This window comes from Syzygium oleosum, unplaced genomic scaffold (assembly GCF_021117445.2).
Source record: "Syzygium oleosum isolate NSW1041296 unplaced genomic scaffold, Sole_v2.1 Sole_v2.23, whole genome shotgun sequence".
NCBI lineage: Eukaryota > Viridiplantae > Streptophyta > Magnoliopsida > Myrtales > Myrtaceae > Syzygium > Syzygium oleosum.
The window spans coordinates 6,320,181-6,437,618 of NW_026607507.1; the positions used below are offsets into that span (position 1 = coordinate 6,320,181).

Consider the following 117,438-nt stretch of genomic DNA (forward strand, 5'->3'; position numbering starts at 1 on the left):
AGGCTATGTATTGAAAAAGTGCATTCATATTTAATCATTGGAGAAATCTTCCACGACAATGAATATGGTACATTGCTTTGTACATACGCATTAAGCCCTATCAAAAGGATGTAGGGTGCAACATATTAGCATACTGCAAAAAAAAATAAAAAGTGAGGAGGGTTTAGAGAGTTTGAATAATCATAAAGTGAGGGCATAAATTTCCTTTATGAGAATATGACATTGTATTCCCTATATATTAATTTATGAAACTGGTTAGAGCATTGCATGGGAGTTTCAAAAGATTTTGCATTGTGAAATCTTAGGAGATAGTTATGATATATGTACATAGAGCTTTTGTGACACGTGTAGAGTATTCTTGGAACAGTTGATTTGATCTATATATTCTTTCAAAAAGAAAATCCGTATAAGATGACATTTGATATTCCACAAAAAAGGACAAGGGGGAGGCTATAGAGATGCATAAGTCAGCATTTCATGATTGACGACACTCCAAAAAAGCAAGTATTTTACAAACTTAATCATGGAAGGATATGAGAACAAATCAACCAAATAATTTGGAGAATCACTCCATATACTCATACTATTTGAGCTAATACGAGCTAGCATCAGCTCTATTCAGCGTATTACATTAATTCAGACAGAATGAAGCATATGGTTCATCATAGTTGCATGTAGGGCTGCCAAGTGGACTATTACTTGGCGTCCATTTTTGCCATTAATAACGTAAATGCTTAGGTACTAATAATAATAACTCATTTACTTACAGATTCCAAGATATCAAACGGGAAAGGTGGTGGAAAGTTTAACGATTAAAACTGATTTCTTTTTGTTAGTCATACTGAAGTCTTTATCTTCTACATTTTACTAGTTAATCCCATCTTATGCATATGCTGTGGAAGGAGTACATGCACCACTAATGAAAGACGATATAAGGTAAACAATTTGTGCATTTGAATCACCTTCACCAACTTTGACTGCCAAAAGAGTTGCATTTTCACTGACTCTCCATATTACAAAAAATTGCGTAGATTAAGCATGAAGAATAAAGCATAAGAGCATATTACCTTTGGGTTCCATATTTCATAATTTTTCCTTGGTATAACGAGAAAAAGTACATTCATAATCGTATATCTAACATGCATAGTTCTTACGGACATGGATGTATGCATGCAGAAAATTGCAGTATAATGAATTCGAAAGAAGGATTACCACCACCAAGCTCACATTCGCACAAACCTGTTGTTCCATCATCAACATCAACAAATGTGTAGCATCTTAACTAACTTCGCAGGAATAGAAAAGGAAACTACTACTTACTTAAGTACTTCTCCCCCATCATCACAAATCGCACACATCGTATCAAAAATTTCTTCCTCATTTTCCTCTTGAGAATCCCTGGTACCACCATTCTCATTATCCGCTACTATGAAGTTGGATTTTCTTTTGGCTGGAACGTCCTGTTAAATAAAATGATGATAAGATTGCAGAACAGCATAGAAGTAAGAGAGAGAGACAGAGAGACAGAGAGAGACAGAGACAGGTACTATTTCGCCCTCTTCGTCAGAAGATTCCATTTGTTGATTTGATTCTTAGCCTGTCTCAAGAATGAGAAGGGGCATTTTTCATGAGAAATACAATGGCGAGTAGAGTAGCAAAACTCAAAATGATTCAACACCCTTAACAGCATGGATTAAAATAAGCCCAGTAAATGTTTCGCATTGAGGTGAAAAGAAACTAAAATGTCACACATCATACAGACACATCGGAGGATTCACAACTAACATAATTTTCATAAGCACACACAGATACATATGTACATAGACTTCTCTTTACTTCTTTTATGTTTGTCACTTTCTAGTATGTTAAGTGGACTCCCGAAGCATAGACCATTACTTGGGATGCCATTCATGCAGCAAATGGAAGTACGAACATGACAATACTTCAGACTACGTCACACCAGCCCATCTCCAGGCATCACTAGAAGTTACTACTGATGGTCCTCGTGTGCGTACAGTTGTTTTTTCAGTTGACAATATCAAAAGAAACATAAGTTCACCCGGTTCTCGAAATTTGACAAACTAAAGAACCGATACCAATACGGTAATCAGTCGGACTAAATCGAACTAATAAAGTTTTTAATAAAGTGACAACTCCATGAGTGTGAAAGACATCGATAGAATCCCAACAGACGACACGAACATTCTCTCCATAAAGAATTAGCACGTAGTTATAGGCGAAGACATAGACACAGTGAATATATGGCAACAATACGTAATCACCCAGACATTTCCCGCCCGCTTTAGAAACGAAACCCCTGGCTCACGGACTAAAAATGCAGACCGAGCCGTAGGTCTAATCGCGCGCGCGCACACACGATCCACGTCAAACCACCTCTTCCTACGACATTCACCAACTCCGTAACGCTATCCCGCAAGAAAGTCGAGATCTTATCACATGCAAGTACACGACCGAGCACCGCAATGCACTCTTACGGCCAGTCCATCCGTGCTCCTTCATGGCCAAGGCACGCACCGCCAGCTAAAAGATGACAGGCAAACCCCCCCGCGTTCCGCCATCATGCGGAGAAACCAAAAAAGAAAAATAGAGACGAACAGCGCGCAGGATCACAGTTCGGAACGCGCCTAGCGACCTCAGCCAGCCCTCATCTTCCTTCGCGGAAACGGAGACGGCATCGCCGACGACGACGGGAGGCGAAAAAATAAGGCCCGGGGGGCGTACCTTGGCCGGCAAGACACCGCGGCGGCAGCGGGCTATTTCGCGCCGGACGCCTTCACCCGGGGGCCGCGAGAGCCGGAACCCTAGCGAGCGTCCGGCGGAGGAGACGGTGGTTTTCTAGAGAGAGAGAGAAGGGACGAAGAAGATCGAGAAAAGATTTGCAGAGAGAGAGAGAGAGAGAGAGAGAGGGGGGAGGCTGCGATTGAGGGAATGGAACTCTGCGAAAGGACCGAGCATGCTTTTTTGCTACAAACGGTTTTGGTTTTTGTCCTTTCCCCTTCGCTCCCCAACTGCCCCGTCGGAAGTTACCGAAATGTCCCTGCCCGAGGCTGTTGGCCAGCGCTTCCCGCGACGTTTGGTTTTTCGGTCTCAGCTCGGAGGAGCCCGTGGTAATTTCTGCCTCTATATTCGCTCTTTTTTTAGGATCTAATTTTCCTAAACATCTCAAACTTTAAGATTTTGTTTTGTTCCGTAAAAAATGGATGAATTTATAAAAATATTTTCTTAAAAATAATTCGTTTGTATCGCTATCTTCAAATATTTTCATTTTATTTTCTTAAACGATGTTTTTAGAAAAATATTACCGCGAAACAAATGAAGCTTTAATCTAACATCAATTCTGTCACGAATTTTCTTTTATTCAAGGAAAAATCACTAGCTTTCTGTCTAATCTTGAATCTGCTCTCGTTAAACCTCTGTCCAAAAATCGACACCGACTTCTCCAAAATTATCAATGGGGTCACTTAGAGGTTCGTCATTAGAATTTGCGTCTTCATCAACACTCTTACGGAACAACAGTAGAACTAATAATTTTGAAGAAACAAGAGGTGATTTTTGGACGAATAGTTAACGAGGGCAAAATTAAAATTAAAGTGAAAGTTTGTGATTTTTTTTAAATAAAAAAAGTTCAAGGCAGATACAAAATTGAACTCGAAGTTAGGTCTTGTTTTAAGCGAATTAACCCTAGTTATTATTTTTTGGGGGTCTGTTAACCCTCCTTATTTGCTTCTTCCTTTTTTTGGTAGTTTTTGCATGAGCCATTATCTTGTTTCATTCAATTGGTCATTCTTGAGAAAGCTTTTTGTTAATTAAAGATGAAGGCTTTTTGTTAATTAAAGATTAGATTAAGGTCGATGAAGTTGCCCTAAATCCCTAAGAGAAAAAGGACAAAAATAGGAAAGAAGATGGCCCATGCAGGTCTTGGACAAAAATAGAAAAGAAGTTTTTGCATGAGCCATTATCTTGTTTCATTCAATTGGTCATTCTTGGGAAAGCTTTTTGTTAATCAAAGATTAGATTAAGATCAATGAAGTTGCCCTAAATCCCTAAGAGAAAAAGGACAAAAATAGGAAAGAAGATGGCCCATGCAGGTTCGAAAAGGGACAAAAATAGAAAAAAAAAAGTTGGCCCATGCAGGTCTCGAACCTGCGACCTTCGCGTTATTAGCACGACGCTCTAACCAACTGAGCTAATAGGCCATTTCGTTGAGAGTTTCAAGTTTTAAAAGAACATATATTAATAGAGGGATGAAGATATCCACTCCCGAATTGGAAAAAGAACTTCCGAGTGCTTCAATCCAATGCAATTAGCTGCAAAACACATGTGGAATGCTTTTGATGTGTGGAAAGTTTGAAGGAAACTAAGTACTGGTCGAGTCTTCATGATCAAGGTCGCTTAATCGGCAGAATCATTTGACATGCCTCCTATCGTAATTGGGAAAATTACCAAAAAAGTTTTAAATCTAATTGTATTTTTGCCAATTCAATCCTAAATTTTTTATTTATGCCAATTAAATCCTAAACCTTTTCACGTTTTGCCAATTAAGTTTATCCGGTCAATTTTGGCTGGAAATTACTGATATGGATGCCGATCGTACTACGCGGCATGCTGGCAACTAGCGCTGACGTGGATATTTTTATAATTTTTTGAAATACATATATTTTTTGGTTTTTTTTTCTTTTTTGGGTTTTGGAGTGAGGGCCAGCGACCCTTGCTGGCTCGGGGCGAGGGCAGCGACGCCCTCACCTGACCTCACCAATGAAAGCGAGGGCCGCCAATCCCTCTCCTGGCCCAGATTTGGCATGCCTTGCTGGCGACCCTTGTTGGCTCTAGGCAAGGGTCGCGACCCTCACTTGACCTCACCGGCAAAAGCAAGGGCTGCCAAGCCCTTGCCTGGCCAGATCTGGCAAGGGCATTGAGCGAGTATTGCCGGCCCTTACTCCAAAACCAAGAAAAAACAGTAAAGAAAAGGAAAAAAATAAAGATTTCTAAAAATCATTAAAATATTACTAAAACTTGTCTATTTCAGTGTCGGCCGTCCTACGTGGCACGATCGGTGTCCACGTTAGTAATTTCCGATCAAAATTGGTCGGATGGAGCATAATTAAAAAGTTTAGGATTGAATTGGTAAAAATGTAGAAGGTTCAAGACTTTTGGGTAAATTTTCCATTGCCATTGATAGAGAAGAAAGATCAACACATATTTTGTGAGAAATCCGTCCTGGCCTCACAGTTGTAATTTAGAATCATTGCGCGCTATATCACACTCTCAGCATGATCCGCCTTGATGTTGTTGGTGACAGATTGCAGAGTCGTTTTGATTGTATCCGTTGTGTGATAATGAGTATGTGTGGTCCATCCCTAGCCAGCATGCAATTGACGATGCAATTTCCCCTTTGCTTTCTCTTCTCTGTTTGTCCTGCCAAAACAATCCTTGTGTACCTCGCAGGTTCGGAAAACGATCTCGACCCGTTTTTATTCTGTGACCCTTTTCATCGGTCGTGCAAGGAATAGGTCTACACGGTGAAGAGGAATTTGTCTGGTCGGGATGGATCCAATCCCAATCCAAATAGAATACGTCAGCCAAATCGTTCCCCGTAGCCGGCTTTTAAGTCTCGACTTCTGTAGAGCATCTAACCTCGATCCGACCAGCTACCGGGCACGATGCTCGTCCCCGGTGTGTCTGTTAATAATGCCCACATCAAACTTTATGTGGGCACAAAACAATGGTAGAGTACCTTCTAAGTTAGACCTGCACTTTTCTCGCCGTGAAATGCATTTAATACTAAGCAAATGCAAAGGCATTTGATAGTGGCATTGCGTTCCACTTTCCAGTTGGCAACAATTATTGTGATCATTGCTTCAACACAAGCATGCCGCTATCAGCATTATTCAAGTTAAACCAAAAGCTGGAAGTCATGTTGATTCAAAGCTCTCTGATTGTGGTGGTTCTTCTGTCAAGATCAGTGTAATCAGTGATCATTAAGTACCATTAACCTCGGGGAGGTCTAAAGGGAAAAACTTTCCTTGTATAGAACATTCAGGTAAAATATCACTTTTACAGGTAAATTATTCCCTGGATTTGGTGAAGTAAACACTTCATTGACCGACAAATCGCGATTTCCTTGACGCAGGTGAAAATGGGCAAGAAGCAGCTTAAGTCACCGACCCCTGATCTTCTTTGATTCTTATTTAGTTTTGTGTTATCACTTCTGCACTTCCATAGAGTTTAGGTGACAATTTTTTCGTTGAAAATGTTCGAGGCCTGAAAGTGAAACTCAACCTTGTTGATATAGGCGGCGGCCTCGTCGTCAATTATTCCATGGTGAAAGAAGAATTTGCTTAAAATGATGGTAAATTCCTACCTTATGACTAAGGAACTACGATTATGATTTCCAAAATATATACTATTTCCTCTTGAACAATCTTAAAGATTGAATGTATAACCAGATACTTGAAAGATGCCCGTGTATGGCACTGGATTATGTACCTGTGATGCAATTTCTTTTTCAGCAAATGAAATAACAGGCCAATTAACTTTGAATGAGCATATTCATCTTCAACAGTATGAAATGTATATCTTGTTTTTTAGTATTACAACACTGGAACAAATCACATAATGTCAACAACATGTGTCGAAAAAATGGTATTTCAAATGAAAATAAATTAAACAATCCACAAACCCTTTGGACACAAATTGATTTAGTCGTCCCAACATGAATCGTCTCTCACAGTAGCACCACCAGCAGACCACTTGAAGCAGCCAAGACCAAATGACTCCAAGTGCTGCTCAATTTAGGAGAAGAACTCGGCTTCGAAGCTGTTGCTGAAGATCCAGTTTCCGATGCTCCTGTCGGAGAGTCTGCAGCTGGGCTAATATCCGGAGCCGGTGCAGGCGCCGGAGTAGGAGGAATATCAGTTCCGAATATTGCTTCGGGAAGGAGAATCTTATCAATTTGGTAAACTGCAACAGGGTCGGTAGAATGCACACTGCTGCTAACTTTTGTATCAGTCCAACCTGAACTTAGATGCACCGTTCCAGTGATATCCGTAAAGTTGATACTGTATTCTCCACCTGCGAATGTGCTAACCGGGCTTATATTGCTGAGGTTCTTGAAATCGGCCAGAGTGTAATAATGAGGCAGGGCATGGAAGAGGCAGAGTGACTTGAGCTGGTCGTCAGTGAGGTTGGACAAGGACGGCTTCTTTTGAGATGCGAAGGCGCCGTCCTTAGGAACGAATAATGTAATGCCTTCCTCAGTATTGTTGGCTTGATTCTGGAAGGTGTCGATGACTTTGGTGGATTCAAGGTAGCTGAGGAAGGTGTGGAAGGGACCGGCCACGGAGAGCAAGTCCGTGAGGTTGACAAAATCTGGGGCCGGTGCCGGTGCAGGTGTTGGGCTGAGGGCAGGAGCCTTGGCGATCTGAGCATGTGATGATGGAGAAATCGACAGCAGGAGAGTCAAGCTGATGATGCACGTAAAGGGTAATTCCATTATGTTCTTGTAATTTGGGATGCTTCCTCCAATGCCAAGACTCAAAAGTTCCTGCAACAATGAACATGGAGGAATGTTACAAAGAGAGGACTGATCTTTCAGACTCTAGTCCAGAGTAAAACTCCACCTCCACCAACCTATAAGAAATATTACAAAAATCTTAAGCTTGAAGCAGAAAATGCAGTAAGAGAAGTTCTTATTGGCACAGATGCAGATCTGCTTTAAGCTAATTGATCGGAACTGAAGAAGACATCAGGCCATGTTTGGTCCAGCAACCAATTCCAAATGGATCTTAGGAGCTAGTTTCTGCAATTCTGTAGTCGTTGCTGGATAGAAAGATCCCGGGAAGCGAGAGAACAGTGGGAAAACTCGGATCAATCACCCTTTCAACTTTACAAAGATCTTTTTTTCTTTTTATTTATGAATATTCTAAGTGCTTTCTTTCTTTTTTCCAATTGGCAGCACCCTGCAGAAGGCTTTGCAGTAGAGCCTAGTCAACACTACCAGCAAAATCTTTAGACAAAAGAAGTTCGCAACCCAGATCTAGTGTCAATGTCAGCTCAAAGAAACGACTTGAACATAAAAAAAGAAAAAAAGATGCATGATAAAACAAGAATACACAGAAAGACAACCACAAACTATGACCAAAATGCCTGTAGCCATAGAACAAAAACACCAAACAAGTGCAATGCAGGAGGAGAGACGATGATGCTAACCTGACAAGGAGGAGTTCAGAGAGGCAATGAAGAAAGGAATGAATTATGGATTAGCACTGGACAATATATATATAGAGAGAGGGAGAGAGGCAACTAAAGGAGTTTTTAAAGTGGCAAGAAAAGAAAAAACTATTGGGATGGGGTCAAGTGTTTCTGGCCAGTGATGAGGTAAAGATAAGGACCTTTCATTGGCCAATGGGTTGGTACATACAACCCATGTGTTACATATTACATTGGGATATTCCAAAATATTGAGGATGTTCTTCCTTGGGGTTTAACATAACTCTTTTTGGCATTACTTTGTCATCAAGGACTTTGCAGGGGAAGGAAGATAAGCAAAGGGAAAAAAAGTCCACGGGTAGGGTGGGCTTTCTAAATCACTCTTCTTTCTTTTTTGTGCTTCTGTTTCAGACACCAGCCTTGCACTCTACCCCACGATTAAAGAAAACCATTCTCATTTCACAGCTTCTAGAGCTCACCATCTCATTGGAAATTCCGCGCATTCTTTCGGGTCGGACGTCGTACTAATGTCGGATCGTGTACAAAGTGCATCTGGCTCTGCATTTTCTCTTTCCCTTGTTTAGCAATTGGTAGGAGTTTACTACATACATATAGCTCTGTATTGGAGCTGATGGAGGGGGTGACATTTCAAATGCAAAGCTAGAAAGAACCCACGTGGCGTACACATGAGCACGACAGGTGAAGCGACCAACTTTTCTTACCGAAAAAGGGGAAAAAAAAATTCAAGGTTTGCAGTTCATGTCCCAGCTAAACCTTTCCTCATTACGCAAAAAACAGTCGGTCTGGTCAGACTTCAGAACAACATTTAACGGCAAGACAATAGGACAAAAGAAGAAGAAAAATCGACCCTTAATTAACAGCTTCGTCGTTTCCTTTAAATTTGGGTTAATATTCCGAAAATGGTTAATACCACGAAAAATCCTAAACTGGTACACTTGTGACACATTTACCCCAAACTATTTTTTTGACCATACAAAACCCCAAACTGGTACACCTGTGACAATTTTACCCTGAACATACCACAAAAAACCCCAAACTGGTACACATGTGACAATTTTACCCCGAACTAACTTTTAATATTATTATTTTTTATTTTTTTGAATTTTTTTGAATTTTTTCTTTTCTTTTCTTTTCTTTTTTTTCCTTCACCTTCAACCTCTGGCCGGTCGCCGGTCCGGCGACCGACCAGAGACGAAAGCCGGCGGGGGCCGCCCTCGCCCGATACCGGCGAGGGTCGCCCCTCGCCTGCGTCGGGCGAGGGCTGCCCTCGCCTAAGTCGGGCGAGGGTCGCCCTTGCCCTGGGCGAGCGAGGACAGCCCTCGCCCGACGCCGGCGAGGGCTACGGCGACCGGCCAGAGGTTGAAGATGAAAAAATAAAAGAAAAGAATAAAAAATCGAAAAAAATAATATTAAAATTTTAATTCAGGGTAAAATTGTCACATATGTACCAGTTTAGGATTTTTTGTGGTAAGTTTAGAGTAAAATTGTCACAGGTGTACCAGTTTGGGGTTTTTGGTAATCAAAAAAATAGTTCATGGTAAAATTGTCACAGATGTACCAGTTTGGGATTTTTTATGGTCAAAAAAATAGTTTGGGGTAAATATATTACAAGTGTACCAGTTTAGGGTTTTTCGTGGTATTAACCCTTCCGAAAAACCCAAAACTGATACACCCGTGACCTATTTTCTCCAAGGGTATCAATGGTTGGGTCTCCATCCAAATATCTTTGAACTAATTTTTTACCACGAAAAACCCCAAACTGGTATACATATGATAAATTTATCCTAAACTAATTTTTTGACCACCAAAAATCCCAAACTGATATATTTGTGACAAATTAAAAAACCCCAAACTGATATATTTGTGACAAATTTACTCTCCGTTAAATTAAATTAATACCACAAAAAATCACAAATTAGTAAAAATGTGACAAATGGAGAGGTAAAACCCCAAACTGGTAAACCCGTCAACTGCCACGTGTCATCCAACTCAGCAATTTGACAGTAAAATTTAACGAAAACTAACAAAGGGTAAATTTGTCACAGGTATACCAGTTTTGGGTTCTTTGTGGTCAAAAAATTAGTTTTGGGTAAATTTGTCATAAGCATACTAATTTGGGGTTTTTCGTAGTATTAATCCTTTCAATTTTTAGGACTGCCGACAATATTTTTTTTACGAATTTTCATAAACTACTTCGAGGCATCCTCTTTGCGATTTATGAACAGTTGAAACTCAAACTTACAATAGAACATACCACGATTTAAGAACATTATCAATATATCTAAATCGGTCTTTCTTTCTTGAATGTAAAATAAAATCGGTTCTTCTTTGTAACTAAGTTTTATAATATACTTTTGACCATATAATATCGTAATATCGTAAATTCATTCATTTTATGGTCCACGATGATATATAAACATGGCAAGTTCCATTTGAGATAAGTGACATCATACCTAATCAATCGTTAAACTTATATAGAAAGCTGAATTTTTTTTTCTTTTGATTGGATATAGAAAGCCGAATTTGTGGTGTAAAATCTAAGGGTTAACACCCCGGAAAAAAACCCTAAATTGGTACACTTGTGATAAATTTACCCCAAACTAATTTTTTGACCATCAAAAACACCAAACTAGTACACCTGTTACAGATTTACTCTAAACTAAGTTTTTGACCACCAAAAATCATAAACTGATATACTTGTGACAAATTTACCTTCCGTTAAATTGGATTAATATCACGAAAAATTACAAAATGATACACATGTGATAGACGGAGAGTAAAATCCCAAATTGGTACACTCATCAACTGTCACGTGTTATCCAACTCAGAAATTTGACGTTAAAATTTAATGAAAACTAGCAGAGGTTAAAATTATCACGGGTTCGTGGTCAAAAAATTAATTTTAGATAAATTTATTACAAGTGCATCAATTTAAGATTTTTCGTGATATTAACCCAAAATTTAATGCAGGCACACCGGATAAGCATTTTTGCTGGAAAACCAAATAAAAAAAGGAAATTCTAAAAATGCAGATCCGCATCTCCTTTTATGAAATCGACAGCCCCGCAGACATGCGAGAGGTATGGTTGGGCGCCGACACCATTCGAACTAAAAATATTATTATTTAAAAAAAAACAGTTTTTTTCCCTCTCTTTTTCCTTTCCCTTTTATCTATCTTTATCTATAAAATAAGAGAAAAAGGAGTACCTTACGTTCCACAAAATTAGATGAAAGTAGGTCTAAGAGTTTACCTCTTAATTCTTGACCGGGGGCTCTCCTTGGATCCTAATTGTTTCGATTAAGAGTTTACCGATAGCCATGGATGACCAAATATGGAGAAGCGGCAGCGTCACCGGGACGAGCGATGCCAACAGCAATGGACGGCCGGTAGCGTCACCGGCCACCGTGGCTCGTCCGAGGTCAAGGGGCTGGCCATGGATGAACGAGGAAGACAGAAGCTAGACAAAGAAAGTCCACATAATAATTTAATTAAATTCAAAACACATGTCAATTTTTAAATGGACGTGAAGCAAAAATACACACCACGTCAACTTTTGACATGGCACTCATAAATCACGACAAAATATGAATCCACATCGTAAAATACTAATGAAACAATAGTGGTGAAATACTTTTTGAATTCGATAATGATGATCGGTGGAGTAACCTTTGGTCATAATTTCAGGTATGAGTACTGCGTTCAACATGAAACTTGTGATTGGCTACGAAACAATCACGAGCTAATTGGATTCGTAGGAACATAAATGGTCCACCTCCTTCTAGAAATCACATCACTCTGTCCCGCGGTTTGCCAGTTGCTTTCGAGCGGTATTCTCCGATTCTTCCTTCTCCTTCGTTCATCTATTTTTATTTGATTTTTTAGTTACGCATCATGTCCGGGGCAAAAGGGCTGCTAGTCCAAACATTACGGCAAAGGCTTTGATTATGCAAACCTCATTGATTAGCCATGGGAAAACATGATGCTGAATGAACCTCGTGCTTGATTTAATCGATATAAGACCGAGCAGCTGTCGGTGCGCCGAAACTTGATTTGGTTGTTGGAGATTTGAGTCATGTTACTCAAAGAGAGGATGATCCGATGGGAAGAGCTGAGGAATCGCTTTCTCTTTCTTGCAAGCAATCGGACGTTAGTGTTAGAAAGAATGCATAGATTTCGACCACGGATCTGCGAAGGGCGTCGGACTTTGGACATAAGCGCAAACGGCGTCAACCCGACTTATCTTTGAGGTTGTTGTTTAGCGAGATTAATTACGTACATGCATAGGAATGTAGAATCGAATCGGTGCTATGATGAACATCGTATGAAGAGTTGGTCGTTCGGTTTGCATTGGTACCAAGAGCCATAATGGTTGGGAACTATGACATGATGGAGTCAAGGCAGATTTTGGGAGACTGTCGATCTAAGTAAGCCATGTATGAGAGTATAGTATGGGCTCGGGCTTCGCCATGGCCCATCGGCCCTACACCGTTTGAGATCGAAAGCCGCACCGACGTGCGTAGTTAGCCACGCAATGCTATCGACGCTAACAAGTCACGTCGTGTCATCTTACATTTTCATAGAAAATAAGGAAAATGTGGAGCTTCTTTATTGATTTCCTCGGAGTTTTGAGTTGCTTGTAATAATCACAAGCAAGTTCCTATTAATCGGTAGTAGTAATTTCTCCTCACAACAAAGTTACGACTTTTTTATATATTAAGGGTGATCGGTTCTCGGATGGTCTAGTATCTGAGTGAGAATCGGTGGCTCCCCCCATCGTCGCCATCAACGGAGCACCTCTTATGCTTCCAAGCTGAGCCACTCTTTCCGATGTCACTCGTGGTCGTTCTACTCATTGCACGTCCAGATCTGGGAGACTGTCGATCTAAGTAAGCCATGTATGAGAGTATAGTATGGGCTCGGGCTTCGCCATGGCCCATCGGCCCTACACCGTTTGAGATCGAAAGCCGCACCGACGTGCGTAGTTAGCCACGCAATGCTATCGCGCTAACAAGTCACGTCGTGTCATCTTACATTTTCATAGAAAATAAGGAAAATGTGGAGCTTCTTTATTGATTTCCTGGAGTTTTGAGTTGCTTGTAATAATCACAAGCAAGTTCCTATTAATCGGTAGTAGTAATTTCTCCTCACAACAAAGTTACGACTTTTTATATATTAAGGGTGATCGGTTCTGGATGGTCTAGTATCCGAGTGAGAATCGGTGGCTCCCCATCGTCGCCATCAACGAGCACCTCTTATGCTTCCAAGCGAGCCACTCTTTCCGATGTCACTCGTGGTCGTTCTACTCATTGCACGTCCGATCTGGCCTCGTCCGTGGCTCGCGAGGCGGCCATGGTGTGGCAAGCCTAAATGATGGATGAGTGGCTTAGCTTGGACGAGTCATTGGTCTAGCCTTGGAGTTGTGCCTCCGATTTGGCTTGTGAACTTCTAGATGGCGGGTCGTCCATGACCGCGAGTGACGACGGAGAGGGCTCAACTTGGAAGTGTGAGCCTGAAAGACTGCGCCGGCGACTTCGCTGGTCCAAATGTGAAGTCTACGAACTTCCATTTCTAGAGCTAGCGATGATGGCTCCTCCATGGCCGCAAGCGATGACGGAGAGGATGGAAGGGGTGGCTTGGCTTGGACGAGCGACACCGGCGATGACCATAGATGAACAGATTTCTTTGGACAACGAAGCGAAGAAGCTAACTCTCGGGGTAAGGAGCCATAGTGGGAGTTGCAAGTAGGGTTTTTTCAGATTTTTAAGAAATAATTTTTTTTAAAAATAATACCGGACTGAAATTCTCCGGTTTCAAATTTATGAACTAGTGACCTTGGAAACTGTCCAGAATCAGCCAGTTCAATCTAATTCGGATAATTTCTGGTCCGGGCGATTCCTAATCCGAATGATTCTTTTTGTTCAACCCCACTGTGTGTCAAGTAAAATCTACCTACCTTGATTGTTGACTTTTTACGTGCCGTGAAATCTTTTGTTCTACTTTTACTCCACGACTATGTTAAAACACCCATGCATCACTCATGCATCACACATGACGCGGCAAATCTATCAATCAAAACGTTTAAAGGAAAGTTGTGAATGTGCTGCCATGGCTTAGAAAGTAAAATTCCGATTGTCCAAGAAAAGTCCGACGCTTGCCAGAGATAAAAAATTGATTAAAAGGCTCGGTATATTTCGCAAAAAATAATTAATTCGAATTTTTTTTAAAAAAAAGATTATTCGTATCACTTTTAAAAATGAATAAACGAAAGATAATTCCATCGCTCATAAAAATGTTTAAACATAAGTCGCTGTCGATAACGAAAATATTTTTCATTGGTTAATCATTTTAGGCGATACGAATGATCATTTTCAGGAAAATATTTTTTTCGAATCATTCATTTACCGCAAAATGAACGGACCTTAATTTTTTGTTTCTTTTTTCAACTCCCATTTGTAGTTAGCACATTTTGATAGAAAACAAAGAAAATGGAGGAAATTTTGTATTGTATTGATCTGAAAAGAATACATGTACATTGGTCTATTTATAATGCTAGAAAGAAGAAAAAACAGGAAATAATATACAAGATTACAATTTCCCATTTTACTAAACTAATCACGGATTGACTAAATCAATCGAGTCCTCAATTAGGATCATCCAAATCTTCAATAGTATCAAATCGCATCTCCAACACTCCCCCTCAAGCTGGTGGCTTGTATATATCAAGGACGCCTAGCTTGCTCAATAGGTATGTGTGTTGTCTTTGACACAATGGTTTGGTGAAGATGTATGCAAGTTGTTTTACAGTTCCAATTCCTCTTGTTAGAATAATCCCTTCTCGAATCTTATCTCGAGTGAAATGACAATCCACTTCTATATGTTTCGTTCTCTCATGAAAGACCGGATTTGCCGCTAATTTGAGAGCGGCATCATTATCACAAAATAGTTCGCTTGGCCCATCAATTTGTACCCCAAGATCCGAGAGTAGACCTCGTATCCAAATTATTTCACAGACTGTCTTTGCCATAGCTCGATACTCAAATTCAGCTGATGACAGTGAAACGGTTGACTGTTTCTTTGTCTTCCATGAAATCAGTGATTTTCCAAGCTTGATGCAAAATCCAGTAATGGATCTTCTGGTCATTGGGCAAGTAGCATAGTATGTGTCGCAGTAGGCTGTCATCTTCATGTTGCAATCACGAGACAAGAATATACCAAGTCCTGGGCATCCTTTTAAATACTTCACAACCTTCAGTGCTGCATTCATGTGAGACTCCTTTGGACTGTGCATGAATTGGCTGAGTATCTGCACTGAATAGCATATATCGGGTCTTGTCATGGTGAGATATATTAATTTCCCAACGAGCCGCTAATATGCCGATGGATCCTTAAGCAATGGATCTTCGATGGATGAAGATGATCCCACATCATAGTCATGTGTGGTCAATTTTGTATTCTGCTCAATTGGTATAACAACTGGTTTACACCCTGACATTCCTGCTTCTGAAACAATTTCCAAGATGAATTTCCGCTGACTAAGGCTGATTCCTTTATCGGATCGAGCAATTTCAATGCCAAGAAAATATTTGGGAGGTCCCAAATCTTTAATGTGGAAAGTGGAGTGCAGATATTCTTTGAACTTCTTAATATGGGAGCCATTATTACCCATAATAAGTATGTCGTCAACATATATCAACAAATAAATTGATGAAGTGCCTCCAGTCCATGTGAATAGGGCGTAATCATGTTTGGAATGCTGAAAACCTGCATTTGTTAGTGCAGCAGTGAATTTGGCATACCATTGCCTGGAGGCTTGTTTAAGCCCATACAGGGATTTACGGAGGCGACATACACGAGACTCCCCCTGGCTCCGTAAACCCTGTGGAAGTTCCATATAAATTTCTTCTTCCATATCGCCGTGAAGAAAAGCGTTGTGGACATCCATTTGATGTAGTTGCCAATTACGAATAGCAGCAATTGATAGAAAGGTACGGACAGTTACCTCTTTGGCGACTGGAGAGAAGGTTTCATGATAATCAAAACCTTCTCGTTGCATGAATCCTTTAGCAACTAAACGAGCTTTGTATCGTTCGACGGAGCCATCTGCCTTGAATTTGATCTTGTATACCCATTTACATCCAATGAGTTTCCGATTAGGTGGTAATGAGACAATATCCCAAGTGTGATTCTCTGTGAGGGCAGTAAGTTCTGCCTCCGTCGCTTTTTGCCATCGAGGATCACTTGCTGCTTCATTGTATGAAGATGGTTCTTGTTCCTCTGAAATACAACTAATACAACACATATGTTCTGTTGATAGTCGACTAAATGAGACATATTAGGAAATAGGATATTGTGTACCTGGGGAACTCAAGGTAGAACATATGTAGTCCTTTGTCCAAGTCGGAGGACGAACATGCCGTTGAGAACGTCGAGGTTGCTCAGTTAATTTTTGTTCAAGAACTGGTGAAGATTGCACTTGAGTAAATTTTGATGGAGATTCCACTGATGAATCAACCAAATGAACGTCTTCAGATGATAACACGGGTGAATCAGCCACGTGATTCAAGGTATCCCTTATAACTGGTACAGAAGGGTTCGATGCTATGAGAATATGTTGGGAAGCCATAGATAAATCTTCGTCGAATAAGAAACGACGGTTGTCCGAGGATGAGAGAGATGATGAAGACGTCATCTCTTCAAAAGGGAAACTATCCTCGTGGAATATAACATCTCTGCTTATAAAGAACTTCCCTGTAGAAATCTCCATAACTCGGTACCCTTTTTTGAAGAGGGGGATATCCCGTGAAAATACATTGTGTGGCACGGGGATCCATTTTATCCCGATGGCCCACAGTTGTTGCATAACATAAATAGCCAAATATTCTAAGGTGATCAATTCCCGGCTCTTTTCCATAAAGCATTTCAAAAGGAGTCCGTCCATCAAGAATTCGAGTAGGCATGCGGTTAATTAAATAGGCTGCAGTGACCACACAATCTCCCCAATAATTTTCGGGAATTGAAGCTTGGTATTTGAGTGCTCGAGCTACCTCCAAAAGATGTCTATGTTTGCGTTCAACAATTCCATTTTGTTGGGGAGTGTAAGTGCAAGAACTTTCATGCAGTATCCCATGAGAGGATAGAAAAGATATGCAATCAGTAGTAAAGAATTCCTGCCCATTATCTGTACGAATTCGCCGTACAGATTTGTCAAATTGATTTTTAACTAGAGAAATGAATTTCGACAGATTGGAAAAGGTTTGATTCTTGGATTGCATAAGGAAAACCCAAGTGGCACGAGTATAATCATCAACGATTGTGAGGAAAAAATGAGATCCATCACGATGTGGGGTATGATAGGGACCCCAGATATCCATATGGAGTAAAGAAAATGCACTTTTAGCTCGTGACGTACTGATTGGGAAAGATGCTCGAGATTGTTTGACCAAAGGACATATTGGACACTTTGGATGAGGAAAACGCGCACTATGGCCCAAACGTTTATGAAGAAGGAGATTTTTATTACCAGTGGCTGCAATACAAGAAATGCTTTTGTTCAATAAATCTAAACCTCCTGAGCTATCAATCCAGAAATATAATCCTTGTGCAACATTACCCAAGCCCATCAGTTTGCCAGTCCAATGGTCCTGAAAGAAGCAATTTTCGGAACTGAATATGGCACGACAAGAATTATCTTCGCAGGCCTTTGAAAACAGATAGGAGGTTGAATTCAAAATCAGGAATATATAGGACATTTTTAAGGACAAAATTTGGTGATAAGAACCGTGCCAATTTTGGTAACATAGGTGATGTTCCCAATTGGAAGACGTGCTGATACGGAAGATTCTGGTCCTTTGTGAACATGGGAAAATAATTGCTCATTGCAAATTATGTGGTCACTAACACCCGAATCAATTATCCACGCATCAATAGAATTCGTCTCGCAAATAAGAGTACCTGAGAAATTCGCATCCTTGTCGTTGGCCTTCAACTGACTGAGAGCTCTCATAATATTTTGGTACCGGTCCTGATTAATTGTCTGATGCGCCCCATCGATATTTTGTGCTGAAACCTGGTAAGCGGAAAATTCTTTTTCCTTTTTGTCTCTATCATTCGGTTTTCCATGTAATTTCCAGCATGTATCAATAGTATGACGTGGGCGTTTACAATATTCACAATATTTACCTTTTGATTTGAAATTTTGCCCACTAACCTTTGATGATGTGGCATTTCGTGGACCGCTGGTTGTCTTATAAGCAGGCATCAACGTGGCCTGATGAAAACCGTTGGATTCGGTTGAGCTGATGGGAAAAAAATGGCCGTCTGATCTTGTCCGCGAATCCCAGCCGTCCGATTTCATTCGCTAATCCCAGCCGTCCATCCCAATGTTTTTAGGGTTTTCATCATTTTCCTTAGCTACAGAGGACTTTCGTTGAAGTCCAAAAGACCAGAGACTTCCACGGCTTTCATCTGCTTGTTGAGACCCAGAAAAGCCGAGACCTCCACGGCTTCTATTCATTGGTTCCGTCGGAGCAGCGCCAGATGGGAAAGCAGCAAGGGCGACGCCTTCACCTACCGTGCATGTTCGGCCGCGGCCAACCGTTGGCTTTCCTCTTGGACAGCCAATTGGAAGATCCGGCCAAGCGACGCATCGGGGTCCATGGCGAGGATTTGCGAGCGGAAAGGTGAGTAACTTTCGTTGAGGCAAAATGAGTCCTTTATATGTCGGAGCGTTTCTTTGGTCCTTCGCTCTTCGGCCGCCTCGAGCTCATTCCATAGCGAGAGTCGAAATCGGCGCGGCGGCCGACCGTGGTTCAAGGGACGCCGGTTCGGTTCCAATTTTCGGTGGGTATCGTCCGGTTCCGGTTCGTGTCGAACCGCCCACCCGCCCACCCGGACCGGTAATATAATAATAATATATTTATTTTTTAAAATTTTAATTAAAAAATTTGACCAAAAAAAAAAACTAGACACTCATAACTCTCTGCTCTCTTATCTCTGGACACTCATTTGATGGGTCCACTTGATTTATGGATGATGTGGTTAATAGAACCGATCTATATAGGAATTGTATGGAAAGTTATGTTCTTTTTTTTTCTTTTTGTTCCATTGATCCGATGTTGGTCCACATATTTTTTTTATTTGTCAAGGAAAACTTGGTGGGACCGGTTCCATGGACCCGCCGGAACCGGACGGACCGGCGGTCCGGTTCCGGGCGGGTCCATGGAACCGACGGCGTCTCTCGGTCCCAAAATTGAGGACCAACACGTGCGGGTTGGTCCTAGGGTTGGGGGTGGACCGGCCACCCGGACCATGCTCACCCTAATTGAAGCAAGCGATAACCGACAAGTTCCCTTGCTTCAATTCCGACAGAGCTGTATGAGTGAGAGAAAATCTTGGCTCGGTCAAGTTTTCCATACATTTCTCGGATATTATCCCAAATCGTCTTCGAGTCTTCAGTCGGTGGTAGTCCGGCTGCAACGTCGGGGGTCAAACAATTTCCGATCCATGTGCGGACGAGCTGGTTGCATTTGCGCCAGTGACGTTGTAATCGATCGTCGGATGGGAAGGGTACGGTTCCGTCAAGGAACCTATCTTTATCCTTCGTGACCAAGGCTCGCCGGAAATCTCGAGCCCAGGAGCTATAATTTTCTGGTCCGGTGAGTTGCATATTGATGAGTTGCAATTCGGGTCTGTCGGCCGGCGATGTATAGAGCGGGTCGCCCGGCTCCGAGCGGCCGCCGGGCTCCGGGCGGCCGCCGCTAGTCGGAACAACATAGGGCATGAAACCGGGTCCCAATACCGGGTAGGGATTTCCCCCTGGACCTGGACCCGAACCCGGCGTCGGCCCACTTTCATTGGGCTAAGCTCCGGGATTTGGAGCTCCCGTGACGTGTATTGGGCCTATAATTGATTAGGCCCGATGGCCCATGGACCTTGCACCGGAAACCATTGGACCGGTGGCCATTGGACGGGGCCGGGAATCTGAGCAGCAGAAGTGATAGCAGGATCCGAGTCAGCAGCTGTAGCAGAAGTAGGAACGGCAGAAGATCGTTCCTCTTCAGTTAAATCAATTTGATCCGAGGCTTGATTTTGAGGTGAGTTCGAACTGTCTTCCATCGAAGGGTTCTTGGGCATGGTATTGTTGATGAATTCCTTTCCGGTTGCTGATCTGTTTTGCAGGACTAAACTTGCAACAGCAAATCAGAAAAAAAAAAAACACGGAGGCAATTTGAAGGACTTTTCTGCGAAAGCTAGGTCAAGAAAGACCGCTCTGATACCACGACAGAAAACAAAGAAAATGGAGGAAATTTTGTATTGTATTGATCTGAAAAGAATACATGTACATTGGTCTATTTATAATGCTAGAAAGAAGAAAAAACAGGAAATAATATACAAGATTACAATTTCCCATTTTACTAACTAATCATGGATTGACTAAATCAATCGAGTCCTCAATTAGGATCATCCAAATCTTCAATAGTATCAAATCGTATCTCCAACACATTTTCATGATTTTATGTCGATTCACTCTATCAAATTTTCTCGTTCAAGATTGATGCAAACAACGATCATGAATCCATTGAACGTGAGCAAAGATGAGACGAAAGATCGATTTGATTTGATTTGATTTGATTTGAGGCGAAACCATTTGATCATGTCTTCTTCTCAAAGAGAGAGAGAGAGAGCCCCTCATTTCACTTCATCCCGCGTGTCAAAGGGGCCCAATTTGTCTCCACCCGTCGTCTCCATCTCCATCTCCATCGTCTCCTCCCGGGCCCAAACATGACGTGGATCCAGATCGGACAGATGCCTTTTCCAACGCGGTCGGCGCCGCGCTTGCCACGTGGCGTCCTCCCATTCGCCTGGAGCCCTGCGGTGGGGGCCCACATGGGGGCCCAGCTGGTGGTGGGCCCGCCTCCACCACCCAAAGCCCGATCAAGGTCATCCCCCCCGGCCCGCCGCTCCGCCACTCTGCCTTCGCAGAGCAAAGAAATTGTTCGCCCCAAAACGAGAAGTGAATTAATTATTCTCCTTTTTATCTTGCAATCGTCGGATGATATTTTGCCAAATTATAGCGTAAAATCATGGTTTCGGTACAATTCAAGCTTTCGAAGTGGCTTCTAGCGGTTTCGGGAATTTTCCGAAAATCAAGAAGCTCATCTGATTAATTTTTTCTGAATGTTTAGAGTGGTTCACCAGCATGTTCCATTGTGATCGTGATCATATCAAATTTCACATCAAACAAATGAGTCGGGCCATCTAGCACACGGAGAATACGCAAGACATTAACCAATCAAACGACTTTTTTTTTTTTTTTGTGGATCCAATCAAAGGCAAAAACTCTTAACTCCTTCCACGAGCACATTGGAAAACCCTTTGATGGTTTGCACGATGATGAATTCTCTTTCACTTGCTGAGTCTAAGTCTAAGCAAGATTGCCTCCCACTTACCTATTTGATTTTTTTCTCTATTCCCACCTTTTCTTTCATCTTTTGTTTCTCAATTTTGGGCACTTTTTTTCTTATCACGTCCTTTCTGACATGTATCAGAGGCACATGGTTGTGTCAATGTCAATGGCTAATAAAACTTCTGCAATTGGAATCTGTAAAATCTTTCGTTAGATTCATCTCATTTGCTTTTCACCGGTAGCGTTAGGGAAGTCAAGATTACTGCAAGAGAAAAAGAAGTCAATAATCTGGAGGAAGAGCTGGTCAGGGGTCTGGCAACATATTGCACCCGCATTTCGAGAAAAACGATGAAAACGCCAAAATCCCAAGAGCCATATTCTCCAAGTGAGCCGCCCACTCATCTAATCAGCTAGTATCCCTCGACATCTCCTATATAAACCTCTCTCCATTCATGTCATCACCAGCTCATTCGTTCTCCATAATTTACTTTCCTATTCTTTCCCACTTGTCACTGCCAAATTTCGTTTGCCTTCATTTCTTTGGAGTGAAACAAATCAGTTTCTCTGAAGTTCCTATGGCATCTGTTGAGGTAACTTTCCCCGTTCAGTGCATTCCCATCCTGTTCATGAGTTCTTGTTTTTCTTGTCAGTTTATGATTTGAACCCATTTGCCTCCATCGAGGTTGAGTGGAGTTTGAGCAACAAAAATCAGCAAAATCGGTTTTCTGCAAAGATACTAAAGTGCTGGACCCAATAAAACTTTATAGTCTTCGGCTCGAGCAACCTGCATATGTAATGTCCTAGACACACAGATGATCTCAAGTTGCAAACCTCAACTTTCACAGTCGACAGATGAGTAATGCTTGAGAATTAAGATAGTAGATGGTCTACAGAAACTTGTTTTAAAAGTGATGTGGCAGATGGTGAATAAGTATTTACACTAGTGGGTCATATTCAGCATTAAAATAGATTCTGTGGCTCAAACAAATTTGGTGAACAAGCCTTTATATGCATAGCAGTTGTTCATCACAGAAAATGACTCATTGCAACAAACACCATGTCACGCAGGTTGAGTCAGTGAGCACAGCACTTCCAGTGGAGAAAACTGAAGAACCAATCAAGCCTCAAGAGGAGGTGGTCGAGCCGCCCACACAAGAGGCGCTTCCTGAAGAGCCAAAGGAGGAGGAGGAAATTACTGTAGCAGTAGCCGAGGAAATAGTGACCACCGAGGCCAAAACACCGTCTGAAGAAGCTGAAACTAGAGAGCTCACAGGACAGGCCGAAGTTGTCACACAAGAGTTGAATGTAGTGGAGAGTGAAGAGGAAACACCAAAGGAAGTCACGGTTGCAGAGGAGGCTGCAAAAGTAGCACCTGAGACCGAGCCAGCATTGGTTGTGGAGGAGACTGCGGAGGTAGTGCTGGAGTCCACAGTTGAGGAGACTCCAAAGGAGGCTGCCGAGCTGGTGGTGGAGGAGAAGAAAGAAGAAGTATCAGCAGAAGCTGTTGATGTTTCGGTTCCAGAAGCTGAACCAGAAAAACCAAGAGAGGAGGTTAAGGAAGAAGAGAAACGGGCGGTTATCGAAGAGAAAGATGGCGGAGAAGTTGCAGCTGAGAAAACCGAGTAGCGATCAAGTGACGAGAGGAGAGCAATCTGATTGACAGATGGAGGTTTGCGTGAGGATTGAAACCGTAGCTAATGCTTTGGTCTGTATGTTGCTGTACTTTTTAAATTTGGTTGTGTGATGATAAGAGTCGCTGCGTCATGGATTGTATTCACTCTTGGAGAAGAGACTTTGCTTCATATTATGTGCATGCCTTGCAGATAGAACAGGCAACTGGTGCATCTGTGGTACGAGACGAGAGATGTTTTGTAAATAATGGGATTTTGGAGTTTCTCCTAACTTACCCTTTCTTTAGTAGTCTTCTGTTTCACATGAGATGGACAATTAACACTTCCATTTAGCTGCAAGGATCGATATTGCAGCACAGAACATTGAAAAAGTAAGTCTACAGTTGATCCGATCAAGGTTACCGACATTAAAGACTGATGTGAGGTCAATGTACCGTGAAGCGCAAGATATGTAAGTTATCTCCCTCCGGGTTGTAGCAAGATCAAAGCTTTGTTCAAGCACCCAAAGATCTCCATTACACATTGGATATATTCCACCCTGTCGTGATCCGAGATCAACCTCGAGGGATTTAATTGATTGCAAGGCAAGCACGAGTTACTGTCTTTCGAAATAGCGTCTACGCTTTGCATGTATTCTCTCAAATTCTACTGATTGCAACTTAATTTCTTACTGATTACAAACAAAGTGAGACTATAGTGGTCATTAACTTATTTTAGGCTGGTTAGAAGCCGAGTAGAGACCACCTTATACAAACTAGAAATTTAGGATAAATAATTGAAATCGCCTAAACTCCTCGCATATCCTTTAAAGCAGAGGTAAGAACGAATGCAAACACAAATAATCATGACTAAAGGCCTGAAGAATGCTGACAAAATGAAAAGTTGCCATTGATCTATCAGGGATGACTCGGATCAATTTGAACTCGATCAATTCGAGTTGTGAGTCGAACCGCGGGCTGATTCTCCACATCTTTTATTCATTGTAAGCTAAAATTGCATGAAAACATGCCTCACATGACAAAACACGCATTACTCAACCGTAAAACGGCTGAAGTTGCTAAGGGTATAGTCGAGGATCGGCTCAGAGTGGCCAAGCGGACCGAGAACGACGGTCCATTGTCCAAACTGAAGATCAGTATGAACAATACGTATTCAGCCTGAATTCTGGGCTCGAAGCACCTCCGGAATGAGCCTTAATGACCTTTGGATGACCCTATGATGTATCCGAATCAAACCGGACCGCCTTTTAGAATATTTAATATTTACAGTTATATCAATGACTTCGTCATTTAAGTATGAGTTTTTCCACCCATTGTGGTGATATCTTTTCAACTATGTGAATTCCCATACTTTCCTATGCGTGCTGCATAAACCTGTCAAAATTGGTCATAGATCCATTTCTTAACCTATATTTAATGGGCTAAGTTGTTAAATGAGTTAGTTATATTTAATAAATAAGTTTAGACAAAACTTATAGGTCATAAATGGGTTTTATATATGTATCAAATGGGTTCACAATTTATTTAGAACTAATCGACCTTTATAACTCTCTCTTCACTCTCACTCTCTCTCTCTCTCTCTCTCTCTCACTTGATCTCGGACTCGCTTACTCGGTACCTTCACCTTAGCTTGGGTGTGAGTTTTCCTAAATTTGTTTAAATATAAAAATATTTTAGTAATATCAGTCGGGTTGGGTATGAGTAACTAGATTTGTATTGTACGAAAATGGGTCAAAACGGGTTAACTGGGTCAATTTAGGTCGGACTATTTTTAACCCGATCCACCCATTTGACAGGTCAGTGCCGCGTAAGCATAATGAATTGAAATAATCCCTCCTAATCATGTAATCGTTACTGTAAGTCCAGATTAGCCTAATTAGTCAACATATAATTCATATAAAGATGTGCCATTTGGAAGAGAGTCATTACATGTAGCTGAGATAGACCTCTTTACATGTCCACTAATAAATAGTCGGGATAAATCCATTGTAAATCTTACAATTTGTCATAAAAGGGCAATTTAGTCCTAAAACTTTCAAAAAGTGCAATTGAATCCTAAAACAAATTATGAAAGTGTAATTAAATTCTAAAAACTTTCAAAAAATGCAATCAAATCCTAAAACTTGTTACGAAAATGCTTAAATCTAGGTGTTTGCTCCTAAAAGTGGAGCACTCCGCAAGTCTCCAAAACTCCTCTCCTGAGCGTATTTGAAAGTGATATTTTGATTTACTGGTATCTGTTTTGTAGCTTTTTTTCTTCCGATTTAGAGTTAGATTTAAATTGGGTGCTCTTCTATCCCGATTTAGATATAAATATGGGATTTACATATTGGTGATCTTTTAACATATTGGTGTTGTTATTGTCTCTAAACGATGATAGTGTTGGGGATGCCGAACCGAAGTGCGCACCACCTTGTGGCAAAGCCGCAGATACTAAAGAGGGAAATGTCGGCATGTACTCATCATTGATGAGGATGCGAGTTTTGATGATTAGCCGTTAGTTGTGCTATGATGCTATGACAACTCCGTTCTTGTGAAATGAGTGAGTCTCTGCAGGGGTACCAAGTTGATTCATTTTTCAGATTTGCACTGGACCGTAACTCTTTGGTTTTGTCTTGAAGTTATGTATATCTCCTTCATGTGAAATGAAAATTTTCCTTCCGACTAAAAAAATTAAACTTTGGTAGTTAACAATTAATTCAAAAGTTCAAATTTGAAGTCGTCTTATTTTAAGTCGAATTCAGTGAAAGCAACTTTATTATTTTGAAAAAATCACAGGAACAAACACTCAACCGCTAAATCTTAATCCCCACAAATCCCTCTCTTTTTTTGTCACAAAATTATCCATTCACGTTCAATAACCAACACTGTTAGAACATAATTGTGGGCTTCAGAACATTAGATATCCCATAGGGGCTGGGGAGGTTTACACAGCTAATTAAAAGGGAGGGCCTTTTCATGATGGGCTATATTGATCTAGTTCACAAGTTGATTGTCCTCACGGGGACAATGGGCTATTCAAAAATCATAAATAGATGTAGGCAAATTGAGTTGATAAATTTAAAAGACTTATAAAAAAAAGTCAAATAAAAGTTAATAAGTAATTCAAAAAAGAGTTAATAATCCGAAACTAGTAGGTAATTTAAGCGGAAAAAAGTTGGTAAGTTATTGTTTACACAAAAAATAATCAAGTTGTTGACATAGGCAAGCACGTGTTTAGTACATGAACTTGGATAATCATGATACCATCATACACGTGACTTATTGTTGACAACCTTATTGATATTAGCAACCAACGTTCGCACATATTGATGACACATGTTGATGGATAATACCAATCAGTTATCGATACATGGTGACGAATGACTAGAGACCATCAACAAGTGTGCCGATGAGTAGAAGACTGTGTACAATTCGTTAAATAGATAAGGAGCGTTGAGATACAATTCAAGGTTCGGGGTTGCTATAGGACAAAGTGATTAGAACGATGAGGCAACTAGCAAGCATTGGCACGAGGAGTAAAATGAGTATGAATGTGAGCTCAAGATCACCGTACTGGACAGTTGAGATTGTGGAGCAACTGACGTGAACATTTTGAGAGAACAACCATTTGAGAACCAAATTTCGAGATTGTGAGAATGCAGGCACAAGATTTTCTGAATGAAAGAACAAAGGAACAACCACTTGGAGGCACAATCATGGGGCAGTTTACACCCATAACCGTTCAAAAACAAGGTCAGGAGATCACGAAGGCATAGACGCGAGACTTTCACGAATAAAGGAGCATAGAGGCAGTCGATGGAAACCGCTTGAGAGGAATGCAACCGCTGGATACTGCTAGGGAGTATGTACTTACACAAACATTATAAATACCACTTGTCATCCACTAAGAAGCCCCCGGCACAAATCAAGCAAAATTTACTATCCTGCACTATACTTCTATTTTTCAAAATCGTGCCGTCGATTAAATTTCAGCATGTTTTTTAGCTATAATTTTCAAATTCCCATCATTGATTAAAATCTGATGTGTATGTTTACCTTGCGTACTCAGGCTTTGTCATCGATTAAATTCCGACATGATTTGCATTTGTATATTTTGGTTTAAAGTAAAGTTGTTGGTTTCTTCATTTGGTTGGATATCTTCTGTCCGGAGTTAATGCAGAACTCATTTCCCCTAATAAAAATCGAAAAATCAACTTTTGGTGAAAGGTATTTCGTCGCGGTAGAAATTCTGGCAAAACAGTTACCCAAATAAAGATTTGTAAATTCATATATAGTTTTTTTTTTTTTAAATTTATGACATTGCTAAGAAAGACAAATAACAATCGGCACTAAATTACAAAACGTTGTTAATATGCAAATAGAGAAAAAAAGAGTAGGTAATTTCGTTAAAGTACATGTAAGTAACTAACAAATTATCGATAAATCAAGTGACAGGTAATTTTGTTTACCAACAATTTTTGACGATTACAAAGTCCTTTAAAAATCTACCAACACGGAAAAGAAAATTTGTTTTTTTAGAACAAAATAGTAGAATCGTCAGTGGAAAAAAGAAAAAGAAAAGAGAAATCCGCCATTTAACACATCTGGGTAGGACTAATCTTGTCTAGGTGCGTTCTTTGTTACTTTCAAATTTGACAAGGCATGGGTCCAATTTTCATTTATGGGACGGTGACCTTATAAAGTAGTTTCGTCCCTTCCGTACCTTTCTTTTCAAAGCATAAAGGCAATAATCATAAGACTCCCCTCCTGTCTTTCGAGATAATTTCCTCGCAATTAAAGGAGATGCGATTCATTTATTTTTCAATTAAGCTAGTATATTTGATGGCTTCTAAACTTCTCCCAATCGAGCCAAGAAAATCTAGAATAAAATCAAATCTCATGGTGAATCTCCTTGGTTAAGCAGTTAGCAAATGTTATAAATGGAATCTCATTGTGAATCTCCAAGCAAAATGTGTTTCCTTGTGTGTCTGGACAACGAAATAATGGCAACTATTCATCGGGGACGAGCATTATGCCACCAAGTGCAGGAAACTTTTTGATCCCTCGATTTTTTTGTGGCTTTTCGAGCACTCAATTAAATTTCACAAAGTATAATCATGTTCATCATATTATTACCAATCGTATCCCACAAATTTGTGCAGCAAAGGGAGATAAAATGAACCGAGGTACCGACGAGAAAGACGAACTTGCTTATCGGATGACTATATTCGTGGAGGTTCCGTACAAGACCTGCTTAACGCGTCTCATCCAATACAAAAACATGAACCACATCCATTGTAGAGGCACTGAACAACAATGGTGGACCTGCACATCCCTCCCGCGTATCTCCCAATTAAGATATACACCACATTTGTTAATTCACACATCCCATTAGTCTCTGACTTTCTCTTTAATCAACTTTTAGGTTTGACTTCCAAACTTGGTTCAGATCAATAATGGTGACTGTTGTAAAGATGCATCACCCGAAATATGATATAAGCAAAACGATTATGTGGCTTAGAACTGTAATCATGTGCCCTTTGTGGTGCACTATCGATTATGGTGCATTCTTTTTTAGTACTTAATCTACTGGAAATGGGAAGATAATGTAGACAAATGAATCATTTCTTATTGATGCAGTGGACCCCCCAAAAAAGGGAAATAATCCAAGCTCATTCGAATATGGAATTCAAAGGGATCAAATTGTGATTTAAGTTATGCAGTTAGGTGAAGTTTCTTGGGGTGGGTAACGACGAGGTCAAAAGAAAGTCCATGTTCTGCTAATGACTCCATCACTATCTCTTTTTTATACTCTGTAAAAAAGCAAGAAAGCTTTTGGAGTGCCGGCCAAAAGAATTGTGTAGGCGTATCAGTAGTTCAAAACCCTAAAACATTATCACCAAGTTAACAAGGGGGTAAACCCTAAATGACTTGTAGCTTCAACAACGAGGATGAGGATGCTCGTGTGACTAATCAACGAATAATGACTGATAATTCAGATTATAACGTTGGAAACATCCTTCCGCTTGAACCCATCTTGATCGATATGTTCTTGCTGGGGGTACGTGCATTAAAATAATTAGCACATAATTTACAATAAGTTCTCTGAACTCTTTTCATTGAATGATCAGATGTATCTCAAAGAACTAATGTTGAACAATTGTCATGCGTGTATTTTTCACTTCATATATGTAGTGATGAACTTAGGGCAAAAGTTTAATACCCCACAATGTTTCTTTTGTTTTGGTGACTCACAACATGCATGTAGCTACCAGAAGGCTCTATGCATAATTAGGCAGCTTTGTCGGCATGTTAGCTTGATACGCCCCCACCAAAATAATTAGCATATTGAAAGACCCCAGCTAAAAAAAAAAGTTGGAAAAAGCACGAATGATGAATGCCCTTAAAAAGCACCCATAACCTTAGCTTTCTGATAAGCACAAGCACTATCAAGAACCACCATCAAACATCACAACCCAACACACTCTCAATCACATACCAAAAACCCACAATACACTCTACTTCTTCCATAATCATTTCAGTCCGACATATTCAAAACAACCAAAATCAAGCTCTCTTAATTCCTCGAGAGATGTGGCACATGTTATCAGTCATAAGGAGGAACCTCCAGAACATGAGGAAGAGCTCTAGGGTTGCCGATGAAGGCATGTCCGGAGGTGGCCGGAACGGAGCTATCTTTGTGCAAGAACTGGACAGGCGGGCGCCGGAGCGTGGATGGAGCGGCCTGTCGATCATATACAGTGTTGTGCAGGCCCCGTTAGCGATACTCTCTTGCCTGTCTCATCCTCATGTGAATGGTGCTGATGGGGTGTGGGCTTCTGGGCATGAGTTCGTGCAGATATCGGAGATGAATCACCTCATGGTCAATGACAGCATGCGGTATGCAATCTTGATGTAGATCTCATCGGCTGGAGAGAGAGAGAGAGAGAGAGAGAGTTTTGGCTTTTGATTCCATTTTTCTTTCTTGTGCATGCATGGAATGTAAAATAATTAGACATAGAGAGTGTGCATGGATTTGGCAGACTCATAGATGTAATGGGGCATGTTAGTTTCAGATATGAGCCATGTTCAAATTCTTTTCTCCTTTTATTTCGCTGTTTCTTGGTGGGAAAACACACTTGTACTGATCATGTTAGTGTGTTTTCCGGGTTTCGAATAGCCGCACAAAAAATGCGCATATTCTTTTTCCAGAATCTTTTTTTCGTTGATTTAAGATAGCATGTCTTTACTTTAATTGATAAGATGTTAGGCATCTGTTGTCTGTTCTGTTTGGTTTTGGTTGGTCTACGATCCAGAATCAAGACCACAGATGAAAAAAAGGTTTTTGTGTCAGTGGTTTCGCTATGCCCCAGTTTCTTCCTTTTTCGCTATTCCACTGTCTCTTATCAAAAAGATTATTTTTAAGAAGAAACTACGGTATAACCAAAGAAGAAGAAACTGCGGGCACTCCTTTATTTCATTCTGGTTCTTGTCAAAAGGTAATAACTTCACTTGACTTTGGGCAAGTGACTCTAATGTAAAAAGAAGTGCAAAACATGTGTAACACGGTCGCTATACCTTTTGACACGAGCCATAATGTTGGCTGTCGAGTTTTCCAATAACAGTGAAATTAATTTCTTTGCGCTCTCTCTCTCTCTCGACCAAATATTGCATAAATTAAGTTTTTCCCTCTCTTAATTAAGTTATTTATGAAAATTAATTTTTTTTGGTTAATCAAGGGTATAAAAAAAAAAACTGAAATTTCTAAGAAAACTTTGCCTTTGTCCTTTTTGGTTTTTAGGAGGGGATGTTGAAATAATTTTTGTTGCCATTATTAGTAGTGGAACTGGTGGGGACAAGGGCAGGTGAAGGAGCATAACGTTTTAAAGCTGAAGGAGCTCCTCTGTCTTCCTTTCTTTTTTCTCTTTCTCCTTTGTTTTTCTTGGCTACTGGTTGAAGTTCAGTGTCCAAGTACTTTCGAGATTGAATGAAGAACAATATTTAGTATTATTCATCTTGTCCGTACATGTTGAACTTACCTTTGTCTTTCAACCGTAGAGTTATCCAACGGATGAGTCCATGTTAGTTCTCGATGAACTACGGATTGACTATGGTGAAATTCTTATAATTTGATAGGGCTAAGCAATCGGACTAGATTGCCTTGAAAACTGGTCCGATTTTCGGTTCAAAGTGAAGGATCACTCGAGAACCTATCGAATTTGGAATCGGTTTTACAAAACCTAAAAACCCTAGTTTTCTATTGATATCTTTTTCTCTCTCTCTTTTTGTTCTCTCCAACCTCATTTAGACACTTCATAACTCTCTCTCTCTCTCTCTCTCTCTCTCTCTCTCTCTCTCTCTCGTGACTCGCCATCCTCCTCGCTCTCTTGTGGCTCACCCTCGCTCGTTCGAGCCTCACAACCCTAGCTCGTTCTTGACTCGCCTTCGCTTGCTTGCCCTCGTTCAACTTTTACTTTGAATCATATTATTGCTCATATTATTTTGCTATAAAAAATGAAATAAAAGAAAGGAACAAAAGAAAAATAAGTTCTTGGGTAGACCTTAGAACTAAACCAGAAAAATAAGGTCGATTCCAAGGCCAACATGATAGATTCCAAATTTCAAAAACTGAGATATGGTTCTAACAAGTTAGGTTCCAGGTTCCAGATTTGGAACCTACTCATCCAAACCCCTAGTATTCGACGATGCATGCACTATTGAAGCGTACCATAATAGCGACAATTCCACGTCCTTTTGGCTAATACATAATTTGAAAGCCATTGCCCCTCCATTCGTAAGAAAAGCTACGTGTGTGTCTATATATATGTCGGAACTATTATTTAGACAATAGTAGATGGATCGAAATGACAAAATGTTTTGACAAAAAAAAAAAAAGAGAATTGACAAAATACATTGGATAGCACACCTTACAAAGCAAGAAGTCTCGAATTCGGTTCTTGCCAATCACGACTTCTTATGAAGATGTCATAAAAAAAACATTATCCTCCGAAACTGCCAATCAGGATGCGCTTATAAGAGATATGAATGGAAAGCCTAGGGGCAATCATTACGAGGAGGCTAGTGGAATTTGGCGAGGTGTTCGGATGAATCGAAAACCAAGGGGAAAAAAGGAGAGGAAATGGTGTGTGGTGAGGAACAAGTCAACTGCTCGAGATTTTCGGATTGGTTTGTCGTAGTGGGAATTTCATCATGAGAAGTAGTGGGAGCGGCCGCCGCAACTATAATAAACACTATACTAATACTCGTCGAGACGCTTGGCACGTTTGGTGCGAGCTTTACCTCGTACTTCACTTTTTAAGGTCACTTTAACAAATATTTTATCCTAACAAATCTCAATTCTTATGCATTATATATATGTATATATACACGTATCTTATTCTAAAATACTCATAGGCAGAAATTATTTAAGTAAACGGAACAAATTTCCATATCTAAGTTATACAAAAATCAAATTGACACTTGCTTGCTAATTCTTTGTTTTACGTGAAGAGTAAAGGTTATTTTGATATTTATGCAAAATTACAACTTTTTTGACCTTTTGGTGATTGGTGTTCTTGAAAACACGTCTTAAATTCTTTAATTTCTAGAGTTTAGTCTTTTCCTATCATTTTTCAACACTAGAATTGTCGAGATTCACAAAATTTTACAATATTACAACTAAACCTTTGAGCTTAGCCTTCAATTCTTTGACTAACTATAATTCTTTTGGTTTGATCACAAGTGAACAAAGGAAGAACCATGTAATAAACTTTACTTGCAATTTACTTATGACATCAGCTGGACTTAATTTGCAACAAGGAAAGTTCAGCAAGTAAGAATTCACTTCTTTTAATGTTATCATCAAAACTTTTCTTGCATACGACATTTCATACTGATCAATATTTCATGATTAATCAATGCCTCTCCAAACAAGAAGAATAATTCAAGAAGTATTATATGAACATATTATAATTATTTGTCACAGCCGAATGCAGTTTATTGTAATCAATTCCATGTTCTGTTAAATATGAAATTCATTTTCAAATTTAGAGTTTAAATAAAAAAAACCCGTGCAACGCACGGACAAACAAACTGGTATATATAAATTAGAAAAGGTTTTGAAATCAACCACTTAAATAAAAGCACGTCTTTAACCAAGTGATGATGACCATGAACTTGGTACTTGATTGTACTCTAAATTGTAATTAATACACTTCTCAATGACAAGATGCAACTTTTTTTTTTTGGATTCGTGATAATAACTACAAGAAAGACTCCTGCGATTTGATTGACAAATGAGCAAAATTTTAGATGGGCTCCTATTATTACACGTGGATGGCCTTTGTTAATTGGAGGATGACCTTATAGTCACTAATAAGTTATCTGCGGGCCATGGCTTTACACTAAAAAATTATTTTGGTTTGCAAAAGGCATACTTATCTCATATTGATTTTTTTTAATTACACACAATCTTGCATGTTGCTCCAAAAAAAGTATTCAAATGTGGAATTTTAGGGTCACTTTACTTTTCCGGACTTTTATTTCTGAAAAAAGATAAATAGGTTCAAAATAATGACACCGAGTATAATTGAGTGTTCCTAGCTCTTTGAGCATAAAACTAACTTAAATTATTCGTTTCACCAGTCTCAACGTTGATTTTGTCCTCCACCAATAATCGTCATCCAATTATAGTACAAATCATTCCTTTTATCAAACAATGGTTTGGAAAAGGGTAAAAGTATTAACAAAGTCTTAAACCAATTGCAATTGAGCCAATTCAAAAGGTTTCAATTGTGCTAAATTAGTCCTAAACATTTTCACAGTTTGCCAATTGAGTGTATTCAGCCAATTTTGGCCTGAAATCGTTGAGTAAACGTCGGCCATCCTACATGACATGGTTGGCGCTGATGTGAACATTTTTTAATAATATTTTTTGAATTTTTTGTTCTTTTCTTTTCTTTTCTTTTTGTTTTTTTCTTCTTCTTTTTTTCATTTCATTTTGGCCAGCGAGGTTGAGGACCAACAAGCCCTCATGAGCCATTGGCAAGGGTCGCAGCCCTCACTCAGAGGTGGCAGGGCATGAAGGCCCTGGGTAAGAGCCTTTGCACCCTTGCTTGCAGCCGGCGAGGCGATCCTCGTCCAGATCTGGTGACGGCCTTCACACCCTCGCCCGAGGCTGGCGAGGTGGCCCTCGTCCAAGGCCTTTGCAGTTCTGTCGGCCCCGAGCGAGGGCACAAAGGCCCTTGCCTAGGCCCTGTGCGACCTCATCGATTGTGACAAGACACCCCTCGCCTAGATCTAGTGAAGGCCTGGGCAAGGGCTGCGACCCTTGCCAACGGCCAACGAGGGCTTGTTGGCCCTCACCTAGTGGTAGGCGACCCTTGCCGGCCAAAATAAAAGAAAAAAAAAACGAAGAAAAGAAGAAAAAATTAATTTTTTTAAAATTGTAAAATATATTCAAATTAGTGCTGGTTGTGCCATGTAAAACGGCCGACATCTAAGTTATCGGCTAAAATTGGCTGGAATGACTCAATTGGCAAGTTGTAAAAATGTTCAGGACTAAATTGGCACAATTAAAAGTTTTAGGATTGAATTAGTACAAATAAAATAAGTTTAGGTCTTTTTTTATGTTTTCGCTTTGAAAAATTCACCACACGTCATAAAATGCCAAAAGAAAAAATGTTCATTTTTCATTTTTAAGCTATAATTAGCCAGAAGAAATCGACTACTCTTGCTATTTCCAATTCCTAGTGCAAACCCAAGAGAGATGATTCGTAGCTAAGAAGGAAAAGAAGAATACTTATCTTTTGCGTAAAGATATGGAAAGTGCTTTGCAATTTTTTTTTTTCACTCCTCTTTATGTTTTCCACTAATTGAAAATGACATGAGGACTGAAGTGCGTTTATCAAGGAAGTGATATGATTGAGCCAAGTTGAGTCTTGATGGGGACAAGCACGCACTTAGCTTGAAGTCCTTTCCACGGTTCATTTTCCTGCTATATTCTCCCTTTTAACATTGGCTATGCTTTAAATCATGTACTTGCTCAAAGTTCTTTCGCTCCTTCACTCTTTTGTTTAAGTACATGTCTTTAGAAGCATATCCTAATAAAATTCCTTGTGATGGTCACTGTAGTCTTTTTGCTTATGTCAGCAGGTTCCATGAATTTTCCTAGTTATGTTGTTAGTTTCACTAAGGCTGATTACCAAAGGGCTAGAGATTATTATCCCTTTATGGTTTTATTTGGGAAAAAGATGCTAGAAGTGCAGTAATTTTTATATAACGCTCACTTTGGTATCAAAATTTCGAGCTATCACTTGAGTATCAATTAATCGATTAAGTGCTTATTTCGATGATTCGTGCCACGTAGCTTCTTTAAAAAAATTTGGACGCCGAAATGGTTTTTTTTTAACCAACATGGATAATCTTCAACTGGCTTGGCAAAAAAGGGGCCACAACCACGTCGTTTAGCCCTTTAGTGCCCCCAAATTGACTTGAAAATGAACCCTAATCCTTGAGTTTGTCTTGGAAGTTTGATAGGAGAAGAAGAAGATTGAGGAACCAGAGCTCAACAATTGGAGAAGAAGAGAGAGAAACGGAGAATTCGATGAGCATCATCTGTGGAAGATTGGACTCCCATTCTTTTCGATTTGTAAATTATTCAGATCTTTCCTCATTTTTTTTCAATTTTTGGTTCTTCTTTCTCAGCTTTACTCACTAAGGAAAAGGGAAAAAAAGGAAAGAAAAGAGGGCTTTTAGAAAATCAAGGGAAAAAGTACCCAAAATGTCCTAAACTTATTCCATTGATACCAATTCAGTCCTAAACCTTTCGGTTTAACTAATTTAATCCTAAACATTTTCATATTTGTGCTAATTCAATCCATCCGATCCGATCAATTTAGGTTGGAAATCGCTGATGTGAACGCCGACCATGAACGTGGCAGGTTGCACCGTGGTCCATCCAATCCACCTAGTCGTACACGGCGAGTTGCACCATGGTCTGACGTGGGACAGGATAAAACTTTTCAGGGCTCTTTTGGGATTTCAAAAAATGAAAGCAATATCAAGACTTGGGAAGTCTTTTTGAAGAGTTTCGTAGGGTCGAAACACCAATTGAAGTTAAGACGAGTTATTGCACCGTGGTGGAATCCTGCATTGGTATAGTGTTCCCGGCTGAACCCAGTTTCCATCCATTGTACACCCTCTTGAATGCATTCTAATGGAACCCCGCCACTCGGGAGTTCCTCACTCTCCCAAGATATTATATCAGAAGGTTCACTGGTCGTATCACTTTGGCCGCCTTTGGATTGGCATTTCAACCCGCCACGAACGACTACAAGGGGGTAAGGATCGTCTACCATTATCATCTCAAAGCTTATGAAGTCGAGGCATGCTAGTTGAGCACGACCTCATGAAAGAAGGTTGATGCGAACTTCATGTGCTCCTACTTCATGGAAAGTCTATCCCAGCTTTTATGAATGGAGCATTGCACCGGTTAGTGTTGGATGTTTGTTTATAAAACAAACAAAATAATCTTCTTTCCTTTATCCCACGTAGGAAAGTTTTGAGAAAGTGAGCCACTTTATAAGCGTGAATATCTTGCTTGCTCTTAGAGTAAAGAAGACAATGGGGTGTGTGTTAGTCCACACAATACCCGCGTGCGGGTGCGCGATTATTAGGCGCACTTAGCACTAATCCCTTTACTTTTATTTTATTTCGTAAGGTTATCTCATTAATCTTTATTAGTTGAAAGGTTGTTTTTTGTTTATTAAATAATTTTCGAAATTATGAAAATTCGGAATTTTATTTATATATATTTTTATTTTATTTTATTCCGAATTTTACATGTGTCTTTTCAATACAACTTTTGGAGATTATACTTGTTCAGTTTTCAATCTTTCCCGAATGGTTGCATTTGTTTAGTTTGCAACTTCTTCCGAAGGAATATCTTTGTTAGCTTTGCAACCTTTCGCGAAGAGTTGCTTATGTTCTTTAAGACCGATTTCTATATATGTCAGTTTTTGGCAAGAAGGAGATAAAAAAATCAATTTTTCAAGTCTTCTTTCGAAAACTACAACCATCATTTTCAATTATTTCCTAGAGAGACCTTGGAGAAATACTAGAATTGCTATCTAGTATTCTCATTTTGAGACTTTGTTGTATCATGGAGGATTTTGCCGGTAACCATTAGCAACATTGTGGGGCAAATAAATCCTTAAGAAAAGAACAGTTAGTCTACGGGGAGGTCATGGCAAAAGAAAATTCTGAGTGCTACAGTCTTGCATTCGATTCGATACAGTGAATGATGACTTTGCTGAGATAGCGCTGCCTAAAATGGATCCAGATCGTGCATGCGAAATTCTCCTCCATGAATCATCTATGATCCCAGGATCTCATGTCCTGATGGTCTACACACCGTATGAGACCTGTGACTGTTGGGTTATGAAGGAGTAAGGTGTGGGGGAGTCGTGGTTTAAGCATTTCGGTCCTGCTGGAGGGTGAGCCAATGTGACCTATATGCGTGATCAACAAATCGAGGGTTGTGGTCAAGAATGTCGATGATGGGGAGCTAGTTGTATGCAGGCCAAATGTTTAGGTCATCAAGAGTCTTGGTGTCTTCCAGCCCGTCAGAAATGTTAATCACATCGAGAGCTTGGTTTCACTGCCTTCAGGGAATGAGAGTCCTAGTGATCTCAACCGGTATGCGTTGAAGGATCCTCCTCTTTGTAATGAAGCTGAAAGAAGATCACGGTGGTGTGGTGGATAAAATGAGTGAGAGTGGATATATGTATAAGCAGTTAGTGTGCGTTAGTGAACTAGTTTGTTGCACTGTTGCATTAGCTTCTCTCGGAGCATAGTTTAGGGCATCGAAGTAACAAGGAGAGTTAGCTCCCGTGTTCTATGATCTTTCTATCTATTTAGTGTAATGAAGCAAATGTTTCAAAGCTTCTAATAATTACAGTATACAAATGCAAGGGCGCTGAAACTCTGTTGTGGTTTATTCATTTGCGAATCGTCCAGAATTAAAAGCGACATTATTCACTGCTAAAAAACAGAGATAGGGGATGGGCAAGACCGTCCCTAAAGCCTAAATTCCTATCCCCAAGGGTCCCTAGCGACAGTAAGCTAGCCGTTGCCCTGATGGCTGTACACTTGCCATTGTTAATATTTAGGGACTGTTGGGGCACCCATCTCTTGGAGTACTGGTGATGCTGGGAAGCAGTTGCCAAGACTAACTGATAAGGACCACTTGTGCCGTCCTTAAGGGACCATTTTACACTGAGTGAAGCAACAGCTTCTAAGGAACTCTTAAGAGACTGCTGGCCGACCTTGATGCAATGTTTTCACTTCCCTGGAACGATGTACGTGCGTAAAATTCTTGAAACATCTGCAGTACTTCCAGAAACTATATGTGCATTACCGCTCCGCAGATTCCAGGATAGGACTATTATGTCCTGGAGCTGAACAAGGGCAAAGATTTTGTGGACTCCACAATTTCATTAGAATCTACCTGTGCATTGCCTATGGCTTTTGCAGTAACAGTTTGCTTCGCAATGGTGTTATGACCAATTAACCATTTATTGAACAGTGTTGGAATTGCGAGTCTGGGAAGCTTCTATGTAACTCCACGGGTGCCTCAAGATGCACCATATGGAGTGGCTGCATGAATGACTTCGTTTCTCGAGAATTCGGTTATAGTGCAGCGTTGATTGCGCCTTTAAACAAGCAGGATTTTCTCTTTTTCTTTCGTTTTTTTAGTTCCGGATTCGTTATTACTGGCTTGCTCCTTCCTCAGATGCACCTTTCAATGCCTTGTCTCCGAAACATTTATCAACATACTCTTCACAATTTGCCTCTTTTAGTCAAAAGAATCTCTGCATTTATAACACGATTTAGCTCTAGATACGACTGTGGTAGGAGCAAGTCTCCCTTAAGGCTATAAATTTTTATTGTCTAAGCTAGTATCCTCTCAGAGGGGCGAAAAATGTCGCAGTTGCAAAAACCTGTGAGGACTTTTGATTTAGGCTGTCTTCCGAATGAGATTATGGTAGATATTCTGTCCAGGTTACCTGTTAAGTCGGTCTGTAGATTCAAGTGCGCAAGCAAATCTTGGCACACTTTACTCAGCGACGACGAATTCATCACATTGCAACTCGACCAAGCTATTCGAAACAAAGAAGACTGCCTTCTCCTAAGGCATCTCTCGGAATAGGATGCTCCGACATGAATTGTGAAGGAAGATGATGGGACGTAAAAGATTAGATTATGGCCTAGAGAGGGTTCGCTCATAAAATCTGTCTTTCCTGTGACATGTCTGGTTTTTATGTGATAAGCAAGTGCTTCAGATTCACCCAATTTCTTGTTGTCCGCTGGAACTCAAAGAATTGAATGCTTCCTTCTTGAACAATGTTGAACTGAGATGGATACGGTACGGTCGGTTCATAATGTTTGAGTATATTTAGATCATTTCGCGCGTGCCAAAAAAGATGCAGCAAATGTCCTGAAAGTATCTGGGTGACAGTTTGAGAACAAGATATTCTCGAGGATCAAATCGATCTTATAATTGGGTTCATGTTTTATGTGACATGCTCTCTAACGATAATCCCTCCAAGCCTAGAGCTGTGACAACGCAACAACATGCACCAAACTAACTGTTCTCATAGAAAAGCGCATAATGTTTGATCTCTGTTTGTCCTCCTTCCTATATCTATTCTGTGCATGTGAAGTATGGAGAGTTCGAGGAAAAACCTGAACCTCTTACGTTTTTCATTCTTAAACCTGAACAATTAATGCCTTAAATAGACAATGACGACTTTAACAGCCAAAATTATGGAAGAACTTCACTTATTAAATCATCATCACACAACAAGGCAAATCTCTTATTTCTACAGCCGTTAATTTTACTCTGACCTGGTAATTCTCATAGTAGCTAGATTAGAAGCCTACATGAAACAGTAGGAGATGGTCTAAATCTCCATCAACTATGTGACATCATGTTACAAGCATTTTGTTTACTGAGAAACAGAGCTTCCTGTCGCATTGGCGCAGATTGCTGGGTTCTGCTTGCCAGAAATCATGGGCTTGATATTGGAACATAAGGATGTAGCGGGACCCTCAGCACCATGGTACCTGATATCAATGTCACTGATCTGCACATTGTCGCACGGGTAGCGGCTGCTACAAGCAAGCTTAAGTGCAACTTGTGTTGAAGAAGTTCCCTGGATTCTTTTGAAGCTGACATTGCTTATCTTTATCTGGGACGGAACCTGAAAAATCGCATGGAACAATTGAAAACAGAACCTCAGGTCAAACACATGATCATATAGCAAGTATCCCAGGAGAATGGTTTTTTGGTTACCTCCGCTGTGCACTGATTCCATGGGCAGTACTGCTGATCTATGAGGACAGGGTTCCCGACATTGTCCATTGTAATATCCTCGAAATGCATATCCGTCGCGCTTCCAGCAGGAGAATTAGGCCATGTTTTGATCCTAACGCCGTTCATCGTGCCAGTAATCGTGCAGTTCTTTACACTGATACCCGACACAGGCTGTTCACCTGGATATCTTCCAAGACTCCCTACGCTAATGCCATGACCAGGCCCGCAAGTTACTCCTGTGATGTTTATTTGCTCACTGCCATCACCAATGGAAATGCAATCGTCCCCAGTCTTGATGCCGGTGTCAATAATGTTGATCCCAGTTGAACGACCAATGTGGATTCCATCTGTGTTGGGACTATCTCCGGGCGCGGTGACGGTAACATGCTGGAACGTGAAATTTTTGCAGCCCAAAACATTCACATGGAACTGTTTGCTGTCAAGGGAAGTTATGTCCTTGACTATGCCATTGGTGACAAAGTTGAACCTTATGTTCTATTCATTTCAAACACAGTAGATAGAATTAATGTCTCCATATAACAAGAATTGCAGATAAAGACTTGACAGATTATTCGGCTGCAAAAATTGATATACCACTCCTTAAAGTTTTCAATTAAAGGTGCAATGATCCTGCAGTTAACAATGTAAAATGAAGATCGAAACAAGCTTACTATAGGAAGGTTCTTGCAATCCTTCTTTTTGCTGCAGTCATTCTTTGTCCAAGCAGTTTTCCCTTGACCGTCAAAAGTTCCGCCACCTGACAATGTGAACTGGTCAACGTTCTGGAACGTGACCCACCCGTCGGTCTTCATTTGGGCAGGATCTGCAGGGGCCTTGAGTGTTCCATCGACCTGGACCTCAATCGAGCCCTTGCAAGGACCTCCCAAGACCACTTCATTTAAAACATATGTCCCTGCCGGTACCATGACTTTGCTAGCATTTGTTGATGCGCAGGCCTCTTTCCATGCGCTAACTAAAGCCTTTTTGAGTAGAAAAACAACATCATCAAACACAATTCACACAATATCCACAGGACTGACAAGAAGGATTGCCTCAGAGATGTTCCCGTACCTGGGTGATATCCGAACTCCCGCCACCACTAGCGCCATATTTCCTAACATCATAAACTTGGGATTTTGCTGTGGAAGTGAGAAACAGAAGCGCAATTGCAGCAGGTAAAATTGATCTTTTGCCCATGTCTATACACTGCTTCATTTCTCCCAATAAATCCGTCACTAAGAACAATAAGATATTCATATCTCGGATTAATGCTCCTTATCCGAGTGTGGAAGCTCAAAACAACATGAAGTTTGGACTATAATTAGCCGCAAAGTTAATTAAGGGTTTAATTCTTGTGGCTCAACTGGGATGCTATTATTAGCTAACTTATCCCCCAGCCATCACATTATGGATGTTGAAGAATGATTTCAGCTAAATGAGGCCAAGCATAAGAATAGTTTGCAAATGGACGATATAGAGACGTGCAAGGGCCATAAAATTCCCGTTAATAGAGTCTGATAAACTCTTATATCTGTCATCCTCCTCAGGGAATTGGGGAAGACTCGTGAAATGAACCATCCTCTATAATTTTTCAGAAGTCTTGCCGAACTTTCAATAGCTTCTCCTCTCTAGATTTCTGCTAGTTTGAATCATTAAAGCGAACATAGTTTGAGCTTGAGCAACATTGCCGGACTTAATATGTTGTTCCTTACCCAGATAGTACAAGAACACATTCAGATTCAAGAAATGCAAACAAAGCAATCCCAGTAGAAGAACTAACGACACAATAATGGAAAGAAGGAATACTGAAAGATCTGCAGAAAATCAGCATTAAGTTTCGTGCAGAAGCTGCAAACCCGATATGTTATATTAAGGAGTGAGGTACTGGCAAATAAAGATAAACTGAGTGGTAGATAATCAAAATGAGCAATCAACGAAGATTGGATTATAAGCAGCTTTTAAACATTGTCATACTCTTTTTCTCGGCTTTTAATTCCATCGATTGCAATAGTCCTCCAATCTTGGAGTATGTCAGGGTCAGAGGTTAGATCAGTGGGCGGATTCGAACAGACCCAAAGGTCGGGCCTAATGTGTTGCCTGAGTCCGCCAATATCATAATTCACATAGGGAGTTTGGAGCAGGGCCAACACCGAAGATAGTCTTTCTCATGTAAGACCTTGGACCGAACCCGCCCATTTACCTCTAGGGCCTGGGCGGGCTGCGCGGCCATGCTGGCGCTGATCGCCTCTACTCAGGGTCAAATGCACGTAGCATTGTTCATTAGAAGCACGAAAAGATATGGATACCCGTTTCTTATCAGTGGAATATGTACAGATAATTCTAAGGAATACATGTACAGCAAAATTTGTTACAATAACCCTCCAGTGCTCAAATTGTCATTTATATCGCAGTTTCTTTTACCGGTTGTATTCTCCTTTGCAAAACAAACAGGTGCCCGCCGACTCCTTATTCAGTCTCGGGAAATTCAAAACAAGGTTCTGTTTTCGCTGGCCTTTGTGATTCTGTAGATGAAGTCATCGATGGTTATACTCCCGAGCTCCCCGCCAAATCTAGATCTGACAGTCACAGTTCCAGTTTCGACTTCCTTGGGGCCCACAACCGCCATCAATGGTATCTTCTGCTTCTCGGCATTTCTGATAAGTTTTGGCAAGCGCTCACCATGACAAACTTCAGCTCTAACACCATTCTCTTTCAATTTCCGAGTCACCTCGTTGCAGAACTCGAGCTGCATTAAACATAAGCAACTCAGTTTTAAAGGGCGACTGAACCAAAGGAAATTGACCCGACGGTGTTGAATCACCCTCCAGAAGCTAGGCATGACCAACAGATCATAGCCAAGAAAGTTCTTAAAAGCTGAGTTCTCACCTGGTTGTCCGTAACTGGCAAAATTCGAGCTTGTATTGGAGAAAGCCATAATGGAAAATCTCCTGCGTAGTGCTCTATAAGGACCCCAAAGAATCGCTCGAGTGATCCAAGCACTGCCCTGTGAATCATGATAGGCCGCTTCTTTTCTGAATTCGAGTCAACATAGGTAATATCAAACCGCTGGGGAAGATTAAAGTCAACCTGCAGATAACAAAATGGAGTTACTGATAAATGAAAAGTTCAAGCAAGATACTAGAGATAAAATGAATACTTAGTCCAGATTCAACCATATTGTAACCATCATCTTTTTCTTTTTTAATCTTCTAGTCATCTCATTCTGAACAAAATAACCCTGAAAAGCGTGCGTGTGAGCACAAAGAGAATCATCGACAAAAACCAACCTATCAAAATCTAAACTTGCGTCAAAACTCAACTTGCTTGAGCTCTGATTGCTTTGAAGTTACCTGTATGGTTGAGCACTGCCACTTCCTTCCAAGTGCATCCTCGATCTTAAGATCAATCTTTGGACCATAAAATGCACCGCCACCTTCATCAATTTGGTAGCTCCATCCTTTGTCATCTAAAGCTTCTCTAAGAGCAGTTGTAGCCTTGTCCCATATATCATCATCCCCGACAGCTTTCTCTGGTCTGGTAGATAGATTAACCTCGTATTTGCTAAAGCCAAACTGGAGTAAAATTCTTTCTGTAAGGTCCAGAACTCCCCTGATTTCACCTCTGATTTGATCTTCTAGACAAAATATGTGGGCATCATCCTACCAAATATAAAAAGAATAGAGATAGCCTGAATTAATCAAGTTCATTATTTTGGACATTCACATAAATAATCCAATTGAGGAAAAGAGATGATGCTAAAAGGACAGGACATCCTACACTTCTTAGAGGACCATACATAATTGGACATCTTATAACCAAGAGGCCTAAAGTTTATGGATCAAGATAATTAAATACATACTAGCACTATCATAAACAATTAAGCAATTATTCGTAATCATATCATGCAATTAAATACACCTCAAAAGTTAAATTGAAGTGACAGACTAAATACCCTGTGGGATCAGTATGACACACCTGCGTGAAACCTCTTACACGAAATAGGCCATGTAGGCTTCCAGACAACTCATATCTGTACACTGTTCCTAACTCTGCAACCCTGATGGGAAAATCGCGATAAGAGTGACGTTTCCTTTTGTAGACCAATATGTGATAGGGGCAATTCATAGGACGAAGCTGATAGAGGTCATCCTCAATGTTCATCTGGTCATACATATTTTCTTTGTAGAAGTCCAAATGACCACTGGTCTTCCAAAGATGTGCCCTTGCGACGTGTGGAGTATACAAGAGATCATAACCATGTTCCATATGTATCCTTTTCCAGGAGTCCTCAATAATGTGTCGTACAATGGCCCCTTTTGGATGCCAGAACACCAATCCTCCACCAGCTTCTTCCTGCAAATAATCATCGAGGGACACAAAAAATTTGAAAGTAAGATTTCATATTGCATTAAACTGTTGCGCCAACTTCAGATTTTTGATAAACAGTAAGATGAAATATGGAGAAGTTCATTTGTTCAAAATATGAAGTAATATAGCGTCTAGCAGAACGATTTACCTGAATGGAGAAGAGATCGAGATCTTGGCCAATGCGCCTGTGATCCCGGCGTTTTGCCTCCTCTTTAAAGTGAAGATATGCTTTCAACTGTTCCTCGTTCTCCCAGGCAGTGCCATAGATCCTCTGCAGCATTGGTCTCTTTTCATCTCCCCTCCAGTAAGCACCAGCAACAGACTCCAGTTCGACAGCTTTCCGATTAATTTTTCCCGTAGATTCAACATGAGGACCAGCACACAGATCCCACCATTCATTTCCTATAAAGAACACAAAAGGAACTTAAAATAATTCCTACATTTAAATGAACAAAAGAATACTCGCCAACTATGTAGAAGGAAGCAGATTATTACATCTATGAATGACATAACCCGCAAAACAAGTCTCTCTCTCTCTCTCTCTCTCTCTCTCTCTCTCTCTCTCTCTCTCTCTCTCTCTCGCGCGCGCACTGGTTGAGGCACTATATAGTACAGCTAAGCTACAGCATGCAGCACAAATTTCAGTTGCATAATGCTAATATGCAATCATATGTCAACTGGGTAGAAAAAGGGTGTAATTGCACCTCAACAAGGAGAAAAGTTTTCACTTGTGCAAAACTTATTGCGCTTCTGTCAAAAGGTTTCTCGAAGGGGTAAGGTGAAAACAAGAGACCTATTTAAATTAAAAACAGTTTGAGTCACAGGCATAATTACGATCCAGGAATTACAACCAAAGGACATCACTAAATCGGTTGCAAAATAGAGCAGGCACTGAAGAAATAACTAGGCTTACCAATATGATAGATGGTAATCGGCTCTTCCTCGATACTTTCCAGTATCTCCATTTTGTAGGTTTCCTTCATCTCCGTGATTCTTCTCTGAGCTTCGTCTCTGGAAACTTCTTCTCTTAAAAGGGGTAAATTTTTCCCAATGATACAGTCCTACAGATTATGCAAGAAGTAAATCCGTGCCCTGAAAGCATACATTAATGAATAATCTCCAAACAATTATTCAATTAGTATAACCAATTCTTGGAAATGAACAAAGGCAAAGTGAAAAAACACCAGCATTGATTGTGTATTTTTTGCTCACCATTTCCTTCTTAATTCTCTTCAAATCTCTATCTGTCAATGGCTCCATATCAAAATCATAGTAAAATCCATTGTCTATCCATGGCCCAATCGTCACTTTTGCATCTGGGAAGAGCTTCTGAACAGCCATAGCCATCACGTGCGCGCACTGCATTCAAACACTACTCGCAGTTGGTCATAAGAAGAACAGCACAATGAAATCAGCTATCCACGAAATCATCAAGTCTAATCCTGTACAAACTCGATGGACGCCGCGATCCACTCTGAGATTATTTTAAAATTCGAGAATCCGCCATCTCTTACAGTCAGACATCTTCAGGAAAAAGAAAAATGGTAGCTTGACTATTGACCAGATTGAAAGCATCCACTAAATGCATAGTCAACTGGAGCATTTCGGATACACCAACATCACCCAAATGCCAATTCAATGACAGTTCATTGAAAAAACCCATACTTGACGCAAGTTTTGAAATCCCAAAGTACAACAGTAACTTCACAGCTCACGACACATCACTCGAACCCGGAATTCTAGAGAGACATAACCAAGCACATCTAATCAACCCAAAAAAACAGAAAGAAAAATAAACAAACAAAAGGGTTGAACGCATTTAATGAGCTCCGATACCGTGTGGCGAATTCGCAGGAGTCCATCCGATGACTCGTTGGTGGGCAAGACGATCCTCTCTTCCTCTCCTTTCTGGGTTTCTTCCAGGCTTTCGGTTTGGCTCGTGCTAGCGGACCGAGCCGACTCAGTGGCCACGGCGCAGCGCGCCCAAGAGACCCCGCTCCATTTCTTGCTACGAGCTCCCGAACCCACGAGCCCGCTCGCCGGGAACCGCCTCGGGACCGGCGAAACGAGCCGTTTCGCGGCCGAGAGGGCGGGGATCAGGGGCGCGCGGGAAGAGGAGGGGCTGGAGAGGAGGACCGAAGAGGAGAGAGTGTGGGACGCTGCCATTCTGTGGACGGCGAACATGGTGGTCGTCGCTCGGAGCGGAGCAAGAAGAGAAGTGAATGCTTCTCCAGCTGAAATTCTTGATTCTTGATGTTGCTCGGAGAACCTGCAAAGGTTTGTGTGGTGCTTCGTGTGTGTGGCCGAGATTGTGCGAGCGAGCGAGGTAACCTTCGACGGTTGCATAGGAATTTCCGAATCGGGTTTTAACCCAGGAATGCTTTTTTTTTTTTTATTAACATCACGAAAAACCCAAACTAATACATTTATAATAAAATTTACCCCAAATTAATATTTTGATCATAAAATACTCTAAATTGGTACGTATATGACAAATTTGCCATAAACTAATTTTTTAACTACCAAAAATCCAAAACTGGTATACATGTGATAAATTTACCCTCCGTTAATTTCCATTAAATTTTACTGTCAATTTTCCACAAAATATATTTCGGGCCCATATTTGAGAGAGCACTTCGAGCCTTTATTTGAAATTTCTCCATTTCTTTTTCTTTTTTTCTTATTTGTACTTATAGGGCCAAAATGACGTCGTTTCTTGGGCTTTTGCTGATTGGATTGCTCCGACGAGCTATATCGGTTAATTTATAATAAATGTCACTTCAAACTTTTCAGCAACACAAATCGCCAATGACACTTAAATGATAAATTTTTCATTAATGTAGCACTCAATGATCGAAACAAAAAGTTATGGTCCTCAAGTGAGCATCATATGAAAGTTATTGCACAATTTTATCCCTATGTACAGGCCTCGAGAGGAGCAACGATGGCGTGTGGTGGAGAGGTTGAGGCACAAAGGGGAGTGCGTCTGCCTATCGGAGAGAGAGAGGAGGCAAGTAGTCGCTTTGGTTTTTTTTTTTTCTTTGGACCGAGGGTAGTTTGGAAATAAAATGATAATTTGATAAATTAAATATGGGCCAGAGATGCAACTCGATTGAAAAGAAAAAAAAACGTATATGTTTTGAAAGTCAAGGATAGTATTTGTAATTTTCCCTTGTAATAATCATGGCTTCTAGAATAATTAAGGTCAGACTAATCACATTAAGAAAAGTCTTGCCGTACATGTATCTGACTAATTGGTTCATAAATTTCCAAATGCGGCTGCGAAATCCTACTCCTCTCCTAGATTGACAATTGACAAAGGCACAGTGTCATTACCAAAACTTTTGATGTCATAATTCATAAGCATAGTCTACTTCTCCTAGACATTATATATTTTTAATTTCTTTTCAATTAACAATAAGGCATCACCAAGAACTCCTTAAAATTTAGGTTAATTGGTGAAACTAATGACTTTCACTCTCACCTTAAATTTAGGGGGTGTCAAAATGATTCATATTCTATTAAACGGGTAATATATGGGTTATGTAAACTTTAATGGCCCAAATCCGATCCGATCCACCAGTTTGACGGGTCTACTTAAATCTAATCACACATCACCATCTTCGTTAGAAACGGATTTGGAACGATGAAGGAGAAGAAAAGAAAACAGAAGTCTAAAGGCCAAAAGAAGCACGGGATCGACCCAATATGCATGAATAATGGACAGCCCACCTCCAATACACACATGTATCAGCCTAATAAGGAAAAAAAATAATAGGCTCTCTCTATCATATGGGTCAATCCAAAAGACCCTCAACATGGAGCTGAACAGAAAAAAAAAATCAGAATCTATGACTAAAATCTCGTACTATACCCTGCCATTGCTATAACCATCGTCTCCATTCATGCTGTGAGAGATCTTTGGTGTTGAAAATGCCGTCTTTTTTCTCTTGATCACGATGTACCAAGTGACAGCTTCCAAAACCGCGGCGCTGGCCCCCAAGGAGGCAACGATCCCGATGTACGCGGTCCGCCATTTCTGTTCCGGGTCCAGTATGTCCAGCCCCTTGAACACGTTGACGATGCTCAGGACGATCACCGTGTATCCGACCGTGTGGTGGTATATGTTCCAGTAGAGTCTGTACTTGTGATCCTTCTTGGGCCGCAAGAGCAGCGCGAATCCCTGGCAAAGCACAAGCACGGCCAAATTGTCAATACGTGAGATCATGTCGAGTTCGCGTGCATAGACAAATTTTGATTGTGAAATCATCTGGCTTGGCCATGCATGATGCAGCTTCTGAGCGTACCTGAAGAGTTCCGAGGACAAAAAGGGCGAGGCCGATGTTGCCGTGGACCTTGTTGTTGGCTGAGGATTCGCTCCCGAGCTTGAGGCCGGTGGCCCAGCCAGCGACGCCGACCGCATAGGCCGAGGCCTGGCACGAGACGTGGAGGTAGAACCATGCAGGGTTGGCCGATTGGAACACCTTCAGGTACCTCGCGATCAATGCCCCCATCGGCATCAGTGTCCCCCAACTCACCGCATTCAACACCCCATGCACCTGCAAGTCCATATAAATCTTATCAACGTTCATGAAAATGATTCGTGTTTTGAAACAATTCCCAACGAATAAAGCTAACGATGCTAAAACTAGTTCCAGAAGTTAGTGGGCCGCTTACATTCCTCCTCCGCTGCCTCGAGCTTCCCGACCCGCTGCTCACCACAGTGGTCCCGGACAGGAAGTCCAGCGTCCCAACTGAATCGACGTTGGCGCCGCTCGTCGCGTGCGATCCGGGGGATCCATTCTCCATGGGGCCGACCTGCCACACCTGGTTCACCGTCGTCATTCCGCTGCTCAGCTGCAGCGTCGCGAAGATGGTCATCTCGCTGCCCTCGAGCACCGCCGAGATATTCGTCACCCCGAAGCTAAGGCTCCCTGGCGACAGAGTCGTCCCGAAGCTGTCCACCGAGGAGGTGTAGGCCCACATGGACCCGCTCGAGTTCTGGTAGGCGACGAGCGCCTGCGAACCCACCATCTCGAGGCCGGAGGGGTTGATGGCCCAGGACACCCAGTCGGACGACGTCGCTTCGGTGACCCGGAAGGCGATGTCGGCGACGTACGAGGTCTCGCTGTAGTTCCAGTGGAGGTAGGAGCTCAGCACCGGGAGATCAACGCAGGACGCGTAGACCCTGTTGCCCGAGAAGGCGTAGCTCTGGCATGTCGTCTGAGCTAGAGACGGAGCGAGGAACAGAGAGGACAGAGCGAGCGAGAGCAGCGCAACAGCTCCGTCCATGGCGGTCGCTCTCGAGACACCCCTCGAGGAACTGAACAAGAGTTTTTCTCGGAGGCGAAACGAGGTGGGGGTTGGCGAAATTCGTAGCGGAGCAGCGATTGTTGACCGTGCACGCAATGAGCACATGGGCGGGTGCGTTTATATACACGTTGGTGCGGGTTTTCCTGCCGTAAATGAATGTGAAAGCAAGGTGTGAATTTCGTGGTTTTCAACAGATCCGGAACGTGCCGAGAAAGGATTGTTTCCGACGTCGTCGACGTCTGAACGAGCGAAGGGGAGGAGACAATTTTCCTGCGGCGTTCCCACTTTCCGACCGACCAGTCGGAGCTTGTACTTTTCTGCATTGCAATGACGAAGGCGTTGAATCGCGGGCGTTGACTTGTACGAGCCGGGGAGGTGGGAAGGAGCAATACGGCGTCGTTTCCTGCCCCGTATTTGTTTTTTTTTTTTTTTAAACTATCGTCATGGGATATATCATTGCTTACCGGTTCGATAATTATGACTATGTTGATTTTAAAGAATTCTCGGGTTCACACGAGAAATTCAAAATTATTAACCAAGAAGTAACCGATATATTCCGAGTGAAAAATCATTTCCTCGGGACTTTTTTGTTTCTTATGGGGACTATACATTAACCTCGAGGTTCATATTTTTCAAAATAAAGCCGCGGCTTGTCAATTCGGCAAACTCATCTGGAAATAAATTTTTTTCTCCCTTCCGAGGTAATAAAAACATTTGAAAGTTTTTTTTGTCTAGAAAAAAAAAAACATTTGAAATTTTCCGAGCATCCAAGGCGAGTAATATGTCATGCGGACCCCGCGAGATTACGAGGTTCGTCCTCTCTGAAATTTGGGAAAATACGACAACGGAGACCTCACGGTATCACCTGTGCGCATGCACGTGGCAAATTATTTTTTGGGGTGGGCTAGAATAGCTGGATCATAATGGGTGGAGTGAGCTAGTTTTATTTAGGGAAAAAGTCACAAAAAATCTCAAATTATACCTATTATGACACACTTACTTTGAACTTTTTTTTATAACATCAAAAATCCTAAGCTATGCCCATTATGGCATATTTATCCTGATTTTTTTCTTGTAGCATAAAAAAAAAATCAAATTTGTATCTATGTGACGCATTTACTCTCCATCAAGGTTCTTTTAAATGATTTTTCAATCAAAACAACATCATTTTTATTTCACTTAAGCCACATAAACGCCATGTCAACGTTGTTTGCTTTCCGACGTCCATGTAGGTTGATTTTTAATGGTTTTCATTGACAAAATTTTGTTGGAAGGTAAATGTGTCACTTGATTTTTGGTGTCACGGTGGACACAGTTAAGCATAGTTCTAGGATAGAACCTGAAATCTGAGAACCTAACCGGTGGGAACCTGTAGGTTCTAGGTTCCGAGATATGTAGGGTAGGTTCCAAGTTTCAAAAATTAGGAAACCTGTTTTGACTGGTAAGTTCTAGGTTCTCGATAGGTGGAACCTAGAACTTGGAATTTAAATCAGTTTTTTTGTGTTTTTTCTTGATCTATGTCTTCCCGTGATCCTGCGGTGTTTCATGGCGTTAGATGACGAGTATATAATCTAAAATCATTAGTCTGAGCTTTCATTTTATGACTTGTTAATGCTTCATATTTTTCATGTGTCTAAATATAAGTTTGGTCAATGGATAATAATAGCTAGTGGTGGTCATTAAAGGTGACGATTCACTGCAATCATTCAATTAATAATTCAGGTAGAATTTGGGTAGACCCTGGAATCTGTGATAGGATAGGTTCCAAGTTTCAAAAAATAATTAATCTATTCTCATGGGTAGGTTCCGAGTAGAACCTGTACAGAATATAGAACCGCTCACCCCTAGTATAGATTCACGTAATGGCTTCTCATTTTAATTGTATTTATTCAAATAATAATGTCAAGAAAAATAGTCTTTTGTATTCTTTTTGGTGAATGATAAGCTTGTTCAGTACTATTGCATTCATTTTAGTTTTGTTTAACTAAAAATGAAAAAAAAACCTGTTAAAGCCGGGCGCATGATGAGTAGCATCGTTAGGGTTCCAAGGGTAGGTTCCACGTTCCAGGTTACCCTTGGGTACAAATTCTAAGGAACTTGGAACCTAGAATCGCTCACCCATACTTTTGCCCATTCAATTCAAGGCTAAAAGTCTTACCTACCACGGGCATTAAATCACACGAGAGGAAGATTACAACACACGGTCAACATCCTTCGAAATGAACACTTTTGAGAAGGTAGGAATCTTGAACCTATTTCCACGGGATCATCAAGAAGTAACAGAAATTTAAAAAAAAAATTAGTTTGGAGGGGGAAAACGGACCTAAAGTTGATTAAAATGGCAAAGATCACTTAATTATTCTCGTAAAGCTTAACCTAATGAAAGATATAGCAAAATAGAGGGGGGATAATATCCCAAAAAAAAGAAGCCATAAACCTATTATAAGTATGCCAACGCAAATCTAAATTTTGCAATTAGCCAATTTAGTCTAAAAACTTTTGATAATTTATCAATGTAGTCCTTATTGGCTGGAAATCACTGACATAAACGCCAATCATCCTACGTGAAACGGTCGGCGCTGATGTGGACAATTTTTGTAATTTTTTTATAAAATTTTTCTAAATTTTCAATGAACTTTTTTTTAATTTTTCAGTGGAAAAAGGGAAAGAAAGAAACGAAAAAAAAAAAAGAAAAGAAAAAAATTTATGAAATTTATAAAAAAAAGTTACAAAAATTATTTCACACCGTAGGCGTCAACAATAACAGCTTAGAGCAAAGAAGTGTCACGTCAGTGATATTGCTGCAAAATTAGCTAAAAGAATTACATTAAAAAATCATCATGAGATTTAAGACTAAATTGATATCATTATAATAGGTTTATGATTTTTTTGTATTTTTTTCGGATAGAGGGCAAGGAACCTAAAGTGGATATATGATGTTCAATTTTTCTGGAGAATGGTTAGTCATTCTTTAATATTTGAAATAAAATCGTAGCATGCTTCATGGGTTAAACTCGTGACACTTTCGTTTTTCTTATTCTTGTTTTTAAAAATAAGTTGCTCTTCCTCTATCTTCGTACGGATCGTGCACAAGTATCATGGGTTGGAAGTCGAACTTAGAACCTTGAAAGCAAAAGCTGCGAGGACCGGACGAACGCGTTTGACTCGCCGATGGAACGACAGAAAGCGCTGAGAAAATTGGAAAAAACTATGGCGTAGGGGACGACCGGGCCGTGGAAAAGCACGGTTTTTTGGGTGTTTGGACTTTCGGATCTTTGATCAGGTCCCGCTCTGCCGTGTCGGTTCGGCCGAGCTAATCCTCTGGCCACTTTCGGCCCATTCCCGCACCATCCCCGTCGGTCTCCGATGATTGTTAGCTAGGCATCTGTTTCGTGGATCATTCTCGGGCAGGGGATCTCGGCCACGAGGTTGCGACGGGGGAGGCGCCCGGATGGGGGAACCGATGGAGGCGGGGGGATGAAGTTTGCTGATTAATGGTGGAGAAGAGACGATCGTTAGGTGGCGAGTGGGTGGAGGGCGGTCGGCAAAGACGCTACGCGAGGTGAATAAATGCGTGATTATAACTTAACCGTTCTATGTTCATTAGTCATTTAATCATGTAATGAAGTCGCATCAACAAAGAATGCAAAAACTATCGATAGATTCATTTTGTGACTACCATGATCGATAAAAATTAATCATGATACAATGCGAACATGATTGGCTTGATTGAAGAAAACAAATTTTCGCCGCCCTAAATCGTCTCCGAACATCAATTTTTATTGGATATATTGACAATTATGGGGGATCGATTAGGTCTAGTTGCACTGCACTTGCACATCAGTTGGGTTGGTGAAGGATGTCCAAGTGGACACCGCTATGTACGGTGGAGTCAGCGCACATCCAACTTTGGTCCACACGGTATGTTTGATTTGGTCCTTGGCTTTCATGGAATGAAATGTCTCTGCCTTTGTCCCAGAAAGCACTACTCTTTCAAAAAGAAAAAAGTGACGAGTCAAGTGCTTTTTTGGAGCACTTCTAAAGCTTGATAAACCATTTGGTAAACTCATGGCTAGTAAACTGGCGGTGAATTTCTCGGATTCGATTCTTTTACCATTTATACTAATGTTTCCATTCAACATCTCTTTCCTATAACGATCACTATTTCCACCATAACTTTAGATCCATATAGCCCCTTGAGAGTTCGAATGAAAAAACAACCCAAGTTGTGGTTTCTACGGTTCCACTTCTTTCTTTCTTTTTTACATCTCTCTCTACCGCGTTTTCCGTTCATAGCTGCCGGCTAGATTATGATCAAGAACTAGCATCAACCTAATGAAAATATCAACCGTTGAATCAATCACTACACAAACTATTAGTAGCGATCTTAGAGAAAAACAAGGTCCAGAGTGAGCAAAATCGGGAACATCCTCGATGAGCAATTGAGCTATAAGTCTTGAACAAGCAAGTCGACAAGCAAAACAAATCTCGCTAAGAGATGTGAGGAACACACTCGTACCACTTGCTTGCATAAGCGAACGAATCGAACCACTAGGCTTCATATCGTCCGCTGCTACATGTCGTCCTTTGTGAGCCGATCTCTGACAAGAAAATGCTCATAAGCATCCCAACATGCAGAGGAAAATGTCGAATTGAGCAACTGAACCCAGAAAGAGACCTGGAGATGTAAGTTTTGCTAGAGAGGAAGTCATCGAGAGACTAGAGGCCCGACTCCGTGGGAGATTTGAGAATGATACAGTAAAAAATGCAGAAGATGCCTGTGCTTTGCAAGCACCAAAAAGAAACCCAGAAAGGAGAGACACACTGGTTGAAGATGCTTACTGCATTCGTCTATTCTTGAAATTAACAACTTAGCCGTTTTATAGGCTGTACATCAACAGAAGAGATCCCAACAAAAATAGCAACTACTTTGATTCAAAATGGTGAACGTGTGCAGCAACATGCTGCCAACTAAGTCCTGAAAACTAGGATCCACTAAGTAACAGAAACACACGACTAGCCATTAATTGAAAAACATAAAAAAACAACTTTGACTCTTTCTAACATGCCCTCCCTTAAACTGATACTACAAGTGATCGGTTTAAATGTGTAGAAATAAACTCTCCTTTAATCTGAGGCATCCATCGAACAAACTCCAAGGAGCTTCCTTAACTTTTGAAATGTGGCCATTTTAAGAGGTTTTGTGAACAAATCAGCAACTTGATCTTCACTTCTGCAGAAAACAAGATCAATCACACCATCTTTTGTAAGATCCCTCAAGAAATGATACTTCACATCTATATGCTTGCTTCTCCCATGTAGAACTGGATTCTTTGACAATTTGATGGCTGAACTGTTGTCACAGAAAATTGTCGTTGCTTCTTCTAGTTTAAACCGAAGTTCTCCAAGAATCTTCCTTAACCAAATAGCTTGACAAGCACTCGAGGTGGCAGCCACAAACTCAGCCTCAGTGGTCGAAAGAGTAACAATTGGTTGCTTCTTTGAACACCATGAGACAGCCCCTGAACCAAGCATAAACACATAACCAGAAGTGCTTTTTCGGTCATCCATATCACCAGCGTAATCACTATCAGTAAAACCAAGCAAATCTGATCTTTCTCCTTTCTTGTAAAATAACCCAAGAGATGATGTCCCTTTCAAATAGCGTAAAATACGCTTTGTAGCCTGAAGATGTTTTTCGGTGGGACTCTCCATGTATCTACTGATGAGACTAACACCATACATGATGTCAGGCCTTGTTGTTGTTAAGTACATGAGACTTCCCACAATTTGCTTGTACATAGTGCTATTCACTTTCCTTCCACCAGGATCCTTGGTGAGCTTTAATCCAACCTCTATTGGTGTGGCAACTGAATTGCAATCCTTCAACTGAAACTTCTCTAAAATCTCCTGCACATATTTCTTTTGGCAAACAAATGTACCAGCTGCAGATTGATTAACTTCAATGCCTAAGAAATAGTGCATTAACCCAAGATCTGTCATCTCAAATTCATGCATCATGGATTGCTTAAATGTCTCCATCATGGCACCATTATTCCCTGTGTAGATGAGATCATCTACATACAAGCATACAAGAAGTAGTTTCCCACCATGATCAACCTTAATAAACAAAGTATGTTCATAAGGACACTTCGTAAAGCTTTCCTTCAAAAAATAAGCTTCAATCCTACTGTACCAAGCTCGAGGAGCTTGCTTTAATCCATATAAAGCCTTCTTTAGTTTGTATACTTTATTCTCACAACCAGGCTTCACATATCCAGGAGGTTGGTCAATGAATACCTGTTCTTGGAGATCACCATGTAAAAAGGCAGACTTGACATCTAACTGATGGATAGACCACGATCTCTGAGCTGCTAGCGCAATCACCAATCGAATTGTGTCAAGTCTCGCAACTGGCGCGAACACCTCTTTGTAATCCACTCCGTATTCTTGCCTATAGCCTTTTGCCACCAAACGCGCCTTGTATTTGTCAATGCCACCATCCTTGTTCAGCTTTGTCTTGAAGACCCACTTGACACCAATAGTCTTGTGGCCTTTGGGAAGATTTGTTAAGTCCCAAGTATTGTTTTTCTCAATTGCTTTAATTTCAGCATCCATTGCATCTCTTCACTTTTGATGTTTTACTGCTTCATCAAAAGTAATTGGATCACTATCTGCAAACAAAGCAAAGTGAGTTAACGGATCTTCACCTTGATCAACTCCAGACACCTCATAATCTCTCATCCATGCTGGCCTTTGTCGGTGACGTTGGGGGCGTTCATCATGTGTTGCAGCAATATCTCCGAATTGGGCTGCTTGCTCCTGTTTCAATAGGGTCGAAGCATTGCGGCGAGACCAAATTGTGTTGTTGGTCTTCCTCACCAATCTCTTCAAAATCAGCTACAATTGGTGTAGCCCCTTCACTTGATCATTCCAAAGCCAGAAATTTTCTTCGTCAAATACTACATCACGGTGATTATAATCTTCTTGGTCACAGGATCATAGAGTTTGTAAGCTTTTGTTTGATCACTTACACCAAGAAAGATGCATTTTACTCCTTTATCGTCAAGCTTTTTCCTTTTTTGATCTGGAACGCGGGCATATGTTATACACCCGAAAATTTTGAAGTAACCAACCGTCGGCCTTCGTCCATTCCAAGCTTCTTCAGGAGTCATATTCAGAACAGCAAGTGTGGGACTTGTTCAAGAGATGGACACTCCAATTTACTGACCTACGGCCAAAACTTCTTGAATTCCACTACTTCGCAATAGACTTCGCACCATGTTGAGGATGGTTCGATTCTTCCTCTCACATACACCATTTTGTTGTGGTGTATAAGGCATGATAAGTTGCCCTACGAATTCCATGCTTCGTACAAAAATCATCAAACTCAAGAGACTTGTACTCTCCTCCACGATCGGTTCGAAGAACTTTGATTGGATTGCCACTTTCTTTTCGACAAGACTCTTGAAATTCTTAAATGCTTCAAAAGCTTGATTTTTCATGCAAGAAATACACCCACACCTTTCGACTAAAATCATCAATGAATGTGATCAGATATCGTTTACCTCCATTAGAAACCGGTGAAATTGGACCGCAAAGATCTGAATGAACCAGCTCAATGTAAGGACCCGGGGTCTACACTGTGTAATATTGTCCGCTTTGGGCCCACTGACCCTCACGGCTTTAAAACGCGTTACACAGAATAGAGAACCCAAGCCTTATAAACTAGCCCAGGACTCCCCCCCTAAGCGATGTGGGACAGAGACATGCCCCCTTGCCATCCTAGAAGCTCGCCAAGAGCCGCTCCTTGTCCAGGCCCTACGCCCCGGCGACCACTCTCCGCCTCGTCGGACCGGGTCGTTACATTCTCCCTCCTTCGAGCACAGGCGTCCTCGGCTTGTGGCCCCACACGCTTGATCGGGAGTCGGCTCGATACCATTTGTAAGGACCGGGGTCTACACTGTGTAATATTGTCCGCTTTGGGCCCACTGACCCTCACGGCTTTAAAACGCGTTTCACACGAGCTTCCGCTGCGTGCTGAGAACAAAGTCTTGAGGGGTGGGTCTGGCCTGTGGGCTTGCGCCCCAAAGAGGACAATATTGGGCTTGGGGGAGGAAGGGCCAGAGAGCGCCTCTACCCAAGACAACGCGTTTTAAAGTCGTGAGGGTCAGTGGGCCCAAAGCGGACAATATTACACAGTGTAGACCCCGGGTCCTTACACTCAAGCTACTTTTTTGCCCTCCACGCCTTGCCTTGTGGAAACTGAGCTCAATGTTGTTTACTGACAACACAATCCTCGCAAACTTCTGATGGGATTTTGATAGCAGGGAGTCCCTCCACCATTTGCTTTTGGTATAGTGTCCGCAAACCACCAAAATTAAGATGCCCATATCTAAAATGCCATATCCATGCTTCCTCTTTTAATTTTGCCACGTAACAAGCATGATCAGAATCATGAAGGTAAAGAGGAAACATTCTATTTGATGTCATATCAACTTGAACAAGCAAGTTCTGCTGCTGATCATAAATCTTGCAAACTCCACCTCTAAATACAATTTCATACCCCTTCTCAAGTAATTCGCCAGCACTCATGAGGTTTGTTTTCAATTCAGGAATATAGAAAACATCATTAATGGTCTGCATTTTCCCTCTTGAAGAAATTTGAACAGTACCTTTTCCCATGACTGAAATGGCAAAATCATCTCCAAGCTTCACTTTTGTGCGGTGGGTTTCATCGATAGAAGAAAATGCCTCCTTGTTGCCACACATATGATTACTACAACCAGTGTCAAGGTACCATAAATTTGGTGAAGACATTTCTTTCTCTTGACATGCCATTAGGAGCTTCTCTCCTTCTTCTTCATTTGCTGCAGCAAAATTTGTTGCTTCCACATGTCGACTAAGATTGGTTCGACATTCGGACTTGTAGTGTCCATATTTGTGGCATCTAAAGCATTCAACTTTAGATTTATCTATTGGTTTTGGCTTGAAACCACCTGCATACCAACCTCGACCTCCACTTCGTGCATCATTAGAAGAAGAGCCTACAATTCTTGGATTGATGTTGCTGTTGCGTTGGTGGAATCCTCTTCCTCTCCCTCTACCATTATTCATTCTTGTTCTTTGAAGAATGACGGAAATTAGTAGAGGTCTTCAAGGCTTGTTCTTCCGTATCTTGGTGTTGGAGCTTCTGTTCATGAACCAATAAAGAACCTTGCAGTTCATCAATTGAAAGTTCTTCAGTATCCTTAGCTTCTTCTATGGCGCAGACAACAAAATTGAATTTTGGATTCAAGGATCGAAGAATTTTTTTCAACAATGGTGACATCCTCCGTCTTGTCACCGTGGATTCGCATCTTATTAACGATTGCCATCATTCTTGAAAAATAATCTGTGACTCCGACTCCCTGATTTCATTCGTAGCGTTTCGAACTCCGTACGAAGAGCTTGCAGTTGTTGCCTCTTTGCTCTTGCAGAGCCTTGATACTTCTTTTTCATAGAATCCCATATTTGCTTGGAAGTATCCTTGCAAAGGATTGTCTCCAAGACAGATCTGTCAATGGCCTGAAAGAGATAGTTCTTGGCTTTAAGATCTTTCAACCTAACTGCTTCTAGAGCCGTCCCTGTGCTGCTGTCAACGTGGCTCCTTCTTCCGGTTCAGGAATTCCAGAAGAAACAACTTCCCAAAATTCTTTGGACCTTAGAAAATTTTCCATCAACATGCTCCAATGGTCATAATGACCATCAAAGCGAGGATTGCCGGTTGGACAAAATTGGAATCGTGGCCATGATTGCTGCTTGGCTCGATACCACGTCTGATACAAAAAATGCAGAAGATGGCTGTGCTTTGCAAGCAACAAAAAGAAACCCAGAAAGGAGAGACACACTGGTTGAAGATGCTTACTGCATTCGTCTATTCTTGAAATTAACAACTTAGCCGTTTTATAGGCTGTACATCAACAGAAGAGATCCCAACAAAAATAGCAACTACTTTGATTCAAAATGGTGAACGTGTGCAGCAACATGCGCTAACTAAGTCCAAAACTCCAGGACCCACTAAGTGTAACAGAAACACACGACTAGCCATTAATTGAAAATCATAAAAAAACAACTTTGACTCTTTCTAACAGAGAAGGTGGTTGCCAGGGGTTTCGATCGATCGAGATGCGAAGAGTTGATGGCGAGTGAGTGAAGTGAAGCAAGGAGCTTGAACCTTCTTCAATCGAGACGGCAAAGGGAGTAGGGTCTTAAATTGATTGGCTTTCATTTTTCCTTTTCACTAGAACGTGAGAGAAGAAATAAAAGCCATTTGTTCACATCCAGCTTCAGATTTGGCCGTCCACGGTGGCATGCGTTCAAGCATCGTCAGTGTCGCTCATCCATAGCGGACCATTGCTGCGTGTTCAAACTTTGATTATTTTGTCATTTTTTAACTCTAAAGAGTGTAGGGAGCCCGAGCTGAGGGTGAAAATAGCGGCTACCTTTCTTACTTGAAAAGAATATGAATTTCCTAGTTCGCAGCTAAACAGCCCATCGAAAGATAAAGGCAATGGACATAATTTAACAGCTCGAGCAATAGCACCATTCCTTATGAGAATTTGCTTCTAATTTTAGTGAGATGAATTCTAAGAAGGTTAGTATATGGCTTACCGAAGAAATGTCAATAAAAAACGAGAAATAAAAGGACATTTCTTGAAATTTATCAAATAAAAAGGAAAGAAAAATATATATAAATTCCGGGCATTGCACTTCATAACCCACCATTCTTATTGTTCAAAGTTTCGAGCATTTCTACAAATGCTAAAGTCTCGAGTACATAAGCAACCACATTGAAGCCATCGCCTAAATCAAGACGAACTTAACTAGCAGCGCCGGTGACAAGGTTCAGAATCCCCAGCGCCGCGAGATGATCCGGGGTCTTAGGATGTATAGCCGGTGTGCCGCCATTCAAGGGACCGTTTTGCCACACCTGGTTGATCGTCACCACGTCGCTCGTCAGCTGGAGCGACGCGAATATCGTCATCTCGCCGTTCGCGAACGTCCCCGACAGCGCGGAGAAGCTGAAGCTCAATCTCCCCTCCTGCAGCTCCGTGTCGTAGCTGTTGATCGGCGACGCGTAAGCGTAGAACGGTCCGTCTGGTCTTTGGTAAGCGACGAGGGCCTGAGAACCTATCATTTTGAGTCCCAATGGGTTGATGGCCCAAGCGATCCACTCGGAGGCCGTGGCGCCCACGTGTCTGAACGCCAGGTCGAGCTGGTGCGACGTGCTGTAGTTCCAGTGGAGGAATGAGTTTAGGACCGGAAGATCAACGCATTTCGTGTAGGTGTTTTGGTTCGAGAACTTGTCAGTTCTGGCAGGTCTGAGCGAGAGACAGAGAGCATAGAGAGATCAGAATTGAGGCAAATACTACGAGGTGCAATGACTTGTTCATGGTGATCGGTCATTCGAGTTTGGATCGGATTCAAGAGATTATGACCGAAGGGTACTTCAATTTATAGATCAAGTATCAAAAGATACTATCAATTGTCGACCGATTGTGTCATAATTAGTTGCACCGAAACGTACGTACATGTATAGCTAGCTAATCATGGAGAATATAATCTGAGTCGTGACTGAGCCACACAACTTTGTGTTATTTCCATAATTTGATCTGAATTCAAGATTTTTTTCCTTTTCCTTTCTCATACCTGTGCTTGATTTGCATGTGTATATTTGTATAAAGATGTATACACATGACGCTTATATCTACATGCCGAGTATACCCACTTGTCGAGATCCACTTGCCGAGGATACCAACATGCCGGGTATATCTACTTACTGCGAGTATATCCACTTACCGAGATCCACTTACAGAGTATACCCACTTGTCGAGCATACCCACATGCAGAGTATATCCACATGCCGAGTATACCCACATGCCAGTGATACCCACTTCCATTTACGGTTTCTAACTCGGTTGAAGTGCGAGTAATTATTTGTTTATTATTAATTACATGTGCAAGGACAAATTATTGTAATGCATGTGTATGGCTATGATTCCATGTGAGGAAGACATTGACCAAGGCCGATCTCTTGTCTGAGTATGTGTGAACGACTATGGAGTTAGCCGGATACTCTACCGTCTAGAGACCAGCACATTTTAGAAGGGTTGGTGTCATCTCATAAAATATCATGTCAAACAAGATGTGTTTGACATTCCATCGTCCTTTAGAATGGCTTCGGTGAATTTCTAACTGTAAGGTGATTTAAAATGATGATTAGCATATCTCATAAGGAATGTGAAGTGATATACATAAGATATTTATTGACGACTTGTCGCGAAATTGTCCCATAAAAGAAGTTTTACATTAAATTGCAAGGTTATAAGGTCGAACATTCTTCCAAGACCTAAACGCTATTAACATGCTTGCGACCAGAATTGCACAGGGCCAAACTATTATAGCAGCTACCTCCCTTTCGCAAGGGAAAAAAAATGGAAAGGGAGGCCCACGTGGCGACACGAGGCACGCAATGACTGCGCACCATCCCCATTATTATTGAAGTTTTCGTTTTAAGCCTAGTTAAGTTGGTGTCATTATTGAAATATTGTGCATTTTTTATTTACATTCGGCCCTTTTCGATTTGTAGTTCTTGAAGGGTTTGAACCTCATCAATGCTGCGGGCAAGCAATCAAATGGAAAAGACGCGGCATAATTTGCCCCCTTAATATACTCCGGTTGGGCATGCTTGCGATCATGTCTTTCTAGCATTGTACATATTCCACATGTATCATCCACCCGCCACCATATGGCAATTTCCACATTCTCGTGCCGCCATATGGCAACTCTTGAGTCTCTTCGATCAGGGTTTTCGAAGGAGAAACAAAAGGCCCGAGTCATGCCGCCGCCGCCGCCAAGAGAGGAGGAAGCCATGGCAATTTCAGCAACGTGAAAAGAGATTATTAATTCAATATTAAGACATCACACACACATATATATATATATATATATATGGAGAAAAAGAAAAGTATTTCGAGATTTTTTTTAATGAGGTTGTTTATAAGATAGATTAGGTTCAAAATTTAAAATTAACTATGCAATTCTTCAATTGACGTCTTCATTTCATTCAATTCTCCATTTGGTTGGTAGCTCATCGATAACCATTCACACGGTTCCACTTCTTTTTTTCTCTCTTCCTCGTCCTCCATTGAGAGCTGTCGGCTAGCTTACGAACAAGAACTAGCATCAACCTAATGAAAGTCACAACCATCAAATCAATCACTACACAAATTATTAGTAGCGATCCTAGAGAAAAATAAAGTACAGAGCGAGCAAAATTGAGAACATCCTCGATGAACAATTGAGCAATGGCTTTTGAATAAGCAAATCGACAAGCGAAACATACCTAGCAGAGCGATGTGAAGAACACACTTGTACTACGTGCTTGCATAAGGGAAGGAACCTCTAGGCTTCTTTAGAACTGTAGTGCACACCTTTATGTCGTTTGTGAGTTGATCTCTGACGTTAAAGCGCTCATAAGCATCCTAACATGCCGAGGAAAAGATTGATTTGAGAAATTGATCCCAGAGAGAGAGAGAGAGAGAGAGAGAGAGAGAGAGAGAGAGAGAGAGAGAGAGAGAGAGAGTTGGAGATGTAAGTTTTGCTAGAGAGGAAGTCATCGAGAGACTTGAGGCCCAATTTGGTGTGGAGATCTGAGAAGGTGATTGCCACGGCTTTCGATAGATTGAAGTTGCTTAAATCTTCAATCGAGGGAGTGAAGCACAAGAGAAGAGAGAGAAAGAGTAGGGTCTCGAATTGATTGGCTTTCATTTTCTTTTTCACTAGAATGTCAGAGAACAATAGAAGTCATGTGTTCGCAATTTAGGTTATACTGTCATTTTAACTCTTCGGGGAGTATGAAGCCTAAGCTGGGTGGAAATAAAGGCAATGGACCCAATTTAACAGCTCGAGCGGTAGCACCATTTCTTGTTATTTTGCTTCAAATTTTAGTGAGATGAATTCTAAAAAGGTAATTAAATTATTAGTACATCAATTATGGGAAAATTTGTCCATAAAGAACAAAAATAGAAGGACATTTCTTGAAATTTGTCAAATTAATCAAATAATAAGGAAAAGAAAAGGGATTTAAACTCCGTGCATTGCACGGGTCTCTATGCTAGTACTCATTTATTCATAACCCATCATACTTCTTGTTCAAAGTTTCAAACATTTCTAATTGCTGAAGTCTCGAGTACACAAGCAACTACATTGAAGCCATCGCCTATATCAGGTCGAATTCAAGTAGCATCGCTGTTGATAAGGTCCAGAGTCCCCAACGACGTGAGATGATCCGCGGTCGAAGCATGAATCGCCGGTGTACCCCCTTTCAAGGGACCGGTTTGCCACACCTGGTTGATCATCACCGTGCCACTCGTCAGCTGAAGCGACGCGAATATCGTCATCTCACTGTTCACAAACGTCCCCGACAGCGCGGAGAAGCTGAAGCTCAATCTCCCCTCCTGCAGCCTCGTGTCGTAGCTGTCGATTGGCGACGCGTAAGCGTAGAACCGTCCGTCTGGTCTTTGATAAGCGACGAGGGCCTGAGAACCTACCATCCTGAGTCCCACTGGGTTGATGGCCCAAACGATCCACTCGGAAGTCGTAGCTCCCACGTGCCTGAACGCCAGGTCGAGCTAGTGCGACGACGTGCTGTAGTTCCAGTGGAGGAACGAGTTCAGGACGGGAAGATCAACGCAATTCGTGTAGGTGTTTTGGTTCGAGAACTTGTAGTCCTGGTAGGTCTGGGTCACTGTTGGAAATAAAAAATACTTTTTGTAATCCAAGCTCATCTCGTGAATTGGATTCTTGCAATTATTATCTAGAGATTTGGAGTCTTGAAAATTGTTATCGAGGAAATTAATGTTTACTTATTGTTGCTTGTTTTCAAGATAGTTTTTAATTGTTCTAGTTATTTAAAGGGTCTATAAATATTATGTAATCTTTCAAGACATATTAGAATATCAATTCCAAATTTTATTATTCCAACATTTGGCATCAGAGCCAGTTTTGGCTGAGTTTTGTGAATTCGGCTTAGAAAATCTTGTGTCATATGGCCTCTGTGAATGGTGCCGGGACGATCCAACCTCAACTCCCAAGGTTCGATGGGAAGAATTTTGAGCATTGGAAGATCCAGATGGAGGTGCTATTCAAGTTTTAGGAGCTGACCGAGATTGTGGAAGAAGGATTCGTGGAGCCAGAAACGCCGACAGATTTGATAACGGAGGGGAAGAGGACGATAAAAGAAAATCGCAAGAAAGATTGTAAGGCTCTCTTTTACATCTTTCAAGCGATAGATTCGTCAATCTTTGAAAAAGTGGCGAATTCGAAGACGGCAAAAGAAGCTTGGGACTCTCTCATCAAAATATACAAAGGCGTTGAGAAGGTCCAGAAGGTTCGGCTTCAGACTCTTCGTCGACAATTTGAGCTCCTTCAAATGGAAAAGTCGGAGTCCATTTCCGACTATTTCTCACGGACATTGGCTCTTGTCAATCAAATGAAGGCCAATGGTGAGACTATTGGTGACCAACAGATTGTTGAGAAGATTCTTCGGACGCTAACTTTGCAGTTCGAACATATTGTGACTTCCATTGAAGAGTCTCGGGATCTCTCTATTTTGACCGTTGATGAGTTGATGGGCTCTCTACAAATGCACGAGCAGCGACTCAAGGAGAAATCCAAGACGGTAGAGGAAGCTCTACAAAGCCAGTTGGTGTTGCCCGATGAAAAGAAGAAACTTTCTAATCAAAGGAAAGATAAAAAGTGGCAAGAGAAGCATTCTGGACAACGAAAAGATAAGTCCCATATTCAATGTTTTAATTGTAAAAAGCATGGGCACTATCAATCTGATTGTCGAAGCAAGAAGATTGGTGGTCAAAAGTTTCATGCCAAGGTAGCAAGATTTGTTGATAGCGACGATGAGCATGACAATGCTCTTTTGTTCACGTGTGATGCTGCGGTGGAAAACCAGAAGAACATTTGGCACTTAGACACCGGATGTAGCAATCACATGTGCGGGGGGGAAGAACAGCATTGGTGCCAAAAGTTGTGTACGGAGCTCGTTTTGGTGCCAAAAGTTTCATTTGGATCATTTAAGTGCCAAAAATTTTGAAAAACGATCACTTAAGTGCCAACTCCGGTCGGTTTAGGGAATCCGACGTGGCATTTTTTATTAATTTTTGAAGCCGATGTGGCTCTCGGAGATACTGATCGCACGTACATCAGATTTTTATTTTAAATAATTTTTTTTCCTTTTTTTTCTTTTCTTTCTTTTTCCTTCTTTTCTTTTTTTCTTTCTTTCTTCTCCCTTTGGTCACTTGCCGGTGACCGGAGGCCAGCCACCGCATGCTGGCCTTGCCCGAACAAGGCCGCCGCCACCACCACAGCGAGGCCGCCCGCCACAGCGAGGCCGCCGGGCGAGGCCTGGGAGGCGACGCCGGCGGGCCGCCGTGGCTGGACGACGGCCGGCCTCGCCGGATCTAGCGAGGAGCCCTCGTCGGGGCTCGCCCTCGCCCATGCGGCGAGGCCGACCTCGCGGGGCTTGCCCGCCGTAGCCCGGGCGAGGGTCGGCCGGGCCTCTCTGTGGCGGCTGCGGCGGCCTCATCCCGGCGAGGCGGGGGCCGGTGGCGGCCTCGGTCACCGGCGGTGACCAAAGGGAGAAGAAAGAAAAGAAGAAAAAAAAGAAAAAAATTCAGAAAAGTATTTAAAAAAATCGAAATATATACGTGGAAATGCCACGTAGATTAATTTTTTTAAAAAAAAATCCAACTAAGATTAAAAATTTAATTATAAATACCACGTATTAATTTGGCCGGAATTTCTCGCCGTTGGCACCAAAGTGATCATTTTTCCTCCGATTTGGCACTTAAGTGATCCAAATGAAACTTTTGGCACCAAAGTGAGCTCCGTACACAACTTTTGGCACCAATGCTGTTCTTCCCCCCATGTGCGGCGAGAAGGAATTATTCTCAAAACTTGATGACACCTTTCGTTCGGAGGTGAGGTTCGGGAATAATGCCAAAGTTCCTATCATGGGAAAGGGGGCAATTAAAATCAAGGCGAAGGATGGGTCGATTCAAAGCATTTTCGACGTTCATTATGTTCCCGGTCTTCGAGAAAATCTCCTAAGCATGGGACAATTGTCCGAGCGAGGCTATCACATGACCATTAAGGATGAGCTTTGCACGATTCATGATGGCAAAGGAGGGTTGATTGCGAAGGTAAAAATGGCTCGAAATCGACTTTTTCCTTTGTATATTAATTATGTTACCTCGTGTTTTAGTGCCTCGGTGCAAGATTCTTCATGGCTTTGGCACAAGCGGTTCGGGCATGTGAATTTTGACAGCTTGAAGCTGTTGTCTCGAAAAAAGATGGTGCATGGACTACCCGAAATTTCTTCTCCGAAGGAGATATGTGAACCATGTGTTATTGGAAAAAAGTGCAAAGATAGCTTCCCTTCGAGACAATCATGGAGAGCTTCAAAGTCATTGGAGTTAGTGCACTCCGACCTTTGTGGACCGCTCGGTGAATCGTCAAATCGAGGGTACAAGTATTTTATTACCTTCATTGACGACTTTAGCCGGAAAACATGGGTTTATTTCTTGAAGCACAAGTCCGACGCCATTGATGCTTTCAAGGAGTTCAAAGCCTATGTAGAAAAACAAAGTGGGCACCAAATTCGGATTCTCCGAACTGATCGTGGCACAGAATATTTGGTTGGTGATGGCTTCTTCAAAAAGTGCGGCATCAAGCATCAATTGACAGCACGGTATACTCCTCAACAGAACGAAGTAGCGGAGAGAAAAAACCGCACTATTGTTGATATGGTTTGTACCATGCTTCGTTCCAAACAATTGCCTAAGCATTTCTGGGCGGAGGCGGTTGCTTGTGCTGTTTACTTGTTGAATCGATGTCCTACTAAAGGTCTTGAGTTCAAGACTCCGGCGGAGGTGTGGAGTGGTCGAATCCCTTCAGTTCAGCATCTTCGTGTGTTCGGGTGTATTGCTTATGCCCATGTGCCAAATGAGCTTCGCAAGAAGCTTGATGAGAAGAGTGAGAAGTGCATCTTCCTTGGTTACAGTTTTGCAAGTCGGAAGACCAAGTGGCTGACATGTTTACTAAGCCGTTGAAGACGGACTCCTTCCTTAAACTCAAGAGAATGATCGACATGGTCAAGATGAGCTCGGTTTAAGGGAGGCTGTTGGAAATAAAAAAGACTTTTCGTAATCCAAGTTCATCTCGTGAATTTGATTCTTGCAATTATTATCTAGAGATTTGGAGTCTTGGAAATTGTTTTCGAAGAAATTAATGTTTACTTATTGTTGCTTGTTTTCAAGATAGTTTTTAATTGTTCTAGTTATCTAAAAGGTCTATAAATATTATGTAATCTTTAAAGACATATTAGAATATCAATTCCAAATTTTATTATTCCAACAGTCACCCAATTAAATAAAAAATAAAAGTTCACATGCATGTGCTAATCTAAGACAATTTATAGCCAGAGGAAGAAAGAAACGTGCATCCTTTGCTTAGCGAGCACGCACGCACAAACAGATGTCTTCTACCATGAAAGACATGCTCCAAGCTCAAAAATTGAACTTTTGCAGCAAAATTGGTTACCTTGTTATGAGAATCTGCTTCAGATTTAAAGTGGAACCTCTTTTGGAGATGGAAAATCCATACATGCTAGCGATATTCAACTTCAAATTTGGCAAAATTTTCATCTTTTAGCATTTTTATACCCAAAAAGGGCTATAGTTCGAGGTAGACATGGCCACGGTTCAGGAACCGCCGGTTCCGGTTCGTGGCCATGTATGAACCGGAACTGGAACCGCAAGGGGGTGGTTCCGGTTCCGGTTTGGAATCGACGGTTCCGGGCCGGTTCCGGTTCCGGTTCCGGTTCGTAATTTAAAAATTAATAAAATAAATTATAAAATAAAAATTGCAGGCCTGGTCCTCCGTCGGTCGTCGCTCGGGCTTCGTGGCCTTGGCCACGGTGGCGGAGGCGGGGTTCAAGGCGGCGAGGAGATGAAGCGGAAGACGGGGGCGGCGGCGAGGGGGAGAAGGAGGGGGACGGGGACGGGGATGGGGAGGAGGAGCGGGGGGTCCTCCTCCTCCGGGGGCTGGGCGAGGTCGGGAGGAGGGGAGGAGGAGGGGGCGTCGGCAGCTGCGGCCATGGGCGGCGGTGGCGGCGGTGGCGGGGGTCAGATCTGGGGAGACGGGGGGCGGGCGGAGGAGAAAAGGGGAGAAAGCGCAGGGTAGCGAGGGGGGAGGAGGAGGGGGTGTCGGCGTCGGCGTCGGCGGCTACGGCCATGGGCGGGGGCTACGGCGGCGATGACGGCGAGGGTCAAATCTGGGAAGATGGGGAGCGGGCGGAGGAGAAAAGGGGAGGATCGGAGGAGGCGCAGGGGAGAGGGGGGAAGGAGGGATTTGGAGGAGGAGGACTGTGACTGGAGGAGGTGGGTGGGCGTGAGTGGGGGTGGGAACGTGGGGGTGGGGCTGGAGCAATTTTTTTTTTTTTTGAACCGGAACCGGGCCTGTAGGCCACGGGCCGGTTCTGGTTCCGAACCGCGGGCCCGGTCAACGGGCCGGTCCCGAGTTTGACCCGGGCCGGTTCCGGGCCAAAACCGGCCCGTGGCCATGACTAGTTCGGGGAACTCTCAAAACATAAAGGGGGTAATCAATAACGGAATCCTAAATGCAGAGTTGAAGAAACATGAATATGAACAAAAATAAGTTATCGTGATATGTACACCGAGTTCAACTTAACCAAAATATCATACTCTGACTTAGAAAACTTGTCAGGTTTTGTGCTCGAGCAGATACTCTGACTTAGAAAACTTGTCAGGTTTTGTGCTCGAGCAGATACTTAAACATGTTTGGCTTTGTCCATGAGTCCACGACGAATCTATTCTACACCATCCTATGTTTATCAATATTCTTTACCAGTTACACCCTTAGCACGTGTGCCAATTGAAAAAAAGAAAAAGAAAGACGATCTTGCCACGCGGCAAGAATATTGAGAAATGATTCGACAAAACATTAGAAAATATGGAAAAGAACACAGCTCACCGGTTGCAAAATGTGGAATGATTTACCCCATTTTACTTAAACATATAGTCTTCCTAGTGCGAGCTGCAAAAAGGATTTTGATTGTCTATATTTTCAAAAAAAAAATTTAATTACATATAAAACGAGAGGAATAGCTAAACAAACTTTTTTCTTAACCTTAACAGGAATCTTTAACACGTAACAAAGCGTGTTCCAGCTCACGATCTCACCAGCATCTACTTTTTTGTCTTCGTAGAATTATAGGCAAACTCGGTCTACGCGACTTCTGTTGTCAATGACTTTCTGCATGGAATCATACTTAGTAGCGGGGATTATGAGTGATCATAAACTGCTCCAAAAGCTCCGACGAAAAGGCTTCTGTGTCACGCTTAAGCATGTTAAAGGGATCACATTTTGATAATGCTGACTTGCTTGCAAACCTTGCTACGCACATCTCTGCGCTTGCATTCTGCTTATTATTCAGCTACGGTGCCGGGTCTCTTGGTTCCCTGCTTTACGTAAGTATGCTTGGGAGAAAGATGGCACTAAGGGGATGATGAAGTATGTAATTGGTCTTCTGTTTTTCACTCTACATTGAGCTACACTTGATGGAGAATATCGTTAAGACGCAGTGCGTTTGAGCTAATCCAAGCCCGTGGATTGAGATTCACTGACAAAGGAAAAAGGGAGAAAAATCGAGTAAGCAAGCAAAAATATGGAGATAATATCAAGGGAAAACCCGAAGATCAAAGTTCATTGGCAAAGAAAAAAATTCAATGTTTGCAGAATAAATATGCATTCCGATGCCCCCACACCTGAGAAAAAGATTATCTTTTGCCACGAGAGCCAATTTGTGCTAATCTAATACACGTATACCCAGAGGAAGAAAGAAACGCGCGTCCTTTGCTCAGCAAGCGCACACACAGATGTCTTCTTCTATGAAAAAGTAGCTCCAAGCTCACATGGAAGTTTTGTAGTAAAATTCGTTACCTTGTCGTGAGAATCTTCTTCAGATTCAGAGTGGAACCTCTTTTGGAGACGGAGACTCCATACATGCCGGGGATATTTAGCAGATGACTTACCACTCATAGATAAGAGAGCTAAAGTGCAATTTCTCTGTTTTTTCTTTTAACTCGGTGGTCTGGTAAATCCTTAGAGATAAAAGGAGCAATTATAATCACAAGCCTTGAACTTTTGATAACGACATGTCCAAACTAATTATAGAAAAAACATGTGCAATCAAAAGTAAAACGAACATCTTGTATCAGGGTTATGGAATAAAGTTGCAGAATTCAAAAAAATCTTTCACCATGCAGTGTGGATGAGGCTCCCGGGCCACCAAGAAATCAACAGTTTGAACTTTGACTTTGACCAGGTAGCTTTACCTCAAGCCGTCGTTTGGCACGTTCTCTTGCTCTCTTCGATATTTTCAACTCTTGAAGCGAGGATGATCGTCGCTGGGTTGCCTATGTTAATCACTGAAACAGAAATTTTACAGCCAAACGCCAATGCAAGACAGAACTCCTAAAAGGAAGTAAATTTACTCCATTTATCAACACATCGAAGTTATACCAAAGTAAAAATTTCAAGGCAACTCTTGTGAATTGCCATGCACAGACAAGCAAATATTATTAAATTTTAATAGTGACCTGGTTTGGATTCTATTCCACCACAACAAATCGACAACTGAATGGAGTCAGAAGACCCACCTGCAACACAAACCTCTGCAAATAGGGACATTGCCATGATTAAGAGAGATAGTGGAAGGGGACTATTATCTTCATATGCTACATGGCTGACCTCCAATTGCTTGACACTGAAAATTCAGGCGGAAGATGAGACCTTAGGCATCCCAACTGAATCAAATGAAGGCAATGCAGCATCATTAGGGAGGAGGGTGACAGAAAACAAATGAATAAAAATAAAGTCTGAAACTAGATATTAGTTGATGTTTACACATAGTGGACAAGAAAATTCATAGTTTGAGAATCTGCAAACGAGAAAGGCACGATAAAACCCGAGACATGATCACATGCACTCATTCCATATTCTCTAACCAATGCAAAGCTCAACTAGCAGGGGACATTGTCTATTCAGCGGAATTTCTTTTGATGTAGAGGTCTTCGAAATATCTAAAGCCAACAGAGCTCAAACTAAAATTATTGAGACGTGAATCCCACAGTGAACCTCTGCATTAGCAACTACAATTACCTCGTGACCCAATAGATAAGGTGATCGACTAAGGCATGAAGAGCAAGGATCCAGAGAATACCTAGGAATCAAATTTAGTTCAAGCACCTTAACTTGCTTCGACAGTGCAAACTCAATCCACCGATTGATGCAAGACTGAAATCCGACATTCAAGTGAAAGGACAACCTAAATCTATGTGAAGGGCGGTGTCCTCTGTAATTATTCTACTGTTACAAAACATTATCCACCCACTCCATATATCTCACCCTCGCGAATTCGGATTAGCTCTCATCTCGTAAAATGAGTTAGAGCCCATCCATATCAAGGTCAGTCACTAGAGTCCGCAATTAGTTGCTTGTGCTTCTTTAAATGTCAATATAAACGATATAAGACCCATAATTTCATCCGGCAGACAACTGATTCAATCCTTTGAATTGGGATTTAATTCATCCAGAAAAAGAAGAAGTTAAAGAAAAATCTCGACTTTCACACTGCAACGGCAAAGATAATACTGAATTCAGGGAGAAAAAACCATTCTTTTTGCTCCATCAGACAAGATATCCAATCCAAATTTTCCCAGTATGCTAATCTAAGGCGCAGCGAAATTCAAAGACATCTCTAAAAAAGAATGAAAGAACTCGGGGACAATAGAAGAGAAAAAGGCAAGACCAACTCTTGAAAGATGAAAGAAAGAAAGTGGTATCCTTTGCTTATCTAGCCAGGACAGAGAGAGAGAGAGTTTCTTCTCCTGAACAACTAGTTGCAAGCTCAAAAAACGAATCTTTATGCAGGCACTGGTCTCTGAATTCGGATCTAGAGCGAAGCGTGCATGGAGAGCGCTAATGGAAGAAAGAACTTGCAAAGATAAGATACGGGTTGTCCGTGTGGATTGCCACGCATCCGGTAGATACTAATCACGTGACGTCACAATGAATATACATACATATATATATTCGTATATAATATAATATATTTACTTATTAATTTATTGGTATATATATATATATACCGGAGCCCTACATGTGAAATCTATCGGGAAGCTGAATTTGGCCGAAACTGAAGCTGAATTTCGCGGGCGTCGATGGATTCTCCGTCTCCAAAGAGGCCCCGCGCTGAATTTGAATCGAAATCAGACGACAAGGTAAAGAATTCGCCTAAAGTTTCGATTTTTTTGAGCTTTAAACCTGTTCTTCACGGAAGTAGATACACCTTCTCTGCTCGCTGTGTTGAGCTGAAGGGAAAAAGGGGTGTTCAGTTAGCTAGGTTGAGTGGTTTCATGTTTTTTTCCAGTTGTTGATGCTAGCTTTATGCCCGTCGTCGATCATTGAAAATCTTCAGTTGAATGTACTGGCTGATTGGGGCAGCGGTTGTGTTAATTAGAATGTATGTTATCTCGTCACCGAAGCTTTGGATATCCGAGGTCTTTTAGCTGCTTTTGCCATGGATTCGGTGTTGTTGTGTCGAAGTTGAGTTTTTTTTTTTTTTTTTTTCGATTTTTGATGTTGAATGTTCCCTGCTCTGCTTTCCCTCCTTCTTATTTCCAGATTTTTCTTACTTGGTTTGCTTTTTTCTTCTGGCGAAACTCAATCTAGGATTGGATCAGCTGTTTGCCCGAAGAAGTTATAGGCCGTATATTATCTCGATTGACATTTAGAGAAGCACAAGCGACCTGTGTTCTTTCCAGGAGATGGAGGCACTTGTGTACTTCTCTGGTCACCGACCTTGATTTCGACTGGTTGGACTTGTTGGAGAAGATGGAAGATAACCCCGAACTGGCAGAAAAGGAGAGGGCGAGATACGTGGAATGGGTGGACAATGTCGTGCATCGTCAAAGTGGAGGAGATCACGCTTTACGTAGATTTGCGTTACGCTTTGACCTGAATATCTCATATAAGTCTCGCATCGATCGGTGGATTAGGTTTGCATTGGCAAAGCAAGTTAAAGTTCTCGAACTAGATTTTGAGCCCGCATGTTCCGAGGATTATAAACCTGATTGTGACCTTAGTCACTTGCCATATGTGTTAGGGTATGACATACTTAGAGATGCTGATGTAGGCTGTTCGCAGAGGGCGTCAGGTCGAAGTAATTTTGGCTTGAGCCCTTCAAGTTCTTGGCATGTCGGCTGTAGGTATCTCGAAGAGCTCTCCTTGAATCGAGTAAGTGTGGAGGGAGAACTCATAGAGCAATTGCTTGCCAATTGTCCGGTTCTAGAGCGATTGGTTTTGGAGAATGCTCCTACTTTGAATAGGCTTAGAGTTTCTGGCCAATCACTGAAGCTGAAGCACTTGCGCATACGATATTGTCGGGATTTTCAACGTGTAGAGATTTATGACACGAATCTTGTGTCCTTCGCTTACAGAGTAATAGGAGAGGAAATTCCATTGTCTTTGGACAAGGTTCCCCGGCTGTCCGAGGTGTCTGTTGAAAGATGTAGGTTCGAACGTGTGCACGTGACCATGTCTCAGCTTTCAAGTCTTTCTTGTCTGCAGATTCTCAAACTTGAATTTTCCCTACTACTCTGTGTAAGAGCACTGACTTATTTTCATAAGGTTTCCCAAGTTACTTCCTCATTATAATCTGGGTTGCCTTTGATTCTCTCTTTAATATACAGGAAACCGTATGGACTCGTCAACTGCCTAAGTTAACAAGTGTCAAGCAATTGGAACTAAGAGTTGATTGATTTGGAGATGCGAGTCTATTTCCGTTGACTCGCGTGATCGAGGCATGCCCCTGCTTGCGGAGTTTTGTGTTAGAGGTGTGTTTTCAGGCCTCATCTAAGTCTTCATCTATCTAGGCATTAGACAGACATAGTAGGAATGAATATAACAATCCAAGCCACTGTTGAATTTTATTTGAGCCTCTGCTCATGGGTGAGTTGTAACACTGTGATTAGTATTTACTCGTTGTGACAATCCACAAGGACGTACTTTATTTTTGGAAGCTCTCTCTTCCACTGGCATTTTTTTATTGCAATGATGTCTTCTGCTGATTAATGATATACTGCATTCTTCTTTTGCCACAGCTGACCAACCCGATGGACATGCTGTGCAGGCAGAGAGAACTGATAAGAGTCGTTAGACCTCCCCATCGGTACCTAAAGGAGGCTGAATTTAATAATTATTATGGTCGACCTTGTGATTTCGAACTAGTGAATTACCTTATCGACAATGCGATTGCTCTTGAGAAGTTGGTGGTGAATCCTTGTGATGAAGAATATGGCTCTGATGGGTTGAAAAAAGTGAAGGAACCTAAAGAACGGGCTTTGCAACAGCTCAAGGGAAAGTTACCTTCCAAGATTGATCTGGTGATTAATTAACGGCGAGCCTATTATTTTGCAACCTAATCTTTATTATTTTACTGCAGTTTATTTATCATAGATTTGTTGTCTCTGACTTTATTTTGGATTTATAAGTTATGTAATAAATTCAAAGGCCATGGATAATTGAAGTTACTGCATTTCTCGAGTCATTTCAATCCAGAACAGAGAAACAGTCAAAGAATCTACGACACCGGCCATTTGTGTTTGCTACTTTAACTTCCCTCTTTATTCCCGCTTCTGTTGCTGATTAGAGCGATAGTATGAGAGAACACATTTATTTGGTTTATGGACGATGTAGTATAGTCATAAGACAACATGCTGTGTGCCCGAAGGGAAGTGCACTGTCACTTCGCCTGATCATGAGTCGCGAAGGAGTCTTACACAATGCTGTGCCCATGTGAGTTACTTCTCTGGATTCGTAAGTGTATTGACTCTAACAACTAATATGAACTAATCTACCAACAATGGTATGATAAGTAAGGGGTTTTTATTGCATATACAATTAGTGAAAGTTTGATTTACATAGACCATCGGATGCATGCCAAAAAATTTGTATCTCCAACAGTTTATTTAGATATATATATAGCCTTTAAAACACACAAGGATATCTCAAAGCCGCTAATGGGGGCTAAATGCCTCATTGAGGTAGAGGCTGTCCAACTACTTAGATAGAAAGTTATGCACCAGACAACAAGCCATTGAAGTAACAATTGAACTCAACTAATATATCATCTGGCCTCACCTTACAAAACAGATTTAAAAAACAGTAATTTAGATCAGTACAAACATCTATAAAATTTAGGCATGCCACCATTTACCAATACAACCGAATGGGGGAGGCTTGTGTTGCCATCAGGCCGGAGGAAGCTCAGAGGACTCCGTGCGGCTGTGTAACCATAATACTAGTTTAGAACAAATTCAACTCTAAAAACCATATATAAACCCGAAATTCAACATAAACTTACTTAAATCCATACTCTTGTAGAGCCTACCGCATCTCCCGGGTTACCTCCACCTCGCGGCACTTGATCTCCACACGGTGGAGGCGCCCACGGTGGTGGAGGTTCTCCAGAAGCTCGACGACCGCATGGACCTGCTCCACATTGTGCAGGAACAGACATTGCTTGCTTTTGATCTATCCTGTTACTCTTTCCAACCTCGATACAGCCGCATCGCGCCTTTGCTTGGCGGCGCGAAGCAAGTATCGCCTGAAGGAGAGAAAACAGAGATGTTATGGGCTATAATCTACATAATCATCAAAGATCAGTACTTAATTCTTGTTTAGGGCACGGTTGTTATGATGCTGGGCTTCTTCCAACTTAGCTTTGGCCTCTCTGAACTCCTGTTGGGCCAGGAGTAGCTGGTGGGCAAGTGCGGGCGCCATGCCGAAGAGGGCTAGTCTGCCAAAATGGGGGGGACAGTGATAAGTAGAAGAGAAATGAAATGACCATGGAAAGAGAGAAAATGACAATTTAGATTAAGACACCATATCAAACATAGGTCAGAGAGCCTTTTAATCCTAATTGAAGTACATAAATATGTGTTAAGACAATGAGTCCTTCCATATTTTATTTATTTATAACATCAATTAATGAAAATAGTCTACCCATAGCTTCTGGTAAGTTGACATTAAACGTTATTATCATATGGAGAACTTATTAATTTGCTGCATTTTGGTTGGGTTTTGCTTCTCGGCTGCTCAGTGAATATGAATAGGGAGCATTGCCACATGAAAACAGGAAAATTTGCAGACTAGCCCTTGACTAAGCGGATGGATGTTTTTCGAATTCAAGCATGCTGCGTGATTGTAAAATGACTATCTTCACCTAAAAGAAAACCTCAACAGCATTGCAGAAAATGGAAGTTTTGAGTGATGATGTTCGAGAGTACAGGATAATAAATAGCAAGAAATCTTATCAGCATAAGGGGTAACCAGAATATTTGGGCACAATCAGATAAACGACAGATTTAAGATATGAGGAAGAGAACCTGACCTGAATTTAAGGATCCAAAAAGAAATGTCACAGGAATAAGATCGGTATTGTTTGTTCTAAAGGGCAGATATGAAGTATAATAAGTGAAATCTTCTAATTCACTTGCAGTATTTGCTTCTTTAACTAGATACCGAAGAACAGATTACATTTTCACAATATGAAGCGTATTGCTAGCATTCTTAAAACCCAATTCAGTCAGTAGCACAAACAATGCTCAATTTAGTGGAATGCTCCGATAACGACACAGCATAGATCAACCGCCATAAACCACTACACCTCCCCAATTCACATACGAACAACAAGCCGAAGAACTAACGAGGCACACCTGGAGGTCCAAAAACCAGAGACCTACTCATCGCGATTCACTAGTGATTCCAGAACTAAATTAACAAATTAAAAAAAAAATTCTCTCTAAATGCAGAGGAACCGCAGAGGCACAGACAATAACAGAGCATCAACTAACCGAAAAAGAAAACAGAAAGAGTGAGAAATAGCTCAATCATTGCGATCGCCTCTACAATCCACAATCATCATCGTCAACATGCAACAAAAAAACACCCGAACCGCCACTGAAATGGAAACCTATTGCAATAACCGACGAATCCATGACAGAAATGCGAAAAAAGGACCGATCACTCACCAGAATCGGTCTGGTCGGGCTACTAGATGCGCTCTGCAAATCAAAACAAAGAACGATCAAAGATCGAGGAAGAGCGAGGGTTTCGCAGAGTCAAGTACGTGGAATGAAAGACTCTACCAAGTCTATATCGACTATCCGGAAAAGAAGAAGGAAAAAACAGAGAGTAAGAAATGGATCGATCGCTGCGATCGCCTCTACAATCTTCGATCATCATCAACATGCAGCTACAATAGCCTCAAATGCCACGGAAATGAAACCTAATGCCGAATTGAGGACCGAAATGTGGAATAGGAGCGATCACTCATCAGGAATCGGTCGTGGGATACTGAATCGGCTCTGCAAAATCACAACGAAGAACGATCAAAGTGAGAGAGGCTTCGACTACGCAGAGTAGAGTAAGCGAATGAAGTGAGGGAAGATCGTCGGCGATTGTGTTTGTGTGCGTCTGTGCGTCTGTGAGCGAGAGCGAGATCAAGAGAGAGAGGAGGAAATGAGTTGCGAAGCGCGCACCTGGAGGAAATCCTTTTTCAAAACCCAAAAAGAGAAGCCTTACCGCCATTTGCTTTTATAGTCGCACCGGACGGGTCATGGGTCGGACCCGACATTTGATTCGGGGCACCCAAATTCAATCGCTCGTGAATCAAATTACATTATAATTCCAATTTTGTTCGCCTGAAATGCGGAATTTTGATGTGAACTTGGTACATTTGAAACCATGCACGCGTCGACTTCAATCGAGACTTGATGATTTAAGAATTAATGTTTTGGGTATATAAACTTGGATCATTATAGCTCACGCTTTCGATTTGCTTTAATCGTTTTGTCTCAATTGAAATTCGAATTCACCGAAGGCCAACTCAATTTTGCGCCAGTGTTAGATTTTTTCGTAATAATTAAGGCTATGTCAAGACGCCGTATTAGGAAAATATCTCAATCCTCTTATATTATATATATATATATGCACACACATACGGCATCATTTTCACATGTCATAACATCATATAATGTGAATATGAAATTAACTACCGATTAACGAGTGATTTAAAATGATTAAGCATGATATACAAGCCTCTCCCTCGAAGCTTTTGGATCAGTTCATTATTACTCATAATTTCCACTGCTGAGTACTTTTATTTTATTTTATTTTATTTTATTTTATGTTACGCACGTCCTGGCAATCACAAACTAATAAAGTATATGTCCGAAATTTATACACCTTAGACAAAAATATCCTCGCTTTTCAAAAAAAAAAAGTGTGAACTTTTGCTTAACGACAAAATACCCACCATTAACTTATCCTTCCATGCAAATTGACGAATTAGATCGAAATCGTCGAGTTGGAGCACTAATTATTGGTTCGGGACAAGAAGAACTTGGTTCACAAGCTTGGCTCTTCCATTTTGAATTGCTCCATTCCTTTTATCTCTTTTCTCACTGAATCAGACGAATCCTCGATTAAAATGACTAAAAGATTGTGCCGTTTTATTTATTTATTTATTTATTTATTTGTGCTAAACGACTTCATTTCGCCTTGCTGAGGTGTCTACTGTATGTGTCGGTCGGTTTCCCGCATTTTGGTGTCAACCACGTGAATAAAAATCATAACGGTGAAAGTTTCTATTCCTTGAAAAATTGGAATATTTTTTAGGTCCTAGAAAATATGCGTACTTGCAATTTTATCCAATTTTTGATTACGTATCTTGTCTTCTTTTATTTATTATTTTCTTTTGCTATTCTGTACTTTATTGTTTTGGCCAACTATGCATACGTTTTGAATTAAGAGTTGGTAGGGATGGCGTCACTATAGCCAATCTAATTGGATTTTCATAAATAGATACTTAACCAAATGCTACGCAGCTTGTTATGCATCGAGTAGTAAAAAGTTTCCCTTTTCGAAGTATTTGTTTCTCTTAAGCTATGCAATACTCATGCTTTGAATCCAACATTCGGTTGTGAGCAAGACAATTGTCTAGAGACAGTGTTATCTTGGGCGAGCCAATATGCATGACTTATTAATTTTAACATGTCAATAAGTTTACATCCGATGAACGCGTAAGAAAGTAAATGCTATTTTCATAAATGCGATGTAAGAACTTCACAATATTGGATGTTAAAGAGAAAAAATTAACGCGAATTTCTTCTATCATGATAACTGACGAAATTAGGCTTAAGTAGTTTTCATGAGGATGAGTATGATAAAAAAAAAATTACAATCTAGTTTATTTCGCTAGCCGAACTCATATATGAAAGTGTAGTTTTGATATCAACGGGAATAGTATACGGCCTAGAATTTCATCTAGCGAATAGCTGATTCAAGTTTTTGGATTAAGTCTCTGACAAGGGAGGGGAGAAAATGGAGAAAGCAAGCAAAAATCTGGAGATAAGATCGAGGGAAAACCGAAGCAACAAAGTTCATCGTCATAGAAAAAAACGGAAAAAGCAAATATTGAAATAATCGTTCAATGAACAAAGCAGTTATTGTAGTGTCGATGGTAGGACTATCTACATTCCGACACCCCCACACCTAAGAGAAAGACGAACTTTTGTACAGAGCATTGCGATATCATAATCGAGGCAAACACCGCGAGTTGTAATGGCTTGTTCATGGTGATGGATCGTTCCGAGTTTGGATCGAACTCGAGAGATTCTGACCAGAGGGTACTTCGATTTATAGATCAAGTATCAGAAGATGCGATCATTGTCGACTGGTTGTGTCATAATTTGTTGCACAGAGCGTACATACATATATAGCAAGCTAATCAAGGAGTGTTATTTCCAGGTTTTCTTCGTTTTCCTTTCTCGTACCTGTGCTTGATTTGCATGTGTACATCTGTGTACAGATACCCATTTGTGGATATACCCTGATTTTTAGGTAAATTTCCACTAATGTATTCAGAATAGACAGTGATTCCGATTTGGGTTTTCAACCAGTCAGCTTTCCGATTACACTGCATGAAAGAAAACGCAAGATTGAAGGCACATGGAAATAATGGAGAAAACTTGGAAAGCTCATTCAATCACATCCTTTTGTGGAGTGACATGATGTTCCTTGCATATTATATATTAGCAAAAGAGCACACGTATGAATATGCAAATTAATTAAGGAAAGTTAATTTTTCTTTGGTCGGATAAGGAAAGTTAATTAAATGAGACTAAGAAGTGAGAGATTTCATTCAATCTTGAAAAGGAAGATATACGTTGGTTTTGGTTGATAGTTATCTTGGCTATTGAAAGGGATAAATATCCAAAAAGTTTTAAACCTATTGCACTTTGGCAAATTATTCATAAACCTTTCGATTTTTCTTAATTGAATCATAAATATTTTCACGTTTTGCCAATTGAGTCCATCCGGCTAATTTTAGCCAAATATTACTGACGTTGACGTCGGCCGTCCTACATGACACAGTCGGGGCGCTAATGTGTACAATTATTATCATTTTTTAAAAAATTCTAATTTTTTATATTTTCTTTTTATTTTTTGTCTTCCAAGCCCGGCAAGAGTCGCCGGCCTACCCTCGCCAGTCGCGGGCGAGGGTCACGGCCCTCGCCCAGTGGCCGATCTCGGCCGGCGACCCTCGCCGGACTTGGTTGAAAAAAGAAGGAAAAGAAAGAAAGAAAAAGAAAAAAAATTAAAAAAATTCAAGATTTAAAAAAATTATACAATTATCCACGTCTACGCCACACATCCGTCAGCGATTTCCAATTAAAATTGACAGAATAGACTCATTTGGCAAAATGTGAAAAGATTTAGGATTCAATTGACAAAATTGAAAGGTTTAGGACTGAATTGGACAAAGTGCGATAGGTTTAGAACTTTTTGGACAATTTTTCCGCTATTTAAATTACAATTTTGTCTATTTTGTTATACCTCATATGGATGATACATTTTTTTTTTTTAAGATGGGCTTTTCATGAAACTTTTGGCAAAAGATTTGAGTTTGAAATCCTCATTGGGTTGCTTTCTATACAGTAGTGATGTATGTTTGTAGGTATGGAAAACTTTTCAATTGACCTGTAAATATATAATTTATCGCAAATAAATAACAAACATTTTCGTCATACTATATTTAGATATCATCCTTGTTATTTTGCATGTTTCATTTTCATTTAAAGTATCAAGCAATACAATATTAAGCTCGACACACTATAAATAGTTCATTACAATATAATCTCTCTAATAATCAAGATGTTGTGCCAGTGACAAGATTGAGAGTTCCAAAAGAAGTGATGTGATCTCCACTCGTTGCATGCATGCTCGGTCCATCGGCTTTCCCATTTAGGGGACCCTCTTGCCATACTTGGTTGATCGTCAACATGTCGCTGGTCAGGTGAACCGTCGCGAATATCGTCGTCTCACTCTCGTTTTCAAACGTCGCGGACATCCTCGAAACCATGTACTTCAATCTCCCCTCCGGCAACGTCGTGGCATACGACTCTACTGGCGACGTGTACACGCGCATGGAGCCGTTGTTGTTCCTCTGATAGGCGACAAGAGCCTGCGAGCCGATCATCTGCTTGCCCGAGGGGTTAATTGCCCAGGCGACCCACCTCGAGTGCGTCGTGTTGACGTGCCGGAACGCCACGTCGAGCGCGTACGAAGAGCGGTTGTAGTTCCAGTGGAGGAACGAATTCAGGACGGGGAGGTCGACGCAACTGGCGAAAGTTCTGTTGTTAGAGAATGTGTGGTTCTTGCAGGCCTGACTAGCGAAAGATGGAGTGAACAAGGTGATCAGAACGAATAGAGCAGCGGGCAAAACTGCCTTGTGCATGGTGAATGTTGGGGATGAAGTTTGGCTGACACCAATGACGATGAAAGCTGTAGAAGTTCGAGATCAGTGAGGAGTTTCTCAAGAGCTACAGCAGCTTGTTGTCGAACTGGTATGAAGCGAAACGCAGGAGCGAAAGCACTCATTATATACAGGATGATGAACCTGAAATGTGAGAGGAAACCCTAGAAGAAGTGAAGGTTGAAGAGACTTGGTCGTGTTTGCGATTGTTTGACTCATTATAATATGGGTAGAACTTTCAAGTCCTCCATCAAGGGGGGGGTGTGATTATAATGTTAAAGCAGGAAGCAACCGAGAAAGTCTCTATACGAACAAGAGGGGGTGATTATAATGTTAAAGCAGGAAGCAACCGAGAAAGTCTCTATAATCGTTTTTTTTTTCTAATTCAATGATAGTTTTTAATTTCCATATCATGCTTACGAGATTGATTGGTTCAACGGAAAAAAAATAACATTTCATAAAAATATGATAAGAGAGAAAATGATAATGTAAGGTGAACGCACGACATAGAGATAAGTCAATTATGATTTTTAAAAGAAACATTGTCAGCAAAAATTAAAGAACTTTGCAGCCAGATAAGAGTAATCTTTTTAATGTGTTTCATTTAAATAAGTTCTCTACTATTACTAATGCATATATATATATATATATATATATATATATATATATATCACGAAGTCTTTTCAACCGGGACTCTAGTAATTTTCCCATGCAGTTTCTTGGTTGGAAATAGTTGAATTTTCAAAGCACGGGTCACGTCACATAAGGTAGTGAGATTTCTGTCGGTTCGATTTGATCCTTTGACTACTTCAGTCCGAAACACGTCCCAAAATTTTGACAGCTGTCCGAAAGGACAAAGGCAATGGGTCAATTTTGATTTTTAAAAGAAATATTGTTAGCGAAAATTAAAGAACTTTTCAGGCGGATAAGTGTAATCTTTTAACGTGCTTCATTTAAATAAATTCTTCACTATTATTAATGCATATATATATCACGAAGTCTTTTCAACTGTCACTCTAGTAATTTTCCCATGCAGTTTCTTGGTTGGAAATAGTTGAATTTTCAAAGCGCGGGTCACGTCACATAAAGGTGGTGAGATTTCTGTCGGTTCGATTTGATCCTTTGATCACTTCAGTCCGAAACACGTCCCAAAATTTTGACAGCTGTCCCAAAGGACAAAGGCAATTGTCCCAAAAAAACCTAGAAAATCAGAAGGCCGATTTTTTTTAATGCCAAAACCACAAAAAAAAAAAAAAAGGAAAGGCGATTTTTAAGGTAGCTTGCCGACTTTTAGACAAAATCTTACCCAACATCGCCGACCCTGACGTGGTGATTCCGTCTATTATAATTGACCCAATATATCTATACGTGATCGAGGCGTATTCATCGCGTTGATTCTTATTCACCATCTTAGCAAACATCCAAATAGAAGGTGAATGGTAAGAACAAAAGCATTTTTATTGTGTCAATTTAGTTTTAAATTTTATAATAATTTATCAATATAATCATTTTGACTAATTTTCACATAAAAACGATGACGTGACGGTCCAATTAGCGACGTCCATCTTATGTGGTGCGGCCGGTTTTGATATGGATAATTTTTAATTTTTTTAGTTTTTTCATTTTTTCTTTTTTTCCATCTTCTGTTTTTTTTCTTTTCTTTTCGCTGATGGCAGGCAAGGGCTGGGTGAGAGTTGCCCTTGCTCAGTCTGGCAAGGGCGAGGACGGTGAGGGTTGTCTGGCCCTCGTTGACCACAATAAAGAAAAAAAAGAAAAGAAACTTTTTTAAAAAAATTACAAAATTGTCCACATCGGTATTGGTGATGCCACGTAAAACGGTTGGCATTCATGTTAACGATTTCATGTTAAAATTGGCTAGATGGACTACAATTGGTAAATTGTCAAATGATTTAGGACTCAATTGATCAAATTAAAATATTTATAACTAATTTGGCACAAACGCACTAGGTTTAACGACCTATTTAGAAATTTTATCCCGTAAAATGTTGAAACAATATGCTCTCTCAAAGTGGAAAGAAGGATCGTCTGAATTTTTCTTATACATTGTGTGGTACGACAAAGACGCCATTATCAATCAATCAGTTCGTTCATGGATTGGTTCAAAGATATTACCTTAATACAAACGCCAAATGGTAAAATATTTCCTTTTACTTATTTGGGGAAAAATATCAGAAAAATTATAAACCTATTACATTTGTGCCAATTTAGTACTAAATCTTTTTTTTGTGCCAATTTAATCTTAAACATTTTGACCTAATGCCAATTCAATCCTTCCGACTGATTTTGGCTGGATATTGCTGACATGAATGTCGGGCGGCCTATGTGGCACCGCCGACGCTGACGTGCACAACTTTAATAATATTTTAATATTTTTTTATTTATTTATTGTTTCTTTCTTTCTTTTTATTTTTTTTCCTTCCCTTTCTTTTTCCTCCAGCCGGTCGCCGAGGTCCGGCGACTGGATAGAGGCTAGGGCCGGCGAAGGCTCGACCCTCGCCAGATTTAGCGAGGGCAAGCCTCGCCAACCTAGCACGAGGCTGCCCTTGCGGCTATTCGGCGAGGGCGAGCCGCCTCGCCAGCCCTAGCCTCTGGCCAGTTGCCGGTCGACGACCGGCTGGAGGAAGAAAAAACGGTAAGAAAAAAAAAGAAAATGAAAAAATATTTAAATATTATTAAAAGTTATCCACGTCAGCAGCGGCGGTACCACGTAAGCCGGCCAGCATCCACGTAAGCAATATCCGGCCAAAATCAGCCGGAAGTTGGCACTTGATCAAAAGGTTTATGACTAAATTGGCATAAAAAAAAGATGTATGACTAAATTGGCACCAATACAATAAATTTATGACTTTTCTGATACTTTTTCCTATGTATTCGTATATAGCATATATGGCCACGGAAAAATGACCATGCTAGTGAACGCGAGACGCCTTTTGCATGGACCTACAAACAACATCGATCACATCCTTTGAGTTCCTCTTGGCAACATGCAAACTCTCACCTGTTCATATATACACGGGCGCGTGCTCGCACATAAGAAAACAAGAGGGGCACCTAACTCTCCTCTCCTCTCTATCTTCCTTATTTCATCTACCCCACCCAATAAAAGATCATCCACACAGCCTTGCTTAGTCACTGCTTCACAACACTTGCTACATAATGCATCCTCAAACATCGGATTCATAAAAGACAAGCAATCGAGAGAACTCAAAACATCTTCCATTGCCTGGCAAGTGGCAAACTCTGTTGGTCTCTGCTAAACAATGCAGAGAGAGACAGAAAGCCCTACATTCTAGGTGGGACTTGACTTGGAGTTTATCTGATACAAGTTTCCTCAGTAGTTCACTCATTTCTAGGTTAGACCAGGCCTTCTTTCTCTTGTTGTCAAATTATCACCTTATTAGGTCGGAACAAGCAGAGAAAGACCCACTTATCTCGGAATAGCAGCGGGCGAGCTGATTAAGGAAATAGAAAAGAGAGAGGTCGTTCCATTCGTGCCACAGAAAACTCCCACACGCACGAACGCACATGCACACTCAATGATGAACAGTTGTAGCTCGACATTCCATCCCGCAATCTGCACGAAAGGTAAAATAACATGACCAGTGAACAACCCTTGACTTAAATCATCGCTCTTTCTCACCACATCCCGCCCTATAAATCTGCCCAACTGTCCCGTTGCTAATCACGCTCGAACCCTTTTGACCATTGTTGACACTTAAGCAGTGTAAGCTCCTCCTTCAGTTTATACGATCAAAAAGTTCGAATTCTACGTTGATAACTCTGAAGATTCTGTTAACTCTCTGCATTGCTCGTGAGAAATCCACTCGCCGTGACCATTTCAAGAACCCTCTGCGCAACAAATGGCCGGCGCAAAACCCATCCTTTTTACCCTCTGCATCGTCCTCTTTTCACTCCGCATGGCCTCGGCCCAGGCCGACAGCTGCACGAACCACACCTTCTCGGGCGACCGAGCCTTTGACTCGTGCACCGACCTCCCGGTCCTCGGCGCCCACCTGCACTGGACCTACAACCCCGCCACCACCAGCCTCCACGTGGCCTACCGGGCCTCCCAGTCGCCCTCCGGGTGGATCGCGTGGGCCATCAACCCGACGGGGACGGGCATGGTGGGGTCACAGGCCATCGTGGCATTCCAGAACTCGGACGGGACAATGAACACCTACACGACGCCGATCGACAGCTACAGCCCGTCTATGGCGGCGAAGGAGCTGAGCTTCAGGGTGTCGAATGTGACGGCGGAGTACGAGGGCGGCGAGATGGCGATATTCGCGGTGGTGGGGCCGCTGGAGAACGGGACGACGAGCGGCGTGAACCAGGTGTGGCAGACGGGGGACTCGGTGGTGGGCGGGGTGCCGCAGGTGCACGCGACGTCGGGAGATAACGTGAAGTCCATGGGGACGATCGACTTTGTCTCCAAGTGAGGGAGAGAGAGAGAGAGAGAGAGTATGTGTTTAGGTGGCGCATGTGTGTTTTCTTTCTGGTGTTTTGTGCTGGCTACTGTGTTATTCTGCTTTGTGCTATTTATGAATCTCGCGGTTTACTCATGCCAAAAACATTCAAGAAGGAGAAAGAATCGCAAATTTAATATACTAATTTTCCATTTCGAATAAACCCACCAAAAATTCTAAACATTCATTGATTGAAAAAAAATTTCAACGGGAAAATTGTCCAAAAAATCATAAGCCTATTACAATTTGACCAATTCAATTCTAAACCTTTTAATTTTGCCTATTATGTCCATCACATTTTCAATTTTGCACATGCTCGCCCGATCTAGCGAAGAGCTACCCTCGCCAGCCCAGCGAGGGCCCCCCTTGCTAACCTAGGCCCGAGTGTCCCTCATCCGAGGCCAGTGAGGGTGGCCCTTTCCTAAGGCCCGACGATGGCTAGCGGAGGGAAAGAGGGAAAAAAGAAAAGAGAAGAAAACGAAAAATAAAAAATTTGAAAAATATTTATTAAAAATTGCGCACGTTAACGCTGACCGTGTCACATAGGACTGTTGGCGTCCACGTCATCAATTTTTGACCAAAATTGATCAAATGGGCTCAATTGGCAAAACGTAAAAATGTTTAGAACTGAATTGTCAAATGTGCAATAGGTTTATAACTTTTTGGACAATTTTTCCGTCACCAACAATCCTAATCTTAAAATATTTTCCGTTAGACTTCTATCCATAACGAGTATTAAAAATCTGACTTGTGGTACTCGGGATAACGCTAGGCAAAAGCAATAGACGCACTCTGCCACGCCGACCAAGAGCTAAACCCATGTTAATATTTTTAACGGCCATATGGAAAGAAGGTATTTTTTTAATCGTCGATACAAGTTTGGGGATATTGGTGAAACGAATAAAAGTCTTGGGTAATGATATCCAACGAGGGAAAATTTAAGACTTTTTATGGGACTATCCTAATTCAATTTTTTTTATGTACTACTATTGAGGCATGGGATAAGAAAAAGGAAAGGAAAAGAAATTAATTTTTGAATGATTTGAACAAAAACGAGAGAAAGGAAAAAGGAAAAAGAAAGAAAAAAGAAAAGGAGGGTTGTCAAGAATGGGATTCGAACCCATGCCCTTTCGGACCAGTACCTGAAACTGGCGCCTTAGACCAACTCGGCCATCTTGACTTCGGATGTCGATCCTAGGCGAATGTTATTAATATACCATAATCTGATACGGGAAGATGGGACATGATCCAGTGGAAGGTTTCATCCGGCCTTCCGGTTCCGGAGTTGCATCTCCCGCACGGAACACCAACAACATCAACATCCATGGCTTTGGCTTCACCATTCGAAATTCGTAATGGCGGTCGTGGAAAAACCCAAAATCTCCCTCCAAAGCGTGGGCCAATCCTCAGGCCTTCCTTCCCCCAGCACGCAAAAGTGGCAGGGAAAAGCCAACGCCGGTCTTCTCCTGCCGTTCCCTCCCATTTCCTTTCTTCCTTTTTGTTTAAACAATTCGTGCTCGAAATCCAAATTCAACCTTCCTCCTCCCTGAGTCTCCTCCCCCTTATATAACAACCCCCATAAGCTTGGAGGCCTCGCCATGGCATTCTCGCCCCCCTCTGGCGCCGACCCACCTTTCCTTTACCGGCTCTCGCGGTCAAAGCTGCGATCTTTCTCGCTCCCTCCATGGCCTCCTTCGACCCCTCGACCCCTCTCCCCTCGCCCGCATCTGGGTCTGCTCCGGTCCGGGCGCATGTCGCCGCCAGCGGCGAGGTCCACGTCATCGTCGGCCCCATGTTCGCCGGCAAGACCACCGCCCTCCTCCGCCGCATCACGTCCGAGCTCGCCAGCGGCAGGTACCCGTGACCCCCTTTTTCTCGCGGCGTGGATCTATCTGGATTGGAGTTTGAATTTAGGCTCGCGCTTTTTTGGTTGGGTCTTGGTCGTCTTTGTTGATTTATTATGTGCCGTGAGCGTCGACTCTGTAGCTTGTCATGGGGGATTGCGGCTTGTAGTGCGGCAGCAAGTTGTGCGGTCGGTTCGAATCATTCTGACTGAATTTTTGGTGTTGCGTGTAGGAACGTGGCTATAATTAAGTCGAGCAAGGACACGAGGTATGCGACTGATTCGGTGGTGACCCATGACGGAATGAAGTTTCCGTGCTGGGTTTTGTCGGATCTGTCGTCGTTTAGACAGGAGTTCGGAGATGACGATGCCTATGAGAAGGTGAGCCGGAAGACGTTAAAAAGTTTTCTTAATTTTTTAAATCAATATCTTCGTACAAAAGACAGAAGGGGTACGTCATCTCTGGGTACTTGTGAGTAAAGCATAACTGAAGTCAGAACAGCCGTTGCTCTTGGTGTTTGTTTGCCAGTGGGCGGTGAACGGTTGGAGACAGTGAAGCCAATAGCGTTCATGTTCAACCTCTTGACGAACAAATGTAGAGCATGTTTCTGATAAGTTTTCTTGAGCTTAACACTTGGGTCATTTCCTAGCTCTTTAAGGTAACGAGGGGATGCTTACTATGGATTTGCTATTACGTATAGTAACCATTCATGTCCCGCAACCCACCATGTTGACTTATGATGAGAGTATTGTGGGACGCAAATGGTTACTAGAGAGGTAAGCAATTTATGCGGAGAAGATAGACGTATATGAGAATTTACGTTTTTGGCAGTCAGTGGACTGCTTGTGCTAGAGTTGCATTTGTGCTAGCCAACATTTACATGCCAGTAATGAGGTGAAGCTTGGCGATTGACTTGATCTACAAGAGATTTCGATTCGTGATGCATTTTTGTGAACTGGAGATGCTACTATACTAATATTTGAGCAGTGCGGTAAAGTTCCATTTTTATGATCAAGCACTGTGTTGACAGTTTATTGTTCTTTCTTATTTCTGCTCCATGCTGGCAGCTTGATGTGATTGGCATTGATGAAGCTCAATTCTTCGAAGACCTTTATGATTTCTGCAGCACAATTGCTGATCGTGACAGGAAAATTGTCGTTGTTGCAGGCCTTGATGGCGATTACTTAAGGTGCTTCTCAATCATAAGCAAATCCTCTCCGTACTTTTGGATCTCGCAAAATTTGTCCATCACGTTGCTTCCAATTCCTTTTGTTGCTAGTCAACCGTGCACCAACTTGGACTGAAATGCAAACTCTTAATTGCAGAAGGAGTTTTGGTTCTGTTCTTGATGTAATACCGCTTGCTGATACTGTGACCAAGTTGACAGCTCGATGTGAAATTTGTGGTGGGAAGGCCTTCTTTACATTGAGGAAGACACAGGAGACACGGACTGAACTGATTGGTGGGGCTGACATCTACATGCCAGTTTGCCGTCAACACTATGTCAACGGACAAACTGATGCAGAAGCTGCAGGAATCCTAATGAATTCTAGACTTAGGACTGATTTCTTTCTTGAGGCAGCTTCAGAGGTTTAGTCACATGTAAATTGCTACCCTGTAAATCATTAATACGGATTATTACCTATAACATCCGGTGTTGTGAGCTCTATGAAAGGAATAATCTAGGTCCTTTCTGTTTCTTTCCTTACTTTCCAATGTCATAATCATTCCTTTAGTGTATCTGTAATTAATCATAGTATACAATCATGTGCCTTTTGGCATTAACATTTAATTTGATATTGTTGGAGCAACTACATGTTACCTGGCTACGCAGATGGATGAACATTAGTGGGTTACTGGACATGATGGTCTGAGTAACACTGTCATCATAGGAGAAGACTGATGAACCTCAACTGTGGTATATTGTTTAAACGACATAGCACTTCACATACGTAAAAAAAGCTACAGAAGCAGGTGTTGAGCATTTTTACATAGTTCATAACCTTTGTCTTATTTCCCCACTATCGCTCAAGAGTCTTTGCTAGATTGGCCTAGTACGTGGACCTGTTGCACCTGACTTTTTCCTCATTTTCCTACCTCCGAATAATGTTATCCGCCGGAATATTTTCATTAGACGGCTGGCGTACTTCCTTTGGGTTGCAAAAGTTGCAGAGCCAATGCAACCCGTCTTTTGTCCGAGAGGGTTCTTTCTCCTGCTCATTGATCTATTCTCCAGTCCAAATGGTTTGACATTCTTTACTTTGTTTGAAGCAAGCTCTGTTCTCTTCGAAATGTTTTGCCATTGCAGGCTCCTCTTTAAAGACATGAGCTCTTGTTCGAGTGTCTGAATCCTGAAGCTTGTGGACTCATATTCCTTCTCTGGCATATCAGATCCTTGAATCGTGTGATCCTTCTGGAGCAGAGCGCTCAAGGGCCTTCTTCCTGGCTCAGCTTCTTCAGCGAAGGGGCTCTCCCCTAGATTCTGACTCTTGGAGTACGGACACTTAGAGCTCGAGAGGCTTCCCGAGAACTCCCCACAATGTGCATACCTAAACGAATCGGAGCATTCTTTAAAAGCTTGATGCGTGTTCAGTTGTTGAATGAAAAGTGCCTGGACAATTAAACGGAGAGGCATCAATTCGTTCTGAACAGCGTTGATGCACACCTCTTGCGATAGCTTTTGGCAGCTAAGGTACTTGCAGACTCTGGTCTTTTCATCTTGGGATGCATCTGGGTGTGCCTGAACAAGAGAAATGCTTTTCTCCATCACTTTGTCAGTTAAGAGTTTAGTCATCTAGATATAAGAAGTTGATTTAACTTTAAATTTCATGTTCGTTTCTGCCAGGCTACAAGCTAGAACTTTTGGGCAAAGAATTTGCAAGAATTGAGGAATCAATAGTGCTTCACCTGAATTCAAGTTTCACCTATTTGTCAATGTATAGAACAACTCGGTACATTTTGCTTGTGCACTAACCTAATGAATTGCAGTGAAACTAACAAACTTGAAGTACTCACAAATATTAGCTTCAGGACAACAGCAGTGTGATGCTGATGTTTTTCCATTTTTGTATGTGTTTGACCTAAATTATATTGACTGTAAATGCGTTTAAAATATCCATCATTTTACCTGGAGGAAAGTGTTCAATGCTCTGTACAAATTGTCGTGGCTCTGCCTGTATGAAAGCGGTATTGCTTCAATCAGTTCCATGAACCGCTGCGGCCCCAGTTTCGGGTCAAGTGCTATATTAGCGAGATACGCATCCCACAGTTCAGCAACAACTGAGTTGCTCATAGAAGGAGTATGATTCATATCCAAATCAAATGATACGTATGTTGAAATTATGCTCTCCATCGTAGCCAACTCAATGCTGAAACAGACAGATTCAGCCCTGCTTTTTGGAAGGATAAAATCGCCCACATGGGCAAGTGGCAACAGCGATGCGATCTGATCCTGCAACTTTGATTTGATTTCGCTCCTCGAATCAAGCTCTAGAGACTTGGATAGCATAGCAAAGTAGAACCCGACGGGGATGATTCTGCTAGACTTCTCCCCCGTGGGAAGTAAATCAAGAATGCCATGTAAGATGGTTGAGACTTTATCCTCAACATTTGTATCACAGTCGATTTCACCAGAGTTCTGACGAAATTGGAGTGCCTTCGCTGAGATTACCCATTTATTTGCGTAGAAAACAATCATTGGGCTAACGTATTTTTCTTTCATCCCTTGCCTTCTCAGAGATGCTATAATCCTTTTGAAGAACCCAAATGGCAGAGCAATCAGGTCCTTGACCCAGAGATCTTGGCTCACGAATTCCTTCACGCTTTTGCAGTTCCAAGCAGAGCTAGCTAATGGCTCTAATGTCAACACTGGTCGGTCGCGTCTCCTCTCTGGATCAAGAATCTCCATGCAAGCCATGAAAGCAAGAGATTCGATGCAACGGCTCACAATTAAGAGATCTTCGGCACATGGAAGCAAAGTTTGGCACTTCTGTAGTACAATTAAAGTGTCGTCCCAATTTTGCAGAACCACTTGGTTGAGATACAAATCGAACCTCTCACACAGATTGCCGGAGCAGTACTCTTCCGTCATCTCGAGAAACTCAGCCGCACATCGCAGGGCCGCTACATTAAAAGGGTCGACCAAAGTGGAAGAACCGTAGACAAACAGGGTGATCTTCTCAAAAATCTCCAGTCCTCCTGGAAAATCTTGCGGTAGCTCAACCTCGGTTGAATCATTCAACTTTCTATTGAAATATCTGCTCTTGGAAGACAAAGGGAGCTGCAAGCACAAAAAGGAGCAAAAAACCAAGAATCAGTTACGCGATGACTCCAACTAAGAAAATTCTTGATCTTACTTCTTTTTTCTGCTTATAATAAGCTCATGAAACATTCATCCGTATTTGCAAATTGAAATACTGAATTCTACGCCAGGACCGGATAGCTATTCAGGAGAAGCTAGTTTGACACAAGTCCAATCTTGCAAGTCAACAAAACAACCATTTTAGTTCACGCAATTGGATGATATCAAATTTCGTCTTACCTTGTGCAGGCAGAAGATCCTATCACCAAGCCGAACACGAATGGAAGCAGGCAATCCAGTTTCTTGGCTCCTAAAAAATGAGTAAGGAGGTAAAATTATCTGGTTTCCGAAGATCCTGTCTTCCAGTTACAACCCATATTATGCAAATTATGAGACTCACAAAACAAAACAAACCAGCTGACCATGAAAGAATCTTGATCTTGAGGAGGGCGCTGATGTTCGGTGAAGAGAACGGACTCGACGCCACTGAATTGTCTTTTGGACTGGCAGCTTCCATTTTGCATAACTGATGAAAGTTCTTCCAGAGCAACGATACAGTATGTTTTCGCTTCAAGAACTTCAAGGTTGCTTGTTAGTGAATATCACTTCCTCTTATCGACGTCCACAAATGCTAGAAAATGAACGAAGTCCATCTCAGGAATCGAAGTGTAGTACCATCCGACCTTCTAGAATTCAGAAAACCAGGGAATGGAATAGAGAGAGAGAGAGAGAGAGAGAGAGAGAGAGAGAGAGAGAGAGAGAGAGAGAGAGAGAGAGAGAGAGAGAGATGGTTCTCTTTCTTTAGTTTAAAAAGATCAGTCTGTTTCACACACTCGTGCAGCTAAAACTCTTTTCTTGTCCGAGTCAAAAGTCAAATGAGAATGCACACGAGCTAACTCCAAAATCCAAGTTTTAAGGCTTCAAAGCCGTTCTTGAATCCAGAGAAGTCGAAGTAATTGGGGGGTCATTCCTTTGCTTGAACTCGGATTTTCATGAGCCAACCCACGTGCAGAAGTGTACCAAAGTCCCAATTCCTAACAAGAAATCTTGATTTCTGGGAATGAAGCCTCGACCTATATGAACCAAAGCAAATCCAGCTACTTTCTTTTGCTTTTTCTATATATAACCGATCTACTTGCTTTGTAGAGAAAGTTACTTTTAGCTTAGACCAACTTGTCAACGCAAGAACTTCCTCAATTCATGTCTCAACTAAGGTTTTTCCAATTGGTATTGACCTGACCGGCCCTGATGGCGCCAATTTTCCCCAATCCACGACACCTAGCTATGAATCGCTACCCTAACTCGTACCTATTAAACTCGACGTGAAGAGATTCCAATCTTGATGTGCATTAGTTTCCAGAGTGAGAGCCTGGAAGATTGTCATTGTAGAATCAAATGCGTTGGTATTTGGAGAGAGGGAAAAGTGGGAACAAGGTTATTGGAAATAATATTTGAATAATATGACCTACATTACGGAAGGTAAAATAAATTACAATAAAGTATGAGAGAGGCGTACAAGAAGAAGTAAGGGTGAAGCTTTCCAAAGCAAAGAAGAGGGAGGAAACCGGGCGCACCCAAGACGGCACGGCTTCTGAAAATAAGGAAGCTTTGGAATTGGAGGGAGTGGCCTTTGCTTGCTTCTTGCCCAACATATCTCAATCCCAATAATTTCTTCTTCTTTCCCTTTTAATCTTTTTTTTAAACAAGTGGTAAATTTACTAATCAGAACACAAGCAAAGCAAGCAATCTCGGGTACTCGGGAGTAAATTTGCTCGGGACTTCGAGAGAAACCGCAAATCGGCTCCAAAAATTCAAACTTTATCTAGACGTACAAGAGAATTTCGATCGATGATGACTGCGATCGCTCTTGTGGTTTACATTTTTCTTCCGTTCACACAATATTTTCGGCCAAGCTTTTGCTTTCTTGCAAGGCTCAACTCGCTTATAGTCTTTTTCCAACATAAACTACTGAAGTTCTACCTGGCCAGTGCAGTGATATTAATAATGGCACAGTGCACCTTAAAGCGACATATGGGGAATTGTTGAAAGTCACTGTTAACCGATTTTCCAAGACGTGTTCAAACCAGCAATGCTCGGAGATAGACATTGATGGCGCACGATCGGAACATACGTCGTTGGTTGTCTTTATAAAACAACATAGAATATGTTCTCCGACTTGCAAAAAGAAAATACCCTCTCAAAGTCTTTGCCCCAGACAAAAAGGAGGGAAGAAAAGAAAGGAAAGAAAGAAGAGGAAAAGTCTTCATCTGGACAAACCAACTACCTTCGGAACTTCAATCTCAGCTCGATGCATCATCATCCAACGGAGGATCGGCTGGTGATGCATCTACTAGGGTTTTAAAAAAAAGGGCATTCGAAAGCGAGTGGGGGAGGGACAAGAAGGTTTTCTTTAATTTGCATTTTGATATAACAGTTGCTTAGGTTTGGTGGGGCCAAGAAGATTTTCGGGCATGGAAAAAGTCCAACTTAGATGCTTACAACTCAAGCAACACATTCCTCTAAAGCTGCAGAGGAATTCTGTGCATTATTATAATTGAGGGTGGGGGGGATTAATGCTTCAATCTCCATAAGAGGGAATTGGTATAGAAGAACCTTGGACTCTACGATGCTTCGGTCTGAACAGACTCAACAAGGTTTTGGGAGGAAAGAAAATCGGAGATATGCTATGGCAACTTGTCGAAGCCCGTTGGAGCAATTGACCCGGGAGCCGACGAAGCCGGTTCTGCAAAAGGAACCCTTTTTGAGGAAGTCGTCACAGGCAGATGAGCCTGCTTTGGGACGGAACCGAGTTCGTTCATCGATTGCCTTCGATGGCCGAACTGGTATCGAACAAATTAGATAGATCACACGAGACTTGTGTAGAGCCGCCTCTAGGCATACTCTACACTGGGCAAGCTTGGACAAGCTTGAATTGAGCCCGTCGTGGTGATTGTTTGTCCTTGATTTGCATCCAATGTAAAGAGTCTTATCCAAAACTCGTGCAGTCCGATTGACACCGGGCCGGGCCGGGTAGGCCCGACACAAAGGGTCCACTTGCCCGAGCCCGCCAACTTGAAAAAAAATGTTCGCTCTAAACAAGTCACTAGCAGCCTTATTACTTTGAGCACGCATAGAGCCTTCGATATTGTTTTATGTTTGTCCATCCTAGCCAACGATGATTGTAATCAAATCTTTCCACAGTTTGTTAGTCTACATCTATGCAATCATTTTCATGCTTAGGGTGATTTACGCTAACGTAAGTTTTTCCAATTTTGATTTTAGCCATCACTCTATAATTTGTAAAAATGATCTTCTGATACCAAGTAACAATTATAATTACCCGTCAGAAGTATAAAGTTAGAAGGAGAAGTTTGCCGCTTATTATGTTTTTGCACAGTCTCATGTCTTGAAATCCAACCAAACACCAGAGGAGTCATGTCCACAGGTTGATCAACAATAGAACTCCCTGATGAGTAGAAGTGAAGAACTTTGACATGAATATGCAACTTTAGTCAATTGGATACTGAAGAGAAAAGTAGACATCTGTGCTTCAAAGACTTCATGCATCTGCCATAAGTGTGAAAAGAAATGCTCGTATTTTCGCTGTCCAAATGCATAAACATCATGCGAGCATCGTCTGAATACGTGCAGAAACTGCAGATTCAAAGGAAGAGTTCCTCGATTCTAATGGTTTTCCATACAACGCACTTCTTTAAATTTCCTCGGAATAAACCAAAAATTCCCTTGATATTTGATGTTCTTCAGAATCCGCACGACATAGCAACACCATATCAGTGCACCGTACTAATTCTAACGAAGTAGGCATTATGAATCAGCTAGAAGGGATAACAAGATAGAACGCACTAGTAGATCCGGAGAAATTCAAGGATTGACAGATCTGCAATTCTTTCTCCTTTTCTTCCTTTTTATTCGTTACACCTCTCCTACTTCTTCTATCCACTACTTATGTACTTGAAGAGCATGACTGAGAAAAAATTCAAGAGGTATGAACAGGGATTGACCATAGTCAATGACAGGTTACTTAGGCAGGAAGAATTAGTTAATAACTCGGCCAAATTATACGCTCACGGAACCATCAACCAGTTAGGTCAGTTTCATCGCCAGAGACATCAGAAAAGAAGGGGTCCTTGAGAAGGTCGGAGGCCGATGGTCGTGCCCTTGGTTGAGCTATGCACTTCTCGATAAAAGCCTTCGCTTCTGGGTTTGTCACTTCATTCATAGCTCGAGGCCATATGCCACCCGTCACCTTCTTGTATATTTTGGCAATACTGTCACATTCACTGTAGGGTATCTCCATGGTCACCATCTCCAGCAAACACATTCCAAAGGAGTAAATATCCACCGTCTCTGTGTAGTCCTCCTCATACAGCTCGGGTGCCATATACTCTGGAGTCCCAATCAAAGAATGTGCTGTATGGCTCTTACCCACAACAGCTGCCAACCCCAGATCACCAATTTTTACCTGTTCATACAGAATGTTTGAGTTTACAGAGTTGTGGAAAGCCCGATATACAAGAGTCAACTGACCGGAATCATATGAACTTTCACATTTTGCAAAACATTAGTTTTAATATTCTCAGATTCCATGTGGTTAATCCAGAATTATTCGCAGTAGGTGACAGAATAGTTTGGCGTGAACACACAGGAAAGAGCCAATAAAAGCCAAAAAAGAGAGAAAAAAACAGATATACAATCGGTACTAGTGAGACCATGCCTCCTCTTGCATTATATATACTAATTAGTGATAGATATATTCACACAATCCATTCCAAAACACGATGTCCGATAGATTTATGTTTTTTTTTTTTATTATTATTATTGGCTAGGCGATAGGTTTATGTTCTGCAGCTGCGCACTTAGAGTCTAAAGTAAAACTAGCAAGGATAATCAGACCCTATGTAAGCAGAAAGTTACACATACTTTAATTGCTCTTAATAACACAAATATTTAGACCAAATTGTGACAGAAAGTTTCACGTAGTGGTAGCTAGGAGTGTAGGGAATGGGGGGGTGAAATCTAAAATAGACGCATAACAAGCACATTTTAACTATTGACAAGAGATATAAATATAATGGTAATCAACATAAAAAATCACTAAAGTCAACATAATGCAAATGCTAAGCATGGACTTAATTGCATCAATTCAAATTAACTTTTAAGCCCACCGATGAGTATGGACTTGGCAATTCTCGGTGTCAAATTCCAAAGTCTCTGGATGAAATTACATTTGTTTTGGAGAGTAGGGTGGTCTATAAAGAAATATAGATACCAACGGAGGGCAATTGCCATACCTGGCCAATGTTCCCATTCATAAAGATATTGCTGCAATTCAAATCTCTGTGAATGATGCAGGGGTCATGTGTATGCAGATAATCCAGTCCCTCGAGTATTTGCTTTGACCATTTTTTCAGTGCCTTGATAGACACCTGACGGTGTTTCCTCCTGTAATTCCTCAAGTTCCCTGAATTGCATACTTCCGTAATGAAGTTCAGAGTATTGTTTTCATCATTCCTCCACACACTGTGGCAGACAATAATGTATTTATTCTTCAATGTGCTCAGCAACTGAACCTCCGAGTAAAGACGATTGATCAGCACCGGATCGTCGCTGAAATTAGCCAAACGGACCTGATTCCAAGCCACCTCTATTCCTTCTTCCTGATCAAATGCTCTGTAGACCTTTTTCACCGCACCATGTCCAAGGAGATCGCCGTACCTCCCAAATCGCCCTGTTGGATCAACCTCCACGAAAGGTTCTGCATCTCGATCAGACGTGTCAGCACTTGCTGCCGGCATATTCAATGATGATACAACCTCAAATGGCCTGATAACAGTAGAAAGCATAGTTAGCATAGCAAGGAAAAGTTTCTCCCGAGCTATATTATCCACAGTTTGATCATGTCGTGGTCAAGTTTACCGTGTATGCTTACAATGAGGCAAATCATACAAAGGACAATGGTTGATAAAACTGGATTTCTACTGAAATGTACTCAACAAATGCGATTAATAGGACCAATCGAACTTCAGACACGCTGAGCAGTGAACAGAGAATTTCCATCATATATTATGTTTATTATACTAGTTAGAGTTAATCCATGCAAAATTTCCCTAGAACTAACCCACTCCAACAACTCACGAGAATCCAGCGGTAACCGGCCCGCTATCTACTTCAATCATAATGGATTTTCTCGAACAACCCAAAATTAGAAACAAATGAAAATCGAACGAAACCGTCAAAAAGTTGCAGGATTTCACCGGCTGCACACCGCGATAAACTAAATTCAAGATGCCCAAACACCATATATCACGCAAAACGGAAAGACTCGAATCATTTCTTCATCAGAAACGTTGGAGCTGGCGAGGATGATCGCGCTGCGATCGGCCGGAGCAAGCACGAAACATAAAAAAGCTCACATCCTAATTACCCCCGCCAATCCCCCGCGCGCCCGAAGCAGCTAACCATCCACCCAACACAAATTCGAATCGGAAGCACGAACTCGCCGAACTGAAGCGCCGTTCCTACGCACGCAAGGCGCGCGCGCCTGCGATGACTTCCGAGCCCAGGGATCGACCCGAGAGCGACGCGGGACAAGCTCACATCACGATCGAACCCCTGGGCGGGAAGCACGCCACCGCGTCGCAAGCAAGGAATGAGCTGAACCGAACTACGCAGCACACTACTACACGAGAAGCGCGTGGTCGAACGAGCGGACGGATCGCTGCGAAATGCGATTCGGACAGGACACGAAGGAAGGAACACACACGGGCACCAGAACATGAGACGTGGAGCGAAACTGGGCGTACCTTCGAAATGGAGGATTTCGCAGAGAGAGAGAGAACAGCACGGACTTGCAGTGGAGATGGGGATGGGGATGGCGATGGGGATGGCGATGCGGTATTTATAGGTGCGTTTGTTGGAAAGCTCGTCCGGCACGACACGGCGTCGTTTTACGCAGCCAGCCCCTTCTCCTTTTTCTTGGGAGATAATGACACAAGCAGCCCTGAACTTTGGCCTAATGTGCAATTTGGTCCCTGAATTTTTAATTTGTTCAATCTAGTCCATGAAATTTAGCTTAATATTCAATGTATTTCCTAAACTTTAGCCTAATATTCAATGTGGTCCATGGACTTTTGGTATATGTTCAATTTAGTCCCTGATTATATTGAAAATGTTCAATATAATCAGGGACTAAATTGTTCATATAGTTTAGAGACTAAATCGAACATGTACCAAAAGTCAATAGACCACATTGAATATTAGACTAAAGTTAAGGGATTAGATTGAACAAATTAAAAGTTCAGGGATCAAATTACACATTGAGCCAGAGTTCATGGACTGTTTGTGTCGTTTTCCTTTTTATCGGGGGAAGTTTTGTTTTGTTGACTTTTCTAGCAAAAAAAAGATAATGCGATTTTGGGTAACGGTATTTTGCTTGAGGAAAAAGGGTAATTTGATTGAAAATTTGTTAAGTATATGAATCTTCTAGGGTCGACTATTGCTTAAATTCTTTATTTACTTGCTTATCGAAAATGAAAACCCATGCCGAAAATTGTTAGTTTGGGCTTATCTCGCTTCTTAGAGATGAGGAGGAGGAGGAGAAATAGGAGGACGGTTAATGTATATAATCGTATATGGATTGGATATACATCCGCAATAGTTTCGCTTACAAAGTAGACAAGCTAAAAGGTACCCCAAGAAAAACGGGGAGAGGAATCTGATCAAGACTTCAAAAGCCGCCTCTGACCTGCATAGAACCGATCATTATGATAGTCTCTCCGAAACTAGAAGGCTGTAGATGATGCCAAGAAGGTAAAATCACTTATAAGTTTGAATTTTGGATTGGACTTTTTTACATGGTATCAGAGTCGATGCTATCCCTTCTTAGTGTATATGCGTCCATCTCGATCAGTTAAATTCCACGTGCCGCTCTTACTCCTGCTTGCACAAGAGAGAAGGTATTGAAATATTGTTCTGCGTCGCTTGAGAACGGGCTCCCTCCATCTGGCTTAGATTTTCTAAAAAGCAATTAATCACTTGTGTCGCAAGTTTGACCCCAATTTTTGCCCAAGGTAAGCTTAGGGCGCAAGTGGCAAGTTGCCAGATAGTAACTATTTCTGTTCTTTTATTTCCAGAAATAGTTTTGAAACAAAAATCCGTTTGGTAAATTTTTTATTCCTGGGCACAAATTTATTCCTAGAATCAGTTTTGGAACAAAATCAAGAAGCAAAAAAAAATAGTTTCTTGATTCTGGGAACAAGAATTAGAAATGGAAAATAATTTTTCTTCTTCTTCTTGACCTGTGGCCGGCCGCCGGCCGCCGGCGACTAGCGAGGGCAAGGGCCGACCTCGCCTCGCCGCATCCGGGCCGAGGGCGCTTTAGCCGCCCGGGCGAGGGCGACCTCGCCTGGGCCGCCAAGGGTGGCCCTCGCCTAGGCCGCTAGCCGCCCTCGCCGGATCTAGCGAGGGCGGTGGCGAGGGTCCAGCCCTCGCCCAGGCGGCGACCTGGCCATGGCCAAGGAAGAGGAAGGAGAAGAAAAAAAAGAAAAAAAAAAGAAATATTAAAATATTCAAAATATTATTAATAAAAAGAAATTTTGTGCAATTACCAAACGCATTTCTGTTCTTTTTCTATTCTAAGAATAGAAATTTTGGGCAGTTACCAAATGCCTTCAAATGCTTAGAAATTGTTCCCGGGCACGGAATAAAAAGAATCATTTCTGAGCAGAATCAGCTTCCGGAAACAGAATGATTGCCAAACGCACCCTTAATTGCCTAGGCGGACCAGAAGGTGGCTTTTGAAGAAGCAACCGGCAAGCAAGCAAGCACCACACCAAGACCATGTGAAGCTTGTGAGAAGCATTAAATCTTTGCTTTCTCCATCGCCAAGGGAGAGATTGAGGACTCCTGGAGATGCAAATCATCTGTCCATCTGCAGAACCTCATCCAGGGTCAAGAAAAAAAAGTGGTCATCAACCCATGAGACACCCGTGTTGTTTCTAGACAACATTGAATTTTAACTGTGCATGTCCTTTCCCCGTTTTCGCTACTTACAATAGGATTATGCGGTATCGGCCGACCATGTTGCCATTAATTCGCCTTTTGCTCGGCTATACCACAAGCGCGGCGCAATTGAATTCGTTCGTCACGGTTTGGACTGAGACGGGATACATGCATGGAGTACGTTAGCAATCCTTAAAGTGTCCAAAAAGAAGGTTGATGATATGGTGTAAGAGCTGGGCAACCATTTAATTGTTTCTAACCGAAAGTCACACGACATCGAGAGAGCCAGTGCAGAACCGCGCAGACCCTTTATTGCAGAAAAAAGCAAGGATCCTTATGTGGGGTATGAGCTGGAGGTGAAGTGTCTTTGTCGACGCGAAAGTGAGCGAAGGCGGATCGAATCTGTCGTCGGGCGAGCACCGGAAGCAAGTTGGATCCTAGAAGTGCTGTGCACACGTGATGGCAGGTTGTGTGTGCACGTGAATTATACTGCAGTGGAGTGATGATCAAGTGTAGGAGATGGAGAAGCTCTGGCGATGGAGAAAAATGGCTGAGAGAAGACATGTTTGTGCATGTGAGTTGACCCCAGGCCATATGGTTGAGTGATCCCCGAGAATTACATGGCAAAGATGGTTTTTATTGAGTGAGAAGTAAGATTTTAGGCATTTTAGGGTCTGTTTAGTAACGTTTCGTTTTTTGTTTTTCCATTCTTTGTTTTTAGAACGAGAAAAAGAATCGTAAATCCGTTTAGTAAAAAAATCTATTTTTTCGTTTCTGGAACAAAAAAGTTCTCCAGAAATAAATTTTCGTCCATGGAATAGAAATGGATCATTCGCGCCCTAAACGCGTTTCTATTCTTTTTCTATTCCAGGAATAGAAATTTTGTACGCTATTCGAACACTATTTTTGCTCGAAACTATTCCAAGAAATAGAAATAGAAAAAACTATTTCGTTTATCTGTTTTTCTATTTTTTCCTCTCGAACAAGTTTTGGAATAGAAATTGTTTGTAATACAATTTCATTTTTCTATTTTCGGGATAAAATTTTTAGCTCAGAAATAGGTTTAGAACAGAAATGAGAAGTAAAAATTTTGTACTTTCTATTTTTGCAACGAAAACAAAAATAACAATTCTTCTAAGAGCTCATCCTCGCCATCCGCTGATGAATGAATTCTACATCGACGCTATCAAACGAATTTATGTTTTAAGAACATAAATTTTGTGTCGTTATCAAACGCTAATTTTTACTCAGTAACTCATCAAAGGAATATAAATATATATTTTTTATATTTGGCCAAAAATTGTTCTAAAAAAGAAAATAGTTATCATTCACGCCCTTATCATCCGTGTGACAACACCGTGATTTGGCAACTAATCCTAGCAGAGAGCTAGAGGATAAGAATGCAACATTTCAGGTCTCATATGCAGCCGGAGAAAACTTGTGAATGTATGCCAATGAAGATTCGCATTGAAAGTTACTCATCGAAAACAAGACCAGATATAATTTGATCATTAGAACGATGACGCCCTTCAATCCGATCCATATAATGTCTTTTTTGGGAGCATAGGAAATGCATCTCAAGCACACCAATCACAAGGTATGAGATGTTTAATGTCACTTCTTCAAGGCCACATAATTCCTGAATCTATTGCACTATTGCTAAATCGGTCTCAAACCTTCTAATTGTATCAATTGAATCCTAAATCTTTTCACTTTTTACCAATTGAGTTTAACCGGCCAAAATTGGCTGGAAATCGCTAGGTATGAGACGTTTAACGTCACTTCTTTAAGGCTAGATAATTTATCTTCCCATTTAAAGCAATTTACGCTTTTCATCTAGCACGGGAGAATTGTCCAAAAAGTCTTAAATCTATTGCACTTTTGCCAAATCAGTCTCAAACCTTCTAATTGTGTTGATTGAATTTTAAATATGTTCATGTTTTAACAATTGAGGTCAATCTAGCAAATTTTGGCCGGAAATTACTAGGTATGAGAGGTTTAATGTCACTTATTCAAGGGCAGATAATTGATCTCCCCATTCAAAGCAATTTATGTTTTTCATCTAGCATGAGAGAATTGTCCAAAAAGTCATAAATCTATTATCAAATCAGTCCCAAACCTTCTAATTGGGTCAATTGAATCCTAAATCTTTTCACTTTTTGCCAATTGAATCCATCCGACCAATTTTGGCTGGAAATTGCTAATGTGGACACTAACCGTTTTACGTGGTACCGTCGACATCGACGTAAATAATTTTTAATAATTTTTTTAATTTTTATCCTATTTTTCCTTTTTTTCTTTTCTTTCCCTTCCTTTCTTCCTCTAGCCGGTAGCCACCCGACTACTAGTGTGTTCAATCCTCGCCCCCGCCGACCACTACTATGGTCAATTCTTGCCAGGGGCTGGTGAGGTCAACCTCGCCGTCGCTGGGTGAGCTTTGCTAGCACCTCGTCGGCCTCTGACAAAGCTTGCCCCCGCCAACTACTAGTGTGGTCAATCTTCGCCCTTGCTCTGGCAACCTCTGGCTAGTCGCCGGGTGGCGAGCTTCGCCAGAGGCCGACGAGGTTAGAGGAAGAAGGGAAGGAAAAAAAAACAAAGAGAAAGAAAAGAAAATAAATGAATAAATAAATTCAAAAAATATTAAGATATTATTAAAAAATTATTCACGTAGGACAACCGGCATCCACATCAGCAATTTCCGATCAAAATTGACCGGATGGATTCAATTGGCAAAATGTCAAAATATTTTGGACTCAATTAACACAATTAAAATGTTTACAACTGAATTGGCAAAAGTGCAATATGTTCGAGACTTTTTGGACAATTTTCCCCATTTAGAGGTTACCCCATCTGGATCTATTCGGTTCATATAGCTACTTTAAAGAAATCAACAATCATATCTGGCAAAATGCTAAATCAAGAGAAACACTGCTCCATTCGTTCGGAGCCAGATCGTACCGAAATACTCTTTCACCCTAACAAGATACTAAAAGGGGTGTCACCATAGTGTCAACTTTCTCCCCCTTCAAAACACGCTTCGCCATTCGAGGAGCAATGATTGAGTAATAATTCACCATCTCTTCTTCTTCCTTTTCTTACCCTCGAAAATTCGACGCCACAACGAATACATATATCTAAACTTACGCAGGCTAGAGTTAAAAAAACGAAAGGTAATAAAAAAAAAAACCGTGCTAGAGGGCAGCATCGGATCAAACATGGAATAAGAATTGAGAGAGATGGAAGGAAATATTCTCCAAGAATTACAGACTATGTTTTATTTTCCCTTGGGGGAACATATGCCCTTTCCTTTTCATGTGCCTAAGGACTATATGATACTTGGGGAAAATAAAAAAATGCGCACACCAATATGAGCCCGCGAGGGGTAAATCCGTCAATTCGCGCGGGCGCCAAAGTCAAACAGCGTCCACTTGTTCAGCCCCACGGGGGGCTCTCATCGGAGTCCGGGGAAATCCCCAAAACGGGTCTCCGACAGGGTCCGACGATTGGTCCCCTCGCTGGGCCCCCACGGGGGAGGCATCCAATGAGAACCCTCTGTCGAGGGGGGAGCAAAGATGCTCCGGTGCGCCCGACCGCACCCGGTCCCGGCTCCTCTCCTGCTTCTGCTTCTCCCTTTCTTCTCCGAAGTTGGACTGGGCTTCGAAATCTCAGAGCTTTACGAACTCTCTCTTTCCTGCGAATTGAGCGAAGCCACCACCGTCTTCGTCGCAATCGACGGCTGATGATTCGTGGGTGGGGACTCGAATTGGGGTTTCCTGATTGAGCTGGAAATGAAGGTAGGGTGATCCTTTCTCTTGTTTCCCCTCTCGGTGCTGACGATTTCAGCTGTGGTTTGCTCCTTAATTATGCTCTGGAGCCTGTGAATTCGAGCTATTCGGGCTTCGATTGGTTGGAATTTTGAATAATTCAGTGTTTATTTGAACACCCAGGAGTTAATTTTGGTTAGTGCTTACCATTTCTTTCCCATGATTCTTGGAATGAAGGGAATTTGGTCCCGGGGGTCTTGTGGTTTCTTGTGATTTTGAGCCACTTTTCCATCAGTTGTCAAGTTCACTTGAGTTCACGGGCGCTTCAGGACATGTTAATCTGAAGTTAGAACCCTTTTTCATGTTGTGTGAAGCCCCCACAGCAAAAGAAGAAGGCTAAAGATAAGAAGAAAACTGAACAAAAGGAACGGAAAATCCTAGTAATAAAGTCCACGCGAATCGAATTCTGCTGCTTGCCTAGAAGAATTGGTGAAATAGGTAGGCTTTAGTTTCTTTTACTGTCTTTCTCTGTTTACTCTCCGAAGTAGTAGACTTTTGGGGAAAGTTCTCATTCTTCATAGATTATGGAATTAAACAAAAGAGCCAATCTTGGGTTGCCTCTAAGGGCGAAGATTGTGCTACTTTACCATCAAATTTTTGGGTTCTCTTTTGGTTATTGGATTGTTAATTGAAGACGGTCAATTCTCTCTTTTTTAGCTTGCAACATGCTCGTTGGGTGTGATAGTTGCAGACTTTGTAGATTTGTCGTAGCTGCCTTATGATGTGTGGTAGAGATGTGCTTGGCAATACATGTTTTGAACGTGTAGCACCTTGGAGCCGCACCTGAAGTTGGCTAGAGCAGTGATGCTGCAGCTTTCAAGTGTTTGTTGAGTACCTGAAAAGAGCTAAAACAGGCCTTTGAAAAGCTGTAACTAGTCAAGGAAGCTGACCCAAGCATCCTGTTTAGAGCTGTGACACCTTGAAGTTGGATGGAATAGCTTCCTATAAGCTCCTTAGATTCTTAAGCAGGACATCTTGTAAGTAGTCATACATTCTGAAAGATGAATATCAATAAGTTGATAGTTCTGGTTGCTCTAGGGCCAATGGGGAAGGAAAGGGACTGGGAAGCTTTCGTAGGAGTTGAATGTTCTTGTTGTAGTTACAGTAACTATTGGTTTTATGCCTTTGAGTTTTGGTGTCGTGGAAGATAATGTTTGCATGTTTTCTGGACACGCTAGAAACAAGTCTTTGCCCCTGTTAATCTTTCTTTGTATGAGTTCATTTTCCTTGGACTTGTTGTGAACTATTCAAAGAAAGTTATACTTTCGGAGTTGTTCTAGAGCTAGCTTCATGAAGTTATTTTCTTTTTCTAATGATTCTTTTATTGATCCTGGATATCTTTTATCACACTCTCCTCAACCTCTTTATGCTAAAAGTCCAAGCAAAACTTGGTTTTATGCAAAGTGTCTACAAATCTTTGTCATACTGAGTCATGCATTCTATGCTCAGATGTAGTGTGCCTTTTGACGAAGTGAAGTCTTTAACAATCCTAATCTAAAGCGATCATATGGCTAATGAAGAAAGTGCACCAAATGAAACTGGTTCTGAAGGGGTGAAGCCTGAAAACAGCCCTCAAAATGGAGGTAATACACCACAGCCTGATCGGGAATCAAATTCGAAAGAATCCCCCGGATGTGGTATGGGGCTTCAAGGGGTACAGTCAAAGGAACCTTTAGTATCAGAGCTGACCCTTGAAAGTGTTAACCAGGGATCACAATCTGCTCAAGAAGGCAGCACTCCCTCTATCAGTTATGAAAAGAGTTCAGAGGATGGATATAATTGGCGAAAATATGGCCAGAAAAATGTTAAAGGAAATGAATTTGTGCGTAGCTATTACAGATGTACGCATCCATACTGCCCTGTGAAGAAACAAGTGGAGCGCTCGCGTAGTGGCCGGATTACCGATAACATCTACTTAGGCCAGCATAGTCATCCTAGCCCACAGAAGCACCTACCAATGGCTGTCAGCATTGCTGTGTCTATAGTTGAGGAGAAACCCGAGATGCCTTCTCCAATAAGCACACAAGGTCTGGGGAGTATCAATTTGCTTTCTCTTTTCCCTTCAAAAAATGTGGTGAAATCAATTGGCTCTTAATTTTGTAGACAAATCATCAGAAGTGAAGAGCCAGGCACACCATAAAGTTGACGACAAAGAAACTCCTCAGCTTTCACTGGTTCCAGCTCCTGCTGAAGTGAAACCTGTGGTACCAGCAAAAGTCAAGGTACAGGATGAAATAGCTACTGATGAGGATTCTCCTGGTTCAAAAAGAAGGTAGGCAGTTTCTTGCTAGTATTGGTTGAGCGGAAATTTATAGCTTTTTTTTTTTCCTTCGACTTTGGTTTTGGAATTTTTTCTTAAATATTTTGCCTCGATACTCCACAACAACCCCCCCTAAATAAAAAAAAACCCAAGTTTCACCACTGCTTGCTTGGACGTGTAAGTTGCCTTTTCTTTGACTATCAGAACCATTGAACAGGAAAAAGGACAGTTGCAACACAGACACCGCTTCAGGGGATAAGCCTACCACTGAAGCGCGCACCATTGTTCACACTGTGAGTGAGGTTGATATCGTCAATGATGGGTATCGTTGGCGCAAATATGGCCAGAAAATGGTGAAAGGCAACCCTAATCCGAGGTAGGCACTGTTAGTGCTTTGTAATTGTACTGTACTTCCGTTTGATTAATCTTCATCCCTGTGGCATGCATAACAGTTGTTTCCAATCAATAAAACTGCATTATTGCTGTCAATCTATGGAGTATGAAATAACTAAAGCAAGGTAGGCTGGCCTCAGACTGTGGCAATGAGCTGGCCTCCTCGGTAGCTTATGTAGATTAGCATCTCATTTCCTAGGTGTGGCAATAAGGGCGACTATCTGTCAACTTTTCCACCATCACCCCCCCAAAAGACCAAACTTTGCCTTTGATGTAATGCAAGGTGCTTAATGAGGATGAGGCAAGATACTAGAAAAATTTTGAGGTACTTAAAATAAGTAAGCTAGTTTCATAGTTGCATCTTAAGGCCTTGAAATGTTACTTGCATTTCATTCTCTTCCACAGAGATTTTTGTCTTAGTTAACAACGGAAAGTCCCCTCAGGACTGATTTTTCCTTTAACTCATTGTCTCTCATCTTACAATGAGATTTGTTCTGTGCACAAGCATCTTGTCCATTATATTGGCGGAAAACTCTCTTAAACGCGAAAAGAAATGGAACTCTCTCTCTCGTCTGGCAGTAGCCTTGGTGTGGACTGACCACTGCTCGTGCATTGCAGGAGTTACTACAGATGTTCAAGCCCTGGATGTCCAGCTAAAAAGCACGTGGAGAGGGCATCTTATGATGCAAAGGTGGTCATGACCACTTACGAGGGTCAGCATGACCATTCTGTCCCTCCTTTGAGGACAATCATGCCTAATTCGGGGGGATTCAATGGTCATGCAACCACCCAAAGTGGAGATGTGAACATCAAATCTCCGGATGGCGACACCTTGTCTCAGAGTGTTGTGGAGAATGCATGCTCCGCTTCTGGGAGTAAGTCAACCGACCAATCCAGTGGCAAGGCTGAAGAAACATCGAGAACTGGCGATCAAGTTGGGGATAGAACGGGATTTGATAATGATTTAGGTCCTGAGGATCGAATTAATGAGCAAAAAGAAGACCTGTCGAGTACTAAATCAGGGGAACGTGATCCTGTTCATCTTGACTCCGTCGTGAATGTGATGGGGGAGAATCCACACGCGCAGCAACAGCCATCTAATGCAGCAGCTGTTCAAAGCTAAACCAGTGTCCCAATCTGTAACGTCCAACCCGCGCACAAAACGTTCGCCGAGGCTGTACTATTTTTCTTATGTTAATGTATGAGTGATCAGGTGTGGGATAGGTCATTGTAAGTTGCCTAAATTTGGTAACAGATGTTTAGATTTAACTCTGCACTGAAGATTACATATTAGTCAAAATATTATCAGTTGAATACAGATCCCAAGGAGAATCCAATGTGAGAGCAATCTATTTGTTCTCAGGAGCTCCCTTGCACTTGCAAAGAAATCATGTCTCCATGCCAAATCATTAGCATAATTAAAGCTGTGTCGGGAAAATAAGACAGCACTTTAACCTATGTAACAAGGGCATCCTTATTTTCTTCGAGTGATTCAACAGTTGATGAGTATGCTACTGGATTTGATGGCAACTCATCGTTGGTGTGATGGGGCAAGCGTAATGGGATGATTTCACAAACTTTTGAAGACTTCATTTATCGAAGAAAGTATCATCTTCTCGACTTTTCGAGCAAATTGATATGACAGCGAGAGAAATGTTGCTGTAATCCTCTCTTTTTAGCAGAAACAAGGTCCAGATCTTTTTACTAATATCCAGTCGTGCCTGTAATTCAAGCAGACGGTAGGAATTCTTACAATGTTCGACGCCTTCCCGACTTGATTACATGACGAACTCATAAAATCCGTGACCGCATTTAATAAAAAGTAGTTGCAGTGGGGCAGCAGAGAACTGTCAAAAAGCATTCCCTCTTCGAAAAAATTTGCACCTGAGTTCAGTATAGTAGTCACCAGAAAAGTTCGAACCCAGTGCAAATTGAGTTTATCCTATCTTTGTCAGTGAAAGAGTAGAGCATGAAATCCGGGACTATACAAGGTGAACAGCTTCAAACACCTCATCAAACGTAACGAGCTAAATGATTACAAAGGAACGAAACGTGAAAAGAAGAGGAACAGTTCCGGCTGCTCCGATCATGCCGCCTTACACTTTCTCGGATTATTTCACTTCCATGCGCAAGACGCTACCAAGTCTCGATCCATCCATCCCAAATAAAGAGCTCCATCTCTCTCCTCAAGCCTATACTTGTGAGAGTAATTCTTCAACAGCGTTTTGATGGTGGCGTTCACTAGGGAGCTCAGAGGGTATGGTGTAAATCCCGCCATGGCAAAACGCGATCTCCACTTCCCCAGAAGCTCGTGCCTTTCGACTCTCTCGGCCCCCTCACACGCGATTATATTGACAACATCTCTTGCCAAGCAGTGCTGCTCGACGTTAATCCTCTCCTTGTGCTCTCTGGGAAGAGTCACGTCAATCGACTCAAACATGGCCGCATAATAGTCCATCACCTCGATGAACCGCGGAAAAAAGGCAGCAGTATTCGTGTTAGATTCTTGCTCCACCAGGGTCACCACCTTCGGCGACAGGCTCTTGACCAGCCTCAGGAGCCGGTCCCGATGGTTCTGAGTGCTCACACTCTCATCAGGCATGTGGTGAAGCATAAACGCGAAATTTACGGCCAGAGCCTCCCCGGGCCTAACATCGAGATGGTGCAGCTGTAAATCTGAACCTGGTACCGATGCAGCGTGGAACTCAAATGGGACTTTGTATGACCGAGCAAGCTTAGATAGCCACTTCCCCACAATGTCCAATCCTCCTCCACGAGCATAAGCTGACATGGAATCATCGAAACCAGTTATTCTTATGTGGGGTGGCCCGCCAGGCCTCGCCGCAAATGCCTGGATTAAAGTGATCCACTGGCTACCCTGAGCAATTTGGAAGTCAACGATGTGGACTCTTTTCTCATCCTTCATGGCTTCAGCTATTGCACCATTTGCCGACATGTATCCAAATTTGAAGTATGGACAGACCTCATAAAGAATGTGCATGTTGGAAAGGAGCTCCGAGCTTTCAGGTTCTTTCCATCGCAGAGCTTTATAGATGGAGCTTCCTGAGGAGGCCAAACGTGCAACAAGACCTTCCAACATGTACGCTCCCAGCCGCTGGATCGGTTCCCCAGAAACTGAGACCATTTCACGCAACTCATCCATCAACCAATTCGCTGTCAATAGATCATTTTCTGAAACTGCCTTTGCAGAGGCAATGAGGATTTGTTTCAAATCCCTCCGTTCTATTGCATCCATTAGTTTGATCCCCGGCGAGGCTACATAGATCCCCTTCTGAAAACTCCTCTCATAGTTAATGGGAATATCCGAATCAGGTCCCAGCATTACGTTCTCCAATTCTCTCAGCTTGTGCAAAAAATCACCTGCATCGTCGGTGACACAAGACCCACTTATGGAGGAGGCGTAGGTATTATCTGGGGAGTGTAGGGCATCAGGTGGATAAGACACGGAATCTTGCAGGGATACAGGACTCCCGTTGGATGAGAAGCTGATGGTTGATGGTGAGTTGTAAATAGCATAACCTCCACTAGCGGAGGATGACTCGAGGGTGCAGTATTTATCCGGGAGATTCTGCATGGGATAGTAGCAAGGGTGGCAATCTAAAGTATGAAACTGAGGCAAGCAATAGGTGCCAATCTCACGTGCAGACTGATAATAAAGTTTGTTCGACATGCTTAAATGACTCTTCTTCTGTGATGCTTGCATCTGACGAACGATTCACTTTGGAGGACCACCTGCTCACTATATGGCAGGGTAAAACTATCGAGTTCGGTTCTCAGTTTGCCAGTTAACTTGCATATTGATGAGCTCTAACCAAGCAGCCAAACCCTGCACACCACAAGTTGAATACATCAGTGACTTTTTTCCACCCCACAAAGAGGATGTAATGAAGTAATGCGAAACATCTCCGAGTAAAGATGCATCGGCATGAATGATGGATGCAGAAAAAGTACACAGATTCGAGGTAGTTTAGAAATATCAGGGGCAGGGCAGGTCATAAAGATGCAAAAATCCTCCTGCTGAAGAAATACTGCATGCTCATTCAGGCGATAAACTCTTCTACTGGAGAGGTCTCTGGAATGTGGCTATGCATAGAAGCCCTAGAACTACAACTATAGTAAAGTGAAGAAGAAACCACGATCAAGAGAGATAGTAATACTAGCGTACATAAAAAGAGGAGAGGGAGAAGATGAGCAAGAATGGAATTAAAACAGGCTTCAGGAAGGACAACAACCATAAAACAAGTTTGACAATCATAAGAAAAGTCATGCAAAGCCTTGAAATCACGAAAGATCAAACTGCATACTTCTGCATCTCACGCATGAATTTGAACCACTATTGAACAAGGTTTAAGGAATCATATTTTATTCTTCCAAAGCACACCAGGCAACCTTGGTGTCTTGCTTGTAGAACATGTCTATTCTTCCTTTTTCTTCAATGAGAGAGAAGGCAATGGCTTAATGTTTTGCAGAATAAGGACCTGGCTATACAATAGTCCGGTAAAACCTGATAGACACTTGGAAATTCAGTGACTTAAAATGCAAGTACGGAATGTCTTACTCACTGAGCCTTTCACGGCAGAAAAGGTATATAGGAATACTAAGGAGGATATATTCTCCTGTCTATTTTTCTTTACTTTGTCCATCTCGCTTTACACTCTGAAGCATTTTCCACATCTTAACATCCAACATACGAAAGGAAGTCTACTCAGCAAAGGCTGACAAACCAAAACCAGACAAGAACAAGCAAGGAGTCTCGCATGAAAATCATGATATTGCATGTCACAAGCCCTTAAGTATTGCAAGCAACCAAAACATAAACCAGATTAAGCTGATTACACACCCAAGAACCCCAGGTTTGAATGTCTACCATGTAGAGACAGCTGCTCTCTATATGCAGATTCTAATCTTTTCATACAGGTATTTGAGAGTGATTTCTAGGCAAAGAAAACGAAAAATCACTTCAATCTGGTTACTACCGAGTGGATCAAATAACTCATCTGAGTTTTGGCACATTGTCTGCTCTAAGATTTGAACAGAGAACTTTGCTTGAATTATTTGCTCTCCACAATATATGAAGGATAATCTCATGAAACTAACGCCACACCTTCCGAGTAGTATCCAGAGAGGGCTCCAACCCGTGTGAAGGTACAGATGTAGCTCTTGATGAGATTTGATTCAGCTGAAAAATATACTTAAAATAAGCGACTCTACGTCTGTTTATTACATGAGGGAAAAAGGATGGATGGACCACATTTGACCTGAAATGATCGACAATCACATCCTGGAAAAACAGAGCACTTCACTTTCAGCTCTATGCCGACATGAAGAAATTAATTCTTAATTCACCAGAAACCCAGTTGCCTATTTCTATCGCCACGATAAATTAGGTAAGCCATTTTTTTCCAAAGGAGACTAGCAATGCAATCAGCAAGGAAAATACGAACTTCCGATGATGCTCCCACTTCCCAGAGAGACAGGTTTCGCAAACAAAAATACCAAACCAACAAAAATGCAATTTCCAAAATTCAGAGGACTCGGACTTTCTATTCCTTTGCCAGAGACAAAAGCTTTTTACCTCCAGAATCATCAAGAACACGCGAATCCCAAGAACAGAGCAAAGAATACGTCAGTGCCACTCATCTAAACGAGGAAAAACACCAAAAATAGCTTACCAACATTCAATCCTTCACGAATCCAAATTCAGAAAGCAAAGATTCAAGTCTTGTCTGATGATCCATCCCCCCAAAAAAAATTTCGTCCAAGAATCAATCACTCAGCTTCAATGAACACAGAACGTGCCAAGAAAACAGAGAGCAGAAGGGGAAAACTGGGAAATGAACGGTTCTCAGAGCAAGAACGGAGGAGGGGTCGGTTCAAACCCAAACGAGCTGTTGACAAAACCGACCTTTGAGCGAGGAAATCAATGTTTTCCAGTAAGCCCCCAGTGAAACTGGTTTCATGGGTCTCTTCTTTCTTTAGGAAGAGGAGAGAGCAGAGCTCCCCACTGCAGGGGAACCAAGATTCTATTATAATATAGCGAGTCTCCTGAATTGCCCCGAAACTTCAGTGAATCCACGCCGACTGCCACCGGGAACTGGGAAGCCGGAAATGACAGATCGGCCATTGTAGTATTATTGACCCAAGAGATGCTCCAAGCCAGTCAACTTAAGTTGGGAATTTGCATTTATCGAAATTAGGTATCCGAACGTTCCGACTCGACTTTGCCGTGACACGATATCCACGGCCTAAAGGATACCCGGAGGCCGGGAATCGGGATTTAAATTTGAAATTTGCCGGATCCAGGCCAAAACATTTTTAATCACAATTTAACGATGAATTAGAGGCGGCCCCAGAAACTTAGAAACATGAATTAGAACTCAAAACATTTCGGCTTAAAACGTGCTTTCTTCTCTCGATATTCTTCCGGTTCTTTTGTGCTTTTTTTTTCTGCCCTTAATTATTGGAAAAATGACATGAATAGTCCATGAATTTTGACTCAATGTGCTATGTGGTTCCTGAACTTTTAATTTGTTCAATATGGTCACTGAAATTTAGCTCGATGTGCAGTGTTATTCCTGAACTTTTAATTTATTCAATGTGGTCCTTGGACTTCTTATACATGTTCAATTTAGTCAATGAACTAAATGAAAACGTTCAATGTTGTCCTCGTACTTGAATTAATGGAAAGACAATGTTGAACATTTTCATATAATCTAAGGACTAAATAGAACATCAAATTAAAAGTGTAGGAACGATATTGCACATTGGGTTTCAGGGGCCTCATCAAACAAATTAAAAGATCGGGTTAATTCCAAAAAAAAGCACCAACTTTAAGTCGATAGATAATTCTGGCCTGAACTTTTTCTTGTCTCGTAAAAAAGCACCAACTTTAAGTCGAGGGACAATTTTGGCCCGAACTTTTTTTTGTCCTATAAAAAAGCACCAACTTTAGGTCAAGTGACAATTCTAGCTTCAACTTTTTTTTGTCTCGTAGAAAAGCACCAACTTTCACTTAAATCCCAAATCAGGCCCTCATTAACTTAGAACCATTAATTATCTAACTTGACTATTCCACCTTAGTAATAAATCCACGTGGCTTGCTGACTGGATTTAATGCAATATTCAGTGTCTTTTTCTCTGAATCGCAATTTGAAGAATAACAGTGAAACTATTCGTATCCTTCACTTTACCGGCAAGTCAAAAATATCTCCAGATTGAATCTTTCTGGCTAGATGTAATCCGAAGCTAACCATCACCTATCGACAGACGCCATGGACGAGATTCGCCAAGCTCACCACCATAACCTTTTTTTCTCAAACAACGGTGACTTCAGACAGAAAGTTAATGGTGGGCCAGATTTGGGATCAGGGTGAAAGTTGGTGATTTTTTATGAGACAAAAAAAATTTGGGCCAAAATTGTCACTCGACCTAAAGTGGGTGCTTTTTTATGAGACAAAAAAAAGTTCAGGCCATAATTGTCTCTCGACCTAAAGTTGGTGCTTTTTTATGAGACAAAAAAAAGTTCGGGTCAGAATTGTCCCTTGACCTAAAGTTGGTGCTTTTTTTTTTAATTAGGCCTTAAAAGATCAGGGACGAAATTGCATATTATGCCAAAATTTAATAACCATTTGTGTAATTTTCCTTTAATTATTTGCGGATTACAAGTCAATGTGGTAAGTTGATGAATCAATTATTCTAGTTTCCTTGGCAAAAGTTGGCGCGCATTCTTATGATTGGGTACTAGTCCATTTCGCTACAAGAGGACAAGATAAACAACAGATTAAATTTGGACATTAGGAACCTTCATCTTTGCTTCCTTGCATGTACCACCAAATGATATTAAATCATCGCAGATGCATCACTTGATGTCGATGATGAGCCATACCAAATGATCCCATTTGGATCACGGGGAGCTGAGTACCAAGCATAGGTCGAGGGGAAAT

General features: G+C 41.5%; 17 protein-coding genes, 5 long non-coding RNA genes and 2 other non-coding genes across 36 annotated transcripts in view; 8 read left to right on the forward strand and 16 right to left on the reverse strand.

Moving 5' to 3' along the window:
- The window catches only part of LOC115680628 (protein ENHANCED DOWNY MILDEW 2-like), a 14,003-nt gene extending 11,061 nt beyond the window's left edge, over positions 1-2,942 (reverse strand). For 3 of the 5 annotated variants that reach the window (XM_056302493.1, XM_056302491.1, XM_056302489.1), the window contains exons 1-3: positions 2,743-2,941; positions 1,542-1,597; positions 1,321-1,460 (exon numbers count right to left, since the gene is read on the reverse strand). In XM_056302493.1, coding sequence (XP_056158468.1) covers positions 1,321-1,460; positions 1,542-1,577 — 176 coding nt within the window. In that variant the 5' untranslated portion in view covers positions 1,578-1,597; positions 2,743-2,941. Of the gene's footprint in view, positions 1-1,320; positions 1,461-1,541; positions 1,598-2,742 lie in introns of all 5 variants that reach the window. The other 2 variants (XM_056302492.1, XM_056302490.1) reach the window with 2 other exon arrangements.
- A 1,201-nt stretch (positions 2,943-4,143) lies between these two features.
- TRNAI-AAU (transfer RNA isoleucine (anticodon AAU)) lies at positions 4,144-4,217 on the reverse strand. The gene has a single exon. It is a non-coding gene; the product is annotated as a tRNA-Ile (tRNA).
- A 2,333-nt stretch (positions 4,218-6,550) lies between these two features.
- LOC115680739 (fasciclin-like arabinogalactan protein 7) lies at positions 6,551-8,381 on the reverse strand. 2 transcript variants are annotated; one of them, XM_030604573.2, is made up of 2 exons: positions 8,230-8,381; positions 6,551-7,564 (listed from the first exon to the last, which is right to left on the reverse strand). In XM_030604573.2, the coding sequence occupies exon 2, from the start codon at positions 7,511-7,513 to the stop codon at positions 6,746-6,748; it is 768 nt and encodes a 255-aa protein (XP_030460433.1). In that variant the 5' UTR covers positions 7,514-7,564; positions 8,230-8,381; the 3' UTR covers positions 6,551-6,745. The 2 variants fall into 2 exon arrangements, with proteins under 2 accessions (XP_030460433.1, XP_056177422.1); XM_056321447.1 differs by having other exon boundaries at positions 6,551-7,650; positions 8,230-8,369.
- Positions 8,382-20,112: 11,731 nt separating this feature from the next.
- Positions 20,113-20,657, forward strand: LOC130134740 (uncharacterized). The gene is made up of 2 exons (XR_008814266.1): positions 20,113-20,343; positions 20,429-20,657. It is a non-coding gene; the product is annotated as an uncharacterized LOC130134740 (long non-coding RNA).
- Positions 20,658-22,086: 1,429 nt separating this feature from the next.
- On the forward strand, positions 22,087-23,576 carry LOC115680777 (uncharacterized). The gene is made up of 2 exons (XM_030604614.2): positions 22,087-22,246; positions 22,725-23,576. Exons 1-2 carry the CDS (start codon positions 22,109-22,111, stop codon positions 23,280-23,282), a joined length of 696 nt encoding a protein of 231 aa, XP_030460474.2. The 5' UTR covers positions 22,087-22,108; the 3' UTR covers positions 23,283-23,576.
- Positions 23,577-29,860: 6,284 nt separating this feature from the next.
- Positions 29,861-30,187, forward strand: LOC115680732 (uncharacterized). Its single transcript, XM_030604563.2, has one exon. The coding sequence runs from the start codon at positions 29,861-29,863 to the stop codon at positions 30,185-30,187; it is 327 nt and encodes a 108-aa protein (XP_030460423.1).
- Positions 30,188-40,098: 9,911 nt separating this feature from the next.
- LOC115680629 (exopolygalacturonase-like) lies at positions 40,099-41,911 on the reverse strand. The gene is made up of 4 exons (XM_030604447.2): positions 41,717-41,911; positions 41,317-41,625; positions 40,625-41,140; positions 40,099-40,532 (listed from the first exon to the last, which is right to left on the reverse strand). Exons 1-4 carry the CDS (start codon positions 41,900-41,902, stop codon positions 40,278-40,280), a joined length of 1,266 nt encoding a protein of 421 aa, XP_030460307.2. The 5' UTR covers positions 41,903-41,911; the 3' UTR covers positions 40,099-40,277.
- A 985-nt stretch (positions 41,912-42,896) lies between these two features.
- LOC115680730 (threonine--tRNA ligase, chloroplastic/mitochondrial 2) lies at positions 42,897-47,351 on the reverse strand. Its single transcript, XM_030604562.2, has 8 exons — positions 46,850-47,351; positions 46,226-46,372; positions 45,927-46,074; positions 45,162-45,415; positions 44,621-44,998; positions 43,996-44,304; positions 43,532-43,732; positions 42,897-43,391 (listed from the first exon to the last, which is right to left on the reverse strand). Exons 1-8 carry the CDS (start codon positions 47,195-47,197, stop codon positions 43,131-43,133), a joined length of 2,046 nt encoding a protein of 681 aa, XP_030460422.2. The 5' UTR covers positions 47,198-47,351; the 3' UTR covers positions 42,897-43,130.
- Positions 47,352-48,777: 1,426 nt separating this feature from the next.
- LOC115680619 (cytochrome b561 and DOMON domain-containing protein At5g35735-like) lies at positions 48,778-50,431 on the reverse strand. Its single transcript, XM_030604438.2, has 3 exons — positions 49,691-50,431; positions 49,321-49,572; positions 48,778-49,196 (listed from the first exon to the last, which is right to left on the reverse strand). The coding sequence occupies exons 1-3, from the start codon at positions 50,429-50,431 to the stop codon at positions 48,882-48,884; spliced, it is 1,308 nt and encodes a 435-aa protein (XP_030460298.2). The 3' UTR covers positions 48,778-48,881.
- A 3,562-nt stretch (positions 50,432-53,993) lies between these two features.
- LOC130141016 (uncharacterized) lies at positions 53,994-55,069 on the reverse strand. Its single transcript, XR_008818963.1, has 2 exons — positions 54,840-55,069; positions 53,994-54,311 (listed from the first exon to the last, which is right to left on the reverse strand). It is a non-coding gene; the product is annotated as an uncharacterized LOC130141016 (long non-coding RNA).
- Positions 55,070-61,187: 6,118 nt separating this feature from the next.
- On the reverse strand, positions 61,188-62,268 carry LOC115663702 (cytochrome b561 and DOMON domain-containing protein At5g47530-like). Its single transcript, XM_056321564.1, has 2 exons — positions 62,168-62,268; positions 61,188-61,689 (listed from the first exon to the last, which is right to left on the reverse strand). The coding sequence occupies exons 1-2, from the start codon at positions 62,266-62,268 to the stop codon at positions 61,188-61,190; spliced, it is 603 nt and encodes a 200-aa protein (XP_056177539.1).
- Positions 62,269-64,605: 2,337 nt separating this feature from the next.
- LOC115663701 (cytochrome b561 and DOMON domain-containing protein At5g35735-like) lies at positions 64,606-64,923 on the reverse strand. Its single transcript, XM_030585687.2, has one exon. It carries the CDS (start codon positions 64,921-64,923, stop codon positions 64,606-64,608), a length of 318 nt encoding a protein of 105 aa, XP_030441547.2.
- Positions 64,924-70,393: 5,470 nt separating this feature from the next.
- On the reverse strand, positions 70,394-73,500 carry LOC130141014 (uncharacterized). The gene is made up of 2 exons (XR_008818961.1): positions 73,401-73,500; positions 70,394-72,270 (listed from the first exon to the last, which is right to left on the reverse strand). It is a non-coding gene; the product is annotated as an uncharacterized LOC130141014 (long non-coding RNA).
- A 106-nt stretch (positions 73,501-73,606) lies between these two features.
- Positions 73,607-76,061, forward strand: LOC130141013 (F-box/LRR-repeat protein At2g42730-like). Its single transcript, XM_056321625.1, has 4 exons — positions 73,607-73,746; positions 74,198-75,127; positions 75,217-75,360; positions 75,628-76,061. Exons 1-3 carry the CDS (start codon positions 73,687-73,689, stop codon positions 75,283-75,285), a joined length of 1,059 nt encoding a protein of 352 aa, XP_056177600.1. The 5' UTR covers positions 73,607-73,686; the 3' UTR covers positions 75,286-75,360; positions 75,628-76,061.
- Positions 76,062-76,589: 528 nt separating this feature from the next.
- On the reverse strand, positions 76,590-79,019 carry LOC130141015 (uncharacterized). The gene is made up of 3 exons (XR_008818962.1): positions 78,559-79,019; positions 76,886-77,324; positions 76,590-76,800 (listed from the first exon to the last, which is right to left on the reverse strand). It is a non-coding gene; the product is annotated as an uncharacterized LOC130141015 (long non-coding RNA).
- A 3,720-nt stretch (positions 79,020-82,739) lies between these two features.
- Positions 82,740-83,327, reverse strand: LOC115680620 (cytochrome b561 and DOMON domain-containing protein At5g48750-like). The gene has a single exon (XM_030604439.2). The coding sequence runs from the start codon at positions 83,325-83,327 to the stop codon at positions 82,740-82,742; it is 588 nt and encodes a 195-aa protein (XP_030460299.2).
- A 3,721-nt stretch (positions 83,328-87,048) lies between these two features.
- LOC115680782 (cytochrome b561 and DOMON domain-containing protein At5g47530-like) lies at positions 87,049-87,928 on the forward strand. Its single transcript, XM_030604618.2, has one exon. It carries the CDS (start codon positions 87,227-87,229, stop codon positions 87,803-87,805), a length of 579 nt encoding a protein of 192 aa, XP_030460478.2. The 5' UTR covers positions 87,049-87,226; the 3' UTR covers positions 87,806-87,928.
- A 1,003-nt stretch (positions 87,929-88,931) lies between these two features.
- On the reverse strand, positions 88,932-89,012 carry TRNAL-CAG (transfer RNA leucine (anticodon CAG)). The gene has a single exon. It is a non-coding gene; the product is annotated as a tRNA-Leu (tRNA).
- A 175-nt stretch (positions 89,013-89,187) lies between these two features.
- LOC115680784 (thymidine kinase) lies at positions 89,188-91,487 on the forward strand. The gene is made up of 4 exons (XM_030604620.2): positions 89,188-89,686; positions 89,909-90,056; positions 90,744-90,865; positions 91,002-91,487. The coding sequence occupies exons 1-4, from the start codon at positions 89,517-89,519 to the stop codon at positions 91,270-91,272; spliced, it is 711 nt and encodes a 236-aa protein (XP_030460480.2). The 5' UTR covers positions 89,188-89,516; the 3' UTR covers positions 91,273-91,487.
- Positions 91,488-91,581: 94 nt separating this feature from the next.
- LOC115680783 (BTB/POZ domain-containing protein At5g48130) lies at positions 91,582-94,533 on the reverse strand. Its single transcript, XM_030604619.2, has 4 exons — positions 94,399-94,533; positions 94,217-94,286; positions 92,804-93,955; positions 91,582-92,416 (listed from the first exon to the last, which is right to left on the reverse strand). Exons 1-4 carry the CDS (start codon positions 94,491-94,493, stop codon positions 91,718-91,720), a joined length of 2,016 nt encoding a protein of 671 aa, XP_030460479.2. The 5' UTR covers positions 94,494-94,533; the 3' UTR covers positions 91,582-91,717.
- On the forward strand, positions 92,240-94,615 carry LOC130134796 (uncharacterized). Of its 2 annotated transcripts, none has more exons than XR_008814296.1 (4): positions 92,240-92,368; positions 92,522-93,255; positions 93,413-93,991; positions 94,226-94,615. It is a non-coding gene; the product is annotated as an uncharacterized LOC130134796 (long non-coding RNA). The 2 variants fall into 2 exon arrangements; XR_008814295.1 differs by having other exon boundaries at positions 94,230-94,615.
- Positions 94,616-97,693: 3,078 nt separating this feature from the next.
- LOC115680750 (probable serine/threonine-protein kinase WNK11) lies at positions 97,694-100,933 on the reverse strand. Of its 4 annotated transcripts, none has more exons than XM_030604584.2 (3): positions 100,801-100,933; positions 99,289-99,820; positions 97,694-98,459 (listed from the first exon to the last, which is right to left on the reverse strand). In XM_030604584.2, exons 2-3 carry the CDS (start codon positions 99,790-99,792, stop codon positions 98,073-98,075), a joined length of 891 nt encoding a protein of 296 aa, XP_030460444.1. In that variant the 5' UTR covers positions 99,793-99,820; positions 100,801-100,933; the 3' UTR covers positions 97,694-98,072. The 4 variants fall into 4 exon arrangements, with proteins under 4 accessions (XP_030460444.1, XP_030460443.2, XP_056158298.1 ...); XM_030604583.2 differs by having other exon boundaries at positions 100,539-100,854; XM_056302323.1 differs by having other exon boundaries at positions 100,494-100,854.
- Positions 100,934-106,629: 5,696 nt separating this feature from the next.
- Positions 106,630-110,792, forward strand: LOC115680678 (WRKY transcription factor 1). Of its 3 annotated transcripts, none has more exons than XM_056321505.1 (5): positions 106,630-106,791; positions 108,271-108,848; positions 108,937-109,093; positions 109,299-109,457; positions 110,093-110,792. In XM_056321505.1, exons 2-5 carry the CDS (start codon positions 108,329-108,331, stop codon positions 110,595-110,597), a joined length of 1,341 nt encoding a protein of 446 aa, XP_056177480.1. In that variant the 5' UTR covers positions 106,630-106,791; positions 108,271-108,328; the 3' UTR covers positions 110,598-110,792. The 3 variants fall into 3 exon arrangements, with proteins under 3 accessions (XP_056177480.1, XP_030460354.2, XP_056177479.1); XM_030604494.2 differs by having other exon boundaries at positions 106,631-106,791; positions 108,925-109,093; XM_056321504.1 differs by lacking the exon at positions 106,630-106,791 and having other exon boundaries at positions 108,253-108,848; positions 108,925-109,093.
- A 611-nt stretch (positions 110,793-111,403) lies between these two features.
- On the reverse strand, positions 111,404-115,633 carry LOC115680677 (scarecrow-like protein 21). Of its 2 annotated transcripts, XM_056321503.1 has the most exons (3): positions 115,168-115,633; positions 114,600-114,776; positions 111,404-113,321 (listed from the first exon to the last, which is right to left on the reverse strand). In XM_056321503.1, exon 3 carries the CDS (start codon positions 113,196-113,198, stop codon positions 111,591-111,593), a length of 1,608 nt encoding a protein of 535 aa, XP_056177478.1. In that variant the 5' UTR covers positions 113,199-113,321; positions 114,600-114,776; positions 115,168-115,633; the 3' UTR covers positions 111,404-111,590. The 2 variants fall into 2 exon arrangements, with proteins under 2 accessions (XP_056177478.1, XP_030460352.2); XM_030604492.2 differs by lacking the exon at positions 114,600-114,776.
- Positions 115,634-117,438: the final 1,805 nt, after the last annotated feature.

Coding starts and splice junctions, on each gene's coding strand:
- LOC115680739 (XM_030604573.2), bottom strand. CDS start 7,513: ATGGAATTACCCTTTACGTGCATCATCAGCTTGACTCTCCTGCTGTCG.
- LOC115680777 (XM_030604614.2), top strand. CDS start 22,109: ATGTCATCACCAGCTCATTCGTTCTCCATAATTTACTTTCCTATTCTT. Junction 22,247..22,724: donor TTCCTATGGCATCTGTTGAG/GTAACTTTCCCC, acceptor CATGTCACGCAG/GTTGAGTCAGTGAGCACAGC.
- LOC115680732 (XM_030604563.2), top strand. CDS start 29,861: ATGTGGCACATGTTATCAGTCATAAGGAGGAACCTCCAGAACATGAGG.
- LOC115680629 (XM_030604447.2), bottom strand. CDS start 41,902: ATGAATATCTTATTGTTCTTAGTGACGGATTTATTGGGAGAAATGAAG. Junction 41,141..41,316: donor ATTGCAAGAACCTTCCTATA/GTAAGCTTGTTT, acceptor TGAAATGAATAG/AACATAAGGTTCAACTTTGT. Junction 40,533..40,624: donor GGAATCAGTGCACAGCGGAG/GTAACCAAAAAA, acceptor GCGATTTTTCAG/GTTCCGTCCCAGATAAAGAT.
- LOC115680730 (XM_030604562.2), bottom strand. CDS start 47,197: ATGTTCGCCGTCCACAGAATGGCAGCGTCCCACACTCTCTCCTCTTCG. Junction 44,305..44,620: donor GTGTAAGAGGTTTCACGCAG/GTGTGTCATACT, acceptor TATATTTGGTAG/GATGATGCCCACATATTTTG. Junction 43,392..43,531: donor TGCCAGTTACGGACAACCAG/GTGAGAACTCAG, acceptor TGTTTAATGCAG/CTCGAGTTCTGCAACGAGGT.
- LOC115680619 (XM_030604438.2), bottom strand. CDS start 50,431: ATGTGCTCATTGCGTGCACGGTCAACAATCGCTGCTCCGCTACGAATT. Junction 49,573..49,690: donor CGAGGCAGCGGAGGAGGAAT/GTAAGCGGCCCA, acceptor ATGGACTTGCAG/GTGCATGGGGTGTTGAATGC. Junction 49,197..49,320: donor TTGTCCTCGGAACTCTTCAG/GTACGCTCAGAA, acceptor GTGCTTTGCCAG/GGATTCGCGCTGCTCTTGCG.
- LOC115663702 (XM_056321564.1), bottom strand. CDS start 62,268: ATGGAAGTGGGTATCACTGGCATGTGGGTATACTCGGCATGTGGATAT. Junction 61,690..62,167: donor TACTCTGTAAGTGGATCTCG/GTAAGTGGATAT, acceptor TCTCTCGCTCAG/ACCTGCCAGAACTGACAAGT.
- LOC115663701 (XM_030585687.2), bottom strand. CDS start 64,923: ATGGTAGGTTCTCAGGCCCTCGTCGCTTATCAAAGACCAGACGGACGG.
- LOC130141013 (XM_056321625.1), top strand. CDS start 73,687: ATGGATTCTCCGTCTCCAAAGAGGCCCCGCGCTGAATTTGAATCGAAA. Junction 73,747..74,197: donor AATCGAAATCAGACGACAAG/GTAAAGAATTCG, acceptor AACTCAATCTAG/GATTGGATCAGCTGTTTGCC. Junction 75,128..75,216: donor AATTTTCCCTACTACTCTGT/GTAAGAGCACTG, acceptor TTTAATATACAG/GAAACCGTATGGACTCGTCA.
- LOC115680620 (XM_030604439.2), bottom strand. CDS start 83,327: ATGCACAAGGCAGTTTTGCCCGCTGCTCTATTCGTTCTGATCACCTTG.
- LOC115680782 (XM_030604618.2), top strand. CDS start 87,227: ATGGCCGGCGCAAAACCCATCCTTTTTACCCTCTGCATCGTCCTCTTT.
- LOC115680784 (XM_030604620.2), top strand. CDS start 89,517: ATGGCCTCCTTCGACCCCTCGACCCCTCTCCCCTCGCCCGCATCTGGG. Junction 89,687..89,908: donor TCCGAGCTCGCCAGCGGCAG/GTACCCGTGACC, acceptor TGTTGCGTGTAG/GAACGTGGCTATAATTAAGT. Junction 90,057..90,743: donor ATGACGATGCCTATGAGAAG/GTGAGCCGGAAG, acceptor CCATGCTGGCAG/CTTGATGTGATTGGCATTGA.
- LOC115680783 (XM_030604619.2), bottom strand. CDS start 94,493: ATGGAAGCTGCCAGTCCAAAAGACAATTCAGTGGCGTCGAGTCCGTTC. Junction 93,956..94,216: donor GGATCTTCTGCCTGCACAAG/GTAAGACGAAAT, acceptor TTGTGCTTGCAG/CTCCCTTTGTCTTCCAAGAG. Junction 92,417..92,803: donor CATTGAACACTTTCCTCCAG/GTAAAATGATGG, acceptor TCTCTTGTTCAG/GCACACCCAGATGCATCCCA.
- LOC115680750 (XM_056302323.1), bottom strand. CDS start 100,774: ATGTTCTGGTGCCCGTGTGTGTTCCTTCCTTCGTGTCCTGTCCGAATC. Junction 99,821..100,493: donor ACGGCGCTTCAGTTCGGCGA/GTTCGTGCTTCC, acceptor TACTGTTATCAG/GCCATTTGAGGTTGTATCAT. Junction 98,460..99,288: donor TGAATGGGAACATTGGCCAG/GTATGGCAATTG, acceptor CTGTATGAACAG/GTAAAAATTGGTGATCTGGG.
- LOC115680678 (XM_030604494.2), top strand. CDS start 108,329: ATGGCTAATGAAGAAAGTGCACCAAATGAAACTGGTTCTGAAGGGGTG. Junction 108,849..108,924: donor TTCTCCAATAAGCACACAAG/GTCTGGGGAGTA, acceptor TTAATTTTGTAG/ACAAATCATCAGAAGTGAAG. Junction 109,458..110,092: donor AAAGGCAACCCTAATCCGAG/GTAGGCACTGTT, acceptor CGTGCATTGCAG/GAGTTACTACAGATGTTCAA.
- LOC115680677 (XM_030604492.2), bottom strand. CDS start 113,198: ATGCAAGCATCACAGAAGAAGAGTCATTTAAGCATGTCGAACAAACTT.